Source organism: Bos indicus, chromosome 1 (genome assembly GCF_029378745.1).
Source record: "Bos indicus isolate NIAB-ARS_2022 breed Sahiwal x Tharparkar chromosome 1, NIAB-ARS_B.indTharparkar_mat_pri_1.0, whole genome shotgun sequence".
Taxonomy (NCBI): domain Eukaryota; kingdom Metazoa; phylum Chordata; class Mammalia; order Artiodactyla; family Bovidae; genus Bos; species Bos indicus.
Window position 1 is genome coordinate 64,959,772 of NC_091760.1, and position 121,603 is coordinate 65,081,374.

A 121,603-nucleotide genomic window follows, 5' to 3' on the forward strand; every position below is an offset into this window, starting at 1 on the left:
AGTACACCTTGCACAGACACATTTACCTAGAGGAAATCTGGCCACTTGTGGCCCCATTTACACAAGGATGCCGGAGAAGAGCAGAATTTATTTGATGCATGAAGAGTCAAAGCACATCCTCACATTGACTCCCTCCTGATTCTGGAGCTGACTTCACTGGCATCCACAGGGGGAGGCTGAGGGACTCTCCAGCGGCTGTTACCACTAGGAAACCTGCCTAAACCAGCTTCCTTTGTGAAGTCTTGGTTTCACTCTCACTTTTTAGATTTCCCACCCCCAAACTTGAGCTCTCTCCAAAGATCAGTTTTAGGAATGAATGCCAGAGACGAAGGGTCAGGGAACTGACACCTCATCAGAGGATAGGAGGAGAGGGCTGAAAGATGTCCCCTGATGAGGTTTTCCTTTACCTATAGTCCCGAGGATTCTTCTTGAAGCAAAATGAGCAGACTCAGGTAGGTTAGCCTAGTCTGATGCTGATGGAGGGATGGTGGAGCAGAGGATGGGAGAGTGGGGAGGGAACTTAAGCAAGGCTACCCAGGTGTTTGGCTTCAGTAGTTACTTTCCATTTCCTGGAAGCTATATTTTCACCCACTGAGAGCCAGACTTGTGGGCAGTGAAGTGCTTAGGATGAGCCTGTGGTCAGAAGCACCAAAAGTCCATTGCAAACTCAGGAAGGGGAGTGTGGGGACTCAGCTGACCGGCTGTGGGAAATCCCCACAGAACTGGGAGAGGCAGAGGGGCGGGGGCCATCTGGTAGAAAATGTACCAAAGAAGGTTTCAAAATCTACGTGGATCTCCAGATCAAAGGTTGGGAAAAAACAACTTACAGAAGCAAACGAGAGCACTCCAGAGACACGGGGAAAGAGGGTTGGGCAGGAATGTGGACTTCCCCCAGGTCTCTTTCTGTTCTGCTTAGGAGAGAAGCCACTGCCTGCTCTTAAAACACCAATTTGTATCCACTTATCTCTCCATTCAGTGTCCCCATCCCCACCTTCTGCCATATTTGATTACTGCCTGCTTATTAGAATTACAGCACATATCTTGGATCTTTCTTTAAATACGACTTTTATTTATTTTTTCTCCTTTTTAAGCATCAGAATTTTTTTTTGTATTTTTTTTCACTTTTTTTTTGGAGGCTAATTACTATACAATATTGTATTGATTTTGTCATACATTGACATGAATCCGCCATGGGTGTACATGTGTTCCCCATCCTGAACCCTGCTCCCACCTCCCTCCCCATCCCATCCCTCTGGGTCATCCCAGTGCACCAGCCCTGAGCACCCTGTATCATGCATCAAACCTGGACTGGCGATCCGTTTCACATGTGATAGTTTACATGTTTCAGTGCTATTCTCCCAAACCATCCCACCCTCGCCCTCTCCGACAGAGTCCAAAAGACTGTTCTATACATCTGTGTCTCTTTTGCTGTCTCGCATACAGGGTTATCTTTACTAGCTTTCTAAATTCCATATATATGCGTTAGTATACTGTATTGGTGTTTTTCCTTGTGGCTTACTTCACTCTGTATAATAGTAAATATGACTTTTACACTGTCATCAAATGGAGGGCTCTTGTGGAAGGAGTATGAAATATTTTAAAAAATCAGGCTCAGCAGGTTCAGAGCGTTAATGAACTCAATGTTTAGTCTATCATATCATTTCAAAGTTTGTGTGAGTGGCAGTACAGGGAATGGAAGAAGCCCTGGACTGAGAGCTCCAAGACCATGGCCTCCTTTAGAGAAGAGTTCAGAGAAGGCTACTTCTCTCTGCGTGTGACTCAAAGGAACTCTCTTCACTTAGTTGGGCCTCACTTTCCTCACTATAAAGTTACAGGTATGCAAATATCCCTTCTGACTCTGACATGTTATGATGTAAACTTTGCTCTTATGTACATATGGATTCTATTTTTAAAAAGTACTTTGGGACCAGTGGCCAGAGAGCCTGTTTTCTTTGATAAACATCTTCAAATTCTTCTCCAGCCTTCTTTAAAATCCTCCAGGAGGACACTTGATTTCCATTGCGCAAATCTAGTACTCAGTCTTTCGATGAAGTGTTTGGAAATGATTCAGTAAGACAGAAAAGGAGAAAGCTTAAGACCGTGACCAGTCTTCTAACCCAGCGACAGGCCGGACTGCAAACTAACTCACGCCTCCACAATGAGGTCGGGCTGAGCAACCGTGCATCACTCGGGAGGAAATATCAACCTAAGTCTGCGTCTTTGTTTTTACTTTTACTTTTTTTAAATCTTTGCTTCTCCTCTGAACTAGCTGTTTGGGTTATTTCTGGGCTTCTGGAAATTTTAGTTTATCTTCTTATTCTTTTAAAAAATAAGCCCAGATATAATTTTCTCTAGATGCCCCCTTCTGTGAACCCTCTAAGCTGATAATGTCTCCCTCCTATTTGCTGAGCTGGTACCTTGAACATTCTCCTTGGTCACAGTGCTTGTGCCTCAAAAGCCTCCTCTATCCCTGTGATTCTTGCTCTACCTCAGTAACTGCAGTAAGCGCCTAGCAAAGTATCTAGCATACTTTATATGCTGTAATAGGGTTCTCCAGAGAAACAAAACCAATACATACATGCAGAGAGAGATTTATTTTAAGGAACTGGCTCATGTGATTGTGGAGATTACCAAGTCCAAAATCTGCACGATAGGCTAGCAGGCTGAAGACCCAGGTTGAGGTGATATAGCAGCTCCATGTGAAGATAGTCTGCTGGCAGAATTCCTTCTTCCTTGTGTCAGATCAATCTTTTTTCTATTAAGGCCTTCAACTGAATGGGTAAGGCCCACTTACCATGGAAGAAAATTAGCTGCTGATTTCCATGTTAATCGCATCTTAAAAATGCCTTCACAGAAACATCTAGAAAAATGTTTGACCAAGTATCTGGGTACTTTTTCCTAGCCAGGTGAATACCTAAAATTAACCGTCACAGATGCTCACTGAATCTTCTGAAGTGAGTTGATGCTGCAGGATATGTGACCAGCCGTTTTTGGCTTCCTATTTCTCCTGGCCTAGCTTTCTTCTGTTTTCTTCTAAAAAGCCTCTACTTCATTTTTTATCACTTTAAATCATTTTTTAAAAATTGTGTTAAATTGTGTCCTATTCTGTGGTACATTTTTCTCTGAAACTTTTTGTTATTTTGCATTTGCTGCACAGGTCAGGGGCCCTGTCTATTAACCATTTCCTGTTAGCTCTATCTTTCTCTCTCTTTCTCATTAAAAAAAAATTTTTTTTAGCTCTCAAGATTTCATGAGGCATGGTGGCATGGTATAATACATTCAGGCCCCTGAAGTGATGAAGGTTTGTTTAATCTCCTGTTTTTCAACTATCTATACTTCTGTTTTCTTTCTGTTGAACCAGCCCTGGCCATGGTGTGGCTGCAGAGGAACTGACCATCAGGGCCTCCTAATTACTTTGTATCAACATGAAAGGGGGGTTATTTTAGAGGCATTACCTTATTTGAACATTTGGATCCAGTTGTAGTAAGGACACTATTACAAATGACAGAAATGCTTACAATGTAAAGCTTAGTGATTAAAAATAGGATATAATATTGTATATACAAAATGACCCCATTTAAAAAAAATGTGCATAAAGACTGTATCAGTCTTTACAGTTTGAGTGGTAGAATGTGGGCTTTTTTTCTATGCTTTCTAAAATTTCTTTCTACACGTAATATGTAAAAATTCTTAATATGAAAGATTAAAAGTTTCTCTTTCTCTCTCTCCCTACTCCCTGCAAACTCTCCCCTTAGCCACCTGAGAGATAATTATATAATCATTAATAACAATGTAACATGTATCCTTTCAGTCATTTCACACACAGGCATGCACACACACACAGAGCTCTTTTTTTTTTTTACATAAATAAGACCATGTATATCCCTCACTCTAAAAGCTGATTTTTTGATTAACAAAATGTCTCCAGTTTCTTCCCCTGTGAACCTAATTATTTACCCCAAATCTACTGATTTAAATGTCTACCTTTTTGGAAAAGTTTCATAGTTATGCCCTAATTTAGGAGAAGGAAACACATTCTCCTCTCTAAATAGAGGTTATTTCCAATTTTCTGCTGAGAAACAATTCTGCAAAGAAATCCAGAAACATTTATCTTTGTGAACACATGAGAGATATATTTTTAAGAGATATTTCTAAAAGATTTCTCAGTTTTTCTACTGGAAGTATGCATTATTTTTTTTAATCATAAAAAGAACTTTTTATTTAAAAACAAAAAATGGAAATCAACAGCCTAAGATGGGATTCCTTGCATGGGTCCACTCTTATGAGAGCGGGGTTGTGTTAGGGCCTAGCATCCACGTGGTAAACAGCAGGTGTTTAATGCCTGTAGCAAGAAAGATAAGCATACAGAGATCATATAGTGTTTAGAATATCTGCATAGAATACCTGCAGATAGTGTTTCTAATTCTTTTCAAGAATTTATTCAGGCAAAAATACTCTTAGTTTTCCTTTGCTTTTATTTATTATCAGCATGAAAATATTCTATTCTGCGACCAAATAAATGACAAGAGTTAAAATTAATCCTACCAACCACCCTAAAGAGGTCGGTACTATTATTGCCCCATTTTATGGATGAGGGCCCAGAACCGTTACAAAGGCCACTCACGCAATCAGCACCGTTTTCCGAGATCGGGGCCACACACTATTCACTGCCCAGGGGAGCTGGACTGGAGGAAAGGCCGAGGCTTCACGCCGGGGTCACTCCTGAGTCCTCGACAGGGGTGAGGGTGGGGTGGGGTGTTGGTGGCGGAGCGGCGCCATTTCCCGTCGTCCGTGCTCCGCGGCGTCCCCGCCCCCACCCCCACCCCTCCCCCAGAGCCGAGGGGACGGTTGACGCAGCGGGCAGCTGACGCTCGAGCAACTGCAAGCGCCGGGCACCGGTCCGGGCCTGTGGAACCTGAGCGCGATCCGCGGACGCGGCGCTCCACCCCGCTTGGTGCTCAGCTCTCGGCTCGCGCCGGGGTCCGCGCTGGGCCTCCTCGCACCCTGACTTCCCGGCGCCCGGCCCCGCCCTGGGCTCACGAGCGTGACACCCCTCCCGGCCACCAGGTACCCCTCCCCGCGCTAGGCCCCGACACCCGCGCTCCTCTCCCGGCGGCTACCGGTCCCGCCCGCCCTTCCTTCCCCCACCCTCCCCGCCCGCATCCCGTCCCGTCCCTCGCGCCCCTCTCCCGCGGTGACCTAGGGGCCACCCTCCACCCCTGTCGGGGCTGAACCTGTACCCTCCCCCGCTCAAAAAAAAAAAAAAAAAAACACGCAGAAGACTGCGGTGAATCAACTGCCCAGATCTCCGTTTTGAATGTAAAGTTCGGGGACGAGACTGTCAACTGGAAAATTTAAGCGTGTAAAGAACAACAGAGTTCTGGAAAGCGGGAGGCCACAGCACGGTGTAAAAACTCAAAAGAAAATTTCTTACAGGGTGAGGTGGTCGTCGCCCACCACCCCCCAGCCTCACTTGAAAGCCACAGAAACACATTCGGGTGGAGCCAGGAGGAATTACAGACAGGAAGCTGAGGACTTCAGAAGAGGGTGGTGGTGGTGGTTTAGTCTCTAAGTCGTGTCCGACTTTTGCGATTTCATGGACAGAGGAGCCTGGCAGATTGAGCCTCATACAGCCTCATACAGCCAGAGCCTCATACAGTCCATGAGATTCTCCAGGCAAGAATACTGGAGTGGGTTGCCATTTCCTTCTCCGGGGGATCTTCCCAACCCAGGAATCGAACCTGGGTCTTCTGCATTGTAAATGGACTCTTTACCAACTAAACTCCAAGGGAAGCTCCTTAGAAGAGGGTACAGGGGGCTTAAAGATCCGTCCTCAGAAGTCTAGAACTAAGCTTGGTCTATGAAGCTCTCAGCGCAGGACGGGAGCCCAGGTTGCATCTATAGCTCCCCGCTACCTCCGCACCCATCCCTGCAATACGATTTACCGTGGGAAAAATTGAGGTCCTGGAAGGAGGTAGCTTGTCCATCATCACACACCTGATTCTGAGCAGAGCCCGGACTGTTAGCCCAGAACTCCAGTTCCTAAGCATCATTTATAAACATTAAAATATGTAAGTCAATTTTTTTACAGATACCGTTTCTGGGCCAGGAAATTCAGTATGATCAGGAACTCGATAATGGGCTGCTCAGTCTGTCCTCATCATTTTTCTCAGGTGCTTGCCAACCTGCACCTGCGTTCCCTGGGCTACAGCAGTGCAGCTGGAGCAGGACTCCCTTAGGAAGCCCAAGGGTTTGAACTTAACCCTGAGCAAATAGGTTTTAGGTAAGAGGAGGAGAGTGAGACATCTTGGATGGGGAAAGAGCTGGAGCTGAGAAGAGAATGAGCTACTCCACCAGCATTTCAAAGTGTTTTCCTGGCCTGGTGAAGTGGAGTGGATGATAGACGGAGGACACATAGTGGAAGGCTCTGCCGGTGAATGCTACAAGCTGTAGGGCACAATGGGAAACCAGGACTTTACTGGGGGTTAGGTTGGAGAAGACTCTTGAGAGTCACTTGGACTGCAAGGTGATCCAACCAGTCAGTCCTAAAGGAAGTCAGTCCTGAATATTCATTGAAAGGACTGACGCTGAAGCATTAGTGCTTTGGCCACGTGATGGGAAGAACTGACTCATTGGAAAAGACCCTGATGCTGGGAAAGTTTGAAGGCAGGAGAAGGGGATGACAGAGGATAAGATGGTTGGATGGCATCACCAACTTAATGGACATGAATTTGAGCAAGCTCTGGGAGTTGGTGATGGACAGGGAAGCCTGGCATGCTGCAGGCCATGGGGTTGCAAAGAGATATGACTGAGTGACTGAACTGAACTGAACTGAGATTCATGGAGAGAGAGAGTGTTAGCTGCAACCCCAAGACTCTACAAGTCAAACATTTAGAAGGAACACAAAATTTAAATACTGCTGTTGAAGATTGTGGGGAGAAAGTACAATATTCTAGTTCAATTAATGGAAAAATCATTTCCCCTGGTTGTGTATGAATAATAAAAAATACTACTTATTATGTGCTAAACACTGTTCTAGGTACTTTATAAAGATTAATTCACTGGAACTTCCCTGGTTAGGGAACTAGATCTCACATGCTGCAACTGAGTTTGCATGCTGCAACTAAAGATTCAGCATGCTGTGACAGAAAGGTCCCATATGCTGGAACTGAAGTTCCTCTGTGCTGCAACTAAAAGAATCTGCATGTAGCAACAAAGATGGAAGATCCCACTTGCCACAGCCAAGACCTGGCGCAGCCAAATAAATATGTTTAAAAAGAATAACTAAAGTTATTTTTTAAATTAATTCATTTACTACTCATGACCAACCTATGAGGTTATTACTGTTTGTGCCACTGCCTTACAGATATGAAGGGTAAGGCACAAAGAGGTTGCTCAAGGTAAGTAGGTCTGTGCTGAGGTGAATGGCCCCGAAGCAGAAGACTTGGATCCCAGTGCATCCGTCTGTTGCTTGCGTGAAGTTACCCTCTCTGGCCCTCCGTTTTCTTATCTCTGACATGCAGACTGTCATCCAGGCCCTCTGATGAGACTGAAGGTGCAGGTGCTTTGCGAACAGTGCCTCGTGTTACCAGTGGAAGGTTAACGTTTACGAAAAGGAGGGATGCATTCCAAGGCCAAATTCAACCAAAAAGAGAAAATGGTTGATTTGCAGAATTTAATGGGCTTGCCACTCACAGAGAGGCAAAGATAGGGTCCTAGTTAGTCTTGCCTAACTTGACAAGACAAGACAAAGTTCTGATCTTGCCTGGGAAATCCCACAGACAGAGGAGCCTGGTGGGCTAGTCAAGGCTGAAAAAGACTTGGACACGACTTAGCTTAGTGACTAAACAACAACAACAACACAACAAAATGGGCTTATTCCACTTCCCATAGAGCTGTTGTGAGGATTAAATGATATGCCCTTAAGACTGTGCCTGCAAGGAGTGAGTAATCAGTAAAATGTGATGTGTGTGCTCCGTCTCTCAGTTGTGTCTTATGCTTTGTGACACTTTGGAGTGTAGCCCACCCAGCTCCTCTGTCCGTGGGATTTCCCAGGCAAAAATACTGGAGTGGGTTACCATTTCCTCCTCCAGTTGATCTTCCGGACCCAGGGATTGAACCTGTCTCCTTCATTGGTAGGTGGATTCCTTACCTCTAAGCCACCAGGGAAGCCCCAGTAAAATGCTGATAGGGCTATTATTTTTTCTAATTTTTTTTCCTCCCCATCCTCTGTGTATCTTTATGTTCCCCCAGAGACAGCTTCACCATGTGTGGGGCCCTGATGGAGAGGTATGTGGCAGCCATGGTGCTGAGTGCAGCTGGAGATGCCTTGGGATACTTCAATGGAAAGTGGGAGTTCCTCCAGAATGGGGAGAAAATTCACAGGCAGCTGGCCCAGCTTGGTGGCTTGGATGCCATAGATGTGGAGAGGTGGAGAGTCAGCGATGACACCGTGATGCACCTGGCCACAGCAGAAGCACTCCTGGAAGCTGGCAAAGTCTCAGACTTGACTCACTTGTATTCCCTCCTTGCTAAGCATTACCAGGACTGCATGGGAGACATGGATGGCCGGGCACCAGGTGAGAGCAGCTGGTGGAGGTCCTGGGCAGGTGGAGGATTAAAACAGACCCAAGGAAGTCATTTAAAATGTTGATTGGGGTTTAACTATAAAAGATACTAGTTTTTTATTTTTTAATTAATTTTTTTGCCACGCCCAGAGCCTGTGGGACCTTAGTTTGCCGACGAGGGATCAAACGCATGCCCCCTGCAATGCAAAGCAGTCATAACCTCTGGACCACAGGGGAAGTCCTGGGACATGAGTTTTCTTAGTTATGATAAAAATAGAAACCAGCTAAATGTTCTGTCATTTATTTAATTATGGTGACACATCTGCAGCCATTTAAAATGACACAGAAAAGTGTTTACTGATACGGAAAGATGTATATGAAGTAAAGTAGATTATGAAACGCTATGTATCTTATGAACCCATTCTCATTAAGAGTATGTATGTATATCTGTTGGGAAAGATCTGGGTGATAAGAGTATTTATAGTTTCCTAGTTTCCTTTCACTTATTCGTAGTTTCTAAGTTTTCTTTAATATCTATGAAGAAAAACTTTTTCTTTTTAAAGAAGACTGGAAACGGTTTTGTAGAGACTCTTTTTCTGGTTCCAGGTCTGCTCACAAGTGGTTCTTGCTCACTTTTTTATAGTCACTTGGCCAACAGCTGATGTGAACCACCTTTTCCCTGGTTCTTGTATTAGTTAGCTTGACCTGCCATAACAAAATACCACAGATTGGCTGGGCTTAAACAACAGGTATCATTTTCTCACTGTTTGGGAAGCTAGAAGCCTGAGATCAGGGTGTTGGTTTCATTTCTTCTGAAGGAATCCTTTCTCTTTGGCTTGCAGACCATGCTGTGCCCTCTCAGAGCACACATTCCTAGTGTCTTTTTGTGTGTTCAGGTTTCCTCTTCTTATTAGGACACTGATTAGACTGAATCAGGGCCCATCCTAACATTCTCATTTTAAAGTCATCACCTCTGTAAAAGGCCCATCTCCAAATACAGTCACATTCCGAAGTTCTAGGGATTAGCTCTTCAACATATGAATTTTGGGGAATACAATTCAGCTTATCATCAATACAGTTCAGCTCATAACATTTCCTGATGAAAAGCCCCTCCCACAAACCCAACAGCGTCTAAGTACCCTTGTGTAAGTAAGGCACAGTGCTGACCTGGGGTTTGGAGTTGGGGGCCTTCATCATCACACGTTTTGGCTTTCCTTTCCACCCAGGAAAGTTGGAGGAAGGGCTTGGTTCTCTCCTCCTGCCAGGCCTTTGCTTTCGTTACCCTGACCCAATTCTCTACCCGACTCTTCCCAGGGGGTGCCTCAGTGCAGAACGCCATGCTGCTGGAGCCAGACAAAGCCGATGGCTGGAGGATTCCCTTTAACAGTCATGAGGGTGGCTGCGGGGCCGCCATGAGGGCCATGTGCATTGGTCTCCGGTTCCCTCACAGCAGTCAGCTGGACTCACTGATCCAGGTGAGCATCGAGAGCGGCCGGATGACCCATCACCATCCCACAGGCTACCTGGGAGCCCTTGTGTCTGCTCTTTTTACAGCCTATGCTGTGAACGGCAAGCCTCCCCAGCAGTGGGGAAGAGGACTGATGGAGGTACTTCCGGAAGCTAAAAAGTACATTGTCCAATCAGGCTTCTTTGTGGAGCAGAATCTTCAACACTGGTGAGTTTGCAGGGGCACACTCCTGCTAGAAAATGGTTGAGTCTGTGTGCACACCTGCATGCATGTGTATGCCTAAAACTCAGACTTTTAGCAACCATCATCGGTCTCCCATCCAATTTCATCATCCACTGCATCCAGCCCCCTCCCCACCCTCCTGCTAAGGATTCTAAATACAGTCCCAGCTGTGATGGCCACCAAGGAGCCAAGTGAAGACCTCAGTGAGTAGGGCGGCTGCACTGCTTCCCTCATGTGTACGGATCCTGTTCTCCAGAGTTTTGTGGCTCTTCCTTTTCTCTCTTTTGTTTTTTCCTGGCCATGCCACACAGCATGTGGGATCTTCGTTCCCCACCCAGGGATCGAACTCGTGCCCTCTCCAGTGGAAGAGCAGTGTCTTAACCACTGGACTGCCAGGGAAAAGTCCCTGTGGCTATTCTTTACTGAGATAAATTTTCCTGATTATTTTCTGGAACTTGTTTTTTCATTGTTGTCTTGACAAACAAATAATATTGTGAAATCCTTGGTTAAAATGACCTAAAGATAGGTTTTTCCACCAGCTAATTAATAAGTGGTAAGACCGCATCTTCCCCTTTTTTGAATTCACTTCACATTGCCTTTCTTAGAATAAAAATGTCCAGAGGCTTTCTGCTGAAATCATCTACGGTCATGATGTTCTGAAGTTCCCTCTTAAAAAAAAAAAAGTAGCTGTATAAGGAGATGATGTGTTAATTAGGTTGATGGTAGTGATCATTTCATTATGCATATGTATACCAAATCATCATGTCGTACACCTTAAATGTGTACAATTTTGTTAAGAAAGTAATATAAAATAATAAAATATATGATGACAGACTAAATAAATAACGTTCACCCTTGAAAGTTGACACTTGACCTAATTCTCAACTCAGGAAAAACAAAACCTACATTTCTCACCTTTAACTTGCTGTATATCTTCTTTATGCATTAATAGCAACAGATATCGATGCCTTATTTATATCACTCCTTAGCAAAAATGTATTGAATGAAGGTCACTTAACATTCATTTTGATTTTTTATATCATATCATATTAGTTCTAGAGGTTGAAGTCATGATGGAACTCTCCCTGTTCACATGTCTTTCTGGTACCTTTCCTGATGGCTTTTGACTTTATTTTTTCAATTGACTGTAGTCTTTTTTTCTTCCTACAGGTCTTACTTCCAAGACCAGTGGGAAAAGTACCTAAAACTCAGAGGAATTTGGGATGGCAAATCAGCCCCTACCTTCCCCAAGCCCTTTGATGTGAAGGAAAGGGATCAGTTCTACAGTTCTGTGAGCTACTCTGGCTGGGGCGGCAGCAGTGGACACGATGCCCCCATGATTGCCTATGATGCCATCCTGGCTGCAGGAGACTCCTGGAAGGAGCTTGCCCACCGAGCATTTTTCCACGGTGGAGACAGTGATTCTACCGCTGCAATTGCTGGCTGTTGGTGGGGAGTGATGTATGGTTTTAAAGGAGTAAGTCCCTCCAACTATGAGAAGCTAGAATACAGAAACCGGCTGGAAGAGACAGCTAGGGCTTTGTATTCTCTTAGGTAATTACCCTAGGGAGAAGTGACATTCATTTCTGGTGGTTTCTTCTCTTGTGTAGTCCCTTTTCTACTGTTTCACTTTTTTCAAAGTCAAGAGTCTTAACCTTGTACTCAGGGAATTTTGAGGTAACAGTCCCTTGGGCACCTGTTACCCAAGGGAACATTGAAGCTCAATGTTTCCAAACTTATCCTGTCTTCACCAGCCCCTGCCCCAAATGTACCCCTCTTCCTATCCTGAAGAGTCTATTTCTCAGTTAATGGGATCAGCATTTCCCAAATTAGAAATCATATAGCCTCATATTTGGGTTTCCATTTTTACCATCTGATCTTTCACTAAGTTTTTTTTTTTTTTTTTTTCTGTTTGTTTCAGGTTGGGTTACCAAAAGTGGATTCTAAAACAAAGATCTGAGTGCAAGTAGTTTACTTGGGAGGTGATTCCAGGAAGGACTGTTAGGAGAATGGGGAAATGAAACAGGGAAGGGAGAGGAGTCAGGACAAGGTGTGTTGATGAGCAGGTTCCCACTGTAGGCACTTGAGATGCAGTCCATCTGGGTCCTTTGCATAAGGCACTCAGAGTTGTCCCACCGTCTTTCATCTGATGTTGGTGGAGGACCACTCCCAGGGGTGCTAACTCCCTGGTGCTTCCTGGCCTGCCTCTTGTAAAGCCAAACATGAGTGTCCCCAGGTTAAGACTCAGAGATGTTTGCAGAGGCAGGCTGTAGGGTGCATGGGAACAGTGAGGTGTGTATGTGGGGGTCCCCACAGCGTCTGCTAGATGGTTCTACATCCTGAATATCCTTCAGATCTGTCATTCTTTTACCTTATGGCACCACATATTTTTCAGCTGGATTTCTGTATTGCAAACTATTTAAGTCTGAAGAGATTCTGCTCCTATTAACAGCTGCACCCTCTAATTTCCTAGGTATGGCACTTGACATGGTGCCAGCTCGTTGTCACCTATTTGACAGTCTTTATTCTCCTCTAGACAGAATCTAGCATGGTGCCCAGGTGCACAAGAGATGCTTCGTCAACATATATTAAATGAATGTTGTTTATTAGCCTCCTGTCTGGTGCCTCTAATCCCAGTACTGCCTTCCGCATTGCCCTCCAGAGAGATCTTTACAAATACATAACAAGTCGATCATACTGCACTTGTAATCATGTACAATGAATACTTACCCCCTGCTTCTTCATTTCTGGGAGCTCTTCCTTCTCCTCTTTTACCGTCAAGTTCCAGCTCAAGTAGCATCTCCTTGATGAAAACCCACTCTCACTGTTCAGGCTCTTGGCCCTCTCTCTTCAAAACACCCACAGCCTTCTGTCTCCAGCTCTGTCACCATACTGAGCGTGTTGTGTGGTGACTGTGGGTCTTCTGAGGACCCTCTGAGGCTGCTTGTGAAGGCTCGTGTCTCACTCTCTTTGTGGTCTTCCTGTCTAGCCTACTGGAGACACTCAGTGTTTACTGTGGAGGTTCCTCAGTTGGTTTTGATGTGAATGCTTTGAGCATGCACTTTCTCTTGGGTTTAAAATGCCCTCTACTTCATAACTATTAGGAGTGACCTGTGCTGGCCTGAGAGAGATGGAGGATTTGAGGCCTGTGTGCTGACTTCAGTGAGACAGAGATCTCAACTCTGTATCTGAAGCAGGACTGCAGCAAAGGCATCAGATTTATCATTCTTTTGTATGTAAAGGGAGAAGAAAATTCCAAAGCTCTTTTTCTGGTTCAAAAGCTCTCATATGTATTTATATATTTCAGAAAACAGATGTGTTTTAAATAATGAAACTAGTACAGTAGATTCTTCAGCAGGACAATCAGAAATTGCAGACTTTTAGGTGTGGGGATTTACCATTTACAGAACATGGTAATAACCTCTTAAATGCAGGTGTCTTAAATCCAGGTGCACAAGAAGACTCCTCTGTAGAAATATTTTGATGACAGTTTTAGAATAATAGAAAACAGTAAATACATATTTACACAGGATTCTTGAACAGAAGATTAAGATGGAGACTTTTATGACTGTTTTTCAATTTCCCACTTGATAAAAAGTGACAGTACAGAATAGCCTGTACTTTTCTGCAGCTGTAGGAAAAAAAGGAAACATTTTTTCTGTGTCTTTCTGTCAGGAGAGCTTGCAGTATTTATTTATTTATTTGGCTGCACTGGGTCTTGCAGCCTGTGGGATCTTTAGTTGTGGCATGCAAACTCTTAGTTGTGGCATATGGGAGCTGTTCCCTGACCAGGGATCAAACCCAGGCCCCCTGCATTGGGAGCAGAGTCTTAGCCACTGGACCACCAGGGAAGTCCTCTGCCTGCAGTTTTAGGGTGGAGCACTAGAATTCAGTTAGCACTGACCAAGTGGCAAAACTGAGATGCTTAAACCTTGTAATATAGAAAAGGGAAGAAGAGCATTTTAGCCAGTGGATTCTGAGGCATGACCTGTTTTACCTCTATAACTGGTTTGATGAATTGTCTGAATTTAGTGGAAACACACATGGAATGATTTTCTTTTTCTCCAGCCACTGCCTTCGTATAAGCTGCTTTCTGTGCTGCTTAGTGTCATCTTTTTAGTTTTGTTAAAGTTGCTTTCCCTGCTCCTTAGTGTCATCTTTTTAGTTTTGTGTGGAGAGGGGGGTGGTGAAGGGTATTAAAAATCCAATCCAGTCCATCCCAGTCCAGATATTTTTTAATTTCAGCTTTACTGAGATATGAATGAATGTAAAATTGTAAGATATTTAAACTGTACATTGTGGTGATTTAATATACATATACACGGTGAAAGGTTTCCCTTCATCTCGTTAAGGAGCATATCCATCACCTCACATGTTTACCTTTTTTTGGTGAGAACATTTAAGTTCTACTCTCCTAGTAAATTTCAATTTCACAGTATAGTGTTATCAACCATGGTCACCATGTTTTCCATCAGATCTTCAGACCTTATTCATCATAAAAGTTTATACCCTTTTACCAACCTCCCCTTATTTCCCTCACCACCACTGCCCCCTAACCAGCCCCTGGCAACCACTTTTCTACTCTCTGTTTCTATTAATATGGATTTGACTTTTTTTTTTTTAAGATTCCACATATAAGTGGTATCACGTAATATTTATCTTCCTCTCTCTGATTTATTTTAGTTAGCATAATGCCCTAAGGTGCATTGATACTGTCACAAACATCAGGATTTCCTTCTTTCGCATAGCTGAATAGTATTCTATTGTATATATGTACTACATCCTCTTTATCCATTCATCAGTTGGCAGATACTTGAGTTGTTTCCTTATCTTGACTATTATGAATAAAGCTGCAGTGAACATGGGGCAGAGATACCTCTTTGATGCCCTGTTTTCATTTCCTTTGGATATATACCCAGAGGTAGGAAGCCCCATCCAGTTTGATCAGTTGTAAAACTTTAAGGTCATGTCCTCCTTCCTCCCGACCACAGTCAGTCCTGAGCCCAAAGGGCTTAGAGGAGAAAAGGGGACATGGATGCCTCTCTCATTCCTTGCCTTCCTCTTTCGGGGTTCCCTGTCTCCAGGGTTGCCCTAGACCAGCCTCACCAGGGGAGCCCTGAGGGAAAAGAGTCAGTTTCTGTCCTGAAGGTTCTCCTCATCCCTCCTGGTCACAGCAGAGGGGTGCAGGCTGTGCCCCCCCGGCCCCCTGCTGCTCTCTACACTCCGCCTGTCCCTCTCCAATAAGACAGATCTGGAGGCCGGGGAGGTTGCCCAGCACACGGCCGACTCAGGAGCAGCTGCCGCTGTCACCTTCGTGTGGTCGCCCTCACTCTCGGCCAGTACCCCCCCTCACTCAGCTGGTTGTGAAGCACAGCACTGCCTTCCTCCCCTTTCAGGAAGGAAGGGGAAACCCGTAGAATTTAGGATTCTCGTGATTTCTCCTTCAAACTGCTGATTTCCTGCAGAGGGAAGTGGGGAAGGGAGGTCTAGAGCAGTTCAGCTGCCTCCCATTAAGTCCTCAGGGATTTGTCGTTGCAGTCTCCTTAGAACGGGGCGGTGGAAGTATGTGCATGTGGGGAAGGGGGTCACGGCAGAGGAAGAGGGTGGGAACTTAGCATTTTTTGTTTTCTAGTCACATTTCAGCTGCGATTGGAGACAAGAGCGAGCATCTCTTTAAGAGCCTGTTCTATTTGCTCTGCAAATTCTCACTCTTCACAGCAGGCACAATTCAGAATGAGATCAGACTCTCAGATTCCTTTTTCTCAAAACCTTCTCTCCAAACTTGACTCAGTTGACAGCTTTGCTTCCTATTTCTCTGAGAAAATAGAAGCAGTCGGAAGAGAACAATTGTTACACCCATCACCTCTGCCTCCGCCCACCCACACCTGGGCTCTGCCTTCTCTCCCAACCTGTGAATGTTGGGGTGTGTGTGTGTGTGTGTGTGTGTGTAAGAGAGGGAGAGAGAAAGAGAAAAAGGAGGAAGAACCAGAATAAACAGAGGAAAGAGATAACAGACTTAATTATATGCATAATGTTAGAATAAATTGAGAAGATGACCTGAATCACAGTATAAACTTCTCATGCTGCTGCTGCTGCTGCTAAGTCACTTCAGTCGTGTCCAACTCTGTGTGACCGCATAGATGGCAGACCACCAGGCTAATCAGGTTAATACGTGTGTCCTGGAGAAGAGAAAAGATCATGAGTAACGTTAACAGGGATTAATGGTATTTTTTTGACCTGCTAAATGATGGCACTTCACTTGCTTTGTTACATGATGGCTAGATGTTCTCTGGAGAAGGCAATGGCACCCCACTCCAGTATTCTTGATTGGAAAATCCCATGGGCGGAGGAGCAGTAGGCTTCAGTCCACGGGGTCGCTAAGAGTCGGACACGACTGAGCAACTTCACTTTCACTTTTCACTTTCATGCACTGGAGAAGGAAATGACAACCCACTCCAGTGTTCTTGCCTGGAGAATCCCAGGGACGGGGAGCCTGGTGGGCTGCCGTCTGTGGGGTCGCACAGAGTCGGACACGACTGAAGCGACTTAGCAGCAGCAGCAGATGTTCTCTAGAAGTCTTGGCAATAAGTACTTTTTAATCTGCAAAATTAGCATTGGTCTCATCTCAGCCACCATTCTCCATTCTCAGTGGAGAATGAAATATTCTCCATTTTCTCTTCTGTCTCCACCCCTGCAGGGCGAGGTAATGTGTATCTTTGTAAAACAGCCAGAGCTCCTGGGAGCGTGATTTCAGTCAGCCATCCCCATGGATCACCTCCTCAAGGAATGGGGTCAAATTAAGGACCAGGGGTCATCCAGACACCATAGAGAGGGCAGTCTTGCCATCATTTTTTCATCCTTGGGGTTTGGGTTTGAGGAAACTGACACCTAGGGAGTTGGTGAGACCTTCCTTTGGGGAAGGAAAGACAAGAGCAGGAAGAAAAGTTGCTAAGTGATTAGATGGAGCTGGGACTTAAACCCAGGTCTGCTTGTCTTCAGTCCTGCTGCTGCTAAGTCGCTTCAGTCATGTCCGACTTTGTGCAACCCCAGAGACGGCAGCCCACCAGGCTCCCCTGTCCCTGGGATTCTCCAGGCAAGAACACTGGAGTGGGTTGCCATTTCCTTCTCCAATGCATGAAAGTGAAAAGTGAAAGTGAAGTCGCTCAGTCGTGTCCGACTCCTAGCGACCCCATGGACTGCAGCCTAACCAGGCTCCTCCATCCATGGGATTTTCCAGGCAAGAGAACTGGAGTGGGGTGCCATTGCCTTCTCTGTCCTACTATACCCTAATTGTTTACTATAATTAGAAAGGGTTTCCTTAATCAAAGCCAGAATGAAACCCAGGAGTGAGATGTTGGTGGCAGCAGCTGGTGCCCTCTCTTCACCTTCCTACAGCTATAAGGTGACGTCAAAAGGGAAGTGAGTGGTGGGTTTGAGATGCGTGTTGTGCTTTTGTACTTCTTAACTAAAAAAAAATCATATGCATGTAGAACTATTAAAAACCACACTTGAAAAAATTAATGTGACCTCATTTTGTAGTCATAAACAGGTGAGGCCCAGAATTAATTAAATTTATTAATTAGAATAATAAAATTTATATTAGTATGTTTGTTTATATTCCCCCCACTTCCAACCCCACCCCTAAACTGAAGGCCTGGGATCCTGAAGCAAGATGAGGAAGCTGGGTGTCTGAGTTGGGAACAGGCAGGCAGGAAAGGCTGGAAGGGATTCCATGGATTCCAGGGATTGAAGCCTATAATTTCCTCTCTTTCTCTCTTCCCTTCCACACCACATCTCTTCCTCCCCTCTCTCTCTCTCAAAACAGGTTTTTAATGAGCACCTCCTATGTGCCTGGCAATGTTCTAGGTAGCAAGCACACAGCAGGGAGCCTGAGCAATGAGCGATGGATATTGAACCCGGCATCCTCGATCTCTCATTTGCCTCCCCGTGTTCCCAGATCCTAGGCAAGTAAAACCATCGGATTCCACTCTAGGAGGCCTCCACGTGGTCTCAAGATCAGGCCCCTTCCCACGGCCCTTCTCTAAATGAGCAACCCCTGCAGAGTACCACCCCTCCCCACCCCCTCCCCTTAGCAAATACTGAACACTGGCTGAGTGGCAGGCACTGTGCCAGGTGCTTGGGGACACCTCATGAACAAAAGAGACCAGAATTTTGCCCTCTGAAGGCTCATATTCTCCCTGGGGGAGATGGGCCATATACACTGATTATAAGCTGGTCCCCACCAGAGTCTCCTGTAGAAAAATCTCTATCCTCACCTTCTAAAACACACCACTTCACTTTCCAGGGGTACCCCGCTTTCTTGGCGCCCTGAAACAGTGCTTCTAGGCCACTGGTCTCTGTGAGCATTGGTTTCCTCACTGGTCACATGGAGACGGCCTTGGTAAGAGTTAACAGAAGACTAGTGGCTCTGGCATGAGAACTGCAGAGTCCTGGGCACAGCCCCAGAGATTCTCAGTCGGCGTGTCTGGGTTGGGCCCAGCAGTCTGCCCTCGGTCCCCTGGGTGATTCTGAGCAACTGCACATGGAGAGCATTGACCAGATGATGAGTGTGAGGGGAGGGTGCTCTCTGCACGTGAGATGCGCCGATGCTGCACAGGGAACACTGTGCTGGAGTAACTGGGACCACTGGCCTGGTGACCGGCTCTGATCGTGCTGGGGTGTCCCCTAGAATGCCGTCCTCCATCTCCTGCTCTGGGGAACCTAACCGATTCACGGTCCCAGTTGCTGCCCTTCTGAATCTCCCCTCGTCTTTGTGCAGAGACCATCCCCAACTGGTGACTGAGCCGGGCAGGGCTGCTAACATAGCTCCTTCTCATAAGAGACAGGCTGCTATTTAGCCTGAGACTTCAGCTGAGGCTTCCCCGTGGCCTTGGCCAGGACAGTCTAGGAACCGACAGTATTCCAGGACTTCCTGAGCAGTCCTCTTTCTTCACAGATGCCAGCCCTCCATCAGCTGCAGGGTCTCAAGGTTCTCCCTGCCATCTTCTATTCTTCACAAATGTTACCCCCGATAAATCTCTTATACATCTAGTCCCACCCTGGCTTTTTTTCTCTGTGGACCTAGACCTCTACACCTGGCTTGGTCTCTGACACCAGTATTGCCCTGTCTGCTGCCACTCTGCTTCCCAATGGTTGCAGCCCCTGAGCAGTGGGATCATGCACAGGAGGGGAAGCGAAGGCTGGCTCCTCCAAAATCATTTTATTCCCATCTTGGGTGACCCTGGCACAGCCTGTTGGTGCACTGGTTGGTGCAGCCTGTTGGTGCAGAGGTTCAGGGCATGGCCTCGTGCCAGCTTGTCCTGCTTCAAATCCCAACTCTGCATGAGCTTCTGCAGGGTATAAGCCCTCTGTGCCCTGAAGCTATAGGTAGATAGTAGTCCCCTCACAGAACTGTGGTCCGGATTGTTCCGTGCTGCCCTGTTGGCGGGTTCTCAGCCTCACAGCAGCATGCTGCAGTTTCAGCAGTGCTGGGCAAGCACCGTGCCTCCCCTTTCCCTGAGCTGTCTGGAGTGAGCACTCTGTGGTTTCTGCTGCTCCTCTGGATGAAGAGGCCAAGCGGTACACTGGAAACACCCTGGTTCCAGGCCAGCTCTGCCACTTCCAGCAGCACCATCTCCTCTCCATAGGTCATTTTCGTTCTCTATTTCTTGGTTCCTTTATCTGTGAATTTAAGAAGCTGAACATCTCTTCTTAGAGGTTGGACTTACTTATAGCCTCAAGATTCTGTTAAGGATAGTAGTCTATGAGGCCAGTTTCATCTTCTTTCATTCTTTCTGGTAAATGTACACTAAACACATATTGTTGACTCAGTTCTGTGCTGGGCACTGGGGACTGAAAAATGAAAACAGAAGGTCTTTGCCCTCAAGCTGTTCAGAGTCCTTCTAGGGGAATAAACATATCCACGGATGACTCCAGGACAATGAGGGTTTGTGATTGCTTAGAGATGAAAGACTTCTGCCTTGGGTTTTACTAACATTTTATAATGGGAAGTGGGAGAGGTGCAGGAAATTGTTTCCTGATGATGTTTGGTTCAGAGAGGAAGGACAGTGTGTTTCAATGTCCCTTGCCTTAAAAAAAAAAAACAAAAAAACTATTTATTTTCATTGAGAAGAAACAGAAAAACTGGGTAAGTTAAACAAAGAGGGAAAGTTTCCTTTTACAGGTCATGACGCCAGTTAATGATTAGTGAGACCCAAGTGGGTGTTTGGCAAGAAGCTGGGTTATGCGATCTCTTTGTCATTAGAGGTCAGTTCTATCCCAGCTCTGAGACTTCTAGCTCAGTGATGCCCCCAGACTTCTGGGAGAGATGTTTCTGGTTGTGGGGCCTCCTTTTGTGGCTCAGTGTTGGAAGTACAGGTAAGTTGGGGAACGGGTCCTTGGGTGAAACTTCTTTCAGTCAATAATTCTGTTTTTTTCACGCCATCTATTTATGCAGCACTAACCTTTGGAAGGTCCCCTGTAAGTCCTCTCCTGAGATGAATTTAAAAGAGGGAGGAAAAAACCTTCAATCATAAGGGGAATGATGGCACGTCCTTAAGTCATAAAAACTAAACTTCTTCAAGCTGTTTTACTCATTTTTCTAAAATCTACATTACTCCTTTTCGCCTTGCACAAGACAAGAAGAGTTTAAGGAAATAAATGCAATTAACTCCAAAATATGATTCATTTTCACACTATACATATTCACTGTTCCAAGATGTATTTACTTTTAAAATCAAAATTTTCCAAACTAACAACGGTTTTTTCATTGAGATTGTTAGAGGTTTTTCCTAATCTTGCTGACCCAACTCAAGTTCAGGTTTGTCATCCCACCTGGTAGGACTATGATAATTAGTCTGTTAAGCCACAGATGACCTGCAACCTTTAGTACAATTTCCCTCCGATGTGAAAACCCCACCCACCACTCTCCCTTGCTTAATATAGCAAATCTAAACTCTCCTATGGCGTAGACATTCCGGGAAGAGTGAAGATCCCCTTCTCTGACCAGCAGTGGCATCGCCCTTAGAAAGCTCCCTTTCCCCTGCCCTCAACAGCTGACTGCTTTTCTGTCACCTCCACAAGACATTTAGTTCTCATTCCCCAGCTTTACAACATGTCTGTCTGCCTTCTGCCTGCAGTTGCTCATACTACCTTTTCTGCTCTTCACATCTTCCAGGAAAGCTTCCATGATTGATATCACCCTTGCAGCACTGCTTACCCCTTCCCTGCCTCACTGGGTGATGTTGAACAGGTCTACTTACTTTTATGTGTGTGTATGTGTGTGTGTGTGTTAATCACTCAGTTGTGTCTGACTCTTTGCAACCCTATGGACTGTAGCCTGCCAGGGCTGTCTATGGGATTCTCCAAGAAAGAATACAGTTCCTTCTCCAGGGGATCTTCCCGACCCAGAGATAGAACCCAGATCCCCTGCACCGCAGGTCGATTCTTCACCATCTGAGCCACCAGGGAAGCCAGCTTTATGTGTGCTTTTTCCCTAACTCAGTCATATAGTTGTGTGTGTGAGTGTGTGTGTGTGTGTATAAAGTGATCATGTATCTTGTATTGTGTATACTATACACTAGATCTAAAAGGATGTATATCTTATACATTTTTGATGAATGTGAGAAAAAGTGCCTTGTAAGGAAGTTATAACTGTTGATTAGTATGTGGGCATGTTTGTTTCCCCATCTCTCCACCAACACTTTGTTAATGTTATCAAATGTTTTTCGTATTGTCAATCTCATAGGAAAAGCAGTATAACATTATTGCCTTAATTTTTATTTCTTATTACAATTTGTGTCTCTGATGTCTTGTTTAAGCAATCTTCTTATAATCTTTCATATTTTCTTCTAAACTCTATGTATTTAAATGAAGATCACCAGGGGCAAATCTTTTAGTCATGGGGTATTTTTTTTTCCTATTCCCATGGGGTATTTTTAAATATGATGTTGAATTTTATTTGCCAACATTTATTTTAATTTTTGCATATATTTATTATTTTGTATGTTTATTCATAAAGGAAACTTATCTATCGTTTTCTTTTCTTTTATTGCCCTTCTTTGGTCATGATGGTGCTGCTACTAAGTTGCTTCAGTCATATCTGACTCTTTGCAACCCTGTAGACTATAACCCATCAGGCTCCTCTCTCCATGGGATTTTCCAGGCAAGAATACTGGAGTGGGTTGCCATTTCCTTTTCCAAGATGATTATAACTGCAGGAAATAAGTTTGTTCTATGAAACAGTTTTATATTGGGTTGGCCAAAAGTTCTTTGGGTTTTTTTATTCTAGCCTCCAGAAAAATCCACATGAACTTTTGGCCAACCCAATATAAGATAAAGGTTATTTATGATTTATAGGTTTTGTGGACTTTTCAAATAAAACCATCTGGATCTAGCACATTTTATGGTGAGAGAAGACTCTTGATTACCAATTCAATTTTTTTTTTTTTTGGTTCTAATAGGTTTATTAGGATTTTTATTTCTTTCTGATTCAGTTTCAGGAAATTATATTTTTCATTGCTGTTAAGTTTTCCAATGCATTTGTCTGGGAATGTTTAAGAATATCTGTTATACCTAATGTTCTGCAGTTTTACTATCACCTGTCTAGTATAGATGCATTTTTTTAAAAAAATCTTGCTCATTGCCCTGAGTATAACTTTTGATTAGAGAAATCATATATTTTTTTAGTTATAAAAAATTATTTGCAGCACAGCTTTTTTTTCCCATCCTCTTGCCTTAGAGAACAGCCACTAGATAAATGTTGGAGCCTCTCCATGTGTTGCCTGTACTTTTTAACTGCACTTTCATATTAAAAAGCTTCTTTGACTTCTTCTGTACTAGACAATAGTGTACTGATTATATTTTTATTTCAATGACCTTTTCATTTCCAATTTCTAATTAGCTTTTTTTTTACTGTATATCTTATCACTTATGCCTATTTTATTTAATAATTTCCTATGCTCTGTTTTTATGTTTATCCTTGTATATAATCTCAGCTTACTCATTTTAAACCTTTGTCAACAATTTTTTAAACTTTATTTCACCTGGATTGAATCAATGATTCACTCATTGACAATCTTTGTAAATGTTTGATGTCTTTATATATTTGTTTGCAAGCTTTTTAAAAAATAAATTTGTTATTGAAATACAACATATATACAAAAAATACAGATTATTAAAACACATATTAATGAGTTTTTAGAATGATCATCCAGATCAAGAAAGAAAACATCACCCGTTTCTTAAAACCCATTCCCTGTATCCCATCTTTATCACAACTGCTCCAAAAGTAACTATTACCTTGACTTCTAACACAATAGATTAGTTTCATTTTAATTTTCAGTCTCTCTTTGTCTCTGTGTCTTCCTTCCTGAGCTCCCATCTTCGCCCTCTCTCCTTTGGGGCAGGGGCGGGGTTGTTTCAGCTTCTGTTAGTAAGGCTTTGTCTTTCCATCTATCTTCCTCAATAAAGCTATTGCCCCAGTAAAAAGTTTCTGTGTGTGTTGTTTTTAGTTTCCTTTCCCGGGCTGGGGAGGCCTTCTCTCCATTGCTGGCCACAGATGGGTCTTCTCTATACCTGCCAGAGCACTTTGGACCCCTCAAACCTCACAAACCTGAATGCTTACAAACATTGCCTTCTCCCAGACCTGAAACCCAGAACCATTTTGCAATTCTGTTCTTGTTCGTGGAGATATTATTTTTACATTTGAGATTGTCTATGTCCCTTTCTCTCTGTCTCTTTTGGGTATTCATCTGTGACTACACTTTGGTGCATGCAGGGAGAGGGTATCTGAGCATGATTCATTGGGCCATGCTCCATAGTCTTGAATGATGGACAGTTTAATTCTTTAAAAAAAAAAATTATTTTTATTTATTTATTTCACTGTGCTGAGTCTCAGCTGTGGCATGTGAACTCTTAATTGTGACATATGGGATACAGTTCCCACACCAGGGATTGAACCCAGCCCCCTGCACTGGGAGTGTAGAGTCTTAGCCACTGGACCACCAGGGAAGTCCCTGAATAGTTTCATTCTATCATCTGCAAATATTGGCAATTTTTCTCCCCTTTTTCAAACATCATAACTTTTATCCTATTTTATTATCTTGTTTTACTAGCTAGGACTAGAACTTCCAGTCCAATATTTAATAGAAGCACTGATAGCATACATTCTCATGTTCCCAGTTCCAAATGGAATGCTTCTAACATTTCACCAGTGAGTATAATCATTGCTATAGGCTTTTGGTAGATAGCCTTCCTTTCTTATGTTAAGGAGTATTGGATACTAAATTTTATCATTTTTCCCCCTACATCTATTGAGTTGAGCATATGTTTTTTTTTTTCTTTAATGTGTTCACATGTGAATTACATTAGTATATTTTCTAATGTTAAGCCATCTTTTCATTTCTTAGACTAAACCCTGCTTGGCCATAATGTATTTTTAGTTCTTGTTACCCTTGAAGGATTTGATATTTTATCTAGGGTTTTTATGTCTATGTACAATAGTGAAACTGGCCTTTAGTTTTCCTTTCTCCTTCTTTATTTGTCCAGTTTTGACATTTTGGCTATTTTCATAGAATGAGTTTGGATTCTTTCTCTCCTATTCTATTCTCTGAAATAGTAAGATAGGAATTGACCTGTTGGTGGAATTTCTATGTGAAATCTGTCCTAATATAGTTTTTTGATGAATAGATTTAAAACTACAGTTTCAGTTCCTTTATGCTACAGCTTTAGATTTGGTTTTCTGTTTTTTTTCTTTCTTGACTAAGTTTTAGTAAGCTATTTTTCTAGGAAATTATCAATTTAGGAAAACATCTGTATTTTTAAACTGTTGGATGGGTGTAAATATGCTCCTTTGTGGTTTAAAAAAATTTGCTGTGTTTACATCCCCTTTTAATTCTCTATATTATTTATTTGTGACTTCCCTCTTTTTACTATGTCTTATAGAGAGTCCTGTGGATGGAGGAGCCTGGTGGGCTGCCATCTATGGGGTCACACAGAGTCGGACATGACTGAAGCGACTTAGCATGCGTGCATACTTTGGAGAAGGAACTGGCAACCCACTCCAATATTCTTGCCTGGAGAATCCCAGGGACAGAGGAGCCTGGTGGGCTGCCGTCTATAGGGTCGCACAGAGTCGGACACGACTGAAGTGACTTAGCAGCAGCAGCAGCATCAAAAGTACATCTTATTTTTTTAAGAACATCTAGTTTATTATCCTGTTCAAAGAACTACTTTTTGGTATTTATTCCATGTGGCAAGTACTATTCTAGGCAGTAGAGTGAGCAAAATAGATAAAATCTCTTCCTTCTTTGAACATATCTTCTAATGTGGGAAAATTAATAAGCAATACATTTAATAATAAACTGGTAAATAAAAACTTGATTGAGTGATGATTGCTATAAAAATAAATCAGGATAAAGAAGATTCAGAGAATGGAGGTGAGGCACTTAGTCTGTGTGTTCTGCTCAGTCGTGTCTGACTCTTTGTGACCCCATGGACTGCAGCCCACCAAGCTCCTCTGTACGTGGGATTTTTCAGGCAAGAATACTGGAGTGGGTTGCAATTTCCTCCTCCAAGGGATCTTTCTGATTCAGGGCTCAAACCTGCGTCTCCTGTGTCTCCTGTATGTAGACAGATTCTCTACCAGCTGAGCCATTTGTTTCAGGCACATAGCTGATGGCAATTTAAATGGGGGTTAGAGGAAAGGAAATGACATTTGACAAGCAAAGACTTAAAGCAGAAGTGGGAATTAGCCACGTGGATGTCTGGAGAAAGACATGCCATGCAGAAAGAATGCCCAGCGCATAGAACCTCCAACAGGAACCTGTGTAGAGTGAGGAAGATCTAGGAGGACAGTGGCTGGAAGAGGAAGCAATAGTGGGGCAGGAGAAGGCTCCTCAGGAGGATGGTCTAGATATTTAGGGCTTTCTTCCACTGTTAGGACTTTGGATTTTATTCTGAATGAAATGCCTTGGTGGCTTTTACTCAGAGATGTGACATGATTTAGTTTACTTTTCTAGCTGCTGCTGCTGCTGCTGCTGCTAAGTTGGCTTCAGTCGTGTCTGACTCTGTGCGACCCCAGAGACGGCAGCCCACCAGGCTCCCCCATCCCTGGGATTCTCCAGGCAAGAACACTGGAGTGGGTTGCCATTTCCCTCTCCAATGCATGAAAGTGAAAAGTGAAAGTGAAGACGCTCAGTCATGTCTGACTCTTAGCGACCCCATGGACTGCAGCCTACCAGGCTCCTCCGTCCATGGGATTTTCCAGGCAACTGTGCTGCAAATAGGCTGAAGAGGATGAAGGCAGGAAAAGCATTGCAGGCCACATAATTTTGAGAAATGATGGTGGTTTAAACCAAAGTGGCACCAGTGTAGGTAGTGAGAATGATTTAATTCTGAATATTTTGTTCTGAGGATTTACTTACCATTTTTCTGGGGGTAGGAGAGAGCAAAGTGTCACATCTCTCCAGGAAGGTGGACCTGAGCAACTGCATGGGCTGGATTGCTCTTGATGACATTCTTATTCATTGTTTTCTTTAATTTTAATTACTTCCTTTGCATTTATTTCCCTACATTTTATTTGGAATTGCTGTAGTATTCTTTCTCAATTTTCTGACTTACAAGATTAACTTACATGATCTGTATCTTTCCCCATTTCCCTCTCATATTTGCATTTAAGGTTACATTAATAGCTATCAGTCTAGTACTGTTTTAGCTACTTTAACTCGTTTTGAAATTGTATTGGTTTTATCGTCTTTAGCTTTTAATATTCTCTAATTTCTATTGTGATTATTCAACTCATTCATTACTTAAAAGGGAATTAAACTTAAAATTTCCAAATGTATCTTTAAATAATTTTGTTATTGATTTCTAATTTTTATTGCCACTTATTTAGATAACATTGTCTGGAATATGTTGATTCTGTGATGCTTGTTGGGCCTTGCTCTGTGACAAACTATGTTTACTACATGACCAATAGAGCAATGCAGTCATGTATGTGGTTCAGGTCTCCTGTTCAAGAGGAGGCTTTTCATCTTTTCTTCCAAAAGTAGGGGAGGCAGATGAGGTGGTCAAGTCATGACAAGTCTATCTTGGGTCATAGGAGCACAAGTTGCCACAGGCAGAGGAGCCTGGGGGCCTGTACTGTCAGAGTGGGCTTCACTGCAGGGGTGTCCGAGATCTGGCTGGTGAGAAGGGAGATGCAAGGGGACTCGGGGACCAGGCCTGGGGCTGAGATGCAGAGGTGAGGAAACTACTGGTGGCATGCTATAAGGGTGGGGCGCCCACATTCTGCTCACAGTACCAATGCGCAGTGCACTGCAGATCCACAGGCCTTCCGTACATGCTCCCCAGTTACCTCTGAAGGCAGAGAACTATTCCAGAAACCTGAGAGAGCTGTCTTCCTTGTGAAGAGGGCTGTGCAAATCAGTTTGCAACCTAGACCTGCCTTCTGATGTTGCAAATGGCTTTGTCCTGTGGTAGGAATGTGAGGTCACTGCTAACAGCACCAGGATTGGGGCCCTGTGGGCACTCGGTATATGCACTGCGGCTCCTGCCAGTCTCTTTCTGTAAGACAGCTGGGCGTTAGAGGCCCCCCTCTTTATCACAGGCATGAGAGCGGACTGTTGGGTCTTAAAGATAGGTCAGATTTTCAGCTCCCTGGGATGCAGGCGTTACAGTATGCTGCCATTTCAGTTCAGTACTGTAGAAGGCCCTTCAGTGACCTTGACTATAAAATATCCTATTTAAAGGTATCTGTTGGAAGGCACTGTCCAATATAATACAATACAATAGAGGGCATTAAAGGCCTTCTCTATCATCTGGGCAGCCACGTGCTGGGCACTGCAGGCTCTGGAGTGGCTCCGGACTGCTCCTAAGGACAAAAGGTGATTAGTGAGAAGTGATCACTCTGGGATGGGATGAACAGACCAGAGTAAGCCTAGTCCCCAGGGCAACTGCTTATTTTATAGCCCAGGGTTCTTTTCAGAAAACTGTATTATTTATCCAGGACTGTTGTAAGAAAGTGCCGGAGACAGGTGGCTTAAACAACAGAAGTTTATCCTCTCACACTTCTGGAGGCTGCAAGTCTGAGATTAAGGTGGTGGTGGGGTTTGTTCCTCCTGAGGGTTCTGAGCGAAGGATCCATTCCAGGCCTCTCTGTTTGGCTTGGAGATGGCTGTCTAGTCCATATGTCTTCAGGTCATCTTTCTTCTTTGTGACCAAATTGCCTCTTCACCTAAGGACATCAGTCATATCAGATAAGGGCCCACCCTATTGGTTTCATGGCCTTCCCAAGTGGCTCAGTGGTAAAGAATCTGCCTGGCAGGAGACGCCAGTTCCAACCCTGGGTCAGGAAGATCCCCTGGAGAAGGAAATGGCAGCTCACTCCAGTATTCTTGCCTGGAAAATTCCATGGTCAGAGGAGCCTGGCGAGCTATAGTCCATGGGGTTGCAAAAGAGTTGGACATGACTGAGCACACACGCAATGGCTTCATTCAATGTAATTACCTCTGTAGGGACTCTGTCTCCAAATACAGTAACATTCTGAAGTTTTAAGGATTAGTTAGTTCAACACATGAATTTATGGGGGGAAGGGGACTCAATTTAGCCCATGACAATATCCATTTCACCATGGCCTTTAATCTTCTCTAGCTGAGGAATATTTTATTCTTCTCTGGTATCTTATCTTTACACAAGATAAGAAAACATCTGTGAAAAATAGTCACAGATTTTGGTTATAGAAGTGATGCCTTTAGTAAATAAGTCGTTACACTTGCTGATTGATGATCAATCCCTGAAAGCCCCTGTTTCTTTCTTTCTTCCTTTCAAAAGCACTTTTCTTCTTTTTAAGAACAGATGACCTCACCTTTGAAGTTTCTTGGGTTTTATTTGTTTTTTCTTCTAGGGGATGCACCTCCTACCCCACAGACGAATTGCACTGACTTCCAGAATGCCAATCTCCTCCGAGGCACCAATCTCAAAGTCCAGTTTCTCCTCTTCACTCCTTTGGATCCCAGCTGTGGGCAGCTAGTGGAAGAAAGTAGTGACATCCAAAACTCTGGTTTCAATGCCACTCTAGGAACCAAGCTAGTTATCCATGGATTCAGGTGGGAGCCAACCAACCAGTAGGATCACCTCTGCTAGGAACTAGAAAATGACCCTCATGCCACAGGAAGTTAGTGGGGAGCAAGAGGAGAAATGGATTCACTGCCTGTCACAGGTCCCCTTGCTCACCTTCTGCTAGCGTTGAAGAGGTCTCATAGCAACACGAACACACAATGTGTTGCTCTTTCTTATTGGTCACATATGTTATTCCTCTGCTAAGTCTCATCTATATACTCTCAAACAGTAAATAAGAATGACCCAGGATAAGTAGCACATGAAGCCTCGATTTCCATGCCTGAATAAAAGGGAGGTTGTAAAAATGGTCTCAGTGATCCTTTCCTCCCTCAAGTGTGGGTTGCATGATTCATTTCAGCCAGTGAGGTCACAGGCTTTGTGCAATTGCTCAGGGGTAACATCATGGTGTTTTTATCCAGGGTTTTATTTCCTCTTCTTCACTTCTACCTGGGTTTCACAACCCAAGAAACTTCCATCATTCCCAGAGATTAGTGTTTCTCAGATACTACACACTTCTTCAATTTCTTTGATGATCCACAGTCCAACTTTTGTTGTAATATATAGTCTCTGACTCCCAAATCAATCACCATCCTTCCTTCCAGCATCTTCTCTCCAAAATTCACTGACAATGCCAAAAACAGTAAAAAGTTGCTGGGAAGAGAAAGGGAGAGAATACGGTGAAACAGTAGCTAGAACTACTGAAACTGGGGGGAGACCCAATGAAGAGGTGGACAGTGAGGCACTGCACAAAGGATAATTGCTTCCTCATCTCTGGCTGGGTTCTCCCTGCCTCTCAAACCCCTGATCCCAGGGTCCCAGCCACATCCTCCCTTAGGCATTCCTTCCCACTCTTGGGCCAAAGTGTCTCCTCTGGCAAATCCTGCATTCAGCCACAATCCAAGGTACAAACAGAGACACCTGCGACCTGGAGATAGCTGATGGACTGGAGAGCTCTGAAGCCTTGCTGTGCTGTCTGTTCCAGATGCCCCCAGGCCATATTCCCTGGTGTACACCCGGGCTGGGCTCCTCTGTCCACATGAGCAAGCTCTGTGCCATGGAGAAGACTTCTTTCCCATTCCTAATCTCTTAGGAAAGCTTTCTGAAAATTTTCCTCTTCTTCTTTTCCTAGAAAAGTCCTATTATACTCTAAGTTCTAGAATAATAAAGAATATATCTCATTTTTCTTTATTTCTCAGAAAGCACCTAACACATTGCCTGGTCCATTTGTTGCATGAAGAGTGAATGCATGAGCAAGTAAATGGAAACATCCCCAAGGAAGGTGTCTCTATTATAGAGTGAGAATTAAGATTGCAAATCTTGAACTGTAATACACAAAGCTGTCTTTTCTTTCCCATGAGTAACACAAGCAGGGTCAGCACATGTGGTCCATGTGATTTATGCATTGCACAAGGGTACCTGACTGAGGGCCAGTGGGGCTGAACTCTGACCTGAGCTCTGAGCCCTGGCCCAAGGCTACATCCACCTGGAACAAAGGTACCTCTTTACAGTTTACCCACAGGCTCCACATGTGCAAGCAGGAGCCCTGCTGACTTCAGGATTATGTCCTCCTTATGCTCAAAGTGCTGCAGGATTTAGTGCTCATACTCCCCTCCACCCCCCCCCCCCCCACACACACACACGACTTTTTTCCTCTGGATTTGTTCTGTTTATAGAAACGTCATTGTAATTTCCATGACGATGGATACTGACTTGGAAGATAATTTTCCTATCCTTTCTTGGCCCCACATCTAGGGCTTTAGGAACAAAGCCTTCCTGGATTGATAGATTCATCGATGCCCTTCTGCGGGCAGCAGATGCTAACGTGATTGCTGTGGACTGGGTGTATGGCTCCACAGCTGCCTATTTCTCAGCCGTGGAAAATGTGATTAAGCTGGGACTCGAGATCTCTCGTTTCCTCCGTAAACTCCTGGTAGGTGTAGACGAGCTTAGGGTGAGTTCTGGCTGCTTATGGGGGAGCGAGAGCTCAGAAAGAAAGAAAGAACACATGAGGAGGAGCTTTAGAGAGGAAGCAGAGCCACCGGTAGTCTGTGGGTCTTTGGTTCAGATCTCACCTTTACCACTTACTGTGCTGACCTCAGAGGGGCTTTGAACCTCTCTGAGCCTCTTGCTGCTCCTCTGTAAGATGGGCCACTGCATGTTACATAGCGGGTGCTGATAGCTGGCCCTTCTATGCTTTCAGGAGGAAATGGCTGTGGTCATGTCTCACACACCTTGGGCACCAAAAGGAAAGTGAATGGGTTGTCCAGGTGGGGAGCCCAGGGAGAGGGCAAGTGATTAACACGGTGAGATTCTGCACTTTCTCCCCAGAGCATGTGTGGCTGGTATGTCGTGCCCAAGACCCTCTGCTTCTGATCCCTCGGAGAAAAATGTTACCCTTGTAAGGTCAGGGGCTGGGGTGGCCCAAATGTAACTCACTGTAAATGCCTGTTCTAGGCGCTGGGTGTGTCAGAGTCCTCAATCCACATCATCGGCATCAGCCTGGGGGCCCATGTAGGGGGCATGGTAGGACATTTCTACAATGGACAGCTGGGACAGATCACAGGTAACATTCTTCCCTGACCATTCTCCGGTTTAGAGAGAGAGAACATGCCTGGAAGATCGTTTGCTAAGGCAGGCAGAGGGAAGTGTGTTGGGCCTTTGTTCTTATGATCAAGTCATTGATTACCACTAAAATTTACCTATTGTGGCCATTTTGGATAAGATGGTATTGTGTTGTTATTGCATGATCTCTAGTGTCAGTGTCAGAGGCCACCTATTTCTTTCTGAGCCTCAGTTTCTACAACTCTAAAATGGGTTGTAACAGCTCCTATCTCCTTGGCCACTGTGGAAATCACCTTTACACAGTGTTTCTAAATAGTTGCACAGTGCTGGGAATTTTATGCTTCAGGAACTACCCTCAATCAGTAAGGAGCCAGAGCTGTATGGTAAATACTCTGGCTTCCTGGCACTTCAGTGGGACAATTCTGAGTTGTGTTTTGCAGAGTCCTGCAGGGAGACCCCAGTGGGATGAGACTCAAATTGATAGTCTATTCATTTAAATTGTCTTTCATTCTCTGACTTTTTTCCACTCCCTCATGATCCTTTCTGTGTGTGCATGCTAAGTCAGTCATGTCTGACTCTTTGTGACCCCGTGGACTGTAGCCCGCCAGACTCCTCTGTCAATGGGATTATCCCAGCAAGAATACTGGAGTGGGTTGCCATTCCCTTCTCCAGGAGACCTTCCCTATCCAGGGATTGAACCTGTGATTCTTATGTCTCCTGCATTTACAGGCGAGTTCTTTACCACTAGCACCAGCTGGGAAGTCCATGCTTTCGGTGATTTTCTCCCAAATAAGCTACTTGCACTTTACATACTTGTCTCACAGTCTGCTTTTTTGGGTGGAATAGGGAGGGATCCAAGGTAAGGCTGGGAGAGAGTAATATTTACTTCACTCTATCATTGTAAAGGGGCTTCCCAGGTAGCATTAGAGGTAAAGAACCCTCCTGCCAGTGCAGGAGATATAAGAGATGTGGGTTTGATTCCTGTATCAGGAAGATACCTTTGGAGGAGGGCATGGCAACTCACTCCAGTATTTTTGCCTAGAGAATCCCATGGACAGAGGAGCCTGGTGGGCTACAGTCCATGGGATCACAATAAGTTAGACACAACAGAAGCAACTTAGCATGCATGCACACACGTTGTTGTAAGGACTAGAATGTGTGAAGTTGCCCAGCACAAGGCCTGGCACATAGTAGCTACTCAAAACATTACAGCCATTGTTATTACTACATGAGGATAAATATTACTGACATTAACCCTTGCCAAATGGTCGGTGTTAGCAAGTTCATTTCAGAGCCAGAGGAACTGGGTCATGAAGAAGTTAGAGTTCTCTCTACTCAACAGGTTAGGGTTCCCTGGGAAAGGTAGTCCTGAGCTAGTTCTCTCACCTTTGGGTCCTTGTTGGGGGATTCTGATCTGAACAATAAGGGTTGCCCATGTAGGTGTGCAGTGGATCCATAAGAGTTCTTGTGGCTGAGATGACAGGGCCCCTCACATGTCTGTCCTTGCAGGCCTGGACCCCGCTGGACCAGAGTACACCAGAGCCAGCCTGGAGGAGCGTCTGGACCCTGGGGATGCCCTCTTCGTGGAAGCCATCCACACAGATACAGACAGTGAGCTTGGGGGGCGGGGGGGCGAATGAGCACAGGGCAGAGGCTAAGAGGCGGACATTTATCGGAGTGGCCCTAGGAGGAGACTTCTTCCCCTCTGAGTTTCTATTGCAGTGAGGAGTTTATCAGCATGATCTCAAAAGTCTCTTCCAGCCCTATCTTGCTCTGGGACTGAGATGAAATGATTTTATTTTTAGCCAGCATGAGACAGAAGGATTCTCATTTGTGGACCAAAACTGTTTAGTCATGAGTCTCACTCTGATTCAACACTAAGCCGCATCTGAGGTAGTGTTTGGAGGGCACTTCTGCCTGGCAGGCACACGGGAAACTCAGGCTGCTTTTTCAGGGTGAACATGCCTTGCCCCGGGGACACTGGGGCATTCCACTCCTGGGGCAGATGCTCAAGCCTGTCAGAACTTCTATCCTTCCCAGGAGATGAGGCCAGCCCTCAGTCCAGTGAAGAGTGAGAATTGCCGCCTCCAATAATGACAGACACAGGCAAGAACCCCCAATTCTGAATCTATCATAACCAGCAGGCACTCCTCCTCATTTCTGTTGCTGCTGCTGCTAAGTCGCTTCAGTCGTGTCTGACTCTTCGAAACCCCATGGACTGCAGCCCACCAGGCTCCTCCGTCCATGGGATTTTCCAGGCAAGAATACTGGAGTGGGGTGCCATTGCCTTCTCCTCATTTCTACTCAATGTCAAATGCCCACAGAGTCTAGTGCCAGGCCCTGTGCTCAGGGTGTTGGGTACAAGAAAAAATTACATCTGTCTCTGACCACGAGAGTTTGCAATTCAACTGAGAAACAACCATGTCTCATTTGGCTAGAAGCCTTTTTAGCATCCCAAACTCACAGATTCATGATTCTAGAAGAAGTTCATGTAGTCATATAACTCAACCCTCTCTTCCACCTCCATTCCACAGATAAGAAAACAAAGTCCATAGCCCTCTGCTTAGTTATTAAGTTAATTAACCATGTTAATTAGCAATGTTAGCCCTTTATGTTCCTAAATTTGCTAAATAGGTGACCCATTGGTCCCTATTTACTTCTCCTAGGCCTCTCAGTCCCCTTCAAAGTTGTAGCCACTACCTGATATGATAAAAGAAAAAGTTTTTCTTTTTTTGATAAAAAAATAACTTCCATTTATTCAGTTAGTCTTGATTGATCTATGTAGCAGGCACTAAGAATACTGCAATGCACAGGGCACCACATGGAACTTTCAGGCTAATAGGGAAAGCATTTGTTCACTGATTTGTTCAATAAATAAGTATTTGGTACTAACATAGGCTAGGTACCGTAGAGTAGGGAGAAGACAGGTAAAGGCCCTGCCTTAGTGGAGCTTACATACAAGTCAATAGACAAGATAATTCTACCTCGTGATTATGATAATGAGGGATATGGGAGAAGCGTATGTGACTTGGCAGGGGGTGTGGGGTCTACTTCAGATAAGATTATTGAGGAAAATCCGTCCAAGGAGGTGATGTTTGAGGTGAGATTTCATGGATGAGAATGAGCCAGCACTGGAAAGAGCTGGGAGAAGACCATTATAGATGGGGAGGACAGCCAAAATGAAAGCCTTATGGTGGGTGAGGGCGGGAAGGAGAACCATGTAGTTAGCATGCAGTGAGTCATGTGATGAGAAAATGGAGCAGGACCAGACTGGACATGGCAGGGAGTTTACATCTTATTCTCTGATCAATGAGAATAGGGCAGCGATTTGGATTCCTTTAAAAGATGACTCTGCTGGGCAGAGCGTGGACTGGAGGTGGGCAGTAAAGGAAGGCCCTTTGGAAGGTGTTTGCAGTGGTGGCCTGGATGAGGGGGCGATAGTGGCTGAGGCAAAGGTGGTGGGAGTAGAGATGGAGAGAAGCAGAAGGATTCAAAATATATTATGGAGGTACAACTGACCTGACATGATGGGTAAGGAGGCATTCTAGGTCATCACTTAAACCCTGGATAGATGACGTTAAAACAGTAACACACACTCCACTGCTTGCAATTGTGACAAATAATATGACAGAGAAAGTCATGGTTTTTGGCAGCTGAATTGGACTGATTTTGAGGGGTCAGATATCGCCACACTGATGGGATAAAGGCTACTATGTCACAAACTCATCTCTTTGTAGTCAGATTATATTTCTTCTAAGTCATAGAAGCACAAAAGCATGTAAGAGACTGGAAATGTGGTCTCACACATATATATCTGAACTGTTACTTAAAATAGAAACTATTCAACAAGGAAATTTACCAAGCTTATTATAACATTTACTGATTCATAAAAACTTAAGGGATATTTTTCTTGATTTTATTAGGCAAATATGAGTATCTTCTTATGAATTTATTCTTAGCTTCCTTTCAGCATGACAAAACCTCTTAGAAAACCATCTAAGGGCTAGTTAGTTCTGTCATCTTCTAGCATTTAGGAATAAGTGGGCCCCCATTCAGCACAGAGAAGGGGTGGGTGCCCAAGGTCAGACTTCAGACTCTGTGGCCAGTAAACCCTGCTATGGGGACCTGGAAAATGGCCCCTGAAGGAAGAGGGTAACAAGGTTCTGCCTTCTTGCAGATTTGGGCATTCGGATTCCTGTTGGACACGTGGACTACTTCATCAATGGGGGCCAAGACCAGCCTGGCTGTCCCACTTCCATTTATGCAGGTCAGAAAGCCAGAAATACTCAGTGTTTGGCTGCTCCAGAGACTGGACTTTATCAACAGGTTTTGTGTTGAGTCAGCCAGTGTGAGCCACAGGAGTCTTCCTGACAGTGTCCTTTGCTATGTCCCATCAAGCTTACTCAGCACTTATTGAATGGATGTCTATGGAGACAAGGAATTCTAGGGGAAGACTGCCTGAAATTAAAAGACTGCTCCATATTTAGGTTCCCTCCCTATGTCTTAGGCCCTACCATCATCCACCATCCCTCAACCAATAACCTCTCTTCTTCCTGGGCCCCACTTTGTGGCAGAGTCCACACCAGCTACATCCTTTGCAGTGCCGTGTTGTGTCAGAACCAGGCTGATGCACCCAAAGCTAGCTAGCTGAAGGTTCAATTCACTGCACAACCATTTCCCCAAACTAACTAAATTTAAGTTCTCCAAAATTGCTTTCAAGATAATCTTCTTGAATACATTCAATGAATATACATATCTTCTCTTCTAAGTTTTCTCTTCTGGAATGTTCTTTTTGGATGTATTGCTTATGTTCTTAGCATAATTTTAAACAATTTTAAATTTATCAAAAGCTAAGCATTAAGGGTTGTTTAGTCTTCTTATATTCTTCTCATGAATGTAGCTAACCTATCAACATTTCATACAGGAGTTTTGATTTCTGAATACTATGTTTTTAACCTTTTCCTGCTTTACCAAAATTTTATCATTTTAAAGATTCTTTTGACAATCGTGTTGAGTAACCACTAATCCAACTTATCAAATTCACTGATTTTCCAAATCATGTTTCTTTTAATAATTCATAATTTTTTCAGCAATTCTGATCAGATTGGATGGTTTGATTTTAATGGCTTTTGAAAATTTCTTTGCATTTTAGTTGGTCACTTTCAATTTTTTTCTTCATAACACAATTTGAGAAGGGTTTAGTTTGTGTCTTCCAGCTCCCTGTTGTAGCTAGAAGGGGGTTGGCCACGGACAGTGTCCCAACTATGGGGGAAGGGAAAATCCGCACACAGCTCAGGCTTGGTTCTGGTCCCAGTGAGGGGGTCCCAAGGTGAAGGCAGAGTATGAAGACCTTAAATGCTGGAGTTATGGCTCACTATGGACCTCCTAGCCCCAGCAAATTCATTCAGTGTGAATTATCACAAATTTTAAAATAGTCAACAACAACAATAACAAGAAACCAAGTGTTTGTTGTGTTGGGACATTTGGCAGATTCAGTGTGTCAGTCATTGGGTTGGCTTTCATAGATGGACCACGAGCTGCTGCTGACTCCCTCGATTGTCTCTTTATTGGATTGGGTTTAATGAGGTTGAATAAAATTGGTTGTGTGGGTGATGCTGAAGAAGGCAAAAATGTGCAGACCAATATCCATTTTGAGAAGTAGGGTCAGGATCGCCAACTGTTCATATGCTCCCATTTTCCAAAAGAGAATCTGCATGATCATGGAAGAATGGGTCTCTAAGTAAGCAATTTTATTGGTAAATTAAGCTTAGTTAAAAGGAAAAAAAAAGAATCAATTTGAAAAAAATTAAAAACCATGTTCATCAATATTTCAAAAATGTGGCTCTGGGGGATATCCCATGTATTTATAGCCTGTTGGACTATAACGTTCAATAGAGTTACAGTAAGTAGCATGGAGGGAGTTTCCATGTGTCTTGAACTGAAACCTTGGTTGTGTCTTTTGGCCTTGTTCAGGCTACAGTTATCTGATCTGTGATCATATGAGGGCTGTACACCTCTACATCAGCGCCCTGGAGAACTCCTGTCCACTGGTGGCCTTCCCTTGTACAAACTACAAGGACTTCCTTGCTGGACAGTGTCTGGATTGTTTCAACCCTTTTCTTCTTTCCTGTCCAAGAATCGGTAAATGCTCCTCTTTTGACTCCCTCTGACAACTTGGGGAGAGTCCAAGCCTTGACACCTCTTCAAGTCCTGATCTCCCATGGTCAAAAAGTCTTTTCAAGAGGGGTAAAGAAAATTTAAGTAATGTTCAAAATTCAGCTAGAAGGTGTTCTCGCCTTGAAGGTGGCCTTTAGCTTGCTGTGTCCCACCCCCCGCCCTCTGTAGTGCTTCCTGATGCCGTATGCACTCTGTGCACACCCTTCACACACACCGAGACCCTGACCCGCAAGTCCACCTCAGGATGCTCTCCAGAAGCATCAGTGTGGTCCAGACCCCCTGCACCCACTCTTGCACCTGATGCACACCACAGTCTTTGTGCACCATGGTCTTCCGTGCTAGGCCAGCCGTTCTCCAGTTCCTGATAGGCTTGAAATCCAAGTGCTATGGGGAAATCCCTAAGACTGGCACACATTGCCTGCCTTAGAGGTGTGAGGCCACGTGCCAGCTGGAGGGATTCCTAATTGCTGATTGACCTGGACACATTCCTGGAGGATCCAGGCTAGTCTGGAGAGAATGGCTGGGGAAGGCTGAGGGATCCAGCCTCAGCTCACCCTGTGCAGATCATTGTTGTGAATATCCTGGGGTTATCCAGCCTGAAGGGTTCCAGGAAAAACTCCTGGGTAATGTGTGGTTCCTCCCCCTCCTTCACTCTCCCACTTCCCACCCTCCAGCTGCCACTCAGAACTGCAGCAGCCTGCCATTGCTTATATGAATGAAATGAATATCAGCTTGACAAAATGTTAAAGTAGGTGTGGTTTCCCATAATAAAGCAAAACAACATTACTTCCTGCTCATCAGGCATATGTCACTGTTTCCCACGCATGTGATGGACCAGATGGTTAACAACCACTTTACACTCTCTGCTCAGCCTCATCTCCCACGAGATTTTCCCTTTTTCCTAAACACCTCAGGGATGCTAACTACTCATACTTCCAAGAATATTTTTCATGTTTCCTCACCCAATATCCCTTTGCCCAGACTATACTTTCTGCTTGGAAAGCCCTTCTCCAACTTATCAACCATTTTCTTAAGCTCAAACACATCCTGTGCTCCAATGCACAGGATACAAATACCACTAAAAGAACTGTCATATAGATTGTCTTGCAAGTTGGAGACATCATTTCATAATTTCATATACATACCCCTTGGGAGTGGGCCAGATAATCTAAAGAATGTATTTGCTGTCTACTTGTGTGTTTATCCCTGTCTGGATGGAGTTGCTGTATTCCAGGACTCACTACAGTTGTTTGTAGAATGAACGGGTGCATGAATTAATCACTGAAAGGCTGGGTGCCACCGAACCCTGAAATGGCCTCCTCAGGGCCCTGCTGTCTTTGCTTCTTTATCTCCAGGGCTGGTGGAACAAGGTGGTGTCAAGATAGAGCCACTTCCCAAGGAGGTGAAGGTCTACCTGCTGACCACTTCCATGGCTCCGTATTGTGGTGAGTAGGGAGGAACGCCCTGCTCACCTCTGCCAGTTTGCTGACCTGCTGAGTCCAGGGCTCCATCCTGGGCTATGTCCAGCCCAGTGTGGTAGCCAAAGTGGGAGGTGAAGAACAGGGGCAAAAAGATCATGGAAAGTGAGAGGTGGAGGGCAGCATCTCCTGGGCTTAGATAGAACCCAGACTCATCAGAGCCAGCCCAAATCATTGCTCCATGGATAAGAACCTGGGGGCATCTTATCTTTCGGTCAGTATACTGACCTTCATTCCTCCTACCCCACCATGGAATCCTGCCCTCCAGTGTGGGCTCTCCCTCTAGGGTGGTATTTGGGAGAACCTTTTGGGTTTCTTCTTCCTGCACACATTTCCCCCTCCTCATTGCCCACCCAGCGTGTCTCCACTCTAGCAGCCCTCCTACGTCAGGGTTCATGAGGAATACTGAACCTTCACATATATATTTCAACTGTTTACTGTGGCTCCTAACCACTGCATTTCACTGAAGCTAAGATGCCAGTGATCGTGAATGATGACTAACGTGAGAGAAAAGGGTGTCTTAGAATCTATAACATAAATTAAAGGCCGAACCATCCTCCTTCCTATAGTATTTGCATCTTATCTAGGTTGGCTATACTTCCTAATTTTTTTTTTATCCTGGAGTCCTGTCTGCTTTATTGTGTGTTCAGAATAGAAGTATGCTGGTTTGGGTGGGAAATTATATGACCACCCTAATTCTAAATGATTTTTTGATCACTGGTGTCTGGCTGATTGTTGGAGGGATCTTTGTGGCCATACCTTCCTGGTAGAGCCTGAAGTTCAGGCTCTGTGGTCACCCAAACCTGAATTGTTCTCGAATTCTCTGTTTACCTGCTGTGTGGTCAGGAGCAGCAAGTTCCTTAATCTTTCTGAACTTCTACATACTTATGTGGAAAACAGTCCTTATTTCAAAGAATTAATTGTGAGGATAAAATAAAATACATAGTACACAGGCAAACACTGCACAGTGACTGGATTCAGTAAGAATAATTCCCTTCCCTCTGACAATGGGAGAATTTGGAAGCTGAGATGAGAGTGTTTGTAACTTCATTCGAGAGAATTCATGGCTACTTCTTAACAATAAAGTGGGTCAGCTGTGGGCTTTTCACATCCATCCTCTCCTCTGACAACCCAGCCCCGAACAGTTGTATGCCCAAGGCTCCATGGGAGGGTGAAGAAGTCAGGATTCAACTCCGGTCTTCTGACTTCAAAATCTTTACCCTTTCCACGCCATCATCGCTTGCCTCCACCACTCATATCTCTGACCCCTCTTCCGAGAACCTGCTCTTTCCAGTCGTCTTTCTCAGTTACTCTTGGGTCCTTGCCGCTGCTCAGAGGTCAGCCTGAGGCAGGATGCTTTGTCTGGGTCAGAGGCAGGGCTGCAGGGACCCGACTTCCCATTTCTACTTCCAGCTCCAGGGCAGCTTTGTGGTGCCGCCTCCCTGTCTAGACAGCCAGGGAGCCTGAGGCACACCTGAAGGTTGAAGGCATTTTTAGATCCCTGCTGAGGGGAATTCACTGAACCAGACTTTTTCTGTTTCATATTTGTTGTGAGATCCCCTCCCCATTGCCCCAGAAGTATGGTTATGTCTGTTCAAAGACCTCAGAGGGGCCTGCATCCTCTGAGCCTTCCATTCTGAGCATCAGAGTTGGGCCTCTCCTCTCCTGGTGGGAGGGTATGGGTCGCCCACCTGGTACCATCCATCTCATCCACTCCCAGGTCTCTGTGGCACCGAGCTCCCACTCCCCAGCACTCTGACCTGCCTCAGCCTCAGCACTGCTCACTAGGACAGCTGTCACCCTTGGCTTCTGCCAGGCAGGTGCCAGCATGGACAGAGAATCTGCTCCCAAAAAATCATTTTTCCAAAAATACTATTTTCCTCTTGTAGAGCAATGTTTCACCCAAAGTGTTTTCTCTCCATCACCCCGTTCCTCACAGTGTACTGTGAGGTGATGTTGGGGGTTACTGATTGCACATGAAGGAAGTGAGGCACAGAGAGGTTTGGTGACTTAGGCAAGACAACACAACTGGTGAGCGGCAGGGCCTCAGCTTGGATCCAGTTCTCCTGGCAAACCATCCAGGGCTTGTGTGCTGTTGCCCTTGTCACGCCCAGAGCAGGTAGGAATTTCACTACCAGTTCCCATCCACCAATGTTAGCAGACCTGGCCCTCCTAGGGCTTCCAGAGTAATCAGAGAAGAGATAAGCAGAACCTTAGGAAACTGTCTGGATCACTGATTATCTGCTGGTAAAGTGATATATCCAACTCAGCACAGAGAATTAGATTCCTAGAGCTATGTAAGGTAGACTTTTTTTTTTTTCCACATTGTGATTATCCACTCCTGTTCAGCCCTTGCCCGTCAACATAACACACTGCATCCACAGTAAACAACCAAGAAAGAGAGAGGGGGGGGGCGTGGCAGCTGATGTTCTCCTCTGTGGAGGGGCAGAGTGCAGTGCTCTCCTGTCTTCTTGTGGGTTCTTGGCAGGAGTCCAGTTGCTAACCCCATGAGCCTATATGGATCACATCATTACTTCAACTTGGGCTGTCTCCCTAAATCCACTTAGTCCCTCCTCCCAATATTCACCCATAAAACAAAACAAATGAAAAAGTACAGGTAGGAGAGAGGTGAAGGACTACCTCTCTGGCTATGTCCCAACCACCAAAGGAGTCTGTGAAAATGCTCAGAGACCAAAGTCAGAGCCAGGTGCCGCCAGATGGGCTTACCCTATTGAGGAAGGGCTAGGGTGTTGGGGAAGCTGCAATCCTTCTTAACCTCTCTTGACAGAGGGACCGCAGACCAGGGGTATCACCATGAACCAGGCTGCTCACCCAGTCTGTGCAGACAATACCAGCTTTGAGAGCCCCAGTTTCAGTGCTGCCCAGGAGGGAGGAGATGCCACACAGGACCCCAGCCACCACACAGAGGGCCACAGTTGTCTCCTGCACACATGGTGTATTTCCTGACACTGTGCGCGTGCTAGCGGGGAGGGGCGTTGCTATATTTTATGAGTTAATTATTTAGTATAAGATAGACACTGGTTTTCAGAATCACACCATCAGGATAATGTTGCCAAACAGAGAGGAGAAGCACATTCTAGGAGTACAAGTAATAATAAAAACTATCACATATTGAATGATTCCTAGGCACTGACACTGTCTAAGGACTTTATATGTATTAACTCATTTAATTCTCATTCAGAACTATGAGGTATGTAATTTTGTTATCCCAATTTACACTTGGCAACAGAGGATGATATAGTTAAGATAGCATCACCGACTCAAAGGACAAGAATTTGAGCAAACTCCAGGAGATTGAAGGACAGGGAAGCCTGGTGTGCTACAGTCCATGGGGTCTCAAAGAGTAGAACACAGCTGAGCTGCTGAACACAATTTAGGCTTGAGGAAGCAGAGAACCTGTGATTGACTGTGCCCAGTCACACAGCTGCTAAGTGTTAGAGTGAGATTTCTAACTGCTGTGCTGCTCTCTGGGATTTTTTATGCATTGCACCCACCGACATCTGGCCCTGTTGTCTGCTCTGCTTTGGTTTCCCAGTGCATCACAGCCTCGTGGAGTTTCACTTGCAGGAGCCAAGAAACAAGGACACCTGCATCACGGTCACTTTCCTTAGCAGCAGTGTCACCTCCTCGGTCAAGATCACCATGTACGTAAGTGTCCCGCGTGGCTGGTTTCTCTCCTATTTACATACATGCACAGACATCCCAGGACATGCTCTGTGTGGTCACTGATGGGTGGGTGGAGCCAACTGGGCCAGGGGTGGGGGTGAGGGTGGCACGTACCACAGATGGACCCACAGACACATGCCAGGCAACTGTTCCAGGTTCAGGATGAGTATTGGGCCCAAGCAGAGTGTATTCAGACAATAGCAGGCAGGCAGCAGTAAGGGGACATCCCAACAGAGGGGTGAGAATGTGGGGACTAGGCCCCTGACAGGACATTGTGTCAGGAATTCAGGCAGGGGCATCAGAGATGCCAGCAAGTAGGAGGACCTTGGCCACTGGCCCAGGCAGGGCTGGTGAGAACCTGGGAAGCCCCTACTCCTGGGCGGAGGGATGGGGGAGTGAGGAGGGGGGCTATCAGAGTGAGTTACTAGAGCAGACTCCCAAGCAGAGGGTAACTTAGCCAGGGAGTGCCAGGTGAGGGCCAGCGGGGTTGATGCCCAGTGGTGCCAGTCCCTGGAACTGGGGCTGATTTCCTTCCTTTTGTGGAGTCACACTTGAGCCAAGCAGCTGGTGGGACCAGGCTTGAGGCGAGAGGGTGGAGAGCCTCAACTGTAGGGAGCTGCAATCCTGGCTGCTGCTGCTGCTACTAAGTCGCTTCAGTCATGTCCAACTCTGTAAGACCCCATAGACGGCAGCCCACTAGGCTCCTCTGTCCCTGGGATTCTCCAGGTAAGAACACTGAAGTGGGTTGCAATTTCCTTCTCCAATGGATGAAAGTGAAAAGTGAAAGTGAAGTCGCTCAGTCATGCCTGACCCTTAGCGACCCCATGGGCTGCAGCCTAACCAGGCTCCTCCGTCCATGGGATTTTCCAGGCAAGAGTAGGGGACAGCACCTCAGCCATGGTGCTTTTTTCTTTAAAAAGCCATTGATTAGTTACTCACAAGCGGCAGGAGGCAGACTAACCATATACATCTCTGCCTCAGTCAGGGTTCAGTCTGGAAACTAGAGCCCAAGCCAGGCAGTCCAACAGAAGGAATTTAACACAGGGAGCTAATTACAAATATGTTGGGAGAACTGAAGATCCAACAGAGGATGGGGAAGCAATGCAGAGCTCAGCAATAGGAGTCACTCCCACTCCAGGGCTACAGGGACAAAGCCAGGTGGTGTTGGGAGAACCGAGTAGGGATCGGGGGTGGGAAGGGTAAGTGATTGGCAGGAGCTCAGATTCACTGCCTGAAGCAGCCTCCCACTCATGCCTGGGAGCCTGAGGAAGGTAGCTTCCAGCAGGAGGGGTGCAGTGCAAACAGGGGTGTGATCAGTGCCCATACATGCAAATGCACAATTGTCAGCCGTGACAGGGGCTATGAGAACAAAGAAGATAGAGCCTGGCTAAGTGTGGAGAAATAATGTTTGAGTAGAGTTCTGAAGGGTTTGCAGGATCCTTCCCCCAAGACCATGGGTTCGTGAGATGTGACCCTGGGAGCAGTGGTATCAGGCATGGGGACAAAAGGCTGGGGAGGGGGGTGTTAGTCAGGGCCAGACCGTGCCACCCCTGGAGGACAGGAGAGGGACTTGGGGTTTTATCCTGAGAGCAGTTTGGAGAGCTGCTGGAAATTTTAAACAGGAGAGTGACAGGATCAGATCTGGGTTTGGAAACACTTCTCGGGCTTCAGGGATGCACATTAACTGTGCTGTCAGGGAAGATGAGTTTCCTCTTGGAGGAGTGCACGTCTGGGCTACCAAACACTCTGCCACCAGGCAGGGTTCCAACTCTCCCAGGCCACACAGCACAAGACAGAGGGCAGTCAGGACCCCACATAGCCCTGGGGTGCCCACGGAAGCCTTGCAGATGATAGCTGAGTAATTTTCATTAGATCAGTTCAAGATCATGTTAACTTCTACAAGTATGTTTCTACCACCTCTCCAACCCACCTCTCTGTTGGGTAGATGAGCCAATACTTGCAGGAAATCATGATAATGACTCTGGCTGATTGTTAGACTTACCTGGAGAGCTTTAAAGACTGCTGATAGCAAGCCCCGCCCCAGGCCAGTCACAGTAGAATCTCCAGGCATGGCCTCACCTCCTACACTTTGAGAAGCTTCCTGAGTAATTGGAATGGATATCCCAAGATTTCTTCTTCTTCTCCCCAAAGAGACTTGCATTACTGTTTTGAAGAATATGATTACTTCAGTTCCTTGGGTTTTGTTTCTTCTTGCAGAACAGAAATTGAAAAGAAGGGAAGGGGGTTTATGTGTGGTCTTTCCCCTACTTTTTATAAATTTGTGAAACCCCAAGATTTCCTTCCAATTAGAAAATGGACCCAGGTCAAGTCCCCAGGCCACCACTCACAGTGTCCTTTATAGTCCTTCTAGTTTCCAAGCTTTCCATCCAAGCAGCCTCTTAAAGTGAACAGTTTTGTTATTTTTCCTCTGAAATAAACACTTTTGAAATCAAAAGAAAAAAAAATGGAATAGCTTTTATACAAAGTTTTATGGGATCTTCCTCAAAAGGAGAAAACAAACTATATGACTAACCCTGGGTTAGAAAGTACACACAGAAGACATTTCCTCAGCACACAGAGGCCAGAAAGGAAAGGGAAACCATGCTCGGCTTAGACAACACCCGATGGCATTCTGAGGGCAGAGCAGCACCCTCGGGAGCTCCCTCTTTCTCACGGTCCCTCTTTCTGAGCCCAGAGGAGCCTGCCCCTGAGGGGCAGCTCAGGGCAGGGCACAGGGAGCAGGGGCTGAGGCTCAGACCTAGGGCTGGGTGACACCAAAGCCGCAGCCGGAAGGAGACCACACCTGGACTCCACCCCAGCTCTGATCAGCTTCAAGGCCTATTACTCTTGGCTGGAAGATCCCATGGACAGAGGAGCGTGGTTGGCTACAGTCCACGGGGTCGCAGAGTCGGACATGACTGAGCGACTTTACTTTCACACTTTCACACATTCATACTCAGTCTGAATAGAGAGAGTAGTCTTCACACAAAATTCTTGGAACTCAACATCCTAGAAGAGACCTCTGCTTCCAGCTAGATGGACCCGAGAGTAAATATCTTCACTAATCTGAATTTAGATCATCACTAACTAGGACCCTTACCCTGATGTGTAAATCCAGGACCTATTGCTTTGCTGCAGGGTCCACCTGTTTACTTTCCAAAAACAACACCTATTTTTTGCTTCATGTTCAAAGCTGTGGGTTGTGGGCGAGATGCTGGTAAGGATGATGCAGAGGACTGTGTGCCCACCTCCCAGGAACTAACTGACCAGGCTACCCACAGAGCCCATGGGAGCCAAGGGGAAGCCAAGGTCAAACATGTGACAGTAAGTTACTTTCCCTTTCCCTTCCAGACCTAGACACCAGCGTGTTGGGAAAGGAGTCCTAGCTCACCCCAGCCCTCAGTGCCAGATAAACCAGGTGAAACTCAAGCTTCAGGCTTCCCACCGGGTTTGGAAAAAAGACCAGACGACCATCATCGGGAGGTTCTGCACTGCTCCTCTTCCTGTCAATGACAAGTAAGCCCCAGATCCACCCCACCCCAAACACAGCCACCAGGACCAAGGCTGACCTCAGATGTGACACTTGTTGAGGTGCAGTTTTATCATGAGGGTAAGCTTCCTTGATGGGGAGATGACAGACACCCAGGGTGTCCTGAACCTCCTGCAGGGCCATCTTGGGTTGGGATGCTAAGAAGCCAAAGAGGGTGGACTTTAATTCCCCATTCCCACTTTAATATAAGAAACTCCATTTTATCTATATGTTTTATGTATCTGTTCTATTTAGTTTCTCTGTAAAATTTTTTTGAAACAAAGATTGCTCATTGCATATTTCCTCTTCTTCAGCCTCTGCTGGTCACAGTCATGGGTGTGAATCTGGAATTCCTATCCCCTTTGCACCACCTCTAGCAGGCATTTGGAGTATGTCTTACCACACCTGGCCCTTGGAGGACAGGCGTGGACTCCTGTAGTAATCGTCCCATAGATGATTGTAGCTCTGACACCAGTGAAACACAAGGTCTCACAATTCTGAACCTTCTCTCCCGACCAGCCAGGAACCTGCCCTGAGCACACACCCTCTTGTTTCTCTTCTCTTGCAGCAAAAAGATGGTCTGCTTACCTGAGCCAGTGAACTTACAAGCAAGTGAGACTGTGTCTCATGACCTGAAAATAACCTGTATATAGTATATGGGCAGGATACAGCCCCCTGGATTGGGAGTGGGGGATGATGGGCATTCAACTTATTCTAAACCATTTAAGACTAAGAAAGAATGCAGAAGTCTTGTTTACTTTCTCCATAAATAGCCACCTTAGAGGGGAGAGAGGGGGCTCATTTTACAGAGCCTTATCTCCATTGTCAGTTGAAAGAGTTTTACAAAGATACCATTTCAACCTTCCTATTCATGCTTAACTGCAATTGCCCCATATGCTTGGACAACTGTACCTAGGATTCAGTAGAAACATATACAGGAGAAATACTTTCTTTTTTTTTCAAATAAAACTATGGAATATCTGAATCATTCAATTGTTTTATTGGAATTAAATTCTGTTATGTACAAAACTGTGATTTACAATCTACATGATTGGAGAAAACATTAGATGCTGAATACTCTGCATTAAAATAGCAACTGAAAAGAAGTACTTGGTATAAGAGAGGGAATGGAGGATGGGGAGGAAGATGACACCATTCACCATCCCTTACCATTGCCTTCTCTGAGTATCTGGGAGGTTTCGGTAGCTCAGAGCAATCTTTGGGGAATATAGGCGGATTTTCTTTGGGTCAGTGTTTCTAAAACTTTGATCTTTATAAATAACCTCGTATCAAGCCATAGGCCAACAAGAAACAGATGGTACACTCAAATTGTGTAGTTTGAGAATTTATTAAGAGGACTCTTTACAAAGGTGTTGGCAGGAAGTGAGGAAATCACGAGGGACAGTGCAAGTTCTGTGGGGCTGGGGGCAGTGGGAGCTGCTGTGCTCTGTCTGAAGAGGCCAGAGGAGGAAGCACCAGAGTCTGGAGACAGACAGATCTGCAGGACCTCTGGTCAAGGGTCAGTGAGGGGGCAGCAATCCTGCAGAGAGGGAACCGAGTAAACAGATTCTCCATCCTCAGTCTTCTTTCTTCCCTCATTCTCCTGTTGGTGCGCCCACTGAGTGACTCCAGCCAGAAGCTGGAAGGCAAGAGGCGCGTTGATGTGGGGTATAAAACCGAGCAGAGAAGGTGGGAATGGCTGGGATGGCCGTGGGAACAGAGAGACATGGCGCACACCTTCACTACCTTCTCCATAGCCAGGTACTCCTGGATCCCTCTGCACTGAATGGTTTTGCCTGTGTTGTGTGTGTGCTCAGTCGCTCCAGTCGTGTCCAACTCTTTGAGTCCCCCTGGACTGTAGCCCCCCAGGCTCCTTTGTCCATGGGATTCTCCAGGCAAGAATACCGGCGTGGGAGGAGCAGGGGATCTTCCCAACTCAGGGATGGGAACTGCACTTCCTGCAGCTCCTGCACTGGCAGGCGGATTCTTAACCACTGAGCCACCTGGGTTTGGCTTAAGTCTTAACAACAATTTTGACCATTTTTAAGTGTATAATTTAAGTAGTATTAAGCACATCCTCATTGTTGTGCAGCCATTACTACTATCCATCTCCAGAAATTTTTCATCATCCAGGACTGAAACTTTGTCCCCATTAACCAACAACTCCCCATTTGCCGCTCCCCTCAAATGCTGGTAACCACCATTCTAATGTTTGTCTCTATGAATTCTACTCTTCTAGAATACCTGATGCAATCATACACTGTTTATGCCTTTGTATCTGGCCTGTTTTACTTATGTTTCCATGGTTCATCCATATTGCAGCATGTGTCAGAATTTCCTTCCTTCTCAAGGGTGAATAATATTTTATTGTGTGTATAAACCACATTTTGTTTATTGTTTCATCCATCAGTGGACACTTGGATTGCTTCCACCTTTTGGCTATTGTGAATAATGCTGCGAAGAATATGGGCATACATATAGTGTTTGAGACAAAAAAAAACCACAAAAACCCTAAGTAAACGGGCTTTGAAAGGAAACTGCTGACTTGCCAATTCACTCTCCACAATAGAGGCTGGGCAAATGATGCAAGCAGCAGGCTGCAGCTGCATCCGGGCTGAGTCACCCAGGTCATCAGGAGGGAGCGCTTCAGTCCTTGTCCAAAGCCCAGGTGACACAGTGTGAACGCTCACAGACACACTCTGCTTTCAGCACTGTCCACCCCAGTCAGTAGAACAACTTGAAAAATCTTCTTCAATATATGGACTTAAGAGGTTTTATTTCCCCCTCAAAACCCAAACCCTTCTTTCCTTTTATCCTTCCCTTTTTTAACTCCACCCAGGTTCCCAGCAAGAACCTCCCTAGAGGAAAGGGTGGAGGCAGAAAGCAGAGCAAACGCCAGTGTGACTGAATGGAAAGCTGAATTTAGGGACTGTCCCGAATGCCCTGTGCTGAACCTAGAAATGTAAAGGCCAGAAGTGATCGCAGGGAACTTGATTTCTAATTTTAAAAAGGTTTTACAAGACTATCCTTTTTTGCATATGTATTAAATAAGGTTTTAGGGAGGGGGAAAAAAAAAACCTCCCTAGAGACAGACCTACCCTGAACTGAATGAGGCTGTATTTCCTGTTCTCTTACTTTAAAGCACTGTTAGACTCTCACATTTTATTTTGCTCCCCATTAGAAACTAGATCATTACCATACATGGAAAGCCAGTTTCCCTTATAAAAATAAATACGAGAACATAACAGTGTTTAAAAACTCCAACTAGCTCCTGTGGCTTGCTGAAGGCTCTATGCCCCAGGCCTGCTTTATTCTTATTAAAAAGAAAAAATTAGCAAGTGTGAGAGAAATGTCAAAAACTTATCAACACCAAACAGAGACTTTCTTCTGTGCATATGATCAGTGGACTGAAAGAAATTTAGAGCCTGACTAGCAAATTCACCATGAGATCTGATGTTATTTAATGGTGGGTCTACGTGCTACACTGCCTATGCTCTAGGAAACCTGCCTTCACGTCTGTGGGATGTGTGTGGAGTTAAGAAAAGGGGAGAGGTAACAGAACTTGCCTGATGGCAGGGCAAAGGCAGAGTGTGGGTCTCTCATTCACACCCATGTCACCCCCAACTCCCGCTGAGATGGGGTTTCATGAACAGAGACTGTTGTTGTTCAGTTGCTAAGTAGGATCCAACTCTGTGACCCCGTGAACTACAGCATGCTGGGCTTCCCTGTCTTTCACTGTCTCCCAGAGTTTGTTCAAATTCATGTCCATTGAGTCAGTGATGCTATCTAACCATTTTATCCTCTTTCGCCCCCTTCTCCTTTTGCCTTGAATCTTTCCCAGCATTGGGGTCTTTTCCAATGAATCGGCTCTTCGAATCAGATGCCCAAAGTATTGGAGTTTCAGCTTCAGCATCAGTCCTTCCAATGGATATTCAGGGTTGATTTCATTTAGGATGGGCTGGTTTGATCTCCTAGCAGTCCAAGGGATTCTCAAGCATCTTCTCCAACACCACAGTTCAAAAGCATCAATTCTTGGCACTCAGCCTTCTTTATGGTACAACTCTCACATCCATACTTGACCACTGGAAAAACCATAGCTTTGATTATACAGACCTTTATAGGCAAAGTGACGTCTCTTTAATTCAGGAATCGGCCCCTATACTTATGTGACACTAAAAACATTAATTCTGGAGGCTTCTTCTCTCTGGCTACTATTCTGAGTATGTTCAGTTTGTACTGCAGTCCCCAGAGTGGGCTCCATTTACTAGGCTTCTTCCCCCCACGGTACACCAGAGGCACGTGGCTCATTTGTTCTTTGTTAATCCTCCATTGCGTCACCCAAGAGTTGCTTTAGGGTTACCTATAGTTCTTCAGAGTTTAAAAATCGGTATTGATCCAGATTGCTTGCTTTCTTGTGGAGTTAATTTTTTGAACCTGAATGAACTTTCCATGTAACGCAATTCCTTCACATATTATTATTGTAGTCTCTCCAACCCATCAGAAATTTTTCACATCCTAATCTTAAGGAATACTTAGTGCTCCCTCTAAGCTTTATGTCATTTAAATCTATATCTATATGTAGATATATATGACTTTTTTGTAGACTCCTCTTCTATATCTATAGATAAGAACTTGAAAGGAGGCCAAGGGTAGAGACCTACTTCTGTGTTAGTTGCTCATTTGTCTCTAATTCTTTGCGACCCCATGGACTGTAGCTCCCCAGGCTCACCTGTCCATGGAATTCTCCAGGCAAGAATACTGGAGTGGGTTGCCATTCCTTTCTCCAGGAGATCTTCCCAACCCAGGGTTCAAACTCAGGTCTCCTTCATTGCAGGCAGATCCTTTACCAACTGAACCACCAGGGAAGCAGAGATAACAAATTGAAATCAACAAATTGATTTATCTTAATCAAATGTAATTAAGATCAATCAATACTCTGGACTTTTGTATATATTTCTAACTCATGTTTACCTTGGTACTTACATATTATGAGAAAAGTTTCAATTCTTTATATATACAACAATACCCTGATTAAAATATGATTAATTTAACTTTAGCATGACTTAATTCCTGGAAATGCAGGCTCCTAATAATTGCTATTTTATTATCTAAATACATCCCAGCAAACTTTTTAGTGAATTATTCTTTGCTGGGAATCAACATCAAACTTCCTGATCTCTAATTTTAGAGTCTCTGCTTTCTGGTTACTGGAGAGAATATATGTACCCACCATCTTCTAACCTTCTCTTTGGGATTATCTAGTGATCACTGAATAAAGACCCCAGTTACCCAGTGAAGTCTTTCTAAAGCAAGATTATAATTCAAGGTCTGAATACTGTGGTTGATTTAAAGCAGTTGAGTGATTTCTTTTCAACCTTGGTCTCCCTGTTACGTTCACCCCAAACCAATACATGTTCATTTTGACAAGTCAGATTGTAGACACACTTTATGGTTTCCATGACCCCAAGGTAATGAGTGTCAATAGCTTGATGTATGTCTTATATATCTTTCCACATCAATACAAATATATACACACATGATTATTGGACTTTTTTTGTTTGGGTTTTTTTTTTTTTAAACAAAGGTGAAATCATAGCACACACTATATTCTGTAATTTTCCTTTGTTATTCACAATATATCATGAATATTCCTCCTGGGCCATACACAGACTTAATTTATTCCCTGAATATATACATTCCAGAGCATGGTCATACCATAATTTAGCCAGCCACTTTCTTGGGATGAATATTAAGGCTGTTTCCAGTTTTCTTCAATTACAAATGATGCTGCAATAAGTATTTTGTAAATTTATTTCTATATTTCTTTGGTGAGAATAGCTGGGTCAACAGATACAGCAAAAGTTTAGTAGTGCTGGATTACTTTCCAAAAATGTCATATCAATTTACATACATTCTGACAATGGTTGAAAGAAATAGTTTCTTTTCAACTACTTATTCAAGTAATTGCTTCACCTAAGATCAGTAACCCAAATTTCTCCTCTGGAGTTACCACATGGTATTCAACACTTTCCAAGTTGGCCAACCAGTTGGCCATCCATGAAACTGGAATAATGCTCTTTCCTTCAGAAGAATAGGGGCCTGAAATTTTATTACCTTTTAAAAATGACATTCATTTAGACACAGTAGTCCTCAGAGCAGTGAAATTTCCTATAGGTGAGCTGTGATGAACTTTTAAAAATGAAGGCTATTGTTTTTATGATTATAAAATTCAACTAATTTAAAAAAATATTTATTTGGCTGTGCTAGGTCTTAGGTACATGGGATCTTTGATCTTCAATGCAGCATACGGGATCTACTTCTCTGACCAAGGCTTTGCATTGGGAACATGGAGTCTTAGTCACTGGACCACCAGGGAAGTCCCAAAATTCAACTAATATTAAAAGTTATGAAAGAGAAAGTGAAAAGCTAAAACTTCCTGAGCATTTAGCATTCTAATCCCTTTATATAAATTATCTTATATAATCCTCCCAACAATTGTATGTATTACTTCATTTTACATATAAGAAAACTGAGGGACAGGAAAATTAAACAACTTGTCCATGGTTAGACAACTAGGTTCAGGGTTCACACCAAGCTGTCTGTCATCTGGGCTCTAACCACCACATTATACGGTTGTGCATATAAACTTGCTCAGTTGGTTTCTAGAACTTAGATGTCTTAACCAATGTCTCCAAAGAAAGATCTCCTCAGTCTGGCCCCATTCTAACTAAAATTACTTGCCATTCCCCCGAGTGTGCTTAAGCCAGTATCCCCTAAAAGATACTGTGGACAATGCCTTCTCCAAGCCTTTGCAGCTGCTGCTACCTCCATTCAGACTCTGCCAGTCGTTCTGGGTCCACTTCCAGCTCTCTCCTCTGGGAAGCCCGGCCACTCACAGGTCATTACAGTTGGTATCTGTGCAGCCTTGCAATGGTGGTGAATAGCTTATTCCATGTTGATCAGGCTATGTTTTCTCTTTCTCTGTGTCTTCCACATCGTAAGCATGCAATAAAAGCTCTTTTAATTAAAGATAATGCTCTAAGGATATACACAAAGAGAGAGGATAAGGCACAGAGAGGCTTGACTCTAAAGGTTGGTGTCTTTTCATAAGTTTTAGGAATGGCCTTCATTTATTCAACTTGTTTTAAAATTTCACCTGCCATTGTTACACTTTAACCTTTAAAAATCTCTGCAGAGGAAAGCTCTGGTTGTGCATATAAATATAAATACAACTCTTCCCAAATTGCTGCATTCTCATCCAGTCCTTGATTTCCTTGTTGAGTGTTTGGGGAATACATGGGGAAACAGTGGAAACAGCATCAGACTTTATTTTTGGGGGCTCCAAAATCTCTGCAGATGGTGACTGCAGCCATGAAATTAAAAGATGCTTACTCCTTGGAAGGAAAGTTATGACCAACCTAGACAGCATATTCAAAAGCAGAGACATTACTTTGCCAACAAAGCTTCGTCTAGTCAAGGCTATGGTTTTTCCTGTGGTCATGTATGGATGTCAGAGTTGGACTGTGAAGAAGGCTGAGCACCGAAGAATTGATGCTTTTGAACTGTGGTGTTGGAGAAGACTCCTGAGAGTCCCTTGGACTGCAAGAAGATCCAACCAGTCCATTCTGAAGGAGATCAGCCCTGGGATTTCTTTGGAAGGAATGATGTTAAAGCTGAAACTCCAGTTCTTTGGCCACCTCATGTGAAGAGTTGACTCATTGGAAAAGACTCTGATGCTGGGAGGGATTGGGGGCAGGAGGAGAAGGGGACGACAGAGGATGAGATGGCTGGATGGCATCACTGATTCGATGGACATGAGTCTGGGTGAACTCCAGGAGTTGGTGATGGACAGGGAGGCCTGGCGTGCTGCGATTCATGGGGTCGCAAAGAGTCAGTCGGAGACGACTGAGCGACTGAACTGAACTGAAATGAACTGAAGTGACATTCTGAAAGTGACGTACTGCTTTCCCTAGCCTTAAACACACCTCTGACCTCACTTTTGAGCACACCCAAGCTCAGTGGTGATCATCTCAGTCCTGCCTCTTCTCCAGAAGAGATGGCTTCCTCCTTCTAGAGGAGAGTTTAGAGGTGATGGGAACATTGCTGTACCTGAGTCTTTCCATGCCTGTTTGAAGGCCTTAAAATCCTCCCTGATCCTCAGTATTTACCCTCTTATTTATGAAACCATACTGTTTAATTTTTGTGGCCATTCAGTATATTGACAGCAACCCAAACTCAATTCATGCAAAATCAAATCAACATCTCCCCCAAAGTTATTCTTCCTCTCCTTAGTGTAATAGCCACCACCATCATCCAATCTCCAGGCTTGAGGCCTGAGTCATCTTTGACTCAGAACATCATAGCACTTGCTAAAATTAAAAAAAAAAAAAAATCTGTTTCTTAAAAAATTGTCTGTTATCTGTCCCCTCCTGTCTGTTCCCTCAGATATGTGGTAAGACCCTGGATCTGACACCAAACTCAAACTAGTCTCTTTTCCCCCAGCTTCTTTCTCCTCTAGTCCATTCTATTTACCTGGGCCAGATAACCCTACAAACTCTTTTTAAACTTACCAGTCTCCTGCTCCATAATTTTCACTGATGTCCTTAGAATAAGGGCTTCATGGCTTCCCTGGTGGCTAGAGGTTAAAGCATCTGCCTGGAATACGGGAGACCCTGGTTCAATCCCTGGGTCGGGAAAACCCCCTGGAGAAGGAAATGGCAACCCACTCTAGTACTCTTGCCTGGAGAATCCCATGGAGGGAAGAGCCTGGTAGGCTACCGTCCATGGGGTCGCAGAGTCGGATACGACTGAGCGACTTCACATTTCACTTTCACTTAACTTCTTAACCTAGACTTCTGGAACTTTGTGGCTAAATTCTTACCTCTTTTCCTTGATTTCTTTCTTACTCTTTAGCAAAAGAAATCCTTAGCCCCTGATGAGTTGATTCACTATAATTATTATTATTATGTTCTTTAAATAACCTTTCACATTAGTCATCAAGCCACAGAGTGTCAGAGGAGGAAACCAAGATCCAAAAAGATTAAGGGAATTTCCCAAAGCTGTTAGCCACTAGAGGAAAGCATAGAATTCTCCCATTTATATTGTACTTCCAAACTTGGGCATTTCTATTGGGTTTTGATAAATTTAAATGGCTCTTCATTACATGTGAGTGTGAGCTTTAATAACATTTTGAAGATAAACAAGGGACAGTGTTTATCCGGAAGTAAATCCTTGCTGCTGCCTTGAAGCTGTGGATCTCTAACATTTATCCAGGCCTAAGCCAGTACAGATTCTTAGTTTAGACAGAGCTGGAAGGTGGAGAGGTGGGAAGAAATCTAGGTAAATACCCTATGAAGAGCAGCCTCATATATGGCACCCCTCTTCAAGGCACTGGGATCAGACTGACTTAACTAGAAACATCCCTTCTCTCTTGCAATCACCAGGCCTCTCAACTTTAAAACTCCCACAGTGTTCACTCAGCCCTCCTGGTTTGGGCTTGAAACTGAAACTACACAACTTCAGGATTACTTCCTTTGACTCTCAACCCAACCTTCAATTCAGAAGTTACCCTCTGCTGTATTTCGTACAGCAGTTTCACTGGAGAGTACAGTGAAATGGGTAAAACTGGAGACAAATAATCATAAAACCAGAATATTCACTCATTCAGCAAACGTTTACTATAAGCCAATGATGTACCATGTATCAGGCACCATTCTGAAGGCAATCTTCTTCTTAAGAACTACAACATAACTGAATGCTTACTATGTCCCAGGCATGTTTAAGTATATAAAACTCTTACAACAAACATATGATATAGGTTCTTTTTTTTTTTTTGTACTATTTAACATATGAACAAGGTAAGGGGCTGAGCAGTAAAGTTCCTAGACAGTGAATGAAGAGGTTACATGGCAGAGCTGAAATCTGAAACCAGGCAATCCAGCCCCAGAGCTTCATATTCTTACCCCTACATTAACACGGTGTCTTAACCCAATGTCTACTTATGTCATTCTCATCTTCTTAAAAAAAAATTAACATTTACTTATAATGACAAAATGTCTGGCCACGTGCTAGACGCTGGGAATGCAAATACAAATAAAATGGAAAGGACTATTCTCTTCAGAAACTCACTCATTAGCTCATAAGTGAGCCATCACGTGCCAGTGTTGGTGGTCTATAATTTACTTTAAAATACTTCAGCTAGGGCTTCCCTGGTGGCTCTGGTAAAGAATCCGCCTACCAGTGTAGGAGACACGAGTTCAATCCTGATCTGGAAGGATCCAACGTACTGCGGAGCAACCAAGCCCATGCACCACAACTGTTGGGCCTGTGCTCGAGAGCCCATGAGCTGCAACTACTGAAGCCCACATGCCCTAGAGCCCATGTTCCTCATCAAGAGAAGCCACTGCAATGAGAAAGCCGGGCACCACAGCTAGGGAGTAGTCCCACTCACCACAACTAGAGAAAAGCCCGTGCAGCAATCAAGACCCACAACAGCCAAAAATAAAAATAAACAAATAAAAATAGTTTACAAAATACTTCAGCTAAACAGTGTGATACATGAGTCACCTTTAGTCACCATTCTAGGAATGTTTGATCAATTATCTAAATCAGGAATAAATACTTTAGGGGAAGTCATCTGACATTTCACCTAAGCTCACAGTCCAGAGGCAGCTACTATAATCCCTTCAATCCTCTTCATGTCCCCATGGCCCCATCTCAACCCTCAGAACCCCTGGGAAGCATTTAGAACTACAGATTCTAACTAAGCCCAGGGGCCCTCGAAATTCAATTGTAACTGGTTTGCTATAGGACCAGTTTTATATTGTTTTATGTATTTATATTTCAAACATTTTTGTTATGAGACATTTCAAACACATATAAAATTAGAAATATAGAATAATGAATTTCCATATACCTGCTATCCAGCTTCAACAATTAACAACTCTTGGGGCTGTCTTCTTTTGTCTATGGCATTGGTGTTTTTAAAAACTTCTCAGTTTATTTTAATATGCAGTCAGATTTGGGAATCATTAATCTAAACAAGTAATCATTGCTCTAAATAAACAAATAAGTGCAATCACTGCAAACAAAGAAGCATGCATTAGACATAGTGGAAGCGGATGATGAAGGAAAAGGGCTAGGGTTTCCATAATTCCTCACTGGATCTCAGGGTTTCCGGGGCTAAACCATCCCTTGGCAGCTCTGATGTCTGAGACTCTGCTAGGGGGTGCTTCTTTAGCTTGGCCTGAGGATCCTAGGCTGGAAACTGGAATTACGTGCTCACACACCCACAAAATAAAGGCCTTCTCAAATATATATCCATATTTAGTTGCATTAAAGTGGAGTTTACTAGGTTAGATAAAATAACAGTATAAACAGGGTGCTTTTTTTTTTGTTTGTTTCTAATGTTTATGTTTGTGACTAAGGAAACAGACGCTGAAATAAATTAGGAAGGGGGGAAAGGAAAGAAACAGAAGGGGAGCCGAGAATAGTGAGGAATCAAGTTACCTGATGCAGTGGGGCAGTGCACAGCCCCTAGCGCGCAGCTGTTGTGGCTGGCCTTACCCAGCAACCTGTTACCAGGCAACGGTTGCTGTGAGACCACTAAGCCAGAAGATTCGAGCGGTGATTAGTGGTCCCGCTTAGCGATTGGTCGGCACCCGCAGTAGACTGCACCCCCAACCGGCAACTGTCAATGAGCAACCGTTAGCGGTGCCACTTGGTCATTGGTCGGAGTCACAGTAATCCCTCCCCAGAGCGAGCAACCGTTAGTAGCACTGCTCTGCCAGTGGTCAGAGGAGTGGTCGTTGTCCAAAGGAAAGTGAGGTTAAGAGGTGGGTCCTGGCTTCTCTGGGGCCCTCCAGCTCACCCGGCCTTAGGCCATCGGGTGAGCTGAGAGGTCCGCGGAACAGGCTTGGAGCTGTGTCCTGCAGGGCTCTAGAGCCCTCCACAGGCCACACACACTGGCTGGTCCCAGGCCTTGAGGTAGTAGTGAACCTCGCCCCCATTCCTGCCTCTGTGACCTAATATCAGCGGCCATCTGCATGGACTGCAGTCTGCGGGATCTGGCCCCCTAAATGCTATTTGGGTGGCCTGAGGAGGCTGAGGGCTATTTGGGTCCTGGACGCCTGGCTCCCTCAGCGATGATGGCTGGGCAGGGTCTGGGGACCTGGCCCTGAGGGAGCCACCAGTTGAGATCTGCTTCTTCAGCACTGGGAGGAGGACCCCGACTGGGTGCTGGACTAACGTTCCTGGGCAGTGTAACCGGCCAACGCAGGGACCCCTCCCCCAACCCCCCACCCCCCACCCCACCTCCTCTTAGCCAGGGCCTGGACCTTGGAAGGTGAACTTTGAGTCTTGGGACCTTGCCCTTCCTTGTCAGAACAGACTGTTTGGTGGAGTTTTACAAGAACATAGTTAACTGACCGTAACTGATCTCCAGAATTAAGGATCTGACACAAATAAAGTGAAAAGTGAAAGTGAAGTTGCTCAGTCGTGTCCGACTCTTTGGGACCCCATGGACGGTACCCTACCAGGCTCCTCCATCCATGGAATTTTCCAGGCAAGAGTACTGGAGTGGGTTGCCATTTCCTCCAGGGGATCTTCCTGACCCAGGGTACAAAGACACAAGTCTACAACTAACCATGCCCTTCCTTCTCCTATCCTAGAAAAAGGGCTTTGCTTTGGGGGAGTTTGGGGTTTTTAAGATATAAGCCACCCATCTCCTTGCGGGGCCCTGCAATAAACCTTTATTTGCTCCAAATTCTGGAATTTGGTATATTTGGCCTCACTGTGCAGCAGGCACACAGACCTTGTGCTCGGTAACAGTTACAAGAAACAAGGAAGAGAAGAAACCAAACTGGAGAATGGAGAAGTCGCCAATGTTTTCCTCTCAGACACTTCAGGGAGGAGGATGAAGGCCAAGCTGTCCAGGGCAGGAGATGGGGACACCAGGCCTGAGCCCCAAGACACCAAACAGAAAGGACCTCCATCCTCAGCCACACACGAGTCAAAGAGAAAGTTGAATAGTGGACAGAAGCAAAAGAAAACTGGAAAGCAGAACTAGAAGTGCTAAAATCCCAAGAGTTTTATCTGACCCAAGCTTAAATGAGTAGCAGCTGAACTTAACAAAGCTCCAATCGGTGCCACTTAAACACCAGTGCACCACGAGACCATGGCCATAGGTCATAGTCTGCATGGCCCTTTGGTGCCTCCAGAGGAAGCCTAGGGAGAGAGGAGGCTGAACAAGGCAACCCCACAGGATCTTCAAGTCCTGTGGAGACTGATACTAACAGAGCTGGAGGGAAATGGTGCGAGAGTGGGCAGGGAGGGGATGTTTGCACCAGCCTTGTGGGATGCATAGGGCTCAGGGCTGACAGAGGGCAATTCCAGGCCATTGAGTATCTGTCTGTTGACAGTGGCAATCATGTGCTGTGCAGAGGAGGGCTCGTGGGAAGGCTAACGTCAGAGAAGTGAACCAAAAGTGAAATAAAATCCCATGATCTCCAGGGAAATTTCTGAGTAGAAGACACGTGTAAGTGCATAAATTCAATGACAATTAGAAATGAAACTGCTGAGAGCATTACTCACATTTTTTCAGTTATCAGGATTTGTGAGGGCATCTACAGGAAACCAGAGTGTTCAGAATATTCAGGGAAGAAGGCCCAGAATCTCTAAGGTGGACTCAACTCCCCTCCCAGGAAGTTCTACCCAGAGTCTTTCACAGGTATCTCTTCCCATGGCCATCACATTCTCTGGCCCTGGTACTGTAATAGGGGCGGAGCAGGTGTGCAGCTATTATCTGGAGACTAATATTGGGAGACCCTTAGTGCCACAGCTAGGGATCCCACTCCACCAACAGTCAGCCTTGCAGTGGTTCTCTCCCTGCAAAGAGTGTGGTGGGAGGTAGCTCTCAGCCTTTTCTCTGCAGCCCTCCAGGCCTTAGGTGGGTGGGTTCAGCTGGGGGACCCAGGAACAGGCTGAGGTCTGTGTTCTACAGAGCTCCAGATCCCTCTCCATAGTCGGCACTGGCCAGGCCCAGACCCAGCTCCATTACCTAATGGTGACGACAGTCTCAATGGGTCACAGTCTATGGAGGCCTCAGCACCTGGAGTATAAGGATACTGCTATTAAGGTAACAGCTTCAACCAACTTCAGTCTCTCCAAGTTTCAAAAATTGGTATAGCTGAGATCAGCTGTCTACCTCTAGGAGGTGGCCAGAGGCCAGGGTTAAGTTGCAAGGACACTGCACATCATAACTTCAGCTCCACCTCTGTGGTTGCCCTTCTCAAAGAAGGGCAATTGTTGTGAGCTAGGAATTAACCTGATTGGTATTTGCTACAATATATATTCCTAGTGATCCTATGCAAGTAATTCTCTCCAGTTTAAATGAAAAGCCCGAGGACTGGCTGGGACCCGGGTGCCTTGTTTCCTCAGTGATGATGGCTGGGCAGGGTCTGGGACCTGGCCCCGAGGGTGCTTCCAGCTGAGATCTGCCTCACCAGCCAGGCCTGGGCACAGGCATGAGGACCCAGACTGGGTGCTGGACCAACGCTCCCAGCAGGGTAACTAGCCCCACAGAGACCTGCTACTTTTAGCCAGGGCCTGGACCTCAGAGGGTAAAAGCTGAACCTTGGGATCTTGTTCTTTCTAGTCAAAACAGAAAGTAATGTTTGTTTGGTGGAGATTTACAGAAACATCATTATCTGACTGTGACCTGACCTCAAGAACAAATGATCAGACACCAAGAAGTTTGCAACAACTAACCACATCCCCTCACCTTTCCTAGAAAAGGGCTTTGCTGAAAGCTTTCTGGGAGTTTAGGGGGGTTAAGACATGAGCCAACTGTCATCTCTTTGTATGGCCCTTCAATAAACCTTTCTCTACTCCAAACTCCAACTTTTTTTTTTTTAATTGTTTGGTCTCGCTGTGTATCAAGCACACAGACATGCATTTGCTAACAGTACCTCACAACCCAGTGACCATTGCAGTGGCCTTGACTATTCTCCTGGCTTTGTTTTCTCAAGTCCCTCAGAACATGAATATTGGAGAAACAGCTACACTCTGCCAGACCCCATGGTGTGCACTGAACACAACCTCCCTCCATGCTGCTTTGAGAATACCATGTCCAGGTTCACGTCCCACTGCCTTGCGGAGTTCGGGCTCCACAGCCAGTCACTGGGAGCTATTGCTTCTCTTCTGCAAGCATGCCTTCCTTGTACCACCAGCCCACAGACTTTGACTTACATGCACCCTTTACCTGAATTGCTTCTGTTTTGCCTTCCTTTCTCTAGCTTTTAAGACATAGCTTAAAATCAACTTTGCTGTGAACCCTTCCCAATCCCAGAAATGGGAAGTGACACCTGCTGAACTGTTACAGCTCTTGTAGTGGTTTCAACCACTCATGTTAAGGCTTTCCACTAAGGACTGGCACAGTGTTTATTTGTATATGTATCAGGGCTCTAGCTTCACCTTAAACTAGTTACGAGTCACAGGAAGCCTATTTATACAAGGGACTGAGGAATCTTCTGGGAAGATTAATCGTCAGAGGAGTCAGGCCCAGGGAGCTTGACTTCGTAAGGCTATGGTAGAGATGGGGGAGGGTGCCTAAAGCTCATGTATCTTCTTTTCTAGATCTGGAGCTCCTTCAGGGCAGAGACCATGAGTGATTCATCCAGCAAAGCAGGTGGTATCAAGAATAGTGTTTGACAGCAGTGGATATTTAGTAAGTGTTAATGGGATAAAAGAATACTTACTATCCTCTCCTTAGAGCAAATCTGAGTATATGTCAGGCTTTATTCCTGAGTATATGAAGTTGTAATCCAGAGATTATTTTTACACATGTGTGGATCTCTAGCATGGGCTTATTGTAAGAGGTTCACAAATCCATATCATGTCAATAATTTTATGGAGACTGAATAAATACAATGCTTTGTACATAATGCATGCAACACTGTTTCAAACAGATAAAGATACTATTTTGGTTAATTTTTTCAGTCTTTAAATTTATCTATAACCCTTATTGGAATGCAAATGTCTTTTGCCATTACATATGACATTAGATAATAAAAACACAACTTCTATGACATTAAAGTCTGATCCTTTTTAAAAAAAAACACACATTAAAAGAGGTCCCCAGGACTTCCCTGGTAGCATAGTGGATAAGAACCTGCCTGCCAATGCAAGAGACATGGGTTCAATCCCTGGTCTGGGAAGATTCCACATGCCACAAGTCTGTGCACCAGAATGGCTGAAGCCTGTGCACTTAGAGCCTGTGCTCTGCAACAAGAGAAGCCACCGCAATGAGAAGCCTGCACATAGGAGTGAAGAGTAGCCTCCACTTGCCACAGTTAGAGAAAGCCCATGCAGAAGCAATGAAGACCCAGAGCAGTCACAATTTTTTTTTTTTTTTTTAAAGAGGTCTCCATCCCGAGGAACCTCTGTTATATACCACATGTGTGTAACTATAGCCCTACCTGGGCAGGCCCCCAGCTTGCAGGGGCAGGGCCCTACCCTCCAGGTGACATGTTTTAGTCTCAATATACAGTGTACAATGAGCTTTTCTGTTGTTTGTTTATTGCTTCATTCACTGCCTAAAACAACCCTCAAGGATTGGCAAGAGAGCGGTTGGATTTGTAGGACTTACAAGAGGCTTCTATTGTGAAATGTACATGGAAGAGACAGAAATCCAACAGGAAAGAAAATACACAGGATAATTTTAGGAAAAAAAATGAGAAAAGAAGAGCTCTATAGAACACACTGAAATGTTCTACAAAGCACATAATTGGAATCCTAAAAGGTGAGGAAAGAGGACTAGGGCTCTGAAGATGACAAGGCAAGAGGACAGAAGGTTATGGTGAGGTGAGGCAGGGGTCTTAGCTGGGATGATGACATTGAGCTGAGAACTGGATGACCAGAAGTAGTAGCCAGGAGAAACTATGATTGAAAGCATTGCAGAGAGAAAGAAAAACCATGAAGATCCTCATGTAGAAAGGAGCTGGGTGTGCATGAGGAGCACCCAAAAGTCTACTGTGGCTGAAACATGGGTGACAAAGAGATTGGAAAGAGGCATGGCTGGAGAGACAGGCAGGCAGGTGGGGCCTTATGGGTCATAAGTGGCTAAAAGAGTAGCATTCATCAGGTATTTCTTTTGCTTTCCCATATTTCACAGTTCCTTTAATCAGCAAAGCACAGAATTAATTATTAAGTAGGTCCATGTGACTAGCTCTTGTCAATGGACTGAGGGCAGAGAGACTTTAGCAGAGAGGGCCAAAGCATCAAAGAGCCAGTACAGAAACGTCAAGCCACTTCTTTATTCAGTGGACAGAGCCAGAAGGTCTAAGTAGGTTGAATCACTGAATTGCAATATGAAGACAGTTGCCCTGATGAGTCATACATATTCTCAGTAGACTTTAAGAGCAATAAATCTGTATGATATTAAGTCATAATAGACTGATTCTGACTAATAACACGTAAAAAGTTTAGATTTTATTCTAGGAAGTCATTTGAAATTTTTAGCAAGAGAGTGAAGACATCATACATATATTGATATGATCACTTTGTATAGAACTGATTATGGGGAGGACAGACAGAAATCAGGAGCCAGTTATAAATCTATTAAAGTTCATCTAGCCATGAAATAATGGTAGCTTGAATTTTGTGCTGGCAGTGGACATGGTGAGTTGAATTGGGGATATATTTTGAAGAAAGAACTAACAAGACAGGAGAATTACCTGGCAATCCAGTAGTTAGGACTCAGTGCATTCACTGCCAGGGGCCAGGATTCAATCTCTGGTTGGGGAACTGAGATCCTGCAAACTGTGCGGCACAGCCAAAAAAACCTAACAAAACTGATGGAAAGACTCCAAGATTTGGGGCCTGGGCAACTGAATAGGGAGAGACAAAGAGTTATAAAACATGTTTTGGTTTAAAGATCTCTTTCAAAGGACAAGGAGAAAGAGAGAGAGAAAATGTTTCCCAACTCCTTTCACAGAGTCAGCATAACCTTGATATTAAAACCTGACAAAGTTCATAGATGCAAAACTCCTAAACAAAGTATTTATGAACCAAGTTCTATATACATAAAGAGGAAAATATATCATAATAAAATTGGATTTGTTCCAGGGATGCAAGTTTGTTTTAGCATTCACTTATCTGGAGTTTGTTAACAGAATAGAGAAAAATAAACTTGACTAATCCAGAAAAGGAGAAGGCAATGGCACCCCACTCCAGTACTCTTGCCTGGAGAATCCCATGGACAGAGGAGCCTGGTAGGCTGCAGTCCGTGGGGTCGCTAAGAGTCAGACACGACTGAGCGACTTCACTTTCACTTCTCACTTTCATGCATTGGAGAAGGAAATGGCAACCCACTCCAGTGTTCTTGCCTGGAGAATCCCAGGGATGGTGGAGCCTGGTGGGCTGTCGTCTATGGGGTTGCACAAAGTCAGACACGACTGAAGCGACTTAGCAGCAGCAGCAGCAATGCAGAAAAATCACTTGATAAAATTCCATACTTATTCATGATTTTAAAAATTAAGACTAGAACTTCTTTAATCTGACAGGATACTATAAAAACCTAATAGCATATATCATACTTAATGGTGAAATACTGAAAGTATTTTCCTTACAGTCAGGTGTGAGAGAAGAATGTCCTCATCATCCTTGCTGCTCATCCCTGCACTTGAGGTCCAACCCAGTGCAGCAAGGCACCAAAAGAAAGGAGGAAGAGTGGGAGGAGTGTGGAGGAAGAAAGCAGAGGTCAAGAAGGAAGAAATAAAACTGTCATTATTTACAAATGACACAAATGTATCTATGGAAAATCTGAAAGACTCCATGGATTGATAATTAGAATTGATAAATGGATTCATCAGGATCTCTGGATGGAGGTTGAAGATACAAAAATCCATTTTATTTCTGTATACCAGTGATAAAAGAAAGTAAAAATATTAAATAATAATGTTTACAATAGCACTAAATTGAACAAATACCTAGAAATAAATGTAACAAAATTTTTGCAAGAATATTTGTATGGAAAACTACAGAACACTATTAAGAAAAAAAATTTTTAATGAAGCATACTATGCTCATAAATTGAAAAATCATTATAAAGATATTAACTCTTTACCAACCTAATCCACAGTGTGAATGTAATTCCAATAAAATTCCAGCAGAGCTATATTTTTGTGGAAATTATTAATAACAAGCTGGTTCTAAAATGTATATGGAAATGCAAAGGGAATAACCAAGACTTGAATAAGAATGAAGACCACCAGATATCAAAACATAAAGCTGCAACAATTAACCAGATGGTATTGTCAACAGGTAGGAAAATAGACAAATGGAATAGACTAGAAGATTCAGATAGAGACCTACAAATACATGGATACTTAATTTATGACAAAGAGGACACTGAACACTAGTATAGGTAGGATAAGCCACTCAGTAAGCACTGCTGTCTATTGGATATCCACAAGGCAATAACAAATTTGATCCTTATTTTATACCATACACAAAAATCAAATGCAGGTTGCTTGTAGACCTAACTGTGAAATGTAAAACAATAAAACATTTAGAAGGTAACAAAGAAGAATAAATCCAAGGCAGGAAAAGTTTTCTTAAACATGACACAGAAAGCATTAATGATGGAGGAAAAGACTGATAAATTACTACATTGAAATTAAGAACTTATTTTCATCAAAAGACATTATTTAGAGAAAAAAATTGGAAGAATACACTTGAATATCTAAGCAACAAAGGGCTTTTAACTTGAATATTTAAAGAATTCCTTAAAGTCAATGAGAAAAGCATACAGAGAAATGGACAAGAACTGGAGTAGACACTTCACAAGAGAGGATATCCGCATGGCTAAGAAAAACATGAAAAGATACTCACCCTTATCATTCACCAGGAAAATAAAAGTTAAAGCCAGAATGATATACTGCTACATACATCCAAGTGGCCAAAATGAAAAAAAAAAAAAGACAATGCCAACTATTGGGGAGGATGTGAAACAACCAGAACACTCATAAACTGTTAGTGGGAATATTAATTGGTGCAATCACCTAGGAGGTGTTTGGCAGTATCTACTATAGTTGAACATATGCCTCAGTAATTCCAGCATATACCACCAAATGTGTATGTATGTGCACCGAAAGATAAGGTGAAGAACGTTCATAGTAGCACTATTCCTAATTGCCCCAAGCTAGAAACTACCCTAACACCCATCAGTAGTGGAATGGATAAATAGATTGCGGTATATTCACACAACAAAGTGAAGTGAAGTGAAAGTCGCTCTGTTGTGTCCAACTCTTTGTGACCCCTTGGACTATATAGTCCACAGACTTCTCCAGGCCAGAATACTGGAGTGGGTAGCCTTTCCCTTCTCCAGGGGGTCTTCCCAACCCAGGGATCAAACCTAGGTCTCCCGAATAGCAGGTGGATCCTTTACCAGCTGATCCACAAGGGAAGCCCAAGAACACTGGAGTGGGTAGCCTATCCCTTCTCCAGCAGATCTTCCCAACCCAGGAATGGAACCAGGGTCTCCTGCATTGTAGGCAGATTCTTTACCAACTGAGCTATCAGGAAAGCCCTACAACGAGTATTATACAGCAACAAAATAAACAAACTTTTGAAAGAGGAAGAATTGCCCGAGGATCCCCAGCTGTCCCAGCCCTCAACTGTTTGAGTCTTCCCAGCCTGGGCCCTGAACACATGGTCAAGAAGCCTTTGGGGGTGATCCTGGCTGTAGCCACTGTCTCAATGTAACAGCAAAAGAAACTCTGAGTGGGGACAGCCCAGTTGAGCCCAGTCAAGCCCCACTTCTGTGAGCAAAACAAATTATCGTGATGATTTTAACTCATTGCTTTAGGGACGAATATTGCACAGCAATGGGTAACCAGAATAGACGTCTAAGCATTTAGGGGAAAAAATAAAACAGAATATGTTAAATTTGTAAGTCTACTTTAAAATGTTTAAGGAAATTTAATTAAAGAGATTTGTAAAACTACTTCTAAAAACTACTGTTTAATATTAGGTTCATAAATAAAGGGAAAGACTTGTAAGTTGAATGTAAAAGATTAAGGGCAAACTAGATTCTAAAATTTCTACTTACCTAAGTTGAACCTTAACTGAGAAAAATATTTTCAATAAAACAAGACAAAAACACTGAAAACTTCTTGGATAGCTAACTTCACTGATCCTTTCAGAAAGTTAAGGAAACAACATAGGGAAAGGAAATGAGTGATTTATTGAGTGCTTACTAGGTGCCACAGCATGTCCTCGTGTCCTTGAAATCAACTCATGGCATCCTTACAACCCTGTGAAGTCGGTTTTATAATCACCCCTTTACAGATGATGCTCAGAGAGGCTATGTGACTTGCCTGAAATTCTGCAGTTAGTAAAGGATAGAATCTGTGCTTTGGCATTTTTGGATGACTTCTCTTGGAAGAAAGGCTGATGAAGGTAAATTTCTAAAAGTCACTCAGGGGCTTTGGTGTGGTTGCAGTGCTGGCATCCTGTGTCTGCTCCAACCTTGCCTGTGAGCCTTCAAGTGGGTGAGAAGAGGGGTGTGCACACAAGTGACCATCCTGTGAGGATTAACGTGGCCAGAGTAAAGGATGGTCCATTGACCCTTACAGTTCAGGAGTCTGGGTTGGAGCCAAGGGCGCCTGTCCCCTGGACATAACTTCAGAGTAGCTCCGGAGAGGAGTTCTGGAAGCTGTGGAAAAACAGAGGAAGGATTTCAGCACTGTGGCTTGGGATAGCTCACATAACTTCAGAGGGTTCTGTTCAGGTCTTTTTTTCCTCTACAAGTCCCAATATTTTAACTGTATGCAATTTTAACACAATAGGAGCAGCTGAATCGTTGAATCATTTTCTTCTATAATATTAGGGTGAGTCAGTTTTGAAGTTATATAGTTCAATTCTCTCATTTTATAGGAGAAGAGACCAAGAGATCAACTTTGGTTGCTTCCTATGAAGAATCTATAGAACTATACTTCCTATCTAATACTATGGAATGAGTTTAAAAATCTGCATAGAAAACCAGTGAGTTTTATAAAACCTTTGTGTTTTATTTTTACAAAGCAAGGAGTAGGTAAATGAGACCAAATAGAAGAAAAACAAATACAGGCTGTTGTGGTCCTAAGTGGGGAGGGAACTGCTGCCTCTAACTTAACTACTTGAACATGGAACCTTGGCAGGTTAAGCAGAGCTACCATCCAGAGACCCAGATCTGGAGACCCCAGGCAGCTCCTGCCAGGCCACCTTCAAGGGCAAGTCTTCTGCCCCAGGAGGCGTTCCAATGGTTCTGGGAGAAACGTGCTATTTAACAACACTGACAGCTAACCAAGCACCATAGGGACTTCTGAGGGAAGAGACCTGAATATAGTGTGATGGTGATCTGCCTCCCCTGGACAAATAAAACAGATGAAGGTCTGACCGTCCCTTAGCTATTCAGGGGCCAAGGAGCTAGTGTGTGTTTTCTTTGGACCTCCAACTTTTTGCTGTTCCTTTTGTTGTCAGGGGATCCTGTCAGTTATTACCTCCCTTAGGAAACCAGACTGGAGGAAATAAGGGGAAATCATGTGTCTCAGAAGGAGTAGGGGGAGGGCTTGGGGAGGGAAGTGAAAGTGAGAGAGAAGGGGAGGAATTTGAAAATAACTGTACACAGAACAGAATTTTAAAATATGTTATACATTAAACTAGGGCTTTACAGCTTAACAAATTGCCTTTGTATATTTTATCTCAATTACTCCTCAAGCAACCTGACAACATCAACAGAGGCTACCTATTTACTTACTTCTGAATAGTGCTGAATGGTGAAAGTTGCTCAGTCATGTCTGACTCTTTGTGACCCCATGGACTATATAGTACATGGAATTCTCCAGGCCAGAATACTGGAGTGGGTAGCCTTTCCCTTCTCCAGGAGATCTTCCCAACTCGGGGATCAAACTCAGGTCAGGTCTCTCGCATTGCAGGCAGATTCTTTACCAGCTGAGCCACCTTCTCCAGAGGTTCTTCCTGACCCAGGAATCAAACTGGGGTCTCCTGCATTGCAGTCAGATTCTTTACCAACTGAGCTATCAGGGAATCCCATTTACTTACTAGTAGGTATTAATTATCTATGAGACTATTAGCCCTGTTCCGCAGCTAGGGAACTGCTCTTGAAAGTAATTATGTGGCAGGACAAGATTCACATCTTAGAATCATTGAATCATAGCATCACAGAGTTAGAAGGCATCTTAATAGCAATAACATAAGGCATTCTTCTCTTGGAGCATGAATCACCTTAAAAAAACCTCTGAGAAGATTTCTTCTGATCACTATTTGAATTCTTCTAGTAACGAGTAACTTACTACTCCTTGAGGCAATCCATTCTCCTTATAGCTTTCAGCCCTTAATTCATCTTTGTCCTCAAGAACGTCACCGAATTAAGGTGAAGGTATCTTTTCAAAATTTGAAGATATTACTCTTGTCCATCTCTTGCAGATTAAGCATCTTCCAGTCTTTCAGTTGTTATTCATGATTACTCTTAATATGATTACCTGGCACAGTGCCTGAAATACATAGAGGATAGTCAGTGAATGTTTGTTGAATTGGTTCTCTGGCCTTTGGTAATATGTCCTGGTCCTGGCCTCTTTCCTTGACCACAATTAGTCTCCATGTTGTAATGTGTTTCTCATTTCTTTATTTATTTAAATAATTAAAAGGAAGCAATATATAGTCTTTATTTTCAAACTACAGAGTCTTCAGAACAATTTGAAAACATAAGCTAAACTGGCCAAATTTTAGACAGCTTTCAGTTAATTTGTGATAATAGACTCAGTAGCTTGACTTAACTGACCACTTCAGAGATGTATTCATTGAGCATCTCCTGTAAGACATCAAGTGAAACATTGTAGAGTGTGTTCATAGAATTAACGGGAAAGATTCTAGTGAAGGCAGGGTTAATGTGAGGTCTAATTGTGAGACCCTGCATGAACACATTATCGTACACTACTGCTTTGCATGCTAAAAAAGTAACAGCCAGTTTGGGCTCAGTTCTGGGTACCACCGGGCTGAAAACTGTGCTCTTCAAAACAAACAAACAAACAATGCTCCAGTAGAAACACTGACTGTTTTTAGTTGGTTTTAAACTGTCTTGGTGTGAGGCACAAGCACTGCTGTCAGTGTGATGAAGCTATGTCATTCCCAACAATGCAGAATCCACTCAGCTTCACGACCCTTAAGTTCTGGACCAGGATGAATAGCAACGAGCTTACAGTTTTGGTTGCGGAACAGCCAGGAACTGGATGGTGAATTGTGCCCTGCTTTGGAAAGGAAAGAAGTAAATTGCTACCAGTCTGGAGGCACTATGCTTATTCATTACAGTAATAACCATAAAAGGAGTTTGATGACAAATAAGTTAAACCAAATGTCCCAAAATACAATTTGGGAAACATGTCTCTGGGCTAAATTATCCCATTATCACAAACTAAAGCTGTCTGAAATTTGGTCAATTTGATCACATTTTCAAATTGTTCTGAAAACTCTGTAGAAGTTCAGTTCAGTTCAGTCGCTCAGTCGTGTCCAGCTCTTTGTGACCCCATGAACTGCAGCACACCAGGCCTCCCTGTCCATCACCAACTCCTGAAGTCTACCTAAACTCATGTCCATTGAGTCGGTGATGCCATCCAACCATCTCATCCTCTGTCGTCTCCTTCTCCTCCTGCCCTCGATCTTTCCCAGCATCAGGGTCTTTTCAAATGAGTCAGCTCTTCTCATCAGGTGGCCAAAGTACTGGAGTTTCAGCTTCAACATCAGACCTTCCAGTGAACACCCAGGACTGATTTCTTTCAGGATGGACTGGTTGGATCTCCTTGCAGTCCAAGGGACTCTCAAGAGTCTTCTCCAACACCACAGTTCAAAAGCATCAATTCTTCAGCTCTCAGTTAACACAGTTTTTTCCTTTCTCTCTATTACTTAAACCAAAGACGATTCTAATACCTTCTCTCTTTATACTCCAAATAATAGTAAGTATAAAGAAAGTGAGTTATATTAGCAGTTTTCTCACTGTGAACCTCAGAAAAGGCTGAATTTGGGAAGAAGCCTTTTTTTAATAGTATTAAAGGTAGAGGACCTGAGAGACAGAGGTGGGACCACCTTGCATGTGAACATCTCATCCTCCATGCCTCTCACATGGTAGGTGAGATTCTTCACAGGTACAGAATGGAGATTACTCATAGTCAAGCAGGACCCTGGTACCCAGCAGAGAGGAGGACAGCTCTAAGTCGACTACAAGAGAAATCAGAGTGAAATACAGCAGCGAGTTCTTGCTGGAAACACACTGATGTCCAGGGGCTTGTGTCCATTATAAGGTTGCCTGCCTGATTCTTTTTCCTCCTCTGAACAGTTCATCCTTTTCCTTCTCACATAAACCCAGGAGGGCCTTGGGGGGCCCAGCTGGGTCAACACATTCATGTGAAGAAAGTAAGGTTCAGTGAGATTGTGTGCTTTGCAAACAGTAGTAGAGCCAGACATAGCAACCAGGACTTTGGGGCTCCTGGGGCAGGTCTCTTATCTAAAACACTGCCTGCCTGTTAACGTTTGGGAAAACTCACGCATGAAATGTGTAGCCATCAAAGAGAATTTTCACATCCTCACTTGAATGGTTTTCTTCATAGGCAGAGGGAGAGGTACTGATTTTGGAAGTCAGGATTAAAAATTAAGTTGGGCATATAGGGCAGTTTAGGAAGAAGAGCTAGAGCAACACAGGAAGTGGAGGAGATAGGAAGAAGGCAACAGTGAGATAAATACATAAACAGTCAAATGGGGTCAACGTGGAGGAAAAGTAGGGAGAGGAGAAATTAACGGAGAAGCAGCAGAAATGGGCCTTTTTCTTCTTAAAAGCAGCACACTGAGGAAGCCAAGGACTGAGCAGAAACAGGAAGGAGGGGAAAAAGAGGAGAACAAATAGAGCCAGGAAAAGAGAAGCAGGCAGAACATGAGAACACAGGGAGCTGTATGAGTTCAGTGTGTGTGCAGGTGGGTAGGTATGGGGACAAAGAGCGGGGCCCACGGGACGGAATTCACACGCACTGGCAGGGGTAGGCTAGTAGGGAGGCAACTGTCAGCAGCCAGGGAGGGACAACGGGGGAGAACAACACAAGTGGAGGAGGTCAAGAAAGTGATCTGCTAGATGCTGCTTCTAAGGACTGATGCCATAGATTATTAATTCCATATCCATGAAACCAAATAGCTAATCTTTTGGCACTCACCTCTCTTGCCTCTTTCATCATTTTTATGATTTGCTTTTCAACATGTACAAACATTCACTCACTTAACCTCAAAGTACCCTAGATGCCTTCCTACCTGAAATAGTTTCTTGGGAAAACAGTGTTTCCTGAAGAATGATTAATCTCTTAACCACCCCTCCCTGACCTTGGAAATGCCTTCCAAATTGAGAACAGTGGTATTTTCCTCAGGAAAAGCCAGGCCTGCACCATGGTTGGGTGGAGTCCTAGAGGAAAATGTCACCGTATTGTGAGAGCAGTCAGAGGGAACATGAAAACAATTTCCCAGAACTGCTCAGCACAGCCTTTTATGTACACTCTCCTGAGCTGTACACACACTCTCCTACGTCAGATTCACGCCCACTCTACCTCCCACAGTTATGATTGTCCAGGAAAGTCACTCTATCATAGTAACATTCACTCAGCAGTGTCCAGTCCTGTGCCTGAGTAACACACTCTCCACTGGGTCAGAGGATAGCAGGGTGGGCCCATTTTCCTCCCAGTGTCATTAGCCTCCAATCACAAGCCTCTTTGAAATGGGGGCGATTTTACACAGAACTGCCTGTCCAATCCAGACTAAATAATGACTGCATTCTGGAGCTGACTATATGCCAAGAAGAATCATTAGGAATTTGAGCCATGCCAGCTTTTTAAAGTATTCTTTAAAATGCATGCCATAATAAAATACTCTTTGGCCTTAAATGTGACCTTGGTTACTAGCACAACTTTGAAAAAAAAATAATTAGCAACCTATCTGAACAAATGTCAGCCAGCCAGACCACTTTTGAAAGCTATCACAATTAATAAGGGATGAGTTTTTTTTAAAAAAAAAACCCTCATGCCTTTCATGCAACAGGAGTGAGTTGCTATCTGCAGGGTTGGGTTAATGCCACTTTCTGTGAGTCCTCTGAGAGGACAGGCTCCATGAAATTCTTTTTTGCCCTTATAAACCAATTTAAGGCCAGCTACAGGCAAGGCTGCAGCAACTGCCTTCTGAGTACTTACACAGGATCCTGAGCCGGGTGGCTGTGCCCATGTTAGTTCTCCCCTCACCTCATGTACTCCCCATCACTCTTATAATCCATGAATGATTCTGATCCCGACACCTCCTCAAAATCCTCCAGAACCAGACTGGTGGAGTCCTCACCCAGGACGCCGCTGTCGGGCCTGGACATTCTGACCCAGGGAGGAGGTGCAGGAGAGCTGGTGACCAGTGGAGGTGGGGAGCTAGGGGGTGTTTGCTGGACAGATGTGTGCAGAGCCTGAGGAGGGGTTGCCGCTGGCTCACGGACTTCCTCGTCATCCTTCTCAGACTGTGGTCCTGCATCTGGGGCAGCAGAACCGAGGACGTGGTAGAGGCTGGGGAGACGGATGTCAAAGCGTAGCCCGAACTTAGCGAAGAGCTTGTCATTGAGAGCGTAGAGCTTCTCTGAGATGTCATAGCCCAGCAGGACCGAGAAGAGGCGAGAGATGTATCGCTCTTTGGTCAGAAGGAGGTGGAGATTTTTCCGGGGCCAGGAAATGTAGCTACATTCAGTCTCAGCTGTTAGAGTGACCTGAGAGGGGTCAGGGACAGAAAGTGAAGATTGAAACTTAAAAATGTGTCCAAGCTTAGTACAGAGATATATACAGTTTACTTGGCAAACCGCTGCACTTTGCACTTCTGAAGAAGCTGTGAAGTACCTCTCCAGGGCCTTGCCTTGAAGAGGTGCAATGAATGACTTTTATTGTGTGCACTGATATGGTGGGAGGGATGGAGTGGGGGGCTGGTCTTGTGAAGAGCCCTGAGATCATCTTCTGGAACCTCACAGTCCACCTCCAGTCTCTTCAGCTTTCATACACTGTGTTCCATGGCTGATCCCACTAATGGCTACAGAAGATTCTGAGCCTGTTGTGATTACAGGAGAGAAAAGGGGGCTCCCGGTGCTCAGAAGAAAGGTCAGGATGCTGATGACAGTTTTTAAGGATAAAACATAATATATTGGAGTTGGGACACAAAGAACTGGGAAGAATTTCAGTGAGAAGAGAGCCTCTGATCAGGCATGCCAGGCTGCATCAAGTGGACAGAATGCTGGCCTGGTCTTCAGGCCCATGAGCTGCACTTGACTTGGGCCCTACGAGTAACCAAATGGATCTGATGACTAAATTCAGAAAAGGGGCACAGAGGAAAAGGAACTCTTTTTTGGGGGGGTGAGGTGCCTTGCAGCTTACAGGATCTTAGTTTCCTAACCAGAGATAGAACCCGTGCCCCGCCTCAAGAGCACGGAGTCTTAGCCCCTGGACCACCAGGGAAGTCCCAAGACGCACTCGTAAGAACACGAAGTGGAAGGATACCCAACTCTCCATTTATATAGACATCTAGCAATTTCTGTGTACTCAGCTATGTGCCCATGATACACAGCTAAGTCACACTTTCAGGGTCAGTAATGTGTGTGCAGCACAGAGCAGGTGCTTGAAAAATCTTGTTAAAACAATAATGAGTGGTAAAGATAGATTTCAAATGCAAATATTCTTAGGATAGTAAAGGAAAAGTGCGTAAAATCACACAATTCTTTATACCCTGTCCTAAGTACTTTAAAAATGAGCAGGTTGGCAGAGCTTAAGATGAAGATTCACGAATGGAGACAGTGGAAATGAGAAGGAGGACAGCAGCTAACATTTACTGAGAGTGACCATGTGCCAGTCATCGTGTTAAGTGCTTTATGTGGGTTGTCTCATTAAGGGTGGGGTTCTTTATCAGAGATCATATATATAATCCTTTCATTTCATTGCCTCCAAAACAGCCCCTCTGCTCCCCTCCTCCCCTTCCCATCTGCAGTACCCCTCTTCTGTTCCCTTCTTTCATTTCCTCCTCTCCCTCCCCGACCCCTCAGTCATCAGCACTCAAGTCAGGGCCTAAATTGCCTCATCAAGACCAGAAACGAGTTTCAAGTTCCAACTTTACCAGCTGTGTGACATCAGATAAATTGCTTAATCTCCCCAGACTTGTTGCCTCATGAGAATACTGGTCCTCACAATCCATCTGTTACTAATCTGACTCAACAAGTAGTTGTCACATCTACTGTAACCTGTACTTTCAGTGCACTTAGTAACAATTCCCAAACAAGAAATCAGGGTGCTGCACATGAAGTGGGTACACATGAGAGCTAATAAGGACACAAGAAGTGTCCTCAACGCTGAACAGAAAAGACTGTGGGCATTCTTGCAAATACACTGTCACTTCTTCCATCTTAAATCAAAATTTTAAAACCAAAATCTTTTTTTTTTCACTTTAGTTCCTTGGTTAGCTATCACTCCATTGATTTGCTCTCCTTTTCAGCAAAACTCCATGAAAAAGTTGTCTATACTTGGCTGTTACCAATTCCTCTCCTTGAACTCTCTCTCTCCAGCCAGCAAGGCTTTGCCCCAGTGGTCTACAAACTGTTCCTAGCAAGGTCGCCTACGACTTCTACATTGCTGAGTCTGATGATCAGTTTTCACGGCATTCAGTCCCTCCTCTTTGATATTCTTCACTTGGCTCCCAGGACGCCACACTCTCCTGGTATAACCTCCTGATTAGTCCCTTTCAGCTTCTTTTGCTGCTTGTTACCCCCTTCAACTTCTAAACACTAGAGTACCTCAGGGTTAATGGATTCTTGAATCCCTTTTCTGTCTACACTCACTTACTGGTGATCTTGTCCAATGTAACAGCTTTAAATATCATCTGTAGGCTAATGACTCAGTCTCAAGCTCAGACCTTGTTCCTTAATTCCAGACTCAAGTATGCAACTGCCTGTGCAGTGTCTGTATTTAAATGTCCATAGATGACGCAAATCTAATACCTCCCAAACTGGATTTCCCTCTCTTCTCCCAAAGCCAATACTATCTGCAGCCTTCCTTATCGCATTTGATAGCAGCTCCATCCTTCCAGTTTCTCAGGTCAGAAGTCTTAGAAGTTTTCTTGATCCTCTTTCTCTCACATACTATATCCAATGTGTTAGGAAATCCTTTTGGCTGTATTTAGAAAATATACACTCTGGCCCTAGATGACATGTCTCCTTACCACCTCTCTGACTTCCTCTCCTACTCTTCATCCCCCTCCCTCTCCCTGTTCCAGACTCATTGACCTTCTTTCTGGACCTCAAACATGCTAGTCTCTCTCACACCCAGCTTTTGCACTGGCTCTTCCCTCTAATATGCTATTCCCCCAGATATTCTCAGAGCTCACACTGCCAATCACCTCAGGTTTTTTCTCAAATGTCACCAGTTCAACAAAGACTTCCATGAAATCCCCAATTACAATTGCAACTACAGTTGATCCGTGAGCAACACAGGTTTGAACTGTGTGGATCTATTTAAACAGGGATTTTTTTTTTTTTTTTCAATAGTAAATACCTGAAGTGCTACACAATTGGCCGATTGGTTAAGTCTGAGGATGTGGAACCCCAGATTTGGGGGAACCGTATATTTGGAGGTTGGACTATAAATTATGGGCTTCCCTAGTAGCTCAGCTGGTAAAGAATCTGCCTGCAATGCAGGAGACCCCGGTTTGAGTCCTGGAGAAGGGAAGGGCTACCCACTCCAGTATTCTGGCCTGGAGAATTCCATGGACTGTATGGTCCATGTGGTCACAAAGAGTCAGACACTACTGAGCGACTTTCACTATAAATTATACATGGATTTTCTACTATGTGAAAGTACCCCTACCTCCTGTGTTGTTCAGGGGTCAATTGTATCTCTCCCTTATACTATTCTATTTTTTTTACTATAATTTATTATTTTTAACATGTTACATAATTTACTTATTCATAATTTCTATGGCTAATTTTTTGTCTCACCTACTAGAATGTGAATTGCATGAAGGCAGGGACTTTCATCTGTTCTGTTGACCGATACACTCTGAGCACCTTTAATAGTGCCCAGATGGGAATTCCCTAGCAATTCAGAGGTTAAGACTCGATACTTCACTGCAGGGGGCATGGGTTCATGAACCATGAGTTCAATTCCTGGTCAGAGAACTAAGATCCCACATTCCATGTGATGTGGCCAAAAATAAAACCAAACAAAAACAAACCATGTAGTGCCCAGGTTACTGTAACAGCTCAATAAATATTACTGAAATGAGTGAATGAATCAGGTAAAAACTACTAATCTTATTTGTTGCAAAATAACTTGATGTTGTTTTCTCATGCCCAGTATAAAATCCTTCCTAAATATCTTCAGAAACCAATGGATTGACAGGTTTGACCAGGTTTTTCTTTAACCTTCACCTTTGAAGCCGGTTGAATGGATTAAATCAGATGATGTACATAAAGAGACCTTGAGTCCAGTAAAACATGATGCTAATTAGAGAAATAATGCTGATTTCCATGTGATCGCTCCCATGCTATGTTCTCGGTGACTGATAAGAGGGTCGCAGTGTTTAATAGTCAATAAATTCTTCATTGAATTCTTGAGAGGTGTGATGGAATGTTGATCTCTTGTGCCAAACTCAATAAGAATTATGATTCGGTCACTGTGGATTCCCTATTAGTCAACAAAGACTATGCAAATACAAAGGCAAGGACAAGATGAACTACAACCCAAGACAACACTTGACATTTGCAAAGAGGAAATGGGACTTCACAGAGCCAAGAGCAAGTGTGTGGATCTCAAGGCTCCCAATGGAGGTGCATACTAAAAATACAAATGGAAGAAATGTGACGGTCCCTACATCCCTCTCAGATGCTGAGAGGCCATCTGGGGTCATAGCCCTTCCTTTCAAGCATAACTAAGGGGAGGACACCCAGCTTATCCACCACCTGTTTCTCGGTTTCAGTGTCAGAAACAGAGCCTGGTCTGGCTGGCTCAGGACCTGACTCAGCCCTCCTGAAGGTTCTTGTGGCTCTGAGGGAGTTCTCAAAGGTGACTGCTGAGCCACTTGGAGAGGATGTGAGTGTGTGGTGGGGGAGGCACATGTTCAGGGGGGGCCCTGTGGCTGATGGTCCAGGCAGTGGGATTAGGATTACCCCTCAGGCCCTGTCCTCACAGAGCCAAGAGTCAGGGTGGGGCGGAAGCAGGCCCAGCCAGGTGGCACCGCCTGGCATGTGTCTATTTTGGGGCTGGCATAAATGCTCGCCTGAGGAACTTCCTGATAGAACTGACAGGAGACAGAGGGAACCCAGTACTGGCCAACTATCTGGACAGGGGAGTCCCTATAATGGTGTATATGTGTAACCTCCACTCTCCTGGCAACCCCCCATTTTAAAAAAGAATAGAATAGTGGTGTCAGGCAACTCGGTTTTACCACTTTCTAGATGAAGAGCTTGGGGCAAATTACTTGAGGTTTCTGAGCCTTAGTTTCCTCATCTGTTAAACAGGTTAATAACAATATTCAATCCAGAGGACTGTTGTGAGAATCAATAAGGCAATAAAATAGGTACTGCCCGTCACGTGCTAGCCATACAGTAAGTGAGAACTACAAAGAAGGTAACTGAAATCTGAAGGATTGACAGAGAAGAGAGGAGGGCTCGAGCAGCCAGTCCCTGACCTTAGACTGTGTATGTGATGCCCTCTGGAGCACTCTGAGACACCAGTGGCCTACTGGCGAGGCAGTTCAGTGAAACTTTACTGAACACCTACTACTGTGTACAAAGTATTGCCCTTTGGAGCCTGGAGATGGAGAGGAAAAGCCCAGATTTCTACGTCAAGGAATTTACTATGCAAAAGACAGAAAGAAAACCAAGTCGTACATGTGCGCAGTCAGCATAGTAAAAGGAATAGAAGAGGCATGCAGGCAATGTGTGGGGATGGAAGCTGGTGAGGTCACTCTGGGCAGGCTTCAAAGGAAGTGAGATGCCATAGCCTCCTCTTGATGAGGAAGTGCGTTTCAGATAGAGGCGACAATAGGGGGCAAGGCACGGCCATGTAAAACAGTGTAGTATGTTTGGGGAAGTACTAGTAATTCAGCATGGCTGGTGTGAGCAGAAAGTGTAAGCAAAGGGCTGGAGATGTGGCTCCAGGATGTCACTAAAGGTCTTAAGTCACTCTCTAAGGAGTGAGGGCTTTTATCCTGTGGTCAGTGGGGTCTTCTGGAAGAGTTTTAAGCATAGGAGTGACATGGCCCCCCTTGCAGGGATCAGCACCTCCCTACCCTACCCCTCCTCTGCCAGGCACTTTTTCCACTGGAGGAGAGTGCTCCCACCTCAAGCATCATATTGGCAGTAGTTCAAAGGTCTGACAAAAGAAAGGAAAGATGGAAGCACGGATGTTGCTGGGTTGCAGTGGGATGGGCTGCGGCAGTGCTGCCATGGGGCTCCCTATTACCTGAAACACCCCCTCCTCAGAGGGATGCAGCGATTCCCACTCGGGAGAGTCCATGAACTGGTAAGGAAAGATGTAGTGCAGAAACTGCCCGTCCTGGCTCACACGAACCCTGGCAAAGGGAGAGAAGAGACTGTGTGGGAAAAGAGAAGTGGTTACCCAGAGCTGCTCCAGAGTTTAAATTACATGTTAAAGGAGTGGAAAATGACTAGGATCCAGAATGGGCTTTTTCCTCTTTTACCTAGAAAACCCAGAGTCTCAGTTTCAACCTCTCTTCTAAAGTCAGTTGTACTGGGAAAGAAAGAGTTTATTGAACAAAGGGGGCAGATCAACAAGCTCTCTAAGGTACATCCTGTCCAGTTGGAAGGAGCTATTGTTCCACTTTTTCTGGAGCTTAATTTTCAAAAACAAAAAATATGTATGGAGAACCTTCTGTGTTCCTGGAAGTCTGGAACCTGGAGATGATCTGGTCCTTTTTTTTTTTTCTTTTTTACTCTTCAGCTGCACTGCGTGGCAACTGCTGGACCACCAGGGAAGACCCAATAATCTGATCCTTACCTTTCAGGATTTCACGATTCAGTGGAAGTCACAGGCACATAAATAACTAGCTGTAAGTTAACATGTGCTATTGTGAGACAGGAGACTAGAGGAGAGACAGCGTAGTTCTCTCCAAGTGGCAGACTTCTCAAAGATGACATTTCAGCTGATTTCTGAAGGATGTATAGGATATTGAGAAGCAGATCAGAATGCAGATGAGGATCTGAGAAATCCAGTATGGAATTCTGTTTTCCAATATCAACTTTTCCCCTTCCTCTATAGTACTGGAACTTTTTTAGCCAGGGCTCATGACTGCCCAGCTAGACTGTTTCTCTACTTGCCTTGGAGCTGAGTAGAACCATGTGATTAAGTTCTGGCCAACGGGATATTAGCACTCCATATCTTGCTCCCAGTGAATGCCTAGATATATATGTATGTGTGCAAATTACCAAAGACCACTATCAATTAACAAACTTTATGTATTATCTGACAACTTAGAGATGGAAAACAGAAAGGGATGTAGGTCTCAAACCAAGCCAAGAATGTGGTGTCAGCCTACACTCTCTGATAGCAGAAACACTCTTGCTTCTACAAGACCCATCAAAATGTGCAGCTAGCCACCAGAACTTCTCTCAGTTATGAAAGCGTGCAAGAGAAAATGAAGTGCCGTGTGTTCCTACCTCATGGGCTTCACATATTCTGTTCCCTCCAGCTGCCTCTCTTCCCAATCCGCACCTTCTCCTCAAGCCTCAGCTTACACATTTCTTCCTCCGGGAAGTCTTATCTGGCCCCCCAGAAAATTTAGGTCCACTGCTTAAATGCTCTCATTGCACTTTGCCTTGCTCCTTGGAATTAGTGACTAGAGACATGAATTAGTGGCTCTCTTGAGAGACTGTAAATTCCATGAGTACAAGGAAAATAGTTTTCATTTTTTAACAAGAGATCCCTAGTCTCTAGCTCTCTTAATAAATATTTTTGGAAATGGGGAAGGAGGAAGGAAGGGAGAAAGGAAAGGAAGAGGGATGGAAAGATCAAACAAATGAACTCACTGTGTCACCATAAAGGGGACCAAAACCTCAAGGAAAAGCTTCTCGAACAAAGGAAGAAAGACAACCGGAGAGAATGAAGCTGCTGCCATACACATCAGATCCTCCCATCCTTCATCCTCTTCCCATGCAAGGAATCTGGCCACCCAAGCAAGCCACTGAGGAGGGACAAGACTTTACAGTGTGAGTAACATCTAATGAGGGGCTTTCCAGGTGGCAAAGAATCCACCTGCCAATGCAGGAGATGTGGGTTCAATCCCTGGGTGTTTTGTTTTGTTTTCCTTAGATTTTGCAGTTTTAATCCCTGAATTGGGAAGATCTTCTGGAGAAGAAAATGGCAACCCACTCCAGTATTCTTGCCTGGGAAATCCCATGGACAGAGGAACCTACAATCCTTGGAGGATCCAGAGCAGGCTACAATCCATGGGGTTGCAAAAGAGTTGGACGTGACTTAGTGACTAAAACAACAACATCTAATGAGCCTGCTTGGCTCCCTGAGGCCATTCACATTGTATACTATATCCTTTATCATTTGAGTCTCTTCTTCCTCCTGATCTCCTGACAACAGGTAACTTCCTCCTCCGTGAACAGCTTGGAGAGCTGGCTGCCTCTTCAGGGGGTTATGCATGTGGGAGTTCATGCTTGGGATTGTATATGAGAGAAACTCTCCAACAGTAAGCACAGCTTAACAGGGTGATGGACTTTGAAGAAGTCGCTTTGCCTTTCTGAGTCTTGAAAGGGACTGATTGCATTGTGAAAGTAAAACAAAAAGGACGTCTGAGGTTGTAACAGAGGGCTCCAGATGAGGTATGCATGTGAGCTGGGGAGGTCTCCGTCAGAAGCCCCCACTTCTCATCATGGAGTTATATTCTGCTGCTTCAAGGTGTTTGGTACCTCACCAGCCAAAGATAACGATGATTCTCCTCTAAAGTCGGAGGCTGGTTATAGACTAGAAGTCCTTTCCTCAGCTCCAACTTAGCAAAGTTGAGACAGGATGATGTTGAAAGATATCAAAACAAAACTCTTACTTCAAATCTTGAAAAGCAAGAAAAATATTGAAATTTTTAACTTGAGTTTTTGATGCTAAGTATACTAGGAAATGGCAACCCACTCCAGCACTCTTGCCTGGAAAATTCCATGGATGGAGGAGCCTGGTAGGCTACAGTCCATGAGGTCGCAAAGAGTTGGACATGATTGAGCAACTTCACTTTCTTTCTTCCTGTAGTTCCTTTTGGAGAAGGAAATGGCAACTCACTCCAGTGTTCTTGCCTGGAGAATCCCATGGATGGAGGGGCCTGGTGGGCTACAGTCTATGGGGTTGCAAAGAGTCAAACACAACTAAGCAACTAACACACACACACACACACACACATACTAGGAAAAGAGCTTCACGGGTTGCTCAGCTGGTAAAGAATGTGCCTGCAATGCAGCAGACCCAGGTTTGATCCCTGGTTGGGGATGCAACCTGAAGGAGGGCGTGCAACCCACTTCCAGTATTCTTGTCTGGAGAATCCCCGTGGATAGAGGAGCCTGGCAGGCTACAGTCCAGGGGGTCACAAAGAGTTGGACACGACTGAGTGACTGAGCACAGCGCATACTATGAAAAACCACACTGAGGGGCCAAGCCTCTCTTTCCTCTTCACAGGAACACAGTCTACAAGTTCATGATAAATCTATCATATAAAAGATACCTGAACCATCTAATAATTATTATGTCCTTCCACAAATGAGCACCATACAGTGCAGGGGGGTGTTTCTGCTACCTGTCTTAATCCCCTCCTTTGAACAGAGATACTGGGAGATGCAAACAATATCATGGGTCTCATGAATGAGCATGTTTCCTAAACTGTCCTTATTTTAAGCATGGAATTGTAGGTGGCAAACATTTTGGCAATAGTTGTAATATATTTTTATCTACATGTGTATTTGTTTACAAATAGTTTCATTTACTTATACTTCTGCTGCTGCTGCTGCTAAGTCGTTTCAACCATAAATGAAATGAAACATCACAAAACCTCATAGCTCATTCAACCCAGGACCTCAGTGTCCAAACAAAATTAAAACATGTATACATTATACTTTGATTCTGTACATTAATCCATAAATGCCTGGTGTCAACATTACTAGTAGCAGTAGTTGTGGTAGTACCATCATCATCAATGTCAAAGTCTTTTTTCCCACTGGCTATCTTATCTGGTTTTTTTCTTTTCCCCTTTTCTTTCTTTCCTTTTTTTTTTCTTTGAATCACCACATTCTTCTGGTCTCAAAAAAGGAGGAAAGAGGAAATTAAGGACAAAGTTTTTAAATACTCTATTTGTTTTCCACAGAGCCCAGTCCAAGTATATACCAGGTGAAGATGCTTACTGTCAGATGCTTAGCTCCAACATACAAGTCCCACTAGGGCAATATTGCAAAGAATTCACAATTTCCTACCAAATGTGCAGCACAGAGCTACATAGTATTTGTTCAGAAGAGATCAGTCAATGGCCAACATTCACATGCAGGCTAATCCAGACAAAGCCCCTTTTGCTAAGGTCTGACTGTCAGCCTCCTTAAAACGTGTCCGCCAGGTGTCTCCACCATATCCTCAAAGAGACACACATGGGCATCGCTACTCTCCCCTCACTGTCTGGCCCTCAGATTTATAGCACTTTATTCCTGGTCTGTAGGAATCTCAATAGAACAATCTGGAATGGAAATGTGGATAAGGGTAACCTCATTGTTGTTATTGTTGTCATCACTAAGATGTGTCTGACTCTTTTACAACTGCATGAACTGTAGCCTGCCAGGCTCCTCTGTCCATGTAATTCCCCAGGCAAGAATATTGGAGTGGGCAACCATTTTCTTCTCCAGGGGATCTTCCCGACCCAAGGATCGAATCTACATTTACTTCATTGGCAGGCAGTTTCTTTATCATTGAGCCATCAGGGAAGCCCATTCCTGCACCATACCTGGGTATATATGGCTTTACCATAGAATCTGTACAGATATCCCATGATTTCTCTGATGTCCTGGTGGGAGCAGGGGTTACAAAAAAATCTCCTATTTTGGCACTGTTCCTTACACATAGTTGGCACTTAGCAAAGGTTGAATGCATATGGAAGAAACTAATTAATCTTATTGAAATGTTCAGTTTTTCAAAGCTTACAGAGATATTGCTGCAGTTTAGGCATGACATGCTGGCATGGTGTGGTCATTTCAGAGCCAGGGTCAAGAAACATTCACCCCACACCTCGCAGCAGCAACTATATTCACAATTCTTCCTGCCAACCATGAGCTAGTTTCCTCATGAAAAATATTAAGAAAGGGGAAGCAAGTATATGCTTAGAAAAATCTATTTTGGTTTGTTTGAGTTGCCACATCCTTCCTCAATGGAAGAGATACGAAATGGAAAGGGAGGCACTGGGAAACGAGAAGCGTGGGCATGGGGAAGAAATGCTGGGTAGTGACAGAGTGGCTTACCGGCCAGAGAGCAGCAGGGACAGGCGGTCAATGGGCGTCTCGCCCTCCACGGCATAGGTCTGCTCCGTGGCCAGAGTCAAGACCTGCTCCTCGCAGCAGTGCACGATCTCCTTGTATGCTGGCAGGGGCACCTGCAGGGGCAGGCACAGCGTCTTGTAGAGCAGGTCCAGCTCCTCGGGGAGGGTGTCCTCACGCAGGCGGTACACCAGGTGTGCCAGCTGGAGCACGCAGGCCATGGCCAGCAGGACGCTCCAGAGAACAATGTCCAGGCCGCAGGCACCGAACCAGCCCCATAGCACACAGCACAGGTAGCCTGTGCCCAGGAAGCCAAAAAGGTAGAAGCACCCATACACCCCGCTGCCGCCCATGAAGCCCAGGAGCAGGAAGCAGTTGGCCAGGTGGAAGACAGCCCCTTCCAGGTCCTGCCTCCAGGCGATGCACAGTGGCCCGTGCCAGAGGAGCTGGCCCTCCATGCTGCGGTTGCTGCTCATCTTCAGGTCTCAAAGCCTGTCAGGCTCTAAGACTGTCCCCACATGGGAAATTCAGGAAATGGGTCAACCTGTCCTCCCAACTGTCGTCTCACCTCTGGCTTCTCCCCGCCAACTCCACCTTTCTTGGGAGGAATGCTTCCAGCAGCTTTGGGAATGAATAGCAAAACATCATATACTTCATGGAGAACTGAAAACTTTTCTTTCTCTTTCCCTCAGCAAGGCTCTGGCCCTCCTGGCAAAGCTCTGGTGAGTGTCCTCAGCTCCAGGTTTCTTAGAACAGTCTTCACATTTGACTCTTGGCAGGAAACCTAAATCGTCCTGAGAAAGAGATAGGGCTATGGGGCTGAAAGCTTCAGCAGTGAGGGATAATAAAGCAGCCACATCCTGCTCTCTGTTGTTCCCAAACAGAATGAAGAGCGCCCAGCACGGGAGGCACATTTGTGCTCCATTTGGAATGCGTCTCTCTTGGCACCGGAAGAAAGGGTGACCCCAGACGGATACCATGTTTGGAATTGGAATCCAAGAGGTACTGGCAGTGAGAAAAAACAGGCCAGGCATACAGGCAGGCTGGCAGAGCACTTAACATACCTCCCCAGAGGACAAGATAAGGCCTGGGCAAGAGAGGCAAGTCAGGGGAAGGGGGCAAAGGGGGTGGATAAAGGGAAAGCGAGCACAGAATTTACTGTCACACCTCAGGTAGGACACTGTCCAGAGCCCCTCTGGGGAGGGCTCGGGGCTCTCCTGAGGTAGGAGGACACATCAAGGTTGGAAAGTAGGGGACTATTATCAGAAAAAATCCTAACAGTGAGAAATGGAAAGCCCCTCGAAGGCCTTTATGAAGTCATATTGGAAATATCAGTAGGCATTTATTTGAAATTCATTAAACAAAAATAGCTATACAAAGCAACTTTTGAATTCTGACTTTCTTCTGCATGTATCTGGATCTAGTAATAGTTTATACAATGGTAATACATTGCTCAGACCATCAGCCCACCCACTCCAATACTGACAAATGATAATAAGCATCACCTATTAAACACCTACAAAGTGCCAGATCTAGATTAGTTATTCTAGACGCACATGACTTAGTCGTCACACAATTTTATTCCAAATAAATATTGTCGTCCTCCTAGATCTGAAAGAAACTGAGGTTTAGAGAGGTAACAAATTCCCACACGTAGTGACAGAGACAGGATTTGATTTCGTCTATCAGACTTACAGCTGTGTCCCAAGTAGTGTGCCCAGGAAGTGGAAATTCAAGACTAGATCCATGCATGACTCCTAACTCTACTGCCCCCAGGAAGTCTGAGGATGTCCAGGAACTTCTGGATGACCCTGTGGTCTGCTTTGGGTCACCAAGTTAAAATCTGGGAATATGCAAACACTAAACTAAGAAATGTCCCTCTGGCCTCCGAATGACTCCCTGCTTCTGTTTCCTTACTACCGTTACTCCTATAGCCCCTGAGGTCTGCGGGCAGGGATGGAGGAAGTGGAGGGGCACCTGGTAACCTTCTAGAATTATTCAAGCATTCCCTCCATAGAGGCCTTTATTGTACTGCTGGTAACCTAACTAAAATTAGTGAGAAGTTAGGAATTGTCAGATATGCTGAGGAGTAGAAATTTTCAGCTTAACACACATTGAGTGCCTGCTATGAACCGAGCACTGAAGAGAATCAAAGTTTCCCAAGAGCGAGCTCTCTTATCAAGCAAGAGCTGCCTCAGAAAACAATGGCGATTCAGTGTGGGAAGTACAGTAACTGAGTTGAGTTAAGGAGAGGTGGCAGCCTAAGAGGAAGATGGCATCAAGAAAGAAAGACAGAAGGGCTAACAAGGAATTTGGGGGCCAGGATTGAATTAGCCAGATAGACGGAGAAGAGGATTTCCACTGGTAAGAACAGCAGACTCATAGGCAGAGAGGTGTGAAAAATGCACAGCATGTCAAAAGCTGGTTTTCTTTCTTATTTAATTACAATCGCCTGACAAACAAAGGTGCATCTTATTCCCTTTTTCCTAAAGTTGAGGCAGATCAGTGGTAAAGGAAAAAAGAGAGTGCCTGGAGAAGGACTCCCCCTCCAAAACCCTGCCCCACCACCCCAGCCCCCAGCCTTTCCCACAGCAGCGATTTAGATCTGTGATATCATTTGAGTAGTGGAGTTGGGGATTTCCATATGCTGCTTTTCTGTCACCTGCCTGCCTCCTGGCCAAGCCACCCCTTTAACAAGCAATAGTTGCTCATCCCTCCAACTTAGTCATGCACCCCCCTGAGCTGTCAAAGTGGCTGTCTCTGCCAGCTGTGAGCAAGGAAATCAGAAGCAACCAAGGCTCTGCCCAAGATAGAATTTCAAAGCAGGTCATCTTTCTCAGTCAGCCTGACCAGTGGCTGGCCCTGACCCCTTAAAGAGACAGGAGACCCACTGACTGTTGCTCTCAGCCCAGCTTCTTTGTCAGTTCACAAATGTGTTCATCTGAGCAGAAGGTATTAACATATAGCAAGCAGGTATTATTTCCTCATGTCTCCCCATGATACCTTTTTTTAAAAAATGGAAGAAATAAACTCAATAAGGTTAAGGAACATTCCCAAGGTGATAGAGATAGTATGTGAAAAGAGGCTAAAGCTTAGGTCACTGTGACTCTAAATTGTATGTTCTCTGTGCTGTACCACCTTGCTGGCTACTTTTGGAAGTTTATATATGTCCACGTGTAGGCTCATTCATTGTTACAGGGGTTTGAGGATGCCACTGGGGTGGCATAAACCCTACATGCCGCCTCCCGCAGTGATAGTGATGGTGTTGTCTATGGGAAGGGACCTCTGATGGGAATACAATGGAAAGCTGTATCTTGTTTATTTTTAAAACTAGGTTTGATAGAAGAAGAGAGAAAAAAAGTGTGTATCAAAATGGTATGTTCTTACATGGAAAGCCACAAATACACCGTAGAAAATATTTGGGGAGAATAAAAGGAAAGACACAGAAGTTTGCATCAATTCTATTCAATAGGCATTTACTTAGAACAAAGTAAGTGTGCTGGGAACTGGGGATAGAAGATGAGTAAGACAATGATCACCTTCAAGGAACTTTTGGTCTAGTGAGGGAGACTGATCCAGAAAAAAGTACAACCCCCAGAATACACTCATTGGGTATGTGGCCAATGAGACATAAGAGGACAAGTGTTGGGAAGCTTCTGGGAAAAGTATACTCCTTTGTGGAGACAGTAAGGAGGCCTGCTACCTTTCATCCTGGCTTGAGTAGTGTGATATGTAATGCTTGACGCAACCATAGCCATGAGACAGGATGGGGTTCAAAGAAGCACTCACTGATGGGTGGAGCAAAGAATTCAGGAAAAACAGCACAGGGAAGGTGACATTTAAGCCGGTCTAAAAACACGCTCAGTAGGTGTTCCCCCAGCTAGGGAAGGGCCTGCCAGGAAGGGAGAACAGAATGTGAAGTCAAATCCAGAAGTAAAATGAAAATACATGGCGTATTCTGGTAATGGAGAACAGTTTGTTACAGGTGAATCAAAGGGAGCACAGGACATGAGGCAGGAGAAGCAAGCTGGGGCCAGATTATGAAGTGAGCCAGCTGAATGACCTCTCCAAGAGTGGTCATAGACCACGGCTGCTCTGAGAGCTGTTACTGGTCCATGATGAGATATGGACAGAAATTGAGAGAACTTAGACATTTTTATACAATTTGACAGAAAACTTATTAGCCTATGAATTGGAAAAAATTGTAGTCCTTCACCTCACATAGTTTGAGAAACATTGGGTTTGAGATGAATGCTTTGCTAATATAGTTATTAAAATAGAACACAGGCATGATTTTAGGCTTTGGACACATACTGCTGAGCTGATCTCAGGCAGACACTACTGCTTTCTTATCCCATTTCCCCCTTCCCCCCAGTCTGTGGAACTCTGATTTTCTTGGACAATATATGAAGAAGGGTGGGCTTCTCTCTGGGTTGCCAGGGCCTGAAATAAGACTGGTCAAAGCCAAGCACACTATCCCATTCCTCTCTACTGCAACTGGTTTAAGAGTGGGCATGTGACCAATGAGACACGAGACTGTGTACATGGGAGCATCCGAGGAAAAGTATTTTCCCTGAAGCCAGTAAGGACACCTGCTACCTTTAATTCTGGCTTGAATACAGCTATATGATGGTGTAATGCTTGAAGCTACCATAGCCATGAGATAGGATAGGCCTAAGGATGAGAAGGTTAGAGAGAAGAAAAATAGAACAAATCTTGGTTCTTCAAAGTATCACTGAGCATTGTATCAAATCTGAAACTTTCAACCACCAGACTTTATAACAGGAAACAAATTACATGTATTACTTAAGCCATTCTAGTTGGGTATTCTAGTACTTGCAGTTGAATACATTCAGATGCAGATCTCCCTAAAGATCTCCATGGGCTTTCCAGGTGGCACTAGTGGTAAAGAACCCATCTGCCAATGCAGGAGACATAAGAGATGTGGGTTCGATCCCTGGGTCAGGAAGATTCCCTGGAGGAGGGCATGGCAACCTACTCCAGTAGTCTTGCCTGGAGAATCCCATGGAGAGGAGCCTGGTGGGCTACAGTCCATACGGTTGCAAAGAGTTGGACACGACAGAAGTAACTTAGCATGCACACACGCAAGGATCTCCACAGGACTGCTCTTCAGCCAGTGGTTGTTAAACATCTCCTATATTCTATGAAAACTGAGTATCAGATGACTTGTTCTGTGCTATCAGTAACTTTCTCTTAAAAGTTTGAGTAAACTAAGAAGAAATGCTCCTCTAAACTCAATTTGACCATTAGAATAATTTGGTGGTTAGTAAACAAGATGATTTGGTGCAAAGTTGGTCATCTGTTCAACGTCTATGTACCATTTACCTCTTCCTCCTTATAACAGAAATCCAGTTTTGTTCTGATATCTAAACTATACATGGATCCAAGGAGGGGATCCTGGTTTAAGCCAATCAGCATAAGGCGTTCTGTTGACAATTATCATTATACTCTCTGCAGATGGCACAGATGGTAAAGAATCCCCTTGCCAGGAGATGCAAGAGACACGGGTTTGATCCCTGGGTCAGGAAGATCCCCTGGAGTAGGAAATGGTGACCCACTCCAGTATTCTTGCCTGGGAAATCCCATGGACAGGAGAGCCTGGCAGGCTACAGTCCATGGAGTCTTACACAAAATCTAATTTGGCTCAATCAGATCAAAAATGTAGGGGGTGCAGGGTACTTCAATGCCTTAGGAATAGTTTCTCTCTCCTCTGCTGGACTTAAACAATAAAACATGATTAGCTTCATCAATCCCGGAAGAGAGTCCTGAGATGAAAAATATTGATAACTTGATTCTTGGATGGCATCACTGAGCCTCTGATATCACTGCATCTAGAGTTTGCTCTAACCCTGGACTTCCAGTTATATATTTTCCTTGATGAAGATTTTGTATAACTTAACTGTCAAAAGCACCATCATCAACACAGAACCACCATCTAGCAGTTTATCACAGCTAAAGAAACACTGGGTATATTCACACATGTACTCTTTTTAGGAAAACATCTTGGAATACTTATCATAGCACTGAATATTCAACTTTTTATTTTTATAGCTTATATACATATATCCACCAGAATACAAGCTTTTTGAGAGCAGAGTCCATGTCTTACTAATCTTTGTTCATTACTTAGCATACAGTTGGCATTTAGTATGTCCTCAGTAAATGTTGACTCAAGCATCCTCTCATTTCGAGAACAGGGGATGCATATGATTCACATATTCACATACTCAACATTTAGGGCAGTTCTTTGCACATAACAGGCCTTCACTAAATATGTACTGAATGAATAAATGTATTTATGACTATGAATACATTATTTTTTTTATTAGTTAACTGGTACAGGAAAGAACTTTGGGTTTTTGGGCTTGAACTCTAATGACAAAGACTCACATCCCAGGTCACCAAATATTTGACCAGAACAATTTCTTTAACCTGACTGCCTGTACTCACCTGTGAAATGGGGATTATAGTTTCTTCTCACATCAGACCTGTATAGTTATCCTAAAGCAGACTTTGCACAGGTATATGGTCCTGTTCTCATCAACCTTCAAGTCAAATGTTTCAAGGTTAGACAAAGGGAACTAATTTTAGAGAATAGCATGAATGTATCTGTATTGAGAATTTGGGAAGTATCATGAATAGCAGGAGCTTAGCCAAGAGGTATGTCAGAACAGGGTGACAACCTATTAGGAAGCTAAGTTCTTCATTTTTTCAAATTATTGTGGTAACATGTTACTATTATTAGTAATAAAATGCTACACATAATCTTTGGGGAGACTTAAGCACTTGGGAATGATGGGCAGTCTTGTGAGATGTACTTTTAAGTATGGCAGATGTCAAGAAGGGTTGTTTAATTCCTTTACCAATCAGGTAAGCATATCAAATTGACAAACGTTGAAAAAATTAATCTTGCTAAGAGGTCACCCTCAGTACTAAGGTACAAATGAGCACCCCCTTTCTAGAGATCAGTCAGGCAGGACTCATCCAAAGCCTCTGGCCCATCTTTGGTTAAATGATACTTGTACTTTCCTTTGGAAACGTCCATTGTAGTGTTATAATGGAGTAGCCAATGGAAAAAAAAAAAAGCATACATGCAAAAAGAGATAAATGGCAAGGTTACCAAGAAGTGGTCTATTGTAGACTGGTGGCATTTCAGCTGATTTCTTTCTTCCTTATGTTTCCACAAAACCAACAAAACAAAACATTTTTAAAATCAGAAATAATTTAGATATCTGGTATGTATCCTGTTCAATACTGAGACCCAGTTCCTAGAACGGTATGTAACATATAACAGGCATTCTATAAACATTTGTTTAAATTATATGCAGAGTACATCATGAGAAACGCTGGACTAGAAGAAACACAAGCTGGAATCAAGACTGCTGGGAGAAATATCAATAACCTCAGATATGCAGATGACACCACCCTTACGGCAGAAAGTGAAGAGGAACTCAAAAGCTTCTTGATGAAAGTCAAAGTGGAGAGTGAAAAAGTTGGCTTAAAGCTCAACATTCAGAAAATGAAGATCATGTCATCCGGTCCCATCACTTCATGGGAAATAGATGGGAAAACAGTGGAAACAGTGTCAGACTTTACTTTTTTGGGCTCCAAAATCACTGCAGATGGTGACTGCAGCCATGAAATTAAAAGACGCTTACTCCTTGGAAGGAAAGTTATGACCAACCTAGATAGCATATACAAAAGCAGAGACATTACTTTGCCAACAAAGGTCCGTCTAGTCAAGGCTATGGTTTTTCCTGTGGTCGTGTATGGATGTGAGAGTTGGACTGTGAAGAAGGCTGAGCACCGAAGAATTGATGCTTTTGAACCGTGGTGTTGGAGAAGACTCTTGAGAGTCCCCTGGACTGCAAGGAGATCCAACCAGTCCATTCTGAAGGAGATCCGCCCTGGGATTTCTTTGGAGGAATGATGCTGAAGCTGAAACTCCAGTACTTTGGCTGCCTCACGCGAAGAGTTGACTCATTGGAAAAGACTCTGATGCTGGGAGGGATTGAGGGCAGGAGGAGAAGGGGACGACAGAGGATGAGATGGCTGGATGGCATCACTGACTCGATGGACGTGAGTCTGAGTTAACTCCGGGAGTTGGTGATGGACAGGGAGGCCTGGCGTGCTGCGACTCATGGGGTCGCGAAGAGTCGGACACGACTGAGCGACTGAACTGAACTGAAAACATTTGTTTAATGAATGCACAGATAGAGAATTGTTTAAATTATGGTAAGCCATGGAGTAGATTTGTACATAGCTAATATAAACCATACTGTAGAACTATACTCACAGGTGATAAAATACATTATGGAGAAAAGTTAATACTATGATTGCGTTACAAATATGTAGCATAAGGATATTCCTGGTGGTCCAGTGGTGACGACTCTATGCTTCCAACGCGGGGGACAAGGGTTTGATCTCTTGTCAGTGAACTAGATCCTGTGTGCTGCAACAAGACCTGGCACAGTCAAAAAAAGAAAAGTAGCATAGAAAAATGACCTGAATTTTTTGTTTTTAAAATATATATTAAAAGCGTTAAGAAAAATTTGGAACAGCAAAAATTAACATTGGGAGATAAGGTTAGGAATTTTCTTTTTCTTTTTGTAGTTCCAAGACATATTCAAGCAGAATATGGATAACCATCTGCCAGCTATCTATATTGGTGGGAAGTTGATTCACATCATCTCCCTTAGGAGTCCAAGAATCTATTCTTCACCCTAGAAGATTGCTCTGAAATCTACACAATGTCCACTTCAATAAAACTCTATATCCAAGCGAATGTTAAAGTAAAAATATGAATACAGAGAATGTCAGTAACATTAAATGCTAGATATTGTGCCAAATGCTTTATGTACCCCCACTTTAATGAGTACTCAATCTTGTATTACTACTATCCCCAATTTTTTCTTTCAGATGAGAAAAACAGACCCAAAGAGGCTGACTTGTTTGAGGTCATGTAGCCATCTGCTGAACTTAAGCCTGTCACTTCAAAGCTACGCTTTTTTCTTTCCCCAGCTGTACAGCACATGGGATTCTGGTTACCCCACCAGAGATTGAACCTGCACCCCCTGCATTGGAAGTGTGGGGTCTTAGCCACTGGACTGCTAGGGAAGCCCTAGAGCCATGTCTTAACTAGGAAAGGATCCTTAGGAACAATTTAGTTCAGTTCCTTTTTAGAAGCAATCTTCCAATCATGACACATGAACCCTACATATTCTCATTAGTTTTCACAATATCTTTTGTTAAGATTTAAAATTCAAAGACAGAGTATGACCAACTGCCTCATTTGCTCAAAAGCAGCTAATAGGACCACAGGGCTACTATAGTGATCCACACTTTATGTTCTATTCACTATGTTCTATATGTTAGAACTATAAAACATAGTGAATAGAACATATATTCTGTATCACTACAGTGTAGGACTGAGCTATTTCATTAGTGACTTATTTGTAAAAATCCAGCCTCTGACCTGGGCCAACTTACAATTAATAAGAGATAACTGTTTGGCCCCTAGGCATTAAACTTATGATCCTAGTCTATTCTAAAATGTAAAAAATGTACACTTAATTATGCCAAACAGTTGAGATCTTTCAAGCCAACGCACCCTGATGTGGTCCAAAATCTAAACAAGTTACTTTCACAAAAGAGAAAATTACTAAAGAACAATAATGACTTAAAATATTAAGACTGAAGATTTGTTCAATTCTTACCTTTTAAAAAGTTAAAAATAAAACCTTGAATGAGATGGTTTGACTACCAGATCAATTATAAATTGAATACATCTATATAACTAATCTTTGTGATTTCGTTAGGTAAGATCAGTATCTGCTTTCTCTTGACAAAAAAAAATCCAAAGTTCCCAGAATGACAACAAGAACATAAGAAATTTGTTATAAGATTTGTTTATACTACAGTCGGTCCCTCAGGATCTGGGGCAATTGGTTCCAGGACCCTCCTGTGGATATCAGAACCTGTGTTTGCTCAAGTCCCTTATACAAAATGATGTAGTATTTCTATATAACTTAAGCACATCCTCCTATACACATCTCTAGATTATTTATAATACCTAATAAAATGTAAATATTGTGCAAATAGTTGTAAATACAATGTAAACAGTTGTAAATACTATGTAAATAGTTGAAAAAAATGACAAACTCAAGTTTTATTTTTTGCAACTTTCTGGAATTCCCCCGCCCCAACCCCCAATATTTTTGATCCAAGCTTGTTTGAATCCACAAATGAGAAACCCATAGATATTCCTTAAGAAAAATAAATACCACTTGAGGATGTGAGGAATATAAAAAGAAACACACCTGAAGACTTTTAACCAGGGATTTTTTTTTAATAAATTATAAATAATTTTTTATTTATCAATTTTCAGCAAGGAACTCCCAAAGTTACTGAATCTTCTTCATTTTTCAGGAACTATTCACTCCCAGAGCAGACCACCTGCAGATAAAAAATGTATTTTAGAAAGTTTAAAATTTCAAACATCATGTCAGACCTATGGAGTCAAGAATTAAGATGCTAGAAATATATGCTTCAGCCGAGGACTATTAACTAACTGCCACAGTTATTCTAAACCAGTCACAAAAGATCCACACTTTACAATTTTAGTTTTGCTTAACTTTAAAAACATCACGGAAACTGTTTAATTCATTACAAGGTTTAATCTTTAAAGTCTTTGTTGAAGTAAAAACTATACGTTCATTTATTTTCTCAAAAACATCTTCCCCAAAGAGGTTTATTTTTATAGATATTCAAGAGAAGAGACTTGCACCCCCCTCCTTGCTGACTCAAGTATGTTTGGCAAAGATCCACGAAGTGGAAGGCAAGTCAGCTCTGTATACAAGGCATTTCCTGTGGAAAGTTACTCACTCAAACCCAAGGGCAAAGTAAGGGTAACACTTTTGAAATGAATCTGGAAAGATCAAAAAGGGAGAGCAGCAGAGGATAGGGCTGCTGGTCATAGCAGGTGTCTCTCCAAAAAGCTCGTACCCACCCCCACTCCTATCCCAGAAGAGAGGAGCAATGCTAACAAGGTAGGTAAGTAATTGGACTGGCCGAATTGTCAAGTCTAATCTAAGTGCTTCCCTCACCTAGCTATTCCTGCATTTGGTTTAGAAAAGATAAGGCTTATCAACAATATAAATATATAAATTCTCTCTTTTCTAAAAGGCTCAGAGGAAGAATACATGTAAACGTATGCAAAAATGAAGTCACTCATCATTTCAGGAGACAGCAGTCTGTATAGTATTGTTACCTCTTTTGCTATCAGCTACTCATCATCAAGGGGGCTACCCACTGAAAGCCTCTGGGTGTAAAGTCCTTGACAGAAGACAGATATCTATTGAAATAAATGTTCAAATAGCAAAAATGATCCTTTTTCTTGACTCTCAGGATCATATTTTCAGACATCATCAGTTGTCCCTGAGTTTGTTTTGTGTGTGTGAAATCAGCATATTTTAAGCATATGTTAACCAAATATTAAGGTCAATTAAACTTTAAATACTGAGTATCACCACCACTCAGTGCTGGTCCTTTAATTTATTTCAAAGATTTTAGCCCCCAAACTGTGTTCCCTAGGTGCCTGCTGGGTCTTAAAGGCAGAAAGATGCCAGCCGCCATTTCTAAGCAGGTTTTAGGTTCCTCAAGTTTCTCTTTCAGTAAAAGAAGCAGTCATGGACTTCCCTGGTGGCCCAGCGGATAGGAATCCACCTGCCAAATGCAGAGGACATGGGTTGGATCCCTGGTGTGGGAAGATTCCACATGCCATGGAGCAAGTAAGCCTGTGCACCAAAACTACCGAGCCGGCACTCTAAAGCCTGTATGCTGCAACTCCTGAAACCCGTGTGCTAGCGCCGGTACTCCACAAGAGAAGCCACCGCAACGAGACGCCTGTGTACCCCAACCAGCGAGTAGCCCTTGCAGGCCGCAACTAGAGAAATTCCTCACACAGCAACGAAGTCCTAGCACAGCCAAAGAAAAAGAAAAAAGCAGTTGTAAATGTCTAGAATCACCACAACCACACCGTATTTTTTCTTAGGAGTAGTTTTCAAGTCTGTTTTTGCTGCTATTAAATCTTCAGACAATTTATATTTAGTATTATCCCTACTACTTCTTCAGCTTAAGCCAGTGGTTCTTAGAGAGGAACACCTGAAAATTATCTAGGAGCTTCAGTTAACAGGTGAAGATCAGGGCTCAAGCTTGTGAATTTTGGAAAACACTCCTCAGATGATTATAAGGTACACTTCTGGTTGAATGTACTTACTTTCATATTAAGTTCAATTTTCTGGATTCAAGGTACAATTAAGATCTTATTTAGAAAATAAAAGCTACTAATGTTTTTGAATTAAGGAACTTTCGTGATCATTACTGGGAAGATCTGAGATCATAAAATATTTTTCCTTTGAAGCTATCTTCAGAAAAATGTGGTCTAATGGTGTAAGAGATACCAATTTAGTTAAGTTTATCTTATAACAGAGCAGATAGTAGTGTTGAATTTTACCCAGTTACTGACCCAGTTGCTGAGTTATATCCACCTCTGTATTTCAACAAAAGGTCTTTGTAACTAGCATTCAAAATAAAGTTTTAGGTAAACCTGAAAACGAATATGTTGGCAGTAAAATCTCATTAAGTGCAAGGAGTGAAGTATAAAGTGCTCTCAACCTGGAGAGTGAAAAAGACCTAGATTTGGACTTCCTTGGTGGTCTAGTGGTAAAGAATCTGCCTGCCAATGCAGGGGACACAGATCTGATCCCTGGTCCAGGAAGATTGCACGTGCCTTGGGGCAACTAAGCCCATACTCCACAGCTACTGAGCCCATGCTCTAGGGCCCCAGAGTCACAACTACTGAGCTGTGCTTCACAAAAGAAGCCATCACAATGAGAAGCCCGGGCACCATGAAGAGGAGGAGCCCCTGCTCTGAGCACCTGGAGAAAGCCTGCACACAGCAGGCCCAGAGCAGCCAAAACAAAACAAGATCAAGATTCTAGTTTTAATCCCACCACCTATCCATTCCTAACTCGAGCAAGTCTTTTTTTTTTTTTTGACTTCATGGTCCCTCCATTTCCCCATGGGGGATAGGGAAATAGGGTACCTGGGACCAAAGTAGATCCAAACACCTGTTCCTTTTCCAAAAGTAGCATTATGCTGAAAATAAAAAACATATTCTCAATCCTAAGAAAGAATCCAGATTCTTTTCATAACCAGGATTCAAAACTACATAATCATGACATATATTAAACAGATCTCAATAGAATGTCTGCTATCCACAATTCCAAGATATGGCTATCTGGTTTCTCTTTGACAGTTTACAAAGCCTATTCACACACATATCATTTAATTATCACAATGACTCTAAGAAGTAGTTTGGTCATGTACTGTTGTCTCTCCTTTACACATAAGAAAACTAAGGCTCAGAAAATTAAGAAAATTAAGGACTTGCTCAATAACACAACTGGTTCAACTGTTTTCTAAGTCCAAAGCTCTTGCATTTTCTTTTATACACAAACGAAGTCATAGGAATCACTCTCATTCTCCATCCCAATAACAAAGAAAACCATGATATCTTTTGGTCCTTGTGAATATATGCTACTTATAGCAATAACTGTATCACCTTTGAGATCCACATGAAGTCCAAGTGAAACTTCTGATGCTCCTAAAATTAGCGTTTAAAAAAAATCACCCTTTTTATCAAGGCAGGCTTAACCCTAAGCTTACACAACTGACTAGAAAGAAAGGGACAAGGAAATCATGTACAAATGTTGAGATTCCATGTCTTTGAAGTAATCAAGTTATACTTTTAAAAAATAGTGTTTTTTTTAAAAGTTATACTTTTTAAGCTCCCCACAACCATATTTACTTATTTTACAAAATGATTCACCATGAGATTTCTAAAAAGTCACTTATGTGTATCTTGTATACACAGGTTCATAATACCATACATAAAAATCACAAAATATATCATGGTTCTCTTTTTATAAACAAAAAAGTAAAACTCAGATATGATTAGATTAGTATCTTAATGAACATATATTTAGTTCAAGTAAAACACACTCTAAGCTAAAGAACAGGAGAACCAAAGTTAAGCCTCAGGACTTTCAGTCTAGACTGTTTTCCACCTCATAGTGATACTTCTTATCAGCTGGTTCCTTATCCCCCCTTTTTCACAGCTCAATGAGGAAGGCTGGTCACATGTAAAATTCCAAAGAGGCAGGAAACAGGTGAAAGGGAAAGAAGCCAGGCTTTCTATTACTTTTATAGTGGTATGTAGCTTTGGCTTTATCTCTCAGCTATTATTAAAATGGTGGTATGGTGTGGATCTTATTCCCTCTTACCAAGCAGAGGCAATCTGTCTAGAGACAGAGGTTACAGGTCTGATCCTGCCTAGAGGTAGTCACTTCATACATATGGGCCTAGTTTCCTCATTTATTCATTCATTTAATCAAGAATCTTCTATTGAACACTTGGTATGTCCAGAGGGGCTTCCCCAGGTGGCTCAGTGGTAAAGAATCCACCTGCCAATGCAGGAGACTTGGGTTTGACCCTGATCTGGGAAGATCCCACAGGCCGCGTGGCAAATCTGCCCATGCACCATGCCTACTGAACCAGTGCTCTAGAGCCTGCAAGGCACGACTACCGAGACCACGTGAAGCCTGAGCGCCCCAGAGCCTGTGTTCCGCAAGAGAAGCCTCCGCAATAAGAAGTTGGCATACCCCAACTAGAGACCCCTATTCTCTGCAACTAGAGAAAAGCCCATGCAGCAACAAAGACCCAGCACAGCCAAAAAAACAAAGAAACGAGGTTTTAGTTTTATTAGAATAAAGCATGGTACAAAAGAAACAGCAACAATTCCATTTCTCTTTTGCAGAAAGCAATGCTTCCATGTGCGGCCTACTCCGTACTTAAAAGCTCTTCCTAAGTCAGAAAGAAAAATACCAATACAGTATATTAACGCATCTATATGGACTTTAGAAAGATGGACACAATGGCCCTGTGAGACAGCAAAAGAGACACAGATATAAAGAACAGACTTTTGGACTCTGTGGGAGAAGGCGAGGGTGGGATGACTTGAGAGAAAAGCATTGAAACATGTATATTACCATATGTGAAACAGATCGCCAATCCAGGTTTGATGCATGAAACAGGGCACTCAAAGCTGGTGCACTGGGATAACCCAGAGGGATGGGATGGGGAGGGAAGGGGCGGGGAGGTGTTCCGGACAGGGGGACACATGTACACCCATGGCTGATTCATGTTAATGAATGGGAAAAACCACCACAGTATTGTAATTAGCCTCCAATTATAACATATAAATTAATTATTTTTAAAAAGCTTTTCCTAAAAACTCACATGATTAGAAACAAAAAACAGAGAATATGTCCCTTTTAATAAGACAACCGAATTTTGTCTGGATATTCTGAACTTCCTAAGCAGTGATTCTCGTATCTCTAACATAACTCTAGAAGCTTTTGTCAAGCCCTTACTTGAGAGCTTAATTCTCCCCTTCCCAAACCCATAAAACACCTCTCAATTTCTTTTTTTTCTGGTGGCAACATGCAGCATGCAGGATCCTGACCAACCAAAGATGGAGCCCAGGGACCCTGCAGTGGAAGCTGGAAGTCTTAACCACTGGACCACCAGGGAAGTCCCATATTTCTCAATTTATTAGCATCATTAGATGCTAGATGTACACTAGAAACTGAAAAGCTATTTTTCTAGTTATCCTTAGGCATGTTAGATTAACCAGGTGAGCTACCTTTCAGACAAGTGGTAGTTTAGTTGCTAAGTTGTGTCTGACTCTTTCGAGACCATGGACTGTAGCCCACCAGGCTCCTTTGTCCATGGGATTCTCCAGGTGAGAATACCAGAGTAGGTTGCCATTTCCTTCTCCAGAGGAGGTTCCTGACCCAGGAATTGAACCTGGGTCTCCTGCATTGCAGGCAGATTCTTTACCCACTGAATTATGAGGGAAGCCCCAAGAATGCTGCCGAATGATTGCTAAACCTGTAAAGCAATACACAAATTGGAAGCAGTCAGCCTATGTATTACCTTCCAAATAAGAACGTACCATGCTCACCATTTCATATCTTAAATCCCAGGGCTCTCATGCACTCCTTGTGGGCTTCAATTAGGTGTCCACATTGCTCTTCTCCTTTCTCAATTATGCTATAAATCAAAATGTACTTGTTAATAAAGTAGGCATTAAGCACACTTAGTGGTAAGTAAGCTAAGTGATGAGGAGTGAGGCAGAACACGGATCTGACAGGATACAGCTGGAGTTTTAAAAATGGTATTATACCAAATGGTTTTATACCAAATTTGTTTTTCCTGGCTCTTGTTATACTTCCTTGCCCATGAAAATGTTCCACAGATAACTAGTTTTGGGGGGTAGAGGAATCTGATTAGAAGAAATAATTATGCATATTAAATATTGACCCTAGACAATATCCAAGGAATAATACTGCTCTGTAATGAAATAAACTGAGTAAAAAGTTAACAAATGTACAGAAAGAAGAGCTTAATTTTTTGCCTATCACAGAGGAATTACATTTTTTATTCCGCTCTACATTCAAATACCTCTAAATAAATTTACTTCTAACCACAAGACACCCAACACAAACAGCAAAAAACATCTGGCTGCCAAGGGTGGCCTGAGGAGCCCCACTCATAATGATCAAAGAACTTTTCACTTGTAAAATTACAAAGTAAAGACTGGGACCACGAAAAAAATCAATTATATGAAAAAACTGACTTCTGACTCTAGATATCTGGGGAGCCGCCATAGGGGTCAAAGGTAACTGATGCAGAAGTTATCTTTAAAAAAGGTAGGTTCTCCTTCCTTCTAAATACAACCTATCTTTCACTAGCTTTAACGGCTGTCTGCATGGGATAGCAAGATCCTTATGAAAATAATAGCTAGCTCACCCTGATCACTTATTAAATACTGAAAATACTGTGCTAGGCACCAAATATGACTTAGAGCACAGTAACCCTGAAGGCAGAAACCTTAGGCCTGTTTTACAGACATGAGGCAGAGATGTTAATTTGCTCAAGGTCACAAAGCTGGTTGGTGAACCAGGACTCAAACTGAAACTGGATCCCAGGCTCTTAATCATGATGTAATACTATCTGAAGGTTCAATAAGCACCTACTGTTTTTAACTGTGGAAGCACAGTATCCCACTGTAGTCTTCAATTCTCCCTTCACAGTATTACTTGCAAAATACTTAAGTGTTAGTGTCACTTTTGCTCTCTTTACTTTCTATGTGAGGACAAAAAGGGACTAGAGGGAGAGGTGTAACACTCACATTATCTGAAGATTGCTTCAGATATTTGTTCCACAATAGAGGCTGTATACAATAAAAACAAGAATGCGAGTTGATGGTAATCTAGTTGTACTATTCTGAATACTGTAATGTCATTTATGTCATAGCCTGGTTGATTTTTAAATCATCTAGCTAAAAGAGGTGGGGATAAGGGGGTTTTCTGTAGTGTTAAGAAATGTACCCTGTGTCTTACTATGTCTAAATTTTGGGAGAAATCACCAGAAATTGTACTCTTTGATACTGCCAAACCTCACACAGCAATCATTAACTTTAATGCTCCATTAACTTTAAGTTCCTTTAAATCAAGCAGCATCTTTACCCATTTCTACGTTTTTGAACCTAAGGCAGTGCTTGACCCGTAACATTTCCACGTTCAGAAACCCTTTGTAGGAAGGAATGAGTGGACGAAGCAAACTCGAGTCAATCTGACCTCTTTCCAATCCCTTCATCTGTTTCCCAAGGGTGAGCTAAAGGGTAAGGGCTCAGTCTACAGACAGCCAACAGCGAAGCCTATTGGACTTTATAATCTTCAAGAGCACCACACGCCTAAGCGAGGACCAACACCAGCCCCAGGCAGGGCAGAAATGCCTGAACGCTAGACGCGGAGCCTCCGGCCGCCCCATCCCCGACTGCGCACTAACCACGCATCGCGCGCCTTCTTGGTCTCCGGGCAGGCGCAGCAGGGCTTCAGCGGCTTCTTCTCCTGCGACTCAGATGGGGCAGGGCCTGCGGCCGCCAGACCTGGCATTTTTCGTGCCCCAAAACAGCAACTAGCACAGACAGCCTGAACTCTCCAGACTTGGCGAAGCCGATTTGCGCGCATTCACTTCCGGCAGTCGCTCTGAAGAGAACCGGAAGTCCTGCCTCTCTTCCACAATTGGGGGAAGAAAGGGGAAAGGAGAGATTTTTTTGTTTTGTTTTAAAGGCGCTGTGCAGAAGAGTCAAAATGAAGGTATTAATGTGAGGACGTCTCTTTGGTCCAAGAGCAGAGAAGTGAGACGAGAGTGCAGCGACCTGGAGGACCCACAAAGGAGGAGATCTTCTAGTCTTTCCCAGTCTATTATTTTCCTCTGTTTCTTTGCGTTGTTCACTTAAGAAGGCTTCCTTATCTCGCCTTCCTATTCTCTGGAACTCTGCATTCCGTTGGGTATACTTTCCTTTTCTCCGTTGCTTCTCGCTTCTCTTCTTTTCTCAGCTATTTGGAAGGCTTCTTCTGACAACCACGTTGTTGCCTTCTTGCCGTTTGTTTTTCTCGGAGACGATTTTGGTCACTGCCCTCCTGTAGTGTGTTACCAACCTCCATCCATAGTTCTTCACACACTGTGTCTATCAGATCTAATCCCTTGAATCTGTCATTTCCACTGTATAACTGTAAGGGAGTTGATTTAGGTCGTACCTGAATGACCTAGTGGTTTTCTCTACTTTCTTCAATTTAAGCCTGAATTTTGCAATAAGGAGCTGATAATCTGAGCCACAGTCAGCTCCAGGTCTTATTTTTGCTGACTGTATAGAGGTTCTCTATCTTCAGCTGAAGAAAATATAATCAATCTGATTTCAGTATTGACCATCTTGTTATGCCCATGTGTGGAGTCATCTCTTGTATTGTTAGAAGAGGGTGTATGCTGTGACCAGTGTATTCTCTTGACAAAACTCTTAACCTTTGTGTTGCTTCATTTTGTACTCCAAGGCCAAACTTGCCTGTTACTCCAGGTATCTCTTGATTTCCTGCTTTTGCATTCCAGTCCTCTATGATGAAAAAGATATTGTTTTTTGGTGTTAGTTCTAGAAGATCTTGTCGGTCTTCATAAAACCGTTCAACTTCAGGTTTTTTGGCATCAGAGGTTGGGGCATAGATTTGGACTACTGTGATGTTGAATGATTTGCCTTGGAAATGAACCAAGATCATTCTGTAATTTTTGAGATTGCACCCAAGTACTGCATTTTTGGACTCTTGTAGACTATGAAGGCTACTCCATTTCTTCTAAGGAATTCTTTTAGAGATCTCTTCAAGAAAATTTGAGATACCAAGGGAACATCTCATGCAAGAATGGGCACAGTGAAGGACAGAAATGGCAAGGACCTGAGAGAAGCAGAAGAGATTAAGAAGTGGCAAGAATACACAGAAGAACTATACTAAAAAAGGTCTTAATGACCCAAATAACCATGATAGTGTGGTCACTCACCTAGAGCCAGACATCCTGGAATGTGAAGTCAAGTGGGCTGTAGGAAGCATTACTATGAACAAAGCTACTGGAGGTGATGGAATTCCAACTGAGCTATTTCAAATCCTAAAAGATGATGCCATTAAAGTGCTACACTCAATATGCCAGCAAATTTGGAAAACTCAGCAGTGGCCACAGGACTGGAAAAGGTCAATTTTCATTCCAATCCCAAAGAAGGACAATGCTGAAGAATGTTCAAACTACCATACAATTGCACTTATTGCACATGCTAGCAAGATAATACTTAAAATCCTTCAAACTAGGCTTCAACAGTACCTGAACCTAGAACTTACATATGTACAAGGTGGATTTAGAAAAGGCAGATGAACCAGAGATCAAATTGCCAACATCCGCTGGATCATAGAAAAAGCAAGGGAATTCCAGAAAAGCATCTATTTCTGTTTCATTTGCTACGCTAAACCCTTTGACTGTGTGGATTACAACAAACTGGAAAATTCTGAAAGAGATGGAAATACAAGACCATGTTACCTGCCTCCTGAGAAACCTGTATACAGGCCAGGAGGCAACAGTTGGAACCAGATATGGAACAACAGACTGGTTCAAAATTGAGAAAGGAGTTCATTAAGGCTCTATATTGTCACCTTGCTTATTTAACTTATATGCAGTGTGCATGGGTGCTAAGTCACTTCACTCATGTCCAACTCTTTGCAACCCTATTAACTGTAGCCTGTCAGCTCCACTGTCCATGGGACTCTCCAGGCAAGAATACTGGAGTGGGTTGCCATGCCCTCCAGGGGATTGTCCTCACCCAGGGATCAAACCTGCATCTCTTAAGTTTCCTACATTGGCAGGCGGGTTCTTTATCATTAGCGCCACCTGGGAAGTGCCTATATGCAGAGTTGTTGTTGTTCAGTCGCCCAGTCATGTCTGACTCTTTGTGACCCCATGGATTGCAGCATATCAGGCCTCCCTGTCCATCACCATCTCCCAAAGTTTGCCCAAGTTCATGTCCATTGCATAGGTGATGCCATCCAGCCATCTCATCCTCTGATGCCCTCTTCTCCTTCTGTCCTCAGTCTTTCCCAGCATCAGGGACTTGTCCAATGAGTCAGCTGTTCTCATCAGATGACCAAAATACTGGAGCTTCAGCTTCATCATCAGTCCTTCCAAGGAATATCCAGGGTTGATTTCACCTAAGATTGACTGGTTTGATCCCCTTGCTGTTCAAGGGACTTTCAGAAGTCTTCTCCAGCACCACAGTTTGAAGGCATCAATTCTTTGGTGTTCTGTCTTCTTTACTGTCCAGCTCTCACAACCGTACATGACAACTGGGAAGACCACAAATAAGCCTTGACTATACAAACCTTTATCGGCAGAGACATTACGTCTCTGCTTTCAAAGCACTGTCTAGGTTTGTCATAGCTTTCGTGCCAAGAAGCAATCACCTCTTATTTCATGACTGCACCATCCACAGGGATTTTTAGAGCCCAAGAAGAGGAAACCTGTCACAACTTTCACCCTTTCCCCTTCTATTTGCCATGAAGTAATGGGGCCAGACACCATGATCTTAGTTTTTTTAATATTTAGTTTTAAGTTGGCTCTTTCATACTCCTCCTTCACCCTCATCGAGAGGCTCTTTAGTTCCTCTTTGCTTTCTGCCATTAGAGTGGTATGATCCACATGTCTGAGGTTTTTCATGTTTCTCCCACCTATCTTGATTCCAAATTGTAACTCATCCAGCCCAGCTTTTCTCGTGATATGCTCAGCATATAGGTTAAACAAACAGGGTGGCAGCAGACAGCCCTGTTGTACTCCTTTCTCAATTTTGAACCCGTCAGTAGTTCCATACAGGGTTCTAACTGTTGCTTCTTGACCCACAGACAGGTTTTTCAGGAGACAGGTAAGATGGTCTGGTATTCCCATCTCTTTAAGAGCTTTTCACAATTTGTTATGATCCACACAAAGGCTTTAGCATAGTCGATGAAACAGAGGTACATGTTCTTTCTGGAATATGCAGAGTACATCATGAGAAATGCCAGGCTGGATGACTCACAAGCTGGAATCAAGATTGCTGGTGGAAATATCAACAATCTTAGATATGCATATCAGTTCAGTTCAGCTCAGTCGTTCAGTCGTGTCCGACTCTTTGCGACCCCGTGAATCACAGCACACCATATAATACCATGCTAATGGCAGAAAGTGAAGAGAAACTTAAGAGCTTCTTGATGAAGGTGAAATAGAGTGAAAAGGCTGACTTACAACTCAACATTAAAAAAATAAGGTTGTGGCATCTGGTCCCATCACTTCATGGCAAATAGATGGGGAAACAGTGGAAACAGTAACAGATTTTACTTTCTTGGGCTCCAAAATCACTGAGGATGGTGATTGCAGCTGTAAAATTAAAAGATGCTTGGCTCTTGGATACAAACCTAGACAATGTATTAAAACACAGAGACATTAGTTTGCCAACAACTGTCCATATAGTCAAAGCTATGGTTTTTCCAGTAGTCATGTATGGATGTGAGAGTTGGACCATAAAGAAGGCTGAACACTGAAGAATTGACGCTTTTGAATTGTGTTGCTGGAGAAAACTCTTGAGAGTCCCATAGACTGCAAGGAGATCAAACCAGTCAATCCTAAAGGAAATCAACCCTGAATATTCATTGGAAGGACTGATACTGAAGCTGAAACTCCAACACTTTGGGCACCTGATGTGAAGAACTGACTCATTGGAAAAGCCCCTGATGCTGGGAAAGATTGAAGGCAGGAAAAGATAAGGGTGACAGAGGGTGAGATGGTTGCATGGCATCACTGACTCAATGGATATGAGTTTGAACAAACTCCCGGAGATAGTGTAGGACAGGGAAGCCTGATGTGCTGCAGTCCGTGGGGTTGCAAAGAGTCAGACACAACTTAGTGACTGAACAGCAACACAAAGAAGGAAAGTAGTAAGGCAGCTCAGATCTCTCAACCCTACACCCACCACAAATGATGACAACTGAACGAGAGTAACCACTAGTGTAAGCCATTTCCTCTTGAATATCACAATAGCTCCCAGTATTTTATGCTCAGCATTATTTGACTTCTTATTGTCCTTCCCACCCCCCTTCACTGATGTAGTTAAAAGACATTTGAACAATCCAACCCACAAGTCTTGAAAAAAAAATTCCCCACTACTCATACCTCACCCGACTCAATTTAAATTCTCAATTTATAGCTCATTCTCTTACCAATTTGATTTCAGTATGAATTGTCCAATCATAGGGCAAATATGCCAGTTAGTAAAACTGAAAATTGCCTTTTCCTTGTTATTTCTCAAAGTCAATTAATACCTATCTTCCTAGGTAATTAAGTAAACTGGTGCCTATGTTACTTTCGATCAGATCAGATCAGATCAGATCAGTCGCTCAGTCGTGTCTGACTCTTTGCAACCCCATGAATCGAAGCACACCAGGCCTCCCTGTCCATCACCAACTCCCAGAGTTCACTCAGACTCACGTCCATCAAGTCAGTGACGCCATCCAGCCATCTCATCCTCTGTCGTCCCCTTCTCCTCCTGCCCTCAATCCCGCCCAGCATCAGAGTCTTTTCCAATGAGTCAACTCTTCACATGAGGTGGCCAAAGTACTGGAGTTTCAGCTTTAGCATCATTCTTTCCAAAGGAATCCCAGGGCTGATCTCCTTCAGAATGGACTGGTTGGATCTCTGTGCAGTCCAAGGGACTCTCAAGAGTCTTCTCCAACACCACAGTTCAAAAGCATCAATTCTTCGGCACTCAGCTTTCTTCACAGTCCAACTCTGACATCCATACATGACCACAGGAAAAACAATAGCCTTGACTAGACGAACCTTTGTTGGCAAAGTAATGTCTCTGCTTTTGAATATGCTATCTAGATTAGTCATAACTTTCCTTCTAAGGAGTAAGCGTCTTTTAATTTCATGGCTGCAGTCACCATCTGTAGTGATTTTGGAGCCCAGAAAAATAAAGTCTGACACTGTTTCCACTGTTTCCCCATCTATTTCCCATGAAGTGGTGGGACCAGATGCCATGATCTTCGTTTTCTGAATGTTGAGCTTTAAGCCAACTTTTTCACTCTCCCCTTTCACTTTCATCAAGAGGCTTTTTAGTTCCTCTTCACTTTCTGCCATAAGGGTGATGTCATCTGCATATCTGAGGTTATTGATATTTCTCCCGGCAATCTTGATTCCAGCTTGTGTTTCTTCCAGTCCAGAGTTTCTCATGATGTACTCTGCATAGAAGTTAAATAAGCAGGGTGACAATATACAGCCTTGACGTACTCCTTTTCCTATTTGGAACCAGTCTGTTGTTCCATGTCCAGTTCTAACTGTTGCTTTCTGACCTGCATACAAATTTATCAAGAGGCAGATCAGGTGGTCTGGTATTCCCATCTCTTTCAGAATTTTCCACAGTTTATTGTGATCCCCACAGTCAAAATGCACATAGCCATTGCTTTTTTTCCTGCAATGAATTGTTGGAGGAAGAGTGAACTTATTTTTTAAAGCAAGATTTCCAGACGTTATTTAAGTAGCTGCCTAGAGATAGATATTTTGGGTGATCAAGCTTTCAGGATCACCTAACTGAGGTTTCTTTCTGTATTTCAGAGATTTAGCTAAGGGAATCCTGAGGTGTATCTGTGAACTGGTACTGTGTAGGAGTAATTTCTATATGTTCATTTTCGAAGATACTAAAACCATCCCCATTTTGTCATCTAAAAACTACTAATAAGCATGATTTTTACTTCATTCTGGGCTGATATGTTTAATAACACAATATATTTGTTGTTGTTTAGTCGCTAAGTCATGTCTGACTCTTTTTCTACCCCAGGGGATCTTCCCAACCCAGGGATTGAACCCACGTCTCCTGCATTGCTGGCATATTCTTTACCCCTGAGCCACCAGGCGAGTCCTTACATTCTCTCAAATTCACCTTTATCCACCATTCTTTCAACTAGCTGTTCACTCCCATTGTTCAGTTATCTTGTGATTCATACAGTGCTTCTTGAACTAGCAGCATCAACATCACTTGGAAATGGAATCTACAATAAACACAGTTCAAGTCAATGGGGAAAAGAAAAATAAACTAGAAAAAATTAAGTACTGCATCTACATGTGAAAGACCAAACTATACCAAGAGGTGGGGAACAACCTTTTTGACAACATTTCAAAAGCATAAATTGTAAGTAAAAAACTTCATGAAATTGATTACATGAAAATAAAGGCTTGAGGATTTACAAAGGACATGTTAAATTAATTAAACTGTACCCATACCTGCCCCTGAGAATTAATGGATGCTTGCCTTGATTTATCTCTTTACTTATTTCAAAGCACCTGGTATTTGTCAAAGACGTTTTACAGCTGTGCTTCAAGAAATGTGCAATGGTCAACCAAACTGGACTGGCTCTGACATAACCACAGGAATCTTTGGGAGTAGATGAAACCTGGCAGTGTGCAAAAGTTACTTTTTGCTTCATTACTATGTTAAAATCTCCACCCAGGCAGGAGACTTGTGCTTTGCTAGGCATGATTCATGCAGTACGCAAAGAAGCATGGAAGACTGTGCGTGCCCCAGCTGCCACTGAAAATCTCCCCCCATTTCCTAGAGCCTTGATGATGTCCCTACCTCCTAACCCCTTTCCCCCTCCCCCAGGGGAGACGGTGTATTTAGAGAATGAACTCTCTCTTCTCCATCTCTTGATCAATGAATGAAGTGTATGCTTTGCTATACTGAACCCCATGTTTGATTGGTATTGGCAACTCCAGGCCAAGGACCCATTGAGGAGGTCACTAACCCATTGGGGATCTGTAACAATAAGGAGACTATTAGACTCATGTGGTTCTGATGCCATGATAACCTATGTAGGCAAGCCATAATTTAAGTCTATTAATGCCTCAGAGTTACAAACTTAAAATGATAAAGGCAGAGTACATCATGAGAAACACTGGACTGGAGGAAGCACAAGCTGGAATCAAGATTGCCGGGAGAAATATCAATAACCTCAGATATGCAGATGACACCACCCTTATGGCAGAAAGTGAAGAGGAACTCAAAAGCCTCTTGATGAAAGTGAAAGTGTAGAGTGAAAAAGTTGGCTTAAAGCTCAGCATTCAGAAAACTAAGATCCTGGCATCTGGTCCCATCACTTCATGGGAAATAGATGGGGAAACAGTGGAAACAGTGGCTGACTTTATTTTTCTGGGCTCCCAAATCACTGCAGATGGTGATTGCAGCCATGAAATTAAAAGACACTTACTCCTTGGAAGGAAAGTTATGAGCAACCTAGACAGCATATTGAAAAGCAGAGACATTACTTTGCCAACAAAGGTTCGTCTAGTCAAGCCTATGGTTTTTCCAGTGGTCATGTATGGATGTGAGAGTTGGACTATAAAGAAAGCTGAGCGCTGAATAATTGATGCTTTTGAACTGTGGTGTTGGAGAAGACTCTTGAGAGTCCCTTAGACTGCAAGGAGATCCAACCAGTCCACCCTAAAGGAGATCAGTCCTGGGTGTTCATTGGAAGGACCGATGCTGAAGCTGAAACTCCAATACTTTGGCCACCTGATGTGAAGAGCTGACTCATTTGAAAAGACCCCGATGCTGGGAAAGATTGAAGGCAGGAGGAGAAGGGTGCAACAGAGGATGAAATGGTTGGATGGCATCACTGACACAATGGACATGGGTTTGGGTAAACTCCAGGAATTGGTGATGGACTGGTGTGCTGCAGTTCATGGGGTCGCAAAGAGTTGGACACGACTGGGCAACTGAACTGAACTGAATGGAAAGGCAACTGATCACAAGCAGTTAACTAGGCTTTATACCACAGATAGGCCATAACTAATATCCTTACTTTTCTTTCACCTTTTTTCTGTTAAAGCATCTCCCCAAGCTTATGCCGGTAAAGCTTCCTAACCACTTCTCATTTGGTGTTACTGATTGGAATCAATTTTTGCTCAAATAAACTCTTAAAATTTTTAATACATCTCAGTGTCTTTTAACAGACACTGTAGACCAAGTTAACAAGTAGATGACAAATTGGTAAAAGATATCTGAAACAATTAAGTCCAACAAGGGAGTAATGTCAAGAATACTTAAGGAACTTACATAAAATATCAACAAGAAAATAACAACCTCAATAGGAAAATGGAGAAGAGATATTAAAACTGTGTCTCAGATTGGGACTTGAACTCAGTCTTTTAACTGAGATCACACCTGATGTCAGGACTTAACGAAGCTCAGTTTCTTAATGTCTCATCACAGCTTGGTGAAAGACAAAGTGATAGATAAGAAGTAGATTTATTTAGAGAGAATCCACTCCATAAACAGAGTGTGGGTCATCTCAGAAGGTGAGAGTGGCCTTAGGGTATAGGGGGTTGTCAGTTTTCATAAGGGTGGGTAATTTCACAGGCTGTGAGTAGGAGTAGTATTCCAGCTATTTTGGGGAAGGGGTGGGGATTTCCAGAAATTGGGTCACCGCCCACTTTTTGACCTTTATGACCAGCCTTGGAACTGTCGTGGTGCTTATGGGTGTATCATTTAGCTTGCTTGTGTTAAAGTGAGTGTATGAAAGTGAAAGTGTTAGTCGTTCAGTCACGTCTGACCCTTGGCAACCCCATGAATGTAGCCCACCAGGCTCCTCTGTCCATGGAATTCTCTAGGCAAGAATACTGGAATGGATAGCCATTCCCTTCTCCAGAGGATCTTCCTGATACAGGGATCGAACCTGGTCTCCTGCCTGGCAGGCTACAGTCCATGGGGTCACAGGAGTCGGACATGACAGCGACTAAACCTGCAGAAGAATGGAAAGGGGAGCAGAAGCACTAATGTTGTTTCGGGACTTCCCTGGGTGGCTTAGACAGTAAAGAATCTGCCTGCAATGCAGGAGACCTGTGTTCAATCCCTGGGTCAGGAAGATCCTCTGGAGAAGGGAATGGCAACCCACTCCAGTATTCTTGCCTGGAGAATCCCATGGACAGAGGAGCTTGGTGGGCCACACTCTATAGGGCTGCAAAGAGTTGGACATGACTGAGTGACTAACACACACTTGTCTACTATCTTGGAGCTCTTTGGTTCAAACCAGTTTATTTTGTGTCCTCGGGCTATGTTATTCTTTTAAAGGCTGTGCCCTGCCCCCTTCCTTCCTGTTTCAATATGAACAGACAATATATAGAAGCACAAATAGTCAAACAGTTTTTTGTTTTTCTGCTTATTTAACACAGGAGAATATGTAGAATATATAGCAGCAAAAAACCAAGGTCAACACTCACGAACTGTTCCAAGAGTACTAATCATAAAAATGTAAAATAAAATAACAATGAGGTATCACTTTACAGCCATTAGACTGAAGTTAAACAACTAGATAATGCCAAGTACTGGTAAGTATGCAGGAATCCTTGAGAATGGAGACTGGTCCTGCCATTTTGGAAGGCAGTTAGGCAGTACCCAGTTAATTTAAGAATGGGTGCATACCTGTTGCTGCTGCTGCTAAGTCGCTTCAGTCATGGCCGACTCTGTGCGACCCCATAGACGGCAGCCCACCAGGCTCCCCCATCCCTGGGATTCTCCAGGCAAGAACACTGGAGTGGCTTGCCATTTCCTTCTCCAATGCATGAAAGTGAAAAGTGAAGTCGCTCAGTCATGTCCGACTCTTCGAGACCCCCGTGGACTGCAGCCTACTAGGCTCCTCCACCCGTGGGATTTTCCAGGCAAGAGTACTGGAGTGGGTTGCCATTGCCTTCTCCTGGGTGCATACCTATGACACAGCAATTCTATTCCTGGATCTGTATTCCAAGTCCATATTGGAACATGTTATGGTGATCATTGTCATAGCATATTTATGTAGCAAGGAATTGAAGGAAATCTGGGCATTCATACTGGGGAGGTAGATAGGTATATGTGGAGTTCAGGGCCCAAACTAGAAGAAACTAGCAACATACACACAGAGTAAAATGGATGCATTTTTAAAATGCATGGGTAGTGGGAAAAAGTCAGAACGAGAACAGATACACAGCCCAATACTATTTGCATAAATTTAAAGAAGGTGTTTGGGGGCAGGAGGAGAAGGGGACAACAGAGGATGAGATGGCTGGATAGCATCACTGACTCGATGGACATGAGTTTCAGTGAACTCTGGGAGTTGGTGATGGACAGGGAGGCCTGGCGTGCTGCGATTCATGGGGTCGCAAAGAGTCGGACACGACTGAGCGCCTGAACTGAACAAAAACAAAAATACATGTTTGAACACAATGTGTGAAACAATTTGCTTATTTAAACAGAATGGTTGCTTATAAGCAGAGGTTAAGTTGGGGCAGAGAATAGAGATACATGCAAATAAAGTGCCCATGCAGGGACCAATAATGATAATGCTCATGCAGCGAGGAGGACAGTTAAGTCAAACATTTGTACTTGAGGTCCAAGGACAACTATGCTGACTGCAGCCTACTCTATGAAGTTTAGAAAGCACTGTTTTATGGGGTAAAAGTGGAATTTAATCATTTTAATATCCTCTTTCGCTACACTTTTGGTGGTATGTAAAGTTTTATTTTAGGGGTTAGGCCACTTCCTTGCTTTAAGCGAAAACAGTCATTTTGTCATGATCAGACACTGTGACTTTCTAGATGTGTGGTCATCCTGTCATATGCATTTTGGCCTCCCAATAGTAGTTAGCACATGAGACACGGCATAAATGCTTTTTACTCAAATTATCCCCCCCAAACTATTTTTCCCTGCCAGGAATCTAGAAGTCCTTTTTCTCATAGTAAGATCTCCCTTAAACAAGCAGAGAAACAAACAAAAACAAAAGAAAGAAAATGTTGTCTGGACTGATTTTCTCTTCTAGTACTGTCCAATAACTCATATTGGCACCAATAATTCTTAATAGAGAACCCAGGTTTTTTAGAATGTGCTTACTTAGAATGAATTATCAGTTGAAATGATGACATAAATCTTCAGCTACATTACCTTCTTACATATAGAACTACATACCTTCCTTACATATAGAACTGTTGAGTTTGTCAACCGTCATTTAATCTTCACAGTAGTTGTGAAACCAAGCAGGGACCCTATGGAGCCCTCCTGGGTACAAAAGTCTTTCTAGGTTCCCCATTTCTTGTTTATAGGAAAAATGCTTCAGCCTCTTAGACCTTGAGTTCCCGAGGTACAGAGTCAAACAGTTGGTGATTAGAACAACAGGACTCCTAGTTTCTCCTAAAGAGATATACATAACAACCTAATACAGATCTGCTTTCTGCTACAAGAACTAAGGCCCCCACCCAGGTGGAGGATGGTAACTTCAGGCTGAACACAAGCACATGGACCTAAGGCTGGTGGAACCAGAAGGCTGATGATTAAGATTTCTGGAGCACTACCTCACCACCAACCAGTCAGAACAAAGTCATGTCACACACCCTGTGGCTATCCCCACAAATTTGCCTGAAACCCTCGGGGGAGTTCGGGTCTTTTCCACAGGAGCCGCCCATTCTCTTTGGCCCTTGCAATAAACCTTTCTCTGCTCAAAATTCTAGCATTTCAGTTTGTTTGGCCTCGTTGTGCATCCAGCGTGTGAACCTGGGTTTGAAAACAGTTGAATGTGTTATCTACATCTCAGTTGGTCTAAATGAAAGATGAATATCATTTTAAAATTAATCATTATTATTATGTATTTAATTGTGCTACTGAACTTTTGTGTCTAGGAAATGAACAAAGAAGAAATGAGAAATAGCCAAGGGTTTAGGAAATTAAGAGAACTGTGATAAGCTGTAGATGCAGATTATAGACTGAAAAGCTGAAGCAGCCTTTCTGCAACCGAGGAAAGATTTTTCTTGCCCATTGTCCTTCGGTGCTTCCATGAAGACAGGGTTCTTGCAGTGACCACACTGACTTTCTCAGAGTAAGCTAGTATTGGCAGGTCTTGTCCCACCCACACTTCCTTTAAGCTGTTGCATTCAAGACATAAACAAGACTTTGTTTTCCTCCCTGAGCACTGTGTGTCTTAAACTCTTTCAACAAGCACTTCTTTCTGAAGAATGTTCTCCTGACCTTGAATACCAAGGATATTCCTTTTCAAAGTGAAATATATAGCCATTTATATTCAGCTACTCAATTCTCCTCTTGTTTCAGAAAAGTACAGCTAACCTACACGTGTGGGTTATTTTTTTTCTGCTTTTTAATTTATGAATAAGTAAGATTTCAGATCAACTGTTGATTTTTACTTTGACATCATGCTTTACTTTTCTTACCCAGCTTAAATGCCTTTAGATTTATGGTGACCTTAGTTAAAGAAAAAGTAGGATTATAAAATATTGTAATTCAATGTTTCCCATTCTACCCCAGGAAAAATCTTAATAATTCACTTCCCCCAAGAAAAACACAGCAGTTTGAGAAACCTGTAATTGGAGATTAAATTCAGTAGGTAGCACATGGAGACAATATGAAAGATTGGATTCAACCAACCATGTCTGTAAAGATGGGGGACACTTGGAGGTTCTATCTGTGGGGCTTCCCTGGTGGATCAGGTGGTAAAGAATCTGCCTGCAGTGCAGGAGACCCAGGTTCAGTCCCTGGGTCAGGAAGATCCCCTGGTGAAAGAAATGGATGGCAACCCACTCCAGTGTTCTCACCTGGAAAATTCTGTGGACAAAAAAAAAAAAAAATTCTGTGGACAGAATTTTGTATCAAGTTCTCACTTCCCAGTTACAATTTTAACCAGCAGTACTTACTTTTAAGGCCCTGGCACTCTTTGCTGTTGCTGTAATTGCTAAATTAGTAGGCAGCAGGAGTTGCAATAGTTCCTGTAATGGATTTTTTTATAATACAGTGGATATATTACTGTATGGTGCTATGGGAATACGAGCTACAGATGGTACTAAGCAGGCATCTGTGGCTAGGATGACCAGCCTGGTGGTATAACAAGCAACAACTAAGGGAATACTTTCTAAAATCTCTCCCATGATAAAGGCATTAGCCATTTTTCAAGCCTAACTAACCCCAGGTGTGGAGACTATTGAGTAAGGGTGGGTAGTTGAGGTTGGTAGAGAAGCAGTGACACCATATGCTGAGAGAGAGGAATTACAAGGCTTGAATTCTCAAGCCTCGCTATTAATAATAGGTTCAGTGGAAACTTTGTATAATATTTACATTTCTGCTCCTGGAAAAAAAAATGCTTTCCAATTGCCACAATAAATATGTGCCGTACATAAATTCTCAATAGCTTTTTAGGAACTCTGAAGGGTCTGAGATTTACTGTCTGCCACAGTTTCATGAATGCTGGTAGAAACCGGCAAACTGTTGAGTCAGAGATGAAGGATCATTTATTACTTACAGCAGAAATGGCAAGTACCAGCATTTTTGCAACACTCCCCTGAGCCCCGATTCCCACAGAAGGCCAGGTGACATCACAGGTGTTACAACACAGGAAAGGAAGCTTAGGAAATTCAAATCTTTGATAATGGACAGTGAGAAAGATTGCCGTTTGCTCAAAGGGAGACAGGATCTCTGATTTCTAACGCAGCAAGCAAACCTGCCCCTTGCTCCAGCGACAGAAGCTACCTCTATTGTCCAAGGTTACTTCCTACACAAACAAAGGAAAAGGCAGACAGCTACCTCCTTGCAAGACAAGTAGAAGCAAGAGACCCATGGAGAACTGTCTCCCAAATCTGCGTGTGCATGGTATAATTTTGATTTTAATGAAGCTGTTATTAAGGAGCACCCCTCTCCAACCTAATTTCATAAAGATTGCTCATTAGTCATTTTTTGCTGTGCAAGATTGTTACCACAAACCTAGTTGTAACACACATGTATTTTTTTTAAGGTAATTGAATTCTTAAACATTTTTTTAAATTTATTTTTTAATTGAAGGATAATTACTTTCCACAATTGTGTTGGTTTATGCCATCTCACAGTTTCTGCACTTAGGCACCTGGGAATGGCTTAAATGGATCCTCTGATTGCTATGCTATGCTAAGTCACTTCAGTCGTGTCCGACTCTGTGTGACCCCATTAGACGGCAGCCACCAGGCTCCCCCGCCCCTGGGATTCTCCAGGCAAGAACACTGGAGTGGGTTGCCATTTCCTTCTCCAATGCATGAAAGTGAAAAGTGAAAGTGAAGTCGCTCAGTCGTGTCTGACTCTTAGCGACCCCATGGACTGCAGCCTACCAGGCTCCTCCATCCATGGGATTTTCCAGGCAAAAGTACCGGAGTGGGGTGCCATTGCGGGTCTCACAAAATGCAATGAGAATTTTGGCTAAAACTGTGGTCTAATCTGAGAGTCTACTGAAGAAAAAACATGCTTTTGATCTCACTCAGGTTGTTGGCAGAATTCAGTTTCTTGCAGTTGTAGGACTGAAGAATTTGATTTCTTACTTGCTGTGGTCAGAGGCCACCCTCATTTCTGAGAAGCTACCTGTAGTTCCTTGCCATTTGGGGTTTTCAAATACGGCCACCTGCTTCCCCAAAGCCAGCAAGGGAGAGGTTGAGCAACTCCAGCAAAATGACCACTATGGTGTATGTAGAACAATCATGTTTAATATATAATATATTAATATAATATATAAACCATTATATTTGACATATTCTATTGGTTAGTGTCTTCCAATATGTTTATCAAGGGGGCTGGCTGTTGGCTACTTAAGATAATTTATCTGAGAGATGAAAAGTCTTTCTGAGGAGGGGACATCATTCTAGCTGAGACCACAGATGATGAGGACTCAATAGGGATAAGATAGGGGTGAGGAGTATTTGGGAAAAAGGAACAGAAGGTGGGAAATGTAGCTATCCCCAGAGATAGAAAAATATAATCAGTGGCCATTATAAGACCATATTTTCATGTTTTTTTAATCTATTTTTTCCCCAGCATACAGTGAGTTGTACCAATATCTTAGATCTTCAATACCTATTTGATAGTAGACAGTGTTGTTGTTATTCGGTCACTAAGTCATGTCCGATTCTTTGTGATCCCCTGGACTGCAACATGCCAGGCCTCCCTGTTCCTCACTATCTCCTGGAGATCGCCCAAGTTCATGTCCATTGAATTGGTGATGCCATCCAATCATCTCATCCTCTGCTGCCCTCTTCTCCTTTTGCCTTCAATCTTTCCCAGCATCAGGTGGCCAAAGTATTGGAGCTTCAGCTTCAGAATCAGTCCTTCCAATGAGTATTCAGGGTTGATTTCCCTTAGGATAGCCTGGTTTGAACTTGCAGGTCAAAGGGACTCTCAAAAGAATCTTTTCCAGCACCACAATTCAAAAGAATCAGTTCTTCAGTGTTCAGCCTTCTTTATGGTCCAGTAAATTTATATAATAAATGAATAGATTTATTCATTTAGGAAACATTTGACTAAGCTTTCATGTACTAGGTACTAGGTGCCAAAGAATGCTCAAACTACCGCACAGTTGCACTCATCTCACACACTAGTAAAGTAATGCTTAAAATTCTCCAAGCCAGGCTTCAGCAATACATGAACCGTGAACTTCCAGATATTCAAGCTGGTTTTAGAAAAGGCAGAGGAACCAGAGATCAAATTGCCAACATCTGATGGATCATCGAAAAAGCAACAGAGTTCCAGAAAAACAACTATTTCTGCTTTATTGACTATGCCAAAGCCTTTGACTGTGTGGATCACAATAAACTGTGGAAAATTCTTCAAGAGATGGGAATACCAGACCACCTGACCTGCCTCTTGAGAAACCCGTATGTAGGTCAGGAAGCAACAGTTAGAACTGGACATGGAACAACAGACTGGTTCCAAATAGGAAAAGGAAGACGTCAAGGCTGTATATTGTCACCCTGCTTATTTAACTTATATGCAGAGTACCTCATGAGAAACGCTGGGGTGGATGAAGCACAAGCTGGAATCAAGATTGCCGGGAGAAATATCAATAACCTCAGATATGCAGATGATACCACCCTTATGGCAGAAAGTGAAGAAGAACTAAAGAGCCTCTTGATGAAAGTGAAAGAGGAGAGTGGTGGAAAAGTTGACTTATTGCTCAACGTTCAGAAAACTAAGATCATGCATCCGGTCCCATCACTTCATGGCAAATAGATAGTGGAAACAGTGTCAGACTTTATTTTTCTGGGTTCCAAAATCACTGCAGATGGTGATTGCAGCCATGAAATTAGAAGACACTTACTCCTTGGAGGGAAAGTTATGAGCAACCTAGATAGCATATTGAAAAGCAGAGACATTACTTTGTCAACAAAGGTCCATCTAGTCAAGCCTAGGGTTTTCCAGTGGTCATGTATGGATGTGAGAGTTGGACTATAAAGAAAGCTGAGTGCCGAAGAATTGATGCTTTTGAACTGTGGTGTTGGAGAAGACTCTTGAGAGTCCCTTGGACTGCAAGGAGATCCAACCAGTCCATTCTAAAGGAGATCAGCCCTGGGTGTTCTTTGGAAGGACTGATGTTGAAGCTGAAACTCCAATACTTTGGCCACCTGATGTGAAGAACTAACTCATTTGAAAAGACCCTGATGCTTGGAAAGATTGAGGGCAGGAGGAGAAGGGGACGACAGAGGATGAGATGGTTGGATGGCATCACCGACTCAATGGACATTGGGTGGACTCTGGGAATTGGTGATGGACAGGGAGGCCTGGCATGCTGATTCACGGGGTCGCAAAGAGTTGGACACGACTGAAGACTTAACTGAACTAGGTGCTTCAGAGATACAAAATGACCATGTGAAGGCCTGTGCCCTCAATGAGCTCATAGTTGTGGGGAGCAAAGTAACAATTACTAATACAAAGTGGTCAATGCCTCCGGTGCTACATAACAGCACTAGAATAAAGAAGTCTGGGTCTACTTGTAGAACTTGGGAGGCTACATAAAGGTGGCAAAATTAGCACTAAGTCTTGAAGGATACCTAAATTAGTTGAGGGGCATAAATAGGAAAAGGCATTGTAGGCAAAGCAATCAGTTTGAGCAAAGACTTGGAACTGGCAAAATACATGGCTGACTGGCAAAAAACCCAAAAAGTTCAGGAGTAGAGTAAAATAAAACCAAGAATATGTGTGAAAAGAAGAATAGAAGGCAGGAGGCTTGTTGAAATGGATTACATGAAAAAGACAAAGAAGCTAACTCTAACGTGTGTCACTAGCCAAATGGGATAATTCGAACATCACAAAGTATAATGATCGTAACAGACTAAAAGAATCTGATATGTAAAATGCACTCATTCATAGTGATACTAAGCAAACAAAATCTTTTTGGTTAACACTGGTGGTTGTTAGGGCACCACCAATTTCTCTTAAATTTGATAACTAAAGTGAAAAAATCCGTATCAGTTTGAAATGCAGAATCTGCCTGCAATGCAGGAGACCTAGGTTCCATTTCTGGGTGGAGAAGATCCCCTCAAGAAGGGAATGGCAACCCACTCCAGTATTCCTGCCTGGAAAATCCTATTGAGAGATGAGCCTGGAGGGCCACAGGCCATGGGATCGCAGAGTTGAACACGACTGAGCGGCTAACACATACACACAGAAAGGGATAGCAGAATGCGCATGAACATTTAATTACCCAGCGCACCACAAACGTTGATATCCAGGACCAGAACTCATAGTGTGACAAAGGCTGGCGTTCAGGAGCTTAGATTCTTCAGTTCGAACAAGCCCTGCGGAAAGGGGATGTCCGA

General features: G+C 43.6%; 4 protein-coding genes and 1 long non-coding RNA gene across 12 annotated transcripts; 2 read left to right on the forward strand and 3 right to left on the reverse strand.

Moving 5' to 3' along the window:
- Positions 1-4,871: 4,871 nt before the first annotated feature.
- Positions 4,872-15,132, forward strand: ADPRH (ADP-ribosylarginine hydrolase). The gene is made up of 4 exons (XM_019986137.2): positions 4,872-5,067; positions 8,254-8,579; positions 9,882-10,242; positions 11,428-15,132. Exons 2-4 carry the CDS (start codon positions 8,267-8,269, stop codon positions 11,813-11,815), a joined length of 1,062 nt encoding a protein of 353 aa, XP_019841696.2. The 5' UTR covers positions 4,872-5,067; positions 8,254-8,266; the 3' UTR covers positions 11,816-15,132.
- A 2,217-nt stretch (positions 15,133-17,349) lies between these two features.
- On the forward strand, positions 17,350-65,983 carry PLA1A (phospholipase A1 member A). Of its 4 annotated transcripts, none has more exons than XM_070795117.1 (11): positions 17,350-20,634; positions 29,162-29,363; positions 31,129-31,306; positions 31,831-31,939; positions 33,448-33,549; positions 36,116-36,205; positions 37,912-38,079; positions 39,471-39,560; positions 43,150-43,262; positions 62,443-62,533; positions 65,438-65,983. In XM_070795117.1, exons 1-10 carry the CDS (start codon positions 20,457-20,459, stop codon positions 62,515-62,517), a joined length of 1,305 nt encoding a protein of 434 aa, XP_070651218.1. In that variant the 5' UTR covers positions 17,350-20,456; the 3' UTR covers positions 62,518-62,533; positions 65,438-65,983. The 4 variants fall into 4 exon arrangements, with proteins under 4 accessions (XP_070651218.1, XP_070651277.1, XP_019841806.2 ...); XM_019986247.2 differs by lacking the exons at positions 62,443-62,533; positions 65,438-65,983 and adding exons at positions 46,632-46,796; positions 47,378-47,794 and having other exon boundaries at positions 17,369-20,634; positions 43,150-43,258; XM_070795176.1 differs by lacking the exons at positions 62,443-62,533; positions 65,438-65,983 and adding an exon at positions 46,632-46,796 and having other exon boundaries at positions 17,360-20,634.
- LOC139184943 (uncharacterized) lies at positions 48,139-59,080 on the reverse strand. Of its 2 annotated transcripts, none has more exons than XR_011568518.1 (3): positions 57,725-59,080; positions 51,539-51,659; positions 48,139-50,891 (listed from the first exon to the last, which is right to left on the reverse strand). It is a non-coding gene; the product is annotated as an uncharacterized lncRNA (long non-coding RNA). The 2 variants fall into 2 exon arrangements; XR_011568522.1 differs by having other exon boundaries at positions 48,139-48,448; positions 57,725-59,073.
- Positions 65,984-68,030: 2,047 nt separating the features above from the next.
- On the reverse strand, positions 68,031-86,329 carry POPDC2 (popeye domain cAMP effector 2). 3 transcript variants are annotated; one of them, XR_011568374.1, is made up of 5 exons: positions 85,406-86,329; positions 80,364-80,472; positions 74,085-74,635; positions 70,164-70,364; positions 68,031-68,524 (listed from the first exon to the last, which is right to left on the reverse strand). XR_011568374.1 is itself a non-coding variant. In XM_019986395.2 (4 exons), exons 1-4 carry the CDS (start codon positions 85,894-85,896, stop codon positions 68,439-68,441), a joined length of 1,095 nt encoding a protein of 364 aa, XP_019841954.1. In that variant the 5' UTR covers positions 85,897-86,327; the 3' UTR covers positions 68,031-68,438. The 3 variants fall into 3 exon arrangements, 2 of the variants coding, with proteins under 2 accessions (XP_019841954.1, XP_019841946.1); XM_019986395.2 differs by lacking the exon at positions 70,164-70,364 and having other exon boundaries at positions 74,227-74,635; positions 85,406-86,327; XM_019986387.2 differs by lacking the exon at positions 70,164-70,364 and having other exon boundaries at positions 85,406-86,327.
- Positions 86,330-95,765: 9,436 nt separating this feature from the next.
- On the reverse strand, positions 95,766-103,620 carry COX17 (cytochrome c oxidase copper chaperone COX17). 2 transcript variants are annotated; one of them, XM_070788535.1, is made up of 3 exons: positions 103,418-103,620; positions 101,520-101,617; positions 95,766-95,896 (listed from the first exon to the last, which is right to left on the reverse strand). In XM_070788535.1, the coding sequence occupies exons 1-2, from the start codon at positions 103,597-103,599 to the stop codon at positions 101,533-101,535; spliced, it is 267 nt and encodes an 88-aa protein (XP_070644636.1). In that variant the 5' UTR covers positions 103,600-103,620; the 3' UTR covers positions 95,766-95,896; positions 101,520-101,532. The 2 variants fall into 2 exon arrangements, with proteins under 2 accessions (XP_070644636.1, XP_070644635.1); XM_070788534.1 differs by having other exon boundaries at positions 101,529-101,617; positions 103,418-103,618.
- Positions 103,621-121,603: the final 17,983 nt, after the last annotated feature.

Bases quoted from the DNA above. Each gene is read 5' to 3' on its own strand.
- COX17 (XM_070788535.1), bottom strand. From the start codon at position 103,599: ATGCGCGCAAATCGGCTTCGCCAAGTCTGGAGAGTTCAGGCTGTCTGT. The intron at 101,618-103,417 runs GTTAGTGCGCAG...TTTGATTTATAG, and splicing joins AAGAAGGCGCGCGATGCGTG to CATAATTGAGAAAGGAGAAG.
- PLA1A (XM_019986247.2), top strand. From the start codon at position 20,457: ATGATTAGTGAGACCCAAGTGGGTGTTTGGCAAGAAGCTGGGTTATGC. The intron at 31,307-31,830 runs GTAGGTGTAGAC...TGCCTGTTCTAG, and splicing joins GTTTCCTCCGTAAACTCCTG to GCGCTGGGTGTGTCAGAGTC. The intron at 33,550-36,115 runs GTGAGCTTGGGG...GCCTTCTTGCAG, and splicing joins CATCCACACAGATACAGACA to ATTTGGGCATTCGGATTCCT.
- ADPRH (XM_019986137.2), top strand. From the start codon at position 8,267: ATGTGTGGGGCCCTGATGGAGAGGTATGTGGCAGCCATGGTGCTGAGT. The intron at 8,580-9,881 runs GTGAGAGCAGCT...GACTCTTCCCAG, and splicing joins CATGGATGGCCGGGCACCAG to GGGGTGCCTCAGTGCAGAAC. The intron at 10,243-11,427 runs GTGAGTTTGCAG...TTCTTCCTACAG, and splicing joins GAGCAGAATCTTCAACACTG to GTCTTACTTCCAAGACCAGT.
- POPDC2 (XM_019986387.2), bottom strand. From the start codon at position 85,896: ATGAGCAGCAACCGCAGCATGGAGGGCCAGCTCCTCTGGCACGGGCCA. The intron at 80,473-85,405 runs GTAAGCCACTCT...TCCCTTTGCCAG, and splicing joins TCCCTGCTGCTCTCTGGCCG to GGTTCGTGTGAGCCAGGACG. The intron at 74,636-80,363 runs GTAATAGGGAGC...GACCCCTCTCAG, and splicing joins CTGAGGAGGGGGTGTTTCAG to GTCACTCTAACAGCTGAGAC.